We start from the raw sequence: 144,179 nt of genomic DNA, 5'->3' as shown, positions 1-144,179 counted from the left end.
TTCACAGCATGGAGGTGCAGGCAGGACCTTTCTTAAATCTTCACAGTTCCTCTCCCTGCTCTCGCCCAATCCCCCCACCCTCACCCCACACTGTGCACTGCGCTGCCTGTCCTGCACCAGGGTGAAGGAGAGCCTGTATGAGTTCACAAATCGTTTTCTTTCTACAGAGAAAGAATGGGATTCTTCAAGAAATGTGAATCATAACAAATTAATACAAACACTTGTTTGGTCTGCTTTTCGAACTGAGGGCTTTGATATGTAAGCCCTTGCAGAGTAATGAAACAGCACAACTGAGCTGCAAAGCAGCAGCTCTCCATTTATCCAACAGACACTAGTTTATTCTTCCCTCATTTTTCTCCTTTCGAACTTCACCTAAATCAACAACTGCTTCTTCCCCTTTTCCTTTTCAAAGCTGTTAATACTCAGAGTAGCTGACCTGCTCTTCTGCCTTACTCTGGGACTTCAATATTGGCTGCTGGGCCACGTTATAGCTGGCCTTTTAAATTACACACTGCTCTGGGGCTGTGTGGGAAAAAAATCACATCTCCCATGGTTAACTTTCACAGTATTTGAGAGCCTGTATTAAATTGGTGCATTTGCTACTTTAAGTTTTGCATATGCCTTTATCTAGCAGTGCTTATAAATCCTTGTGATGTGACAGTAACAGGCAGGGAGGCGATCTGTTTTTCTACTTCTTTAAATGGTTTAAAATTAAGTTTTTTGTCCACAGGCACCAATGGTATGGGATGCATAGGAGCCTCCTCATTTCCCACCTCTGTTTCTCTCCAGGCTCTGTGGCCTGAGCCCCAAAGAGGAATCTCGGTGCCCATAAGCTGATGGACACTCATCAGCTAATAGAATTTGAAGACAGAATATACATGTATTCCTGAAATACATTGTGAATATAATCTACATATAAGCCTCTTACAACTTTCAACATCTGTTCTGATGACTGACATTTTCCCCATGCTGTATGTTTCACAAATAAATCCCTGAGTAGGTTACTAATCTAGAAGTGTAAGTGTTGTCTTTTAATGCTGATTGTGTACTCTAAAAGGGTGGTTATAGGAAGGAATGTTATTCTGTTTATGAAGACCACTTGTTGGCCAAGAATATTTTGTGGTCTTCCCAACCTGAAAACACTAGCTCATCACTTTTATTGTTCATTTCCTGACCTCAGTCATTTTTGCTACTGTAAAGTGCTTTCAAGAAAAATCTTTATGTCACTGAGCATACGGAAAAACTATATTGACTCCAGAATGGCCAGGGTGTCAGGCTTGATCTTCAGATTATTTGTGACATAACTGTTTTGCAGTCAGCAATTGGATAAGCATTAGCCACATTAGTTATGCTGAAAATCCATATTATTTCTTAGAAAAGAGACGATGTCAATAAAAAAATATCCTGTTTGTGAAAAATGAGCTAAGTACACAATTCAGAAAAAACTTTTCCCATCAGAAGATTCTTCTTTGTTGATTACCTACATTTCAGGACTGCCACCAATGCATACAAGTCTTATATGACATTTTACTGTCTTGCCTTTTTTGATTGGTCCTTTAAATTCCATAAAGTCCAGAGCAAAGATTGTTTTAAAGTACCTATTTTGCAACTGGTTTCTGCGTCTCCATTTCTGCCAGTGGGTGGGACATTTATTCCAGTGTCATTTCTTCCTTTTTCTACTTCTGAAAGGCATGGCATGTTACCAAAGATGTCTCTCCACATAGCTGCATATTAAAGTACTTAACATAAATTTTATCTGAAGTTATGAGAAAAAATATTTATTTTATGTATTAAAGTTGTAAAACATTTCACTGAAGGTTTTACTCTAAGAAAGGTTTCCTAGCTGAAGTCCATCAGCCTCAATAACAGAATAAGCAAGATTAAGTAAACACCTTAAATAACAGATTTTGTTTGGCCCTTTCCCAGAGCCTTAGCCCTCTGGCTCAGTCATTTCACACCATTTCAGCTATTTCCCAGCTCTGTGAATGCTGTGGCACACATGCCTACAGGACTTAAAACAAATTTGGCTCCCCCTGTCTTTGAGCAGTAGCTGTTTGAAGACATGTAAGGTAATTTTATCCAAAAAAAAAGTGATCTAGTGTTTATTCACCCAGCGGTTTACAGCAAGCAGCAACTGCAGCCCAGATCACAAAGGACTGAGTAAATCTGATCTTAGGTAAACTTTGAGCTTTCCTGGGACAGCTAAGGAGCATCAGAGGGTGGCTGGTTTGAGCAGGGCATTCCTACTGGGCAGGCTGGGACAGGCCAGCTGCCTTGGCTGCACACATTCCTTCCCACCGGGATAAACATGGAAACTAACAGGCAAGGAAAGAAAGAGAGCTTTGCCTCCCTTCCATAACAGCTCAAGCATTTTGATACACTCTCTCATGCTTTTACAACAAACAGTAGCCTTCTCCCAGATACGTTTGGCCAAATTCCCAATATTTTCATTTCCTTCTCTCTAGCATTGTCCATTTACAACAGCAGAAGTTTAGGATTGTGCACAATTTCTATTGGCCACCTTCATAAAGGACTGGGGTACTTTATTTTTTTTCTGCCAGCCCTAGTGCATGATTAAGCATAGCACAAAACAACTCACACCCTTAGCTACCATTGCTGTCCTTAGAGATAAAAGCAAACACTACCAGTAGGAAGTGTTTCATCCCTCACAGCATCAGCAAAGTATTTATTCAGGAATTATATTTAGGTTGTATCAAGTATCCACAAAACTGGAGATTATAACTGGACCCTTAGGGTCACAAATATGAGCTTTTCTTCACAGCTAGGGAGCTACAAAATAACCTTAAAAATAAGTGCATAAATGTTAACACTTTGTCCATAACCCCCTATTTTCAGATGCTGAAGCTTGGAGTACAGCATCAAATATTATGAGCTTCATGATAAAAATACAAGAGTTGGCAACACTGGAATTGTGACAGCCCATTAAATTGTAGCATTTTATAATCAGGCATCTGGCATTCTTAAATATCCCACCCCTAGGCTCTGAACACTTAAACACCAGTGGCATCCCACAGACATGAAAGGGACTCTGCCAGGCATGGTAGCCTGCCTGCACGGATCACGGCACATGGACATGGTAGTGCTGAGGAAAGATGTTAAATTAACTAGCTTGGACAGAGGCCGTGCCAGCACTGCCACTGTATGGACCAGCCAGCATATGTCAAATCAAGACAATATTGGTCACCGAGCCACAAGGCCAGCTGCGCTGCATTCAGCACATTATCTATTTTACAAGGATTAACAGCCCAGGATTACTCGAATGGTTGATTATAGGTATGTACCCACTATATCGCTGCTCAAACAAAATTGCTGTTAACATTTGGCTTCCTAGCTTGTGTGTTTCTCAAAAAGCATCTTCATTAGATGATCTGACAGCAAAACCAGAATCTACAGGAAAAGCCAGAGAAATTGTAAGAAAGAAAGAGACTGAAATTAACCAGGTTTTAATAACAGAAAATGTCCTTTATGTGTGTTTAAAAAGCTGTGAATGCTTATCTCAGGAAGCCTTTTTATTTGCTTTTTTTATTCTTTGATAATTTTCACAAGAGAGAAATGTAAGACCTGAAACTATGCATGCATGTGCATACAGCAGATAAGATGCTCAGTTGGTACAAATCCCTGACGTCAGTGGAACTCAGCTGATACACCCCACCTAAATGTCTGCTCTAATATGTCTCCAGACCATTCATGTGAAGAGGTTGCTTTTCACTATCTGACCACAAATGCCTACAGTTGCCTAGTGATGGCATCCCAGTGCAGGAGGCAGTGCCATTGAGGTACCCTCTGCATATCTGCTCGAGCTCCTCCTGTTAACCTTTTCATTAGTGCGATGATGGTTGGACTATTACAGTGTTCAAGGCAAGAGTTCAGTGGGATTTTAACAGGTTTAAGTACTTGCAGACACAGAAGAGGGGTAAAATGTTGTGTGCTCTCTGAGTTCAGGTCACTGGCAACCACTCAGGGTTTAAGAAGAATCTTTTTCGCCAATTCTGTAAGGTATTATATCATGAGGTTTCCCTGACATACATGGTGGTGACCACCTTTGAAGGAAGGATAACAAACTCATTAGACTTTCAAGTATGATCTAGTATGTTAATTCTGACATTCCTATCAAATATTGAACAGTGCAGAGTATGAAACGTGTACCGTTACCTCTCTTCTGGTCATTTATTCTTACTAATGGATCCTGGGATAATGAATATTTTAGCTCCTGTTTATAATAGATAAATGTTCTACAATAATGCCTCTCACTAAGAAAACATAATTTTAACTATGTAAAAGATTAAAAATAACTACAGAAATATTGTGACAGATGGCACCGCTCATGCTGCCTTAACATTTGGGCATGTTCTGTTTAACATTTCTTTCATACTCCCGATTCAGAACAGCAAATCCAATCAAATTAAGCATATTGTTACATTTCTGACATTTTTTTCTTGCTCTGGTCCTTCTTTTGCTGATGGCACCAGCTTGAATTTAACGGTCAGTTTAGATGAGGAATAGGAGGCCAGGGAAGTAATGTACTATGAGCAGACATAATGAAGGTTTTTCTGCCACACTGCGAACTACTGCAGAGGGGCCAGCATGTACTTCAGGCTCTCTGTATTTTCAGTCCTCTACCTCTTGAGGAAATGCAGTGAGTTGTGTTAAATTTGTGCTGATTTATCTTAGGAAATATGGCTAAGATTTCCTGGGGCGAAAAAAGGTACACAACACTGAATATACGTAGTGTTTTCCTGTGGTTTTCCCCATTCGGGAGGTCTTATGTCTGCCTCTTTGGAAGGTGCTGGGGAGATAATAGCTCATTCCCAAATTTCTGTTCAAGCTGAGTTAAGCACAGAGAAGACAGACAAACAGAGAGACCCAGGTGTACTATCAGTAGAAATGTTTTGACCATATCTGTCACAGGATTCTAGTAGACATGACATTTAATTCCTTCTATCAGCCTTAAAATATTGCCTTTTCCCTTTCCTCTTCCCAATCCAATCTTAAGTTCCTGTTGGAAGAAGAACATATCACAAAGCTCCATTTCAGTGTGCTACAGTTCTCATTGTTGATGGGTCTAGAAAGAGTCTTACCTTCTCAGAAACACCTCTGTTTCACAGGAGTGAGGCTACACCAGAGAAGCACCAGAGGTTGGAAGGACACAGTGGCCACCACTGGTCTGCCTTTGGTCACTGATCAGGCTTGAGCTGGGAGTCAGCAATCCAAAGTAGCTCTTACAGCTCCTCTCAGTCTTTTCCCCAAACTAATTCATATTTCAGGCTATTTTAACTATTCTAGGACTGTACCAAAGTCTGGCAGTGTTTAGCTATCTCTTAGATACCTGTTTTAGATAACATTTGAGAACTACAAACATGCTCAAAATAAACTGGGCCAACTGACAGATGTGCTCAACCCCTTAACCAAACTAGCAGTAGTTTGGTACAGGCTCCTAAGGAGAAAAAAGGCCTGACCTGTAGCTGGGCCAGGAACTCCTCTAGCTCCAATCTGTTCTCTGAAAACCCACAAAGGAGCAGAGTGACACCATGAGCATTGATGCATAAGAACTTGGAACACCGCTCATGCAACTAACACATGACACATGCCGGTAGCTTTTCCAAGACTCATTTATCAAGAATCAAAGACAGTTGTGGGTACGAGGAGTCTCATGCGTACCTTTCCCATTCACGTAATTTGGCTACAAGCCAACCCCTTTATTCCATAATAATGAAACATTACTAATCCATGTAGCTACTAATGATTATAAACTTTGTAGAGACAATCCCCTTAGACATAAACCAATGTCTGAAACTAGGACTGGACCTAGCCTTACCTGTGCTTCATAAAGAATTTAGAAAGCAAGGGGGTCCCCTCTGAACACCAGGACTCAATGTGAGGGTCCTCCTTACCCTTGGCATCTCTGGGCTCTGTGTGAATCATTCTAACTTGATTCTAATTTAATTTTTCCTTTGTATGTTTCTTCTATGATGTAATTAATAAGGTCAACTTTGCCATCAAATTTATTGAACCTTGGCAAACCACTGTTAAATTCCATCAAATTTATTGAACTCTGTCAAATTATTAATTTACCTCTATAAAACACATTCTGTTTCTCTCTTTCGAGTGAGGTGCATTCCACTCATCCACAACAAATTGGCATAGTTGGCAGGATCCTAAATCAGGATTAGCGACACCAACCTGACAGAGGTTTTTAAAGAAAACTCTGGTCCTGCTTTTTCTCAGCATGAAGAATGTTCTTCCCTATACATTTTGTATACGTTCTTTCCTTTAGGTTCTGGAAAAGGGATGGGTAGGAGGAATCTGAGTTCTTTCCACTCAGACTCGCAGGTTAGCACCAGAAAAGTCTGCAGGTGGGAAGCCTATATGAGGGTTTTTATATATTGCATTTTATTTCCATATGTCAGTCTTATCAAACTGACTTTTCCACAGGCATGATCATGTAATTCTTTCTCATGTCATTGAACTCTCCTCCTTTGAACTAATACCACAGGTGTCTAGAGGGCTACTAAAGGGACTTAATGCTTTCTCTAGCTGGTGCCTAAATGCTGCTAAGGAAACCACCTCTCTGCTGAAAAGGAAATTTCTCACTGTAATTCAGCCTGGTTCTGTAAAGCAATCGCTTGCTGCTTGCACCTTTTTCATACAGAGAAATTAAGAAAGTCTACACACACAGCACAGCAAGGGTCTGTAATTAGTGCCATTCCCAAGATGCCCATGAACTTGCGATGCACAACTTCTCTCTCATATTTGAGTCCTCCAGGATCAGCCTGAGGAAACAGGCAATTAAAGGCTCTATGACCCAGCTTCAGTTTTCATTGTGTGACGATCAGAAGCTCACCCTGAGGCAAGAGCTGCAATTTCCAGGGAAGTTTGCTACTGCAAAGCAAAATCTGAAGGCACTTTGGTCATTTCAATCATTTTTAAATGTTTTGTCTCTACTCCTCCCAGAGGAGAGTGAAATTTCATTCTGTTGCTTGAAGAAGAGGAAAAACATGCAATAAATCATTCCCACATGGAAGAAACAATCCTACATCTATAACTTCAGCTTTGGTCCTTAAATGTCCAGCATCCTACTCAGCGTGAGTATGTCTCTTCTGATCGCTATAAAAACAAATGGAACTGAAGGCTTGATAACCAAAAACTAAATTCAGATTGTATTGTAACTGGGCCATCTTCACCTTTTATAATTTTGCTCGGTGCATTTATGTATGTATTTCTTGATAGACTGATTGCAGCACACCTCAGAAAACTCCTTTCTTACAACTTACAACAATCAAAAGAAAAGGAGGGGAGCTAGGCTTAAACAAGATGCGGTGAATTGTTTTCTTTTGTTGTTGCTATTGCAGAAATTCTTTAGACTTCTGAGACATGTGTGACATCTCCATGCAGCAGATTCTGTTTTATTCTATCAAATCAAATGAAAAGGCAACCTGTAGAATTCTAAAAATATATGCCCCCCCCCACACCCCCAAATAAATATGAAAATATTTCAGGTGGGTACAAGCTGCTTTCATCCCTCTATGCATTTTTAATATTTGCAATTTTCTTCCCTACATTGCTTTTGGAGGAAGAGGTAACTTATTTTTAAGATTTGCTTGTGGGTTCATCTGTTTTTCACATGGATGCCTTTCCTGGTGGTTTTGCAGAACTGCATTTCTGTAGCACAAGAGGTTAATGACTTTTTTATAATGTCCACAAAGGAAAAGTGATGCATGAGCAGAGAGTCATAAAAGAAGAGACAGGCACAAAAGATCATAGGGCTATGGGATATCTCATAAAAGTCTAGGGAAGTAAGAAATCCTGTCTTCCTGCAGGGAAATTGCATAGAATCATAAATTCTTTTGGCTGCCAGGGCACACTGTTGACTCATATTCAATTTGCCATCAACCCTAAACCCCAAGGTTTGTAAGGGGAAGACAGAAAACAATCTCTGCCCTGGACTAGAGAGGACCCCTCACCACTGCACCTGCAGATACCCCACATTCCTTTCTCCCACACAGGCAGAGCTGTAGCCAAAGAAGCTTCTGCCACACTGCTCCACATATGAATTTTCAATTAATACCACATCAGAGAGAATCCTCAGCAAAGCTGAAGCCCCTGCTTACCCATGCTGCTTCTCTGAGCCCTGGCAGCCCACTGGCAGCCACTGCCTCCCTCGTGCCCAGCGAGTAATCTCTGGGGCAAGGGCAGGCACTGAATCCCGTGGTTTGGGCAGCATCTGAGGCACAGAGGATGGCAGCTGGCAAACTTGTAACAGCCCTCATTCTCCCAAAGGCTTTTCAGTTTGCTATACTATTGATAATAACTGAAAATATTTTATCATTGTATTTGTGTGTTCTTTCCTCATCCTCTTCTGTAGCTCTGGCTTTAGAAGCAATGATAGTGTGGCTGGTACCCTAACAATTCTTCTTTGAACTTTCTGGGAAGTGTAGGTTTAGGGGAACAGCCATGTCCCACTCAGCCGCTCACATATTTTTCTGAATAAGAGCTTCAGTCTGAGAGACTAGTTTGCATAAATAGAATTAATCAGCTTGGTCCTGCCCTTGTGGTCATGGGGAGCTAAGCTTTTGCATGGATTTCATGTGACACACAGAAGCTTCGCTAAGAAAAAACAATAAGATAGAGTACGTGGCTAAAACTTTAAGGAGGCAAATGTTCAATAACAGATCAGCAATAGTACCTTCCACTAACTACTGTGCATTCTGTTATTTTCTCCAAGCAATAAAATAAAACGTTTCTCGTGAGTCTGCTTTGCTTTTAAGAGACTATTACATTTCTTAAACATATTTCCCAACTGTTGTACGTGCCAAACAGGCCAGCATCAATGATGTCAATCCACGACACAAAGGAGCTCTAGAATTCTGCAAAATGCCAAAGATTTCCTGGCAATGAAAAGTGATCAGGTATGGGAGACTGGGAGGAAGGGGTATTTCCACTGAAGATCCAGTCACGAGCATATACTTACTTCCTTTTAATGATATTTCCTTTATAGTTGCTGAGATGTTTTGAAACATAAAGCTTAATTATTACTGATCCTTATGCATTGCACACCTCCATGACAACCAATTGTCAAAGTCGTCAGCTTCTGTTGCCAATTGAGTTAAAATAAAAACATCAGGTGAAACAGACCTGCATATATCTGAGTAATTGCCTCTTTGAAAAGGGCTCTTGAAAAAATAGATGTCAGGTTCTTAGTGAATCTCATTGTTTACTCTGGGCTACAACATCTGAAGTTAGATTTTGTATCTGCCTGCTGTCACAGTGATTGAAGTCAAAACATCCTGTTCTATCTTTTGTTTATGTACTGCAATCAGCTCCGCAGCTCCACACACAAGCTGTGTGCAACACAGCTAAAACTGCTTTCTATATGTGCTCCCTGGCATACTTTTCTTTCTCTAAGATGGACTATACCAGTAATCTTAACTGACAGAAAGAAAGCTAGCATTAGGTTTGCAAACAAGTGCTCAAAAAGCAGCAGGAAATATTTACTTATAAAACAAAAATCAACAAAAATCTTTAGAAAATTTGACAACTAGTGCTTCAACCATTATGATGGTGATTCTGAAAGAAGGCATCTCCAGTTGTACTTGGAGCTTATTTTGGGGGGAAAAAACGCAGCATGCAGTCAGTTAGGGAGGAAAACTGCATTTTGCTAGCACCTCTGCCCTGCTGCCTCCTCTGTCTAGCACAGTGCCCGATGAGGGGTTTTGGGAGAGGAGTGAGGAAGCTCAGCCTCCACGGGGAGCTGGAGCGAGGATTAGAGCTGGTGCGCTGCGATGCCCTGCACAGCAGTCCCTAACTGCACCCTGACACTTCTCACTCGCTCCCTGTGGGGGTGCTCGGGCCTTCCCAAGGGGGACATTTCCCTGGAGATCTGGTGCTTTCCTGTGGCTGGTGCTGGCCTCTCCCTCCCTGTACCATGCCGGGGACCTTGGAGCTACTCCTCAGAGGCAGCCAAGTCTTACCACTGACTCGGTTTGGAAACCAGGAAGAAATCCGGTATTCTAAATTGACTACATTACATGGGATAAATTCACTGTCCTTTTAGTGCAAAATTAAGTAGCAAATTATAATTTGATCTGCCTAGTTGTAACGCATGAAGGAGCCGGGAGAGCAGTCTGCTGTTACAAAGTGGGAGAACTGTCAAACAGAGCAGAGGCTTCTGCACTCATAACCACACTCCTTCAAGCTGCACCCAGAGCGCTCCCACTTGGCACAGGCACTAGGAGGATTTGATCCTGCTAAGTGCTGAGCAGAAGGCGAATGAGGAGTACAGCCAGCCCTATCCTGTCCTTGGACCCATGGAAGGAATGTTAATTCATCTTATTTTTCTCTCCCACACTTTCTCTCTCAGCTGCAGGTGACTGATGTTGTCATTCCCACTTCCAGTAAGAGTGTTAGTAACCTGATGTCACCTTGCAGATTGGTTCTCAACTGTTCATCATATAAATGAAGAATGTGTTTTAAAGGAGGAGAAAACCACATTCCTTTCCATCTGATTGCTTGTCACTACTAGAACTAGAATGCTGTTTTCACGGCAGAGCTTGCAGTGTCTGTAGCCATCTGCAAGCATAGCTGCCACATCGGCAGGTATGTACTAGAGCACTTATTCTTTTGAAGTTTCCAGACTCCCAGGTGTTACACAGACTGACATTCACGGCTGTTTATTTGAAAAATTGAACAGTTTATGGATAGATGTCCAAGCAGATGGCAGCCATGTTCTTGCTACACAGATTCTGCCTCTACCGTAGCATAATAGCAACAGGCTCTGCAAGTGGGGACCATTTTATTAACTCCAGTTCCTGCATCACAGGAAGTCTTGCCCACCTAATACAAATTGGGGGTGGAGGGGGGGGATGACACAGGACAGAGACAGGCAAGGATTACATATCAGCAATAGAGATAAATAATGACCTGGGAAAGTAATAAACCCAGGCAAGTATGTAAAAGGAATATTTGTGTAAAAGACTGAACACCTGATTTGAAAGTTGTGTGCAAATTCCTGACAAGAAAGTAATAGTTGCCTGTAAAATGCCCTTCCCAAAGGAAATTAGAGGCTATATTATTTGGGCAAGGATTACTCACTGTTTTCCTTAAAAAGAACAAGACTGGGACCAGGCTTCTGCTATAAAACTTTATTCTTGTTGGTGAGCATAAGTGCCAGTGGGAAATGCTGCCTCTCATAATGTTTGCAATTTAGGGATGATGTAGGTCTTAACTATGCCGCAACAAGTAAGACTTCAGACAGCAGAGTGAAATTTGTATGTAATATGGGTCTATAGACGCTTCTCATCTCAGTTTTTGTTCCTGGTTTAATATTTGTATGAAAGCCCACTGTTAACTTATTTAGCATTTTGGCCTCGAAGAATCTGTGTTACTTGTTAAAACACGACTATATTTTCTTTCAGGCCTGATCATTCTCTGGTTTATTGTGCTCAGTCTTCTGTGATGAGTCTGTCCTCTTTAGTACAATCTGCAGCCAGAAATTTTAATATATAAAGATCACTTTGGCTGACTTCCCCTTTGAATGAATAAAAGCTTTGTTCTTGTGTCTGGGAACTTTTTTAAAAGCTTATGTGCATGTCTAAATGTTTCCAGAATCACAGAATTTTGGTTTTATGTTCCATGCAACAGTTTTAACTGGATTAGACTTTAATTTTCAATTTTAAAATTATGATGTTGGAGGATAATAACATCAACATTATCATTTAATTATACAGCTTAATTTCTTGAAAATAATTAGTTCACATTTTTGTAACAAGTCAGTTCTTTGAGGTCTCACATTGAGTATCCTTACACTGAACAGATGTGTTAGTCAGGTTTAACCAAAGGGAAACATAATAAAACTGAACAAGGGACACTGTGCTAAGCTAAAGCTACCTCCAGACACTACTCATGATAGCAAAAGCCATTTCCACCACTTTACTTAGTTCCTACTTCACAGAGTAGAGGACAACTTATGAAATTAACTGTAAAACCTGACTAGATGCCCTCTAGCTTGCACAGCTGCTCATCCATGGATGTAGAAGGAGTGAAGAACAAACCAATATTTTCAGCTGCTTCAAAGAAGTCTGTGGTGCAAGCCCCAAGAGTTCCCACGATGTCTCTGCAGCGAGTGCCATAATATAGGAAACACAGAAATCCACAATATAACTAATACAGTATCATTTGCACAGAACAGTGAATTGTTCTATTCCAGGCTTTAAAAATAAAATATCTCATCTCCACATGACTCCTTGACTCCTATTACCAAGTAAAAATGTTAATTATCTAAAGTGTCTAGATATGTTGCAAATCTAACGCTGTAAGACCAATGTACATTGAATAAAATTGCTTTAGAGTTCACAGAAGACTGCTGAAAGCAAGAATGCCCTCAGACAGAGAAGATGGCTGCAAAGAGGAAAGACTGCTGTTTTGTCCTTGCTTTACTGTGCATAGGACAAAAAATAATGGACTTAAACTGTTACAGAGAAGATTGAACTTGAACATAAGGAAAATGTTGGAAGGGTAAGAATATTAAGAAGGGGATTGGACTGTAAGGTTGTAGTCTTGTCATCACTTCAGTTTTTTAAGAACAGCTTAGAATGACAAATTATTCTTGACAATTCTTAAGGTATCGTTCATTCTGCCTAAGGGAGAAGAGATGGACTCAATGACTTCTCAAGGTCCCTTCCAGAGTTATTTTGTATGATTCTATGATATGTCAACTGAAGATCTCTAGAGTTTCTTTCAAATTTAGAAAATATCTATATTTGAAAATGTTCATCAGACAAAAGACCAGCATATAAAATTTTGGGGGAAAGGCTTTATGAGCTCTATCCAGCAATCAAAACTAGAAATTTCTCGCAGAAACTTTACTTCTGTTGTATCGAGAGCATAAATAATAATGTGAAATATAAGAAAAGGAATGGAAAGAACATCATTACACAAATTCCATTCCACTGCAAATGACCTATGATTTTCGGCAGGGTAGCAAATGCTCTGAAAATTTTCTGGTCCTGAAAGAATATATGGCATGAGCCCAAGTTACCCGACAATGAGACATTCTTGTATATATATGATTAGTCTCCAGCACCACGTCTTTCAAGCTGAGATTTGATTCCTGCTGAATGAGATTTTTTCAACTTAAGAGTATTGTATTTAACCTTTAAGCTGTTAAATCACTATGGAAAAATAAGTATATACATTTTCTTTTTCTCTTAACTGTCTGACAATTTTAGTTTAGTTCCTGGATTACAATTCATAGGGTATAATCAGCTATAAAAGTTCCTAAATGTCAACTACTGTGGCTAAACCAAAAGCTTTTAAACAAGAAGTTTAAGAGTTTTCAGGGCACACAATTTAATCCTTCCTGTTTCAGACACTGTACTATCAACAGACTTGATCATTTTTCAGAACCTGCAATATTTCTAATTTTAAAATTTCTAGTCCATTTTTAGTCCAGATCTATTTGAATTTCACTTAAATAAAACAACTTTTTCCAGAATAACATTTAGAATGCCATTCATTTTTGCAATAAATATTTCAAATATTTATTTTCTCTTTGCATTTAGATGGAGAAAAATTATTTCCTCACACATTTTTCTTTTTTTTCATCTTTTGATAGTTAGGAAAGTAATAGCACCAGCTGGCTTTTAAATAAATCATGTCATTAAAATTTTTACGTAAATCACTTTCAAACTTCTTTTGTAAAGTACTGTTTCCCTCTTCTACTGGTTTTATTTATTCTGATAGCATTTTTAGTAGTGATTTTCAGTGATATATGTTTCTTCTTTCCTTAGAGGAAGTACACACACATGCTGGTGTTTGGGGGAGGTAAAATATTACCTCATTAATGTCTCCATTACAGTTTGAGGTATCAATCAAAGAGCCTCATCTGGTTGACTAAAAGCCCACAGGCCACAGTAGATCCGTGCATCTGACAACTCCAGTTTTCTACACCAGCTTTGGACAAAGCAAAGGAAAGCTCTTGAATCACCTCTAAATGGGGCTTGAGGAAATAAGTTATTTCATAATGGAAGATGACAGAATTTGAGGCTGTCAGGCAGGTGACACGAACTCCGCTATAGTCAGAGATTTCTTTCCTTGGCTGGAGCGATATAAATGAGACCCAAAGTCAGCAAGCAAAGTACATGTGCAAGCTTCTCTAACAGCAGGTTTGGGCAGAGCATTTCTAAAAAAAACCCAGACCCTTAGATTTTGCAGTTCATACTTTGATCTTTAGCAGACAGTTGCTAGTGAACAATCATTTCTGGTGTTCAGTGGGTGTTTCTGAAAACATGCCTCTGTACACCACCTACGACAACTAAACAGTGTCTTTTGTAACACCCAGCCACCCAGATTTGGGTCACTGGATAATACCCAAATATCATTCAGAACACCAAATCTTTTAAGGCTTGTATCAAAAGTCATGTCATCGTGAACTCCAATGCAACCCGTAAAAAAATCTTGAATTCTTACAATTTGCAGTGTAAGAATGTCTGCTGGACACTTCATAAAGTAAAAGAATGGGCACTATCTCAGCTTATGTCTGGGAATATTATGGTGAAGGAACATGTTCTTATTTCCACTCGGTATAAAACTGTCACCCCGTGCTAGCAATTGCTGTAGACAGTGCACTAGAAATTGGCAGAGCTCAGATCAGGGATCGAGAGTGCCTTTTTGTGGAAGGGTTATTGCTGACAACACAAGAACAATAAATTAGAGTCAGGAATAAAAGAAGACATTAAGGCCCCCATGGCACCATCTTAAAAGAATTTAATATTCTGAGATATTTCACTTTCTACTGTATCTACATGCCAATTATAATTCAGACAAAGCAATATCCAGAAAACAAATTAGGTGTAATTTTCATGCTAATTATGCTAGATGCATTTATCCCTTTGTCATATTTATTTTTATATTGTGCCTTTAAAGTATAAAAAGACAATAATATTAAAACACACAAATTAAATTCTAACATTGTTTTGCCTTCTGCATTCCTTCTGTCTTGCATAATAATTCCCAGTTCATATTCCATCCTGTCTTCTCACTCATATTCCCAGTTGACAGAGTTATTTATTCCCTTGGCCAAACCCTGGGGGTTTCTTTCCAATCCTTGCTCAACAAAACCTTGAATGAAATGTGCGGGTATTCTCAACAAGGGGAGGAAGAGAAATTAGAAGGTCTAATATTGTTTCACTTGTGATTGTGTAAATCCAGGACAATATAAATGAAGTGAAGGAATTCACCAGTTTTACAGTGATGTATATGATGGTGAAGAAGTGGATTGATCGGTAGCATTCATACAATATCATGTGACATTAGACAATTTCATTGCTGCTATTATAGACTAAACCCACCAACCAGTTCTTGAGTCAGAATATAGTTACAGCCATTTTAATAACATGTTTCATTAAGGGACTCAAGTTGAAATTGTTGTAATTTATTTATCAATGTTCTTTAATACTTCAGGTTGTTCAGATGATCATTTTTATTTAATTATGTATTTGAGGTTTTATTAAATATGCCCACCATCCTTTCTGGGTGAGTCTACAAACCTGACATCACAAGGAACTTAAGCTGAACTGAGATATCTCACTACCCAGTCTTCCCCAATCTGTCCCAGTAATACACCCACCATGTAGCACCCCTTTGCAGTCACGATGTTCAGACCCTGTGTGGGAGTAGGGAAGGCAAATTTCTTATGTGACAGATCTTCATGGAGCTCTCACCCAGGACTCAATAAACTACAAACTCTTGACTTATCTTTCCCTTGACTTACCTTTTTCCTTTATCTTGACTTATATTTCGCTAAGGATCTATCCAGCAGGGGAGAACAGGAGGATGGAGAAATTCCTACTCTAGCTGAAAGTGTATATCATCTTGGGCCTAATAGGCTAATAAAAACATGGGGAAATGATCCACATCCACAGTGATGCTGAAAAAGTGCTAAGTCTCAGGCAGATACCTGGCTTATATACTGCTTACATCTAAGAATAATCCTTGGCTTCATTTCATAAAGGACAAAAATAATGCAAGAGTTGATGTCATATATTTGCTGTTTATCCCATAATCCTTTTTCTCAAAAACTGGCATCAAATTCTTAATCTGCCAGTTTCCCTGTTTCAATGGACTGGTGCTGCATCTGCTGCAACAACTGCAAGTTTTGCTACTATTTTCCTAAATATGGTTCTTTAGAGACATATGCTGAAAAATCAGTAGTCATAGAAATTAGGCTAATTAAACTAGATTACAATTACACTCCCAGAATTATTGCTGAGCCAAAGTTTGGTGGAAATTTCTATTTCCGTTTTTTATATGCCCCCATCTCAGCATCATGCCTATTTTCACATCTGTTCATGTTAAGACAGCAAGACTATTGACACATCCTTCCCTTATTCTGAAAATGACCTACTTGAGACACAGCCTAATCCACAGCAGAACCAGAGCAAGCCATGACGAGGAGCCCCACACAATGCCAAAGGTTCCGATGAGCAAAGCCAAATGAGCACAGCCCATGACATGTCCCATACTACAGTTATCCTCGTGTTTCATAGCTATTTGAAACAGCGCGTAAGACAGCCGGCAGGGATGATATTGGAACTTGCTCATCTGACCAGTGAGCTACAAACAGATGTTGTGCATGAAATAGGAACCACTGCCATTGACACATCTCACATGCCAGGAACTCAACCTGACATGAAGAGGAAATCGTGTGTGACATGTCCTTCATTCCAATGAGTAACATGTCACTTCTGGCCCAACTTTTAATCTATAACATCAAATGCCATTTGACAGGACATACATATGATTTCTGGGATGGTGAAAGTCTAGTTTTATATTTATATATATATTTATATATACACACAGAGTATAATGACACGCACAGTGACTATGCAGCAGGAAAACGGGATTTCTGCACTTAAATGTATTACTGGAATCCTTTACCAGGGTTTTAGATTATGTTTTGTTTTATTACACTATGTTGCACTAACATTTCTTACAAATACTGTCCACAAGCATGAACAATCATATTCTAGAGGGGTAATTGCCAAAGTTTACTTCTGTCTTACAAATCATTTGTTGGCTTCCAACAGTGCTGTTTCTAACTGACTGGACTGAAAACACTGTTCTACATTGATGGGCATGTAAGAGATGATGAGAAACTGTGTGAGAAGTGAGGAGAGACAGTGAATTGTGCAGGTATATGGCTGTGACAACACAAGATTTGGAAGTCTTCCCTGGTCCTTGGTCAGATGCTTCTGAAGAACAGTGCTTGCTCAGGTACTGGGTTACACAGTGACAGCTTTCTTTTCCAAACTCAAGACTCCAAATCCGAGAGGAAATTGACATTTGAGAGTAATGACAAAATTACAGAGCTCAGAGACAGCTGGGAGTATTTCATAAGTTCTTTTCACAATAAAAATTCTCCAGGTAAACAAGTCCTGTAGTCATGACTGTCAGAGTTATAATGATGTGAATGAGAATAGATTCCACCTATCTATTGATAGACGATGGGCCCATCCTTTCACTCCTCACTTGTGAGTCTCTAGGACCCTTTAACAAGATGTGTACAGCACCGTGAAACAGGTTGACAACCAGTGAGCAAGACAAGGAGCTCAGTGCACCAGAACGTAGCGACGCTGTACCCAGCTCCTTGCAGACATCTAGCTTAGCATTACATGTTTTGGAAGCTATTCACCTGTGAACTTTTCTAAGTGAAAAAGAAGGAGTATTATTTTCTTTAAATTCTATGCAATGTTCTAACCTCAAACAAATAATTTAATCCCAGTGACCCTGCTTGTGTGATAGATTTCTTCACTCTGTTAAGATCACTAGAGACAGTAAAGAAAGAAGATATGCCCCTGAACCTCTACCCAGAACAGCCCTGGGTCTGGAATACAGACACTAACCCAGCAAAGTACTTGATCACGTTGCTGAAATTCAAATACTTAAGAGCTCACTGGTGGGCTTAGCAATCTTCTGCAGTTTACACAAAGCTTTGTGGGCCTTGCTAGATTTATGAGAATAAAAAAAAAAGCTCTTAGAAAGTTGCACTTCCTCCTAGCTTCTCAAATTAGAGGTTATAAAAGAACAGAATTACTTCAGTTGGTAAGGATGAACATCTTGGCCCAGAGTAAGTTGCAAAATACCCACCCACCTCCTTATTGCTCACTTATGGATACAAAAGGCCTATAATAAACAGATAAATCTGGGAAAGGAGGTCTCATAGCAGTGTAGCACCTCGAATAGTTCATACTCAATAATTAACATTTTTCCTTGATGCTTTGAATTATCAGATATTCCCAAAGCACATGCAGTAGAGAGCAAAGCAGATTTACAATGCTAACAGGAATTTTATTAGTGGCATCACTGGCAGTATGCATGTAGGCAGAAAGCCAATGGGTACCAAAAAATGGGTGAGGTTTTTGTTGACTTAGTCAGGCTCCAGTGTTCATCACGGTTTTATTTCTGATATTCAAGTTTGCAAGTCCAGCTGCCAGGATTCAGGGCTTGTAGTTCAGGTATCAGAAAGTGATGGATATTGACTGCACTTAACCTAAGAGTTGACTCTGAAGAGACCTCACAGCTCTGCCAGCATGTTCAAAGACTGCACTAACTCCTGAGTTTCATTGTTCTGCTCTTCTGTAGTTTACACTCGGCCCCAGCACCCTTCTGTGAGCAACTGTGTTCCCCAAGCTCCACAGCTGCTCTAACCATGTTAATGTTTCAGGCTCCATCTGAGGGGAGTTATACGGCTCCAGGACAGACAACCCAGTTGCGTGGGCCAACCCTAGTGTTGGCTGCTAGGATGTACACTACTGGTGATTCCCAAATCAGATGGCTTTTCTGGGCACTAGCAAAAAATAGCAGGGAAACTGGAAACAACAGAATTTTCAGTCAGAAAGTGCAGGACCCAGAAACTGTGTATCATTTTCAAATCACCAGGCATCAGTGTTTCAGAAAAAAAATTTTGAAGGTTTTTCTGATTCACAGAATTGGAAACTTTGACATTGCAATCTGATACCAAATCTAACCCTAAAAGATGTAAATACCCAATGAGTCAGAACTCAAACCCATCATGCAGTTCTCTGGTTTTAACTTGCTCAATGCCAGTTACAGAATTTGGACTTGCAAATAATCATGTTATCGGCCTTACATCATTCAGAAATAAAGAGATCATGACACTGCAGACAGGTCATTAAGTCAGACAACTCTCCTTTGCTTTCCGTCTGTTGCTCATTTACAAGTAAAGAGATATTTGAAATACTGAGATGTTGTGTCCTATGGACATACAGTTTATCATACACTTGATTGCAGCTTCTTAGACACCAATATAAATATTTGCTTTAAAAGTTTTTTATGCAATGGGGACATTAACAGCTGTTTATGTTGATTCTCTGGTGTCTAATAATAATACTGCAGACTTTCTCTTTGTTCGGCCAGTTCTGTGACCCACTTTCTCTATTTAGTTCTCTACTTTGAAAAAAATCCTGTGGCAATATGATTATATGGACCTATATCCCTCTGCCAAATTTAGCTGAAATTTGCTCATCGGTTAGAAAAATTACTGAGGGGGAGAGGAAACCGAAACAGATACACAGATGGCCCAATTGCTTGTCTTCTTTCCTCCTGAAGATAAGCTTTAGAACTGGTGATATACCAGCCTAATGTCAACCAGTATGCCATGGGAATTGGTCTAAATGCTTGGAGCATGATAATGTATTCCTCTAAAAACTTACAAGTGGAGTCAATGTTCCAGAGCACTTTCCCAAATAGGAAAGTAGTCTGTGAAATATGTTAAAGAACATGTGCCCCTTGAAATTCAACTGTAGCTTTTAAAAAGAGATAGTCTAGAAAAATGAAGGGTAAAACCAGTAAGAAGTACAGAACAGTAACTATTTGCCAACTGGAAATAGCACAAAGGGAGCATCAGCCTGTGCCAGTCTGCCTGGGTCACTGCCTCCTGCAGTGAAATACAGCAGCTATTTACATCTGTCACCATTTATAGAACATATTAAACTACAAAATAGTCTTACGGTAATGTATAATGACTTCCCTCCTCTATTACAATTGTCTTTGAACAGCTGTCACATAGATATTAAAACATCCTATAAGCAACAGATTAGAAATTACTCATGCCCAGAAATAATTCTGCAAATTGAGAAATTATTTTATCTTTCTGAATTAGCAATGAAATGTTAACAAAAGCTTTTAGCAGTGTAACAGTGCACTGGTTTTGGCTGGTATAGAGTTTATTTTCTTCGTAGCAGCTTCATAGCATAGGATGCTATGTTTTGTATTTGGGACCAAAACAGTGTTAATAACACAGCAGTGCTTTGGCCATTGCTGAACAGCACCAAGGCCTTTTCTGTTTGTCATGCTGCCCTGCCAGCAGGTAAGCTGGGGGTGTGCAAGAAGCTGGGATGGATCACAGCCAGGACAGCTGAACCCATCTGACCAAAGGGATATTCCATACCACATGTCGTGTTCAGCAATAAAAGCTGGGGGAAGAAGGGGGAACAACTGAAGTTACTGTGTTTAGTCTTCCCAAATTACATGTGATGGAGCCCTGCTTTCCTGGAGATAGCTAAACATCTGCCTGCCAATGGGAAGTGATGAATGAATTCCTTATTTTGCTTTGCTTACACATTAACTATTAAACTGTTTTTATCTTCATCTACAAGTTTTCTTACTTTTGCCCTTCCGGTTCTTTCCCCCATCCCAGCGGGGGAGAGTAAGCAAGCAGTTCTGTGGGACTGAGCTGCCTGCTGGGTGCATTAACCCACAACAAGCAGGTTTTAGTCCATTCATTTTCTGAATTGATTCAATAGTGTGTTTTCAGCTGTCTTAAAAACAATCGTTTGATTATATTGCTTAAATAAATGAAAGAGCTGGAATATGTAATCAAGGTGTGCCATGAAATCGTCCTTGAAAGAAGCTGGACTTCTACATGCTAAGGCAGATCCATGTAAAGTTCGTAACACATACCTCATAATGCCTTCATTAACTGCTGGCTGATGTTTCTATTTTGCTTATACTACTGAAATATCTCACAGTGTTAATAAATGCATCTAGTTAATAAAATACTGTCTTGAAGAAATGTCTTCAAGACAGATGGGTGAAAAGGTTACTCTGCCTGCATTTGATTGCCTAGCAGTAAGTACTGCTCATTAGGGGAAGAGGTGCAGTACAGTATATTAAGAATGCAATATATATGCTCTGATGAAAAAGATCAGACAGACTTCATGAAAATCACTTAAACCAGACAGGGGCTCCTGTCATGCTGGGTTCCCAAATCCTACTGAATGTTCCAGACATCAAACAAAAGTGAGGACACGAGTTGTCCTTTGAATTTCTTTCTTTTAATGTGGCTTCCTTTAGTAAGTCTACATTTGACATGACTCCGACCCTTTAGGCTGTAGAAGTGGAAGAGTGTTTGGCTGGTGAGTCCCACAACTGCTCTGTGCAGTCTGCTGCTACTTGCAGGCTGAGTAGCAGAATTGGAGGCAACTCAGGGAACAAGGGAGTCACGGATTTGGGAGGAGAAATCATCTCAGGAACTTGAGGAGAAAGATTTGGACTTCGCTCCCTCATCACTGGGACATCTGCGTGTTAGGTCTTCTAAGAAACAGTCCTGGAGACATTTCCTGAACAGCAGGGAACCTGGCTCCCTCTAGGATTTTTTGAGCTGTAATTCTTTCTTGGCTTCATTTCAAGAAAAAACGGAGGTTTTCACACAGAATATCACCTTGTGGCAAGGAGACACTCCTGGACGTGGGAGCTGCCCCTGCAGACACCCTTAAGCCGAGGAATACCTGAAATAGAAGACTCCTACTGAATGAACACGGATCCAAATGAAAGGAGGCCAAAATCATTGTCTACACATAAAGTTCAGCCTTTGAGCTCCGCTGCTGCTCTAAATAGACGGGGAAGCTAAATACAAGCTTTTCCACACATCTCTCCCTCTGACAGTTCCTATTGCCTGAGATCTACTCCATCTGCTATGAAACCCTGTGGAGGAACAACCTCGACCCTCAGGTCTCTAGTCAGCTAAATCAGAACTGCAGCTTCCCTGGTGGAGCAGGGCACTGAATGAGGGGAGGGCAGTGCTAAAAGGCACAAATGCCGAAGTTTGGAGAGCCAGCATACCTAGAAATACCGTAGGGAAATGTGGCAGAAGCCAGGCTGGAAATTAGTCAGTCCTTCCAGACCCTTTTCAGTCCTCCAGGCAACCCCCTCTTGTTCTGCTTTCATTTGGGTTTTCTGTTTTTCATCCAATCACAAATCCCTCCTAAACAGGATAGAAAATTGTCAGATTGCACTTAGCTGGAAAAAGATGGAAGTGAAACTTTTCTGGATTGTCCCCAGACCCAGAGCAGAGAGATAGCATCAGGTCCTCAGTGATTCAGCATCCTTCCTGTCAGCAGTCAGGAAGCACTCAAAAGTAGCTCCTGTTATAGGAGTTACAGTAGTTTCAAGCTTATCTTTGGGCAGAAGCCTTCTTTATAATTTTTGCCTTCTTTTTTAGTTTTCACTTGCCAAAATGCCTGTGATATGTTACCAGGACTTTGCAGTGCTCTCTAAGGGCAGGAGCTAATACAGACATAGTCATTTTATGCTGGATGAACGGCCAATTGTTCGCACTAGAGATTTTTTAACCCTCACTAATAACAGCCAAAAGCATTTTAAAAAAAAAAGAAAAAAGCACTTGAAAGCTTGTCATTTTCTGCCAAATACTTTACACAGAAAAATAGATTTTGTTAATACCAGTTTTCCCAAGTGTCTCAATTACCTGAAAACACTGCTTAGTTTAAATGCTACAAGAAAATGTAAGAGAATTAAACAGTGAAAGCTGCCAAATCTAAAACTGAGAAATCTTCTTTTAACTTACGGATAGCTCACCCAGTCGCTAATGCCTGAGCCTACGGAAGGAACATCTGGACACCATCAGCACTTGTACCACACTTGTTCATGGCTGTTACCTGTTCCCAGCTTGATCACAGCCCTGAAAGCAGTCACTGCAGGGGGGCTGTCCAGGTAGGTAATGTTGGGCATGTATGTAAGAGTTTTCATAGACTAACAGAGGCTGATGCTTAACAGGTTGGATACTGGAAGAAGGGAAGTCTTCATTCCCGTTTGAGCATGGATGATTCTCTTCACATCCAATCACCTGTGAGCACTGCACACCAACGTGGACCAGGTTCCTCTGGTACTATTTTTTGCAAAGGTTCCGATCAAGGCTTGGACTTTATCCTCTTCCTGGTCAAGTCGTAACAAAGCCATCATTGACCCCTGTGATGACTGCACACACTGCCACAACGAATCACATCTCCTGGAAGAATTCTTTAATGGCTGCTCACAACAGCAAGGACATAGGTTGCCAAAGGTCGACATGTTAAGCCTTTGCATCAATTTACTTTGATTTTACTTCACATGTGAGGTCCAGGACATAGGGGCAATAATCAGAGACGAGACCAGCCTCCAACATGGGAAAGCGCTCTAGCCACAGGCATGCTTCTATAATAGTCAGTCCAATACTGTAAGTGTAATGAAAGAGAATATGACTCCCATAGGGAGTTCTCATGTAGGCAACAAGAATAACTTCCTTGCAACAGCCAAGTCTTGCTTACTTTTTGTCTTGTGTAATTCCCTTTAATTAATAAAGCTAGTAGGATTAGTGCCTTGGTATTACAAAGCGGACCTTGTATTTCATTGACATATGCCTGTAACAGCAGCCACAAATAATCTGTTCGTTATTAGGCATTCTCGTGGATCTCTCATCACAATTGGCATACCTCAAAGGATGAAGCTAATGATCAGCACAGTATGCATTTATGAGAAACAAAACCTACTGCTTTCCTTTTTAACCAAGAAGGTGTTTTCATTATTCATTTTAAATGTTACAGATTGAATCAGTTCGTTTCTGGATAAAAATTTAACACAACCCACAGTCTAAGCAGGGTGATTTTCTCAGACTGATAAAAACAGTGGAGCTCTGGAGCCTTCTATGGGGAGGATTCCACAGCCTTTGAAGATCCAAAGTTTGTCATTTAGACACAGGTTGTTAATCTAAGCCTTCAGGCTATAGGATAAAACAGCCTGACAAGCTAATTTTCTGTGGTTTTGTGATACGGGCTTGTTTTAACTGCATTTGCGTCCAGCCACTGCAGTTCTAAGGAGTGGCACAAGGCCAGCCTGCTTCCCTAATCTGAAAATCAAGTGCCCATTCACCCACACTTGAATTTACTCTTTGGGATTCATGGCAGTTCCACATTTTCACTTGTTCAGCTGAGTTAATTTAATCTTAATGTGCCTCATTATTAGCTTCTATTACAGTGGGATATTAAGGAGGTATGCTCGCATGGGATAGAACAGCTCGCATTGTAGGCAAGTACAGTTTGTCCAACATGCTGAAATTTGCTTTCCCTTTCCTGGTTTTGACAAATGTATGTCAAGTCTAGTCTCTGGATGGCATTTGGCTTTTGCGCAGAGGCTGCTCTACATACTAATTCAGAACTTGCATCATATACAGTACTCTGTTTATGCTGTTATGAAATATAAAGCAAAACCACCTAGATATGTTATGTTTAAAAGTAAAGCTATCAATCATTAGCATGTCTCCTGCTGAATATTTAGACATTAATTTGGCTCTCTAAAGTTTTTAACGTTAGTAATAACAGGGTCAGTAGCTTTCTTAAGTATATTCAGATTAAGCAAAATGCTCTCCTGAGAGGAGGACCAACAAAACCTTGTGTGGGCTGCTCAAAACCTGTGTAAAAGCTAGTTTCGGGAATTAAGAGTTAGGAGAAATGCATGGTATACTGATCTTCTGCAAAGGGTGGGTTTAGCAGCAAGGGTGTCTGTGCAACACTGAGAGCGTTTGTTGCAGCCTGTTCAGGCATCCTTGAATATCTCCTTATCTCCCTTGACGTACCTATGACAATGAAGTCATGGGAACAGTGGCTTCAGTGCCAGCTAGATGAGGCAGCTGGGTACTGGCTACTTATTCTGGCAGCTATATCACACGATAAAGGCTGTGCTGCTGGATCTTGGCTGCTTGGTTCTCACCAGACCAGCTGGATTGACACATACACTGGAGCTGTATTCACCTCTTTGGTTGCAGTATAACTTCTGGTGACATGCTATGCCTTTGTCCTGGACATGGGGTATGCTATGGCTCTACCCAGCCACAGGCATGGGAGTCAGCTTGCTTTCAGTGCCGTGACAAGAAAGGAAGAACTGAGGCACTGGCCCATATCACCTTCACTCTTGAATCGGATCACCTACTCATGGCTGGAGCTTCTGTCACATTGTCCAATACAGTGTGTATAATATTAAACAATTTTTGTAACCTAGATACCAGCTTGCAGTTGTATTTTCAAAGAGTGTACAGATAGTATAGTGACTCTGAGTTCTCACTAGCTCTTACACCACAGACGGCCAAGTGTTCTGCTTGTTCAGCTTGGATGTAAGGAAACATGCACAATGTTGGCCTTTCAGTCTCGTGGAACTGAAGGTACTTATACAGCTCAAAACCCCATGATTTAACTTTTGTTTCAGAAGAAATGCATCTTGTACTCTTCTGCTCCAGTATAGGGACGAAATGGAGAACGATGGTAAGTAATATACTATTTCATAGTGACTTATTATTATTCTTCATGTTCTCAGAGTCTAAACTGGTGAGCAACAGCCTCCTACTTCATGCAAGTTTACTATGGAGGAAGGAACAGTGGTGGTCATCATCCTCTCTTGCATCCTTCATGCCTTCATGTCATTCAGAAAATTAGAACAGGTTAATCGCTGCCCCCCCATCCTCTTTTTCACAACAAAATTGTTGTGAATCTTACATCAGTTTATGATGGGATCATACATCAATTTATTAATTGAATTATAGGATAGCATTGCCCACAATAAAAAGGGACTGGATTTGATAACCGAATAAGACTTTTCCACTCTTTGCTTACTTTCCTGTTAAGAATTTAGCCCACGCACTGTCTGGTCTGAATTCCATGGGATCTCTCCACATACTCAGTTTACATCAGAAGCTGTATATACTGAATGAAAGGTTCATTAAACATTGGAACTTCCTGGCCTTTTATTTGCCTTCACCCTTTCCCTTTGATAGCTGAATGTACGGCTTTACTTAAGGAAACCAAAGTGCCCTGGCAGGAGGGAGGCATAACACAGGCACATGCCCTGAATACGGAGGGTTGAGAGTGCAGCTCTGGCAGCGCATCTCACTCCCGACCCGCAGCACCTCTGCCACAGGCACGTCTGCAGGGCTCACCAGGGCACTCCACATGCATAGCAAACACCTTGTACAATGGTGCAACTACGCAAAAATTCTCTACTGAGGGGAAAATCTTAGAGCAGTCATCTCCCCTGCTGCTCGAATTAATTGGAATGTGAGGACACGGGTCTTATAAAAGAAAATGCTAATAGTCTGTGTCACTCTGCTCTTTCCCTCCTCATCCACTTTTCCTGTCTCTTAAACCTGACAATACCTGTTTATACCTGTTCAGTGAAGCCAGAAGCCTCGCATACTCTGTTTCAGATTCATTTCTTGGCTGAGGTGAGCAAAGTGAATAAAGTTCTGTATGTAGATCTAGGGGAATGTGAAGGTTGATTTTAAACTGGAAGCTAGCTTACAAGGATAAAATGGCAATGTAAAATCTTGTGTTCTGTCTGGTTTAGAATGGAGCTACCACATATCCATTGAAGCATTTTGCTTTAGTGCTTAGAAATGAAGAAATTCTGCATCATATACTGGGAATTTATGACTGTGCACATACATACACCCCCACACACAGTTTTTCAAGAAATAATAAAAGCTTCTTATTACTAAAAGAGCTATTGAAAGTCACAAAGCTAAATGGGATATTCAGGCCAGCATCAACTAAAGCTTCCTGTTTCTCCACTTCCCCAGAACCTCTTTCACACCATGCTTAATGTGATATTTTCATGCAAGTTTTACTGTACTGTGACAGGGCTGAAAATACTAACACATAACTAAAAACCCCTTGGATCCTCATCATTTACTGTGAAATCATAATAGTGATTTTTTTTTTTATGTGCAGTTCTTAATCTGTTGTATGGTTTCTTGATGCTGTTGAAGCACCTTTGTAATGTATTCACTGTGAATTATTAAGCTTTAACATTATAAATACTTTTTAGAAAGACTGCTTTTCATTGGTGCTTTAATAATTTTTAAAAACAATGACAAATATAAAGCTGAACTTTATATCTCATGTCATGTCTTCATAAAATAGTGTTTTGTCTAACGGCATTAACACTGTCCAAGATGAGTCTGTTCTGCCAGTGTACCTGCAAGAGCTGAGCTGGTCTAATTGTTCTGGTGTGTCAGAACAATTTACATTAATGTCAGGAAGTTTTGCTACCCATGTATTACATTCTGTTGCAACTTTTCGGCACATCCTGTGACTTTAAATGGAGTAATAAGCCTTTAACACTAACAGTGAAGGAATATAAGCTGTGTTTTTCAAAGCTTGTGTTCTGGGCCATATCTACAAGCTCGGTGCAGCATGATACTTTCTGCATTTCTCTGCACGTCAAGGGCTCCTGTGCAGGAAAAAGGATTCAGTCCCAGATAGGAAGAGACTTGGAGTTTCTGCTTGGATCCTGCAGGCGTTGTCACCAGCAGAATCAGCACAACTCCCATCTGGTTTCATCCTGCTGAGCAGCCTTGCATTGGCTGGTCCTGACATTTCCAAGGGACAGGAACTTGCCATCCTCATCCTTCTCTGCCTGCATGAATCTAGTGCCACTGGGAATCCAGCTGCACAAGACCTTTCGTACAAATTAAACAGTAATGTTGCTGGAACCACCATAAAAAGGGAATTAGTGAAACTTCCTTTGCTAGTTTCCTACCCGGGGCATGCTAGGTACCTTCCGCAGTTCTTGTAGAAGTTGTGTAGTCCAAGGGAATAGAGTCTCCTAAGTGTTCCAATAAACGACCTGAATACAAAGCCATTGCTAGTTGTCCTGTCCTGCTTTTACAGTGGAATCCCACTCAGGCCCTAGCACAAGAGCACAGCAACAGGCCAAAATCAAGTGAGATTGATTCCTTTATATTGAAGAGAAGGTGTGGGCTTGCTGACTGGCAAACAGAAATGGAAAAGGATTTAGAATTTACTATGTTGCATCAAGTGTCTAGAAAATGTCACTCCAGTTCTAGGGCCCTTCACTGACGAGCAGTCCTTGAAATATCGAGCACTGAAACCATTTCCTTAATTTTCCTTAATAGTAAAACTACTGAGGTCAATAATAGGATTAGGTTCCTACTGATCTAAAAGAGGAATCAAACTATTAGGTTTTGTCCTTTTGATATATTGGGAAAAGAAGTAGGAAGTGACATAGAGCTTCACCTAGAAACAAACAGCACTATAGCATTATTCCTCTGTTTTATGTGGGAAGACGGTTCAAGATGATTGTGTGGGTTGCACACACTGCAATCATTCATCAATTCTGCTTCACAGTGGCAGTCCGTAATGCCAAATTTGAAGACAGCACTTCTGCAGAATATCTTTTTGCATCTATTGGCTTTAGCATAGCCTGGCTTCACCCTTGTATCTATCTTTTTGCTAGAAATGCCTGATTAATGTCAGCTGAGGATTAATATTTATTCAGTTGTCTCAGGCAAAAGTCTTGCTGGCCTCCAGAATACTGTCACTGGTACTAGTTGTGCAGCGCTGCTCCCTTGTTTTGTGATAAAGAGCAAGGGTTTTTGCTCATAGTAAAATATAATAAAATAAAAAGTCTCTAAACAAATCCAGAAGTGTTTTGAAGATCAGAGGAGAGTAGGATTAAATTTTGTGCCTAGAACAGTGTGTCAGTACCCAGCTGCACGCCTTGCAGGTGTGGGTACACTGGAGACTGCTGCAGACAACTTCAATGGTATGAAATAAAATGATGGGCTGACAGGTTGGGCTCAAAGAGTTAGAGTAAATGAGGTTACATCAGGCTGGCAGCCAGTCACCAGTGGGGTTCCTCAGGGATGTTTTAAGGCCAGTCCTCTTTAATGATTTTATAAGTGACCTGCATGCAGGAGTCAAATGACATTAAGTTTGCCAATGATACTAAACTAGGAGGAGCTGTGCACTCCCTCAAGGGTAGAGAGGCCTTACAGAGAGATCTGGATAGACCAGAGAGCTGGACAGTCACCCACAGGATGAAATTGAACAAGAGCAAGTGCTGGATTCTGGATCTGGGATGGGGTAATCTTTGTTATACATACGAACTGGGGGACAAGAGGCTGGAGAGCAGCCCCACAAAAAGAGAACTGAGGGTTTGGGTTGATGGCAATGTGAGTATGTCCACAGTGTGCCCTGGCAGCCAAAAGGGCCAACTGTGCCCTGGGGTGCATCAAGTGCAGCACAGCCAGCCAGTCGAGGGAGAGGACTGCTCCAGTCTACACAGCACTGGTGCGGCCCCATCTCCAGTGCTGTGTGCAGTTTGGAGCACATCAATAATAGACATCAAACTACTAGAGTATGCTCAGAGGAGGATGACCAAGACAGTGAAAGGCCTCCAGGGAAAGACTTAGGAGGAGCAGCTGAGGTCACTTGGTTTGTTCAGCCTGGAGAAGGCTGAGGGGCTGCTGAGGCAGCAGTTTAAAACCCAGTGTCACCACCACTTCAGCAAAGTCTCCGAGGCATGCTACTCCAGCAGATGCACTCCGAAGTGGAGGATTGTGCTGGGGGACCGTTGGGATCATTTGTGAACCGGCAAAATGGAGAAGCAAGGGCAGAGAGAGAGAGGGTGCCCCAGCACCCCCCGGAGCTGGCAGCGCTGACTCGGCATCAGTGGGGCCAGCAGTGGAGGCGGCCGAGCCCACACACGTACAAAAGCAGCCCCAGAGCGCAGCAGCCAGGAGCGCCGCACAGCACGTTGCACGGCAGTTGGCGCAGGGACCAGCCAGCACCAGGAGGACTGTGGCAGCCCAGACGCTGCTCCCACACCAACGTGCAGCTGCCCAGGTCACCGGCTGCAGGCAGCACCTGAGCCTGTCACTGCTGCCGGAGGGTGGCAGAGATACCACCCGCGTGAGGTACAGCCAGGGGGATGATCTGCTCAGCCCGGTGGCAGAGCAGGAAGAAGAAGCAGAAAGGTTAAGGAGTGTCAGGGAGCGTGAGAGGGAGATGACAGACTGGTGGAACCACTCTCTACCATCACCGAGACAAACACATCAGGTGGGCACATCATGAGGAGAGGAGGCTCCCCTACCTGTTTGCCTCCAGGCAGATGGAGGGGTCCTAAGTGACCAGGAGGAATGGAAACAGGTCCCTGCCCAGGGCGGCTGGCGATCACCCCCTGGCCACCTCCCCTTCCCAGGTACCGCCATACAACAGGCGTGTGGCTCTGCAGCCTGAGGGCACGGATGAAAGCCTGTCCAGGTTGGAGCAGTTGCCCAGGGACAGTAAGTCACTCCCAGGCATGACGACCAGCTCTGCTAGGAAGAAAAGGCAGGCGCCTGTCATTGGTGACTCCACGCTGAGAGGGACGGAGGGCCCAATGTGCCAACCGAACCCAGCCCACAGGGAAGCCCACTGCCTGCCTGGGGACAGGTCATGGATGTCACTAGAAAACTGCCTTGCCTGGCACAGCCCTCTGATTGCTGCTCGGTACTGGTCCTCCAAGTGGGCAATGATGAAGTGCAAATGACAAGAAGTCTGAGGGTGATCAAAGGAGACCTCTGGGCCTGGGGGCAACCGGTTGAGGTTACAGGAGCACAAGCTGTGTTTTCTTCTGTCCTGCCAGTTGCAAAGAATGATGGTGCATGTAACTGGAAGATCACACAGAGCAATAACTGGTTCCAGGCCCGGTGTCAATGGCCAAACTTCATTTTTTTTTAATCATGGGACAGTTATCACAGCCCTAGGCCTGCTGGCAACAGATGGGGTTCACCTGTCTCAAAGGGGGAAAAGGATCCTAGGTCAGGACTTAGCAGGGCTCACTAAGAGAGCTTTAAACTACATTCCAAGGTGGAAGGGAATAAAACCAAGATCATATAGAGATGAGCCTGGGGGCAGCAAGCCAGTGGGTGAGGAGAGATCAATAGCACAGCTGAAGTTCATCTATGCCAGTTCCTGAAGTGTGGGCAACAAACAGGAGGAGCTGGAAGCCATCATGCAGCAGGAAGACTAAGACATAGTTGCCATCACAGAAACACAGTGGGATAACTCGCATGACTGGAGTGCTGCAATAGATGACTACGAAGTCTTCAGAAGGGATAGGCAAGGAAGGACAGGCAGTGGGGTAGCTCTGTATGTTGGGGAGTGTTCTGACTGCTTAGAGCTGAATTATGGTGACTATTTAGTCAGTAGCACTGACTATTTATGAGTAAGAATCAGGGAGAAAGCCAACAAGGCAGATATCATGGTGGGAACTACAGGTGTGTCACCATGACTTTGGTGCTGGGGAAGGTTATGGAGCATATCATCCCATGCAGAATCACACGGCACGTGCAGGACAGTGAGGGAAGCAGGCTCAGCCAACGTGGGGTTATGAAAGGCAAGTCCTGCTTGACTAAGTTCTCCTTCTAAGGTCTCCTTCTATGAAAAGTTGACCCACCTAGTGGCTGAGGGAAAGGCTGTGGCTGGTGTCTGCCTGGGCCTTAGCGAAGCCTTTGGCACCGTCTCCCACAGCATCTCCTGGAGACACCGGCTGCCCGTGGCCGGGGCGGGTGTGCTCTGCGCTGGGCTAAGAGCTGGCTGGGCGGCCGGGCAGAGCGTGGTGGGGGATGGGGTGACATCCCGCTGGCGGGGGCACACGGGGTGTCCCCAGGAGCCAGCCCTGTGCCCAGGTGGCCACGGGGGCCAGCAGCAGCCTGGCTGGTGTCAGGAGCAGTGTGGCCAGCAGGGCCAGGGCAGTGCCCGTCCCCCTGTGCTGGGCCCTGGTGAGGCCGCCCCTCGAATCCTGTGTTCAGCTTTGGGCCCCTCACTGCCAGGGGGACGTGGAGGGGCTGGAGCGTGTCCAGAGCCGGGCAGGGGCTGGGGCAGGGGCTGGGGCACGAGGCTGATGGGGGGCGGCTGAGGGGACTGGTCTGGAGAGGAGGAGGCTCGGGGGGGCCCTGACCGCTCTCTGCAGCTCCCTGGCAGGGGCTGTAGGCAGGGGGGTCGGTCTGTTCCCCCAGGTAACGAGCAACAGGACAAGAGGAAACGGCCTCGAGTTGCACCAGGGGAGGGTTAGATTTGGTAGGAGGAAAAATGTCTTCACTGAAAGGGTGGTCTGGCACTGGAACAGGCTGCCCAGGGAAACAGTGTCCCTGCAGGTATTCAAAAAACATGTAGGTGTGACACTATGGGACACGGTTTAGTGGTGGCCTTGGCAGTGCTGGGTTAGTGGTTGGACTGTCCTTTTGTCCCATCAAAAACCTATTTATACCTTTCCATACCTTGGTTTTGCTTCATGTCAGTAAACATGGGGAAACAGGCTGAAGATCAGCTTTTAACTCATGGATGGCCAAGTTTGCTACCTTCACTTCGGAGGAATAGAAATTGTACATTCTGTACCAGTTTTGGTACAAAATCTCAGCTTCTTTTCAGCTCGAAGGGCAAGTTGAAAATGTAGCTGAAGCACTAGTTTGGGAATAAAAAGGACATCTAGATTCATCTGCTTCTTATTTCCCGTTTTGAGCTGGTGAACTAATTGTAAGAAAGGAAAATACATTAGTTTATCTGTGACTGGTCAAGCTGCCCTTTCCTGTCCTGCAGTGGGCTGGTTAGAGCCATCAAGCCCTAATGACAGCTCTCGCCTGGATTTTCTTTTTTTTTTTTTCCTTTATTCGTGCCAGAGTAAGAAGCTCAGTCATATCAGCTTTGATGGGGATGAGAGATGGCAGTTATGAGGTAGGGCAAGCCAAGGGGAGCCTATTATGTCAGTGCTCTGCCATTTCCTCTGATTATTTAGTCAGCTCTAAAACAGAGTTTTGATGTTGTTCTTAACAGGGTAAATGTGTGGGGCATTTAAAAATTATCTCCTTACAGAAAACCCCAGGAAAAGATTTAAGTATCCTGCATGCTGCAGCCCCAAGACCTGGCCAAAGTCTAGCAAAAACGCAGCCTTTCCAAGTTCTGAGACAGCTTCTCTCCTAAACAAGAAAATCCTAATATATAAGGTTGTGTTGATTTGGGAAAGCCTGGCTGTTCTCTTTCCTCTGAAAGCAAACTAGTTTTGCCACTTTTTCCAGTTTTTTAAAATGCTTCCTTGTATTTTTTGAGGTTATCGTTACTAGAAAACAAGTTTTCCTGTACCTTCAGCAGTCAAAACACACAGAAAAAAATTATGGCCAAAGACAAAGGAAAAATTGCTGTCTTGTCAGCTTCTCATCCCCTATTAAAAGCTATTATCTCTTCAAAAATTTGATTATAAAGTGTTCATGCACTTTGTTCAATGGTAAATTTCATAGTATCTCCTACCATCTGCTTCACTGCAAAAGATTTTCCCCCTATGAAGTCTAAACATAGAAACACAGAAATGCAGATTTCACATTGGCAAGCTCTTCTCCAGAGATTAGGCACTATTTGCATGAGCAGGGACTGTTAGCTTGATTGTATCTTAATATTGAACAGTCTCTAAATTGCTGGTTAAGTAAAGGCAGACAAGATACAGATAATTATATATATTATAAATAAAAATCAGTTTAAGATAATATAGAATCTGATGGAGCTGTAAGAATACAAGTCTTTGTAAATGAAGAAATCTGAACTGCCCAAATAACTGACTTGGGGCATGATGAAAGGAGTTTCTGGTTGAGTTAAATGAACTGTTTGACATGAAAGACCTTGTTCTGGAGAGTTTTACCATTTCCTTAAACTTCCATGTACAAATTAACTTTTTTTAAACAAAATACAACAACACAGACTTCATTGATCTGACAATAGTTTCATACCAAGTTCTTTCAAGTTGGTCTGAATTTTCATTTTCCTTTTCTTCATCCTTAAACACCATTTATTTGCTCTAGCACCTAACTTGAAAACAACCTGCTGCAGGAATGAGAGGTGGAATACTGTGAGCTCCATGCCTCTTGCTCTAACCAAAAAGACTGAGGACTTGCACTGTACTAGGCACATGAACTGGGAGCCAGTTGCAGAAAGTCGGCCAAGGAAGATGTGATTTGGTCCCAAACAGCTGACATGGACACACAGTATTTGGAGGAAGGCAAATGTTGTCCTACCTGAGCCTCAGCAAAAGTTGCTGAACAGCCTTGTAGTATTTTTCAGTCTAAAACCAGACCGAGTGCAGTTGTTATATGCTAGCAAAAGAAAACAGTTTCCAAAGCGACCCACTATGCTACACACCTCACCTGGGTTTCAAGAATCTTCTGTTTGCTCAGTGTGCAAGAGCAAGTAGGAGACTGACTTAATCAGTTACATGAAAACAAACTTTAGGGCTCACTCTAGCAACACTTCTGTGATTGTTGAACTCTGTTTCTGCGGCTAATTGTCTTGATTGTTTTGGAACTGCTCAAGGTTGTCAAGTCAAGGATGTGTTCACAGACCTGAAGCTCAACAATGCACAATCTGCATTGACAGAAGAGGAAGAAAGGAACCCTGATCTTTTTACCTATGAAACTACTCAGCAATCATTATGCTTGATGGAATACATGGTACTTAACATGCAAGTGCTGTATTGTACTCTTTCACTGGAGGAAAATAACTTCTCAGTCTGAGAAACTTGCCATATGAATAGCTGCTATGTAAGCAGCAGAATCTCTCCTCCTTTTCTTTGTCCTTTTGCTGAAGTGGTGACTTCTAACAGAAGTAGACAACTCAAATCTCTTGATCTGTGAGTATTCCAACCTTGATATATCCACATATACCAAGGATATGAGACACTCATCACGGGGAAAGCTCACAAAATTTATTAGTCCATTTTTTAGGAAGACCTAAAAGAAATAGTGTGTGAAAGCCTGTCTGCTATTTCTGGTTTAAGAGGATTTGGAAACTTTCAGAAGTTCGCTGCCACACTAGGCTACATTACACTGTTGGCTTCCAACATCCTTAAGAGCAGATCTCATGGTCCAGTTATTTGGCTTGAGTTGGTCTGGCAATAAGTGGTAATAACCGCTAACTGATACAGCCCACCCCGAGCACTGTACCTCTGCTGTTCTGACATCTGACTTTGCATTGCACTACTCAGTCTCTCACCAAGTTTGCAAAGCACAGTGCCTGGCCCTTAGGGGAAACTCACATAACCTTCTCACTGAAACTTTGTAGTGCCACAGACCTTGAGAAGCCTGGAGAATCATGCTAACAAAATCCAGTCTGTTACAGTGTAGTTAATCTAGTGACTGTTTAGCATGAGAATAAATTTTCATTCTCTGCAGAGTCTCTTCCTAGTGCTCTAGAAACAGGCTGGTCACACAGAGCCAGAAGCAAGAAACGTCCTTCCACTCCCTCTGCTGTGTTAGCTACACAGCTTATGGGGTAGAGGACTGCACCTATCGTTGCTGAAAGAATGGCAAAAGACTTATACGTACTGCATTCAGTCTTAGTATGATTAACGCTCTGGCCTTACAAGCATGGAGAAAGGAATAAAATACAGAGCAGCTCACCTTATCTGCCACAGCCCACCCACCCGCAAACCAAGCTTTTCCACAGGCAAAGGAGGAGCTGCTTACAAGCACGTACAGCAACTGAAAGAAGTTGTGTTGTTTCTGTTAATGAAATTTGTTTCTGAAGTAATGGAACACTAAAGTCTAAAATATTTCTCATTTTATGTAGGTACTCAACAAAAGACACAATAGTATTTTTCAGTGAAAGAGATAGCAGATTAAGAAAAAGAACATAAGAAATGAAAGAAGTTAATAACAAAATTCCAGTGTTGACCTTTTGCAGACAAAGATAAGCATTTAAGTTTTCTGCGACACATATTTTCTGTGGGCCATTTTAAAAAACACTAGATGCAAACTCTTCCAAACACTGGTATAAACACAAAAGAAGCACTAGGTATTGTTTTACAATGAATCATGATCAGAAAATAACTGAATCTGAGATGCTTGTGAACATTGCTATTTGAGATATAAAGAGACACTGATAAATTCTCCCCAGACTTCATCAGCTTTATAGCAAAGTGATGAACTTGCAATAGAGAAAAGGGAGGTTTTTCATTTCTAGAAAAAAAGCATCTTTAATATATAGCAATGTTTCTCAAAAAAGTCAGATTTTTTTCAAGGTAAAATCCACATGCTTCCATGGGAATTCTTCAGTGCTTCTGTAATTGCGTGTGTCTGTTCATAATTACATTCACTCTTCTGCTTTTTTTGAGCAACTAATCACTGATCTATACTTATTAACACTAATTTGCATTCATTTGGTTTTGAGGGTATCTTTTTCCTACTTCCACAACCACCCTTTTGAATTCTACTGTGCAACATTTTCCACTTTAGCAGGAGGATCATTAAGGCCCAAAATGAAACATCAGAGCATGAGATGACATGGATTCCCCTATCTTTCATTCCTGTTCTAACAATCTTGTTTCTTGTACTATTTAATTGCTTCTGTGCTGTTCTGTACCAACCAAGTTTCCTATAGAACTAATCTCAAAGTACACGAGGGCTGATGCCTGAACCAAGATCCTGTGCCACCACTGAATCACACACTACAGAAATTCATACAAGCTGAATTAGCTCTGTTTTGGATCGGGGGAGGGAATTGCAAACAAGCAATGTATCTCATCCTTCCTAGAAGCCTAAATCTAGACTGCTGCATTTACGAGGGCTAATTCCATTTAGTGATCCATTTAGAAGAAAAAAAGATGAAGGATCATATGGTGATGATCATTAGCACTTCTCAAAGTAAAAAATGTCTGTATGAAAGGTGTTTGTGGAGGTGTTACTGTCTGTAGCTAAACAAATGCAGCTAGCTAGGGCTCCATATAGCGTGAAGTTCAGGCATGGCAAAATGCTGTAATAAACTGAGCAACTGAATTTCAAGCCAGTCTAGGATCTGGGGTAAAATGAGATATATAGTGTGATGCCTTTAAGGGAATCCAGGCTCAATCAAAGGCAGACCATGGAATAAAGAAAATTTCCTAAAAACCATGAGTTTGTCTTACAGGAAAGATGCATTTTATTGCTTTTGCAAGCTGTTTGCCATTCCAGTGGGTTTTCTCTTGATAATATCTTTACAAGAAATCTGCTGTTACATAGTAAAAACAAAACCCATTTTCAAAAAATAAAAAAAAGGAGGGGTGGGGTGCAGGTGTGTGTGGCAGGGAGGGAAGAATGCTCCTGGGGCATTTAACAGAGCCAAGAAATTTTCTCCCATTGAAGTACATTGCAGAGAGTTACAACAAGCACTCAAAATCCAGAAAGTTTAAAGCCTAAGAAGGTGACATGAGTTTGAGAGCGTACAAGGTAATACATCCCTAAACAAAATCTGCTTTTCAGCCTAAACTTTTAAACTTTAACTACTCAATTTGCCTCTGATTTGCAAGGAGAAGAGAAATCTATTTTCTATCATGTTGGCTACACAGGCTTCTCTTAACAGATAGACCTGCACATAGCAGAATTGGAAAGCTTAGTGGGGTTGCATTTGCTTTGTTGTCAGTTATCAGTTCACAGGTAAAGCACTACAGACACTAAGACTTGCTCTTTGATACTCCAAGCTACATCCTGCTTCCATGGCTCTTGGTGCCATGACCTGCACCACCCCACTGCAGCGTAAGGGCTAACAGCAACCCAGAGACCATGTCAAAATCTAGGGTTTTTTCAGACAGAAGGTACTGGATAACACAAGTCCCTAAATAGATCACAAAACCAAATTTCTTTTTCCATCATTGAGCTGCCAGATGATCGTTCCACATGTACATCAACCACTTCAAGTCCTTGCTCTAACCAAACCTCTTCTGTATGAGCCTTGTTTAGTCTTGTTCTTGTCTTCCAGGTTGCTTGATCAAGGCCTTTTATGATAATCTACCTTTTTCCCATAGCTTGTCTTAGCTTTTTACCAGCTTTCAAAAATGACAATCAAAATGCCACCTGATCACCAGCATAAAGACTCAATCGGACCAAGGTGGACAGCTGTAGCTGTGTGCTGGGTCATCCATTTGCATGTATTTCTCAGCGAAGTTGAGTAATTTCTTCAGGACTTTTCTCTGTTCCTTTGAGTAAGCTATTTACTTATTGTCACAGTAGCAGCCTGCAACAGCAGGTTTTCTCCCTCAGGCTGCCAAAAAAGAACATAAAGGAATCACTTGTGACACGATAGAAGGAGCATGATATTATTTTCCATTTCAAATCTTAGGAACTGCTACTGACCATGCTCTGAATGAAGCACAGACTTCTCTTCCCAACTTCAAAAAGCAATTCTTAACTACATATCAACCTTTGAATGTTTTCTTCCTCCATCAGTCTGAGGTTAGGAGGAAAAAAATGAGTGACAGTTGTACAAAGCCTTATACAACCTCCTTCCCCTCCAACCACAAAACTTGCTTTTTGTTTTGTTGTTCCAAAGCATCTAAATTACTTTTTTGCCATTTCTAATGAATTGATGCAGGGCATTGAAAGTTCAGCCTTTTCTTGAAATTAACATCTCAAACTAGAAGGGTTCAAGTGACAGAATAGACCAAGCTTTTACTGCAGAGTTCTTGAAGCAAAAATACATAGTTCCCAATGTGATAGAGCTCTTCAGCTTTGAGCATGAGTACACTCATGACTGGCACATATAAAAATGATAAATATTGTCATTGAGGTATCTACTCATGGGTTTAAGGTCTACAGCATGCTGGCATCTTTTCCTTACTAATGGGAGGAAAAAAATCTGAGTTACACAGTTATTCTTAGGTACTTCATGGTGATTGGAAGAGGTGTCATAAGAATTGTTACTGTGTCTTACTGCTTACAAATTATCACAAGAACTGAAGACTGTAGGTTACTTGGAAAAAGATGTGAAAAAATTCCAAATTGTGTCCTCAGTAAGTGCCATCAAAGCTAGCTTTTGGCCTTCTGTCTTGTGAAGCTGGATGCTAATCACACAAGCAGATGTAAGTCTTTAGTAACTTCTTTGAAATCTACAAAACCTATTTATTCTGGTATGATATAGAAAAGACTGGTTCTTGAAGTATGCATTTTTCTTTCTTTCACCTGAGGAAGTTTTTCACCTACACATAGAAAGGTGCTACTTTATTCTGGAAAGAAAATTTTTTTTATTTGAAGATATCTTTGGCAGAAGAGAAACTCAGTTGTAGAGTTGCTCTTAGGATCCTGTGGGAAATAAAGGAACAGAGTATGCTGAAGGGGGGGGGGGGGGGAGAAAATGTCTTCCAATATGTGTCACTATATTATTCTGATCTATAGCGGCCTTTCACCGCGCAATGCAATACAAGCTATTTTAGGTGGGATAGCACCCCCACGAGGCGCAGGTTTGAACTGACAGGTATCAAAACTGCGGGGGAGGGGGGGGGCAAAGCATCAAGCACATAGAAGGGAAGTGCTGCTCGCTTCTGGCACGTGTTTATATAAAAATCAATTTGCTGTGAATAATAGTGGCTTTGGAAGCAGAGTGAAAATAAGTGTGCAGTAAAAGACAAAACAGTGCAGTCATTTTGGTGCTCTCTTCACACATCTATAGGCATAGCGGTGTTAGAAGATGACAATTCATGTAAATAACTGTTGTAATGAATATAAGGATTAATGCTATTAAACTAAGAATCTTCCTGAATTCTAGGGGTGTCTGAATACCAAAGCCTGCTGGTATTAGGAGTAAGTTCTTTTCAATGATCACTTAACCCTTCAGTGAATAACCAGTAAGAAGCAACATGCAGTGCTTAAAATTAATAGAATAGCTTTCACTCTCTCTCCTTCAAGAAGACTAAAACCCAGCATGAAATTCAGGATGATATGCAATTTGTGTGCATAAAAACATGGACATAAAGCCTGGATAAATGGCCCTAGCTCAGATCACCCTGAAGTCCACAGTGCCCCTACCGCCTTGGTAAAGAGCTGAGTATTTGTTACACACTGTGTGGTAATCAGCAAGTAAGGCCTATGTACCTTCATATTTCTGAATATATTGCTACTTTTTGCCTTCTAGGACATGCTCGACATTTAATGCAGTAGAAGATATCTTGGCTTTGTAGATAAGCAAGCCATTTAGTGCCCAAAATGTCTCTGCATTATCGGTCAATAGGAACTCTTTAGTCAGCTTTTTCCTTTCTCTGTGTACAGAGAAAATTTCAAAGCATGTCACTCGGCCCAAAAAACAAGCTGATGCTCTTACTAGTTATTTTTAAGTTTGGGTCTTCACGAACAGAATATCTAACAGACTTTTAATTTGTTATGCCACTCATCAGCTTTAAACCTATAGCACCATTTAGCAGCAAGATTCATTTTGCTGTCACTCTCCCTACGTGCTATGTTGTACTACCCTGCTACCTGCAGTACTTGATGTTAGCCTGTATCTTTTAAACTATAACTGAAGCTGCTTCTAGTTAAGAAAACAACTCAATTTGTTTTGGCATAGTGTTTTAGAATGCTTACAGTGCATGCATTTTGTTACCTACCACATACGAGCTGAGGAGTCCTTAGTTTTTATATCACTTTAATTTGATTCCACACAAACATGAAGTCCTAAATCCATAATATGGGGAGTGGGGGAGGTTTTACAGTATGTGGTGAGATGGTAACAGTAGACAAGTTCTAGTCCTCACTTCAATAAGGTGCTCTTTCAATCTTGGACTGCTCAAATTAACTTGCCTGTAGTCTTTGAGACACTGTCAGTAATTCTGAAGTTGGCACTTGAGGCATTGAGAGCATCTTAAAACTTAAGACTCCATGGGCCTCAAACTTGGCTTCGGTATTGGTTACAGACTTCAAGACATAGGCATTATCCTACCAATGTCCCTGTCTACCTACATCCCTCTGTTCAGAAAACAATGAATACTGGCTTAGTGAATGCTGACAACTATAGAAAGTATTAAGGTGGCTTGTAGGTTTTGTTGTTTTTCATTTATCTTTTCTGACTAAATATCCTGCTTCTGCTCAATTACTTTCACAAGTACCATATTCAGCCTCAAGGTCTCTTCACAGATATCTCTGTGAAAGACTATGTTCTGCAACTGTGAGAAGTGATAAATGGGTTTTCTATTATCTGACTCCTTTAGCAGCTCCTTCCCCCCCGCCTTTATTTAATTTAACACTTACTCAGACTCAGTATGTCTTCCTTTCAATTTATGGCATAAATTTGACAAATGCCAAAATTGTGTAGCTTACACTGCTTATGCCCTTTCTCTAAACCATTTTGGCTACTCATTGTCAATGGTTTGGAGCTGCGACAAACTTACTACTCTAACTGTACATGCCAACTAAATGAGCTCTCACTCTAGGCTCTATGCAATGCAGAAATGCAGCAAGCAGGAAGAGTAAACTGCAGTGAAAGTCACTTGAGAAGCTGGTTGCTAGACAACTGAAAGAACAAAAGAGAAAATAAAGGCAAAAAAATTGCAGGTGAAGTTCAAAGAAGTCTGAAATAGGTTCCTTTAATAGGAAAGTAAATATGGAATGGTAGACTAAAAGCAGCAGAAATTAAGACCCTGACAAAGAGATCAAGGGAAATCAGCATTTTAAACTTGACATATTTGAACATTTCTAGACTCAGCCTGGTGCCAGTTATTTCTGTTTGATTCTTCTGATTTCCCTTGGCTTTTACATTCTTCCTACCAAGCAGGGCTTGTTTTATCACATGGGGTATCTGTCTTTAAGCTGCTACTACAACCATGCACAAAAGAAAACCAAGATGGTATCCTACATACTTCACAGGAACAACAGCAGACTCAAGCCTTCCAGTAGGATGCCCTGGTGTTGGCTGAGAATTTTCTTCTTGGTAGCTGGTGCAGTGCTGTTTTGGATTTGGTATGAGAATAATGTTGATAACACTGATGTTTTTAGTTGCTAAGTAACATTTATACTAAGTCAAGGTGTTGCAGCACTCTCCAAACTATCAAGATGCAACAAGATCTTTTACCATCACATACCAGCATACTCTTCATAGCAGCCCCTCTGCTGCCTTCTCCTAGTCTCACCTCAACCAGGGCCTGTGTTCTCTCCCTTCTCTCTGCTCTCTCTTCATTGGCTCTGCACCACTCAACCAGCCACAGCTGCACCTTATCTACATCAACCAACCCACAGTTGTACATTATCAATGTTAATTAACCCAGCTTCTTTCTTCTACATTAATGAATTTTCAGTTTCTCAGGCCCTGCCAGCAAGAGGGCTGGAGGGGCACAGGAAACTGGGAGGGGACACAGCCAGGACAGCTGACCCCAACTAGCCAAAGGGATATTCCATACCATAGAGCATCATGCTGAGTTTATAAACTGGGGAAAGAACGAGGAAGGGGGTGTGTGTTTGCTGTTATGATGTTTCTTTCCCCAAGTCACCACTACACATGATGGAGCCCTGCTTTCCTGGGGATGGTTGAACACCTGCCTGCCCACGGGAAGTGCTGAACAAGTGCCCTCTTTTGCTTTGCTCAGGTGCACAGTTTTTGCTTTACCTAGTAAACTTACTCTCAACCCATGAGTTTTCTCACTTGTACCCTTCCAATTTGCTCCCCCACCCACCCCACCCCAGACAAGCAAGCAGGCAACTGTGTGGGGCTTAGGTGCTGGCCAGGGTTGAACTGCAACAGGATAAATAGATCAACCAGTACTGCCCTTAAAACAAAACAATCAAGAATGGATGTAGTCTGCAAAGTGAAATCCAAAACTTCATGGCACTCAAAAGTACCTACACTGCCAACAGGATAAAGAGGAAGGACTCCTGATTATTTTTTCATGGCAAAATCTAAACACGGAGTTTTAAGAAGTTGGGCTTTTCCAGTGTATGTTAAACTCCAGAAATACAGGCTGACTGCAACAATGCTGTTAATATAACCATTCTTATTTCACCATGGGAAACAAGATGTTAGTTTCTAATCTCCAACATATTGAATAGTATTTTCAATAAGGCAATTCCAAACACATTTCCTCTTGTAGCTATTTTACAAGATTTCCTACAGATAATGGTAATAAAATTATCTCACTTATTGTTATTACTATAGCATCTGCTTCAGGAGACAAACTCTAATAAAAAGAAAAATTCTGTTTTACATTTCTTAGTCCCAACAGGAATGACACCTTCCTGTGTTAGCCTGTATTATCAGGGCTCACAGTGGAAAGTGACCAAAAATCCATAAACTAATCCAACTTCTAAAAAATCCCCAAACCTCCAAGCATCAGTCACCCCTAGCCTTTCAAAGGGGACAAAATGCCTTCAGCATTGCTTCTGAAGAAGTTATAATTATTCTGTTTCATGTGAGTGAAAGATTAGAAGGCTCATGTTGTATTTTAAGGAAAAAAGGAAAAATAAATTGAATAATCACTTGCTAATTAAAAGCTTTCACACCAAGATAAGAAAACCCATGTTTATGCACTATGGTGCACCTGAAACTATGGTGCGATAAGGGGAAAACAGAACTAAAGCAAGCTGTTCTGTTTTATGGTACTGACCAAGAAAAAATTTAATCCTGTTTTCTAGCTGAAAAACCTTTTATTTTTAGCTTTGCACAAGAATAGCTGGTCAAGCAAGCAGCTCTAAGATAAACTGTAACAAAACATTAATTTCCCAGAAAGCCATTTGATAGTCTTCTGTATAATAACTTGAGAGTTTAAAATGAATACCTATTATTCTTTCATTAAGACTGTCATCTGATAAGCACTCATTTTTCAAGAGACCAAGAATACTGGTTAGGAACCAAGGCTTCATGTTTTGACAGACACACTGCTATATTTACTCAGCTTGGACAAAATCTTAATGGTGATTAATTCGACATAGATCAAGTAGAGTAAAGTTTTCAGGGAGCTCAGATAATGAGATAATGTATATCTCACTACACTAGCTATTGAAGAACCACACTAATTTTCTCCCATCTGTATAGACTCAGATACTAAAAAAAAATCCCAGAAAGACCCAACAGGCTGAGTTCTCTTCTTCTATGTTGTAAAGTTTGAATATTTTTTCACCTGTTCTCTCAGTCTTCCTTGTTTTTATCAAAGTTGTTGGGACATTTGCACTCATGTCTATGGAAACCAATTAAGGTCTTTATTTGAGAGCCCCAAATGCCTTGTACAACATGTGCTTCAGGCTCTAACAGAGCTGGGAAATGTCTCTTACTGCTGACAGACCAAGAAGGATGCTACTCCCCTCTCCATTTACTTAATTTAGACTTGAAAGAGATACTTCAGTTGTAGTTCCTTATTTGTCTTCCCAATGCCCTAAATAATTTTTGTTTGAACACAGATACTCACTTTTCTCCTCAGAGAATTCTTGCTCTGTTCTGATGTACAGTTTTGTTATCCACAGGGGCACATACAGCCTCCCAACCACCTTTTTCTCATTAAATAGTATCTATGAATGACTTATTTTAATCACTCTTTTTCATGTTGGGAAGTAATCAAAGCTAAAATCAAATCAAGTGAACACATCAGCAACAGCTAATTACTATATACCCAAGCATTGCTGACATTTGATAGACTTGTTTCATGCAGAGAACATTGTCAGGTCTACCCTGCTCCTATTCAGTAACCAGGAAAACTGTTCTTAACTTTAACAAGAATCATTCTTACTTGATATTCTGTCAGAGCACAAACACACCAGCAAGCGCAACAAAGGCTTTACCATTAGTCAGATGCGACTGTCCATGCTGTTGCTCCACCCTCCAGAGCACACTCCTCCTTGTCTCTGCTACCTGGGGGTTCTTCCTTCTCAGGGCTCTTCCTCTATCCAGGACTTCCCCTCCCTGGCTCCTCAGGGCTATTTAACCACTTAGCAGGAACGAGGTCCACCTGCACATTGTCCATGTCAATCAGCCCACTGCCGCTGAGGCAAGGCCACAGCTGCATGTTATCAACGTCAACCAGCCCACTGCCTTAATTCCTCTACAATATTCATCTTACTGGCATGCTTAATTAAGATTGCTGGTCTATTATGATAGACCTCAGAGATAAAGGAGAAAGATGCTGTGCCACGTAGCCTGCCCACACGCTTCCCGTCCTCCATCAGGATCACACCTGGGGGGTTTTCTTCCTGCCCTCCCCCATGCTCTTGCAGAATAGAGGACAGCGAGAAGATGGAAACAGACTTTATGCCATTGCTCTTTTTAGTGTGTATCTTGGCTTTTTCAGTTTATACAGCCTCACCATCAACACACTGTTGGCTCATAAAGCCGCTTGTCTGCCAGTAATTCATTCTCTTCATATCCAGGATCACGTTTTCCTCTGCTTCAGTGACATCACCTCCTTGCCCTTTCATCCTCCTCTCAATTGCACCATCCAGAGCAGGAGTTCTTAATTTTTATTCCTGTCTTTTCTACAAAACTCTTATTATCTTTTAGACAATAGAGTCATCTACCATAACATTTCAGCCCAGAGGTTGAGATTTATTTACTCTTTGTCCAAACAATAACAAACAGTTGAGAAATTACCTAATGAGCAATATTGTTTCATGTCCTTTCCTCAAATAACCACAGTCCTGTTGTTCTTCCTCAGGCTGTTGTATAAAGTATAACGGGTTTCTAGTAGGCTTAAAGCTTTGACTAGAATTATTTTCTCCTCTTTCATGAGCAACACAACTAAAGCCATTGATAGCTTTTACAGTTTACTATAGAAACATTTCCATTCATATTAATAGGCACAACAATTTGCGTTCAAACCATTTGGAAGCTGTTTTACGTGAAACTGCCACACTGCTTCATTAAGACAAATTCCTTCAGGGTTTAAGATGCCTATCATCATAATGTCATATAAGAACAATTGGTCTCTTGTGATTCTGACTGATAATGCTTGTCTCCTCCTGGGAAACGTTAGACAGTCATTTCACAGACATTTTGCTTCTATTCAGAGGTGCTTTTTCTCAGCTGTTGGTTAATTGTGTCTTCTGTTATTTTATTCCTCCATGTTTATCAGCTATGTATTGGCAATACCTGACATCCCTATCAAACCTGTGTGGCAGGACCTGTGTCCACATCACAAACTTTCTGTAGTATAGTTTGCAACTCAAGAGACCTGCTGCAATGAGCTCTGTAGCAGGTAAGCTTTAACAAGGAACTGAAAGAGTCAATAACAGAGAAAAATGCTGCCTTCTAAGCTTTATTTTTAACCACAGATGTAGTATTTTAATATTTAATGAAAACTGGCCACATGGACATCACTTCTTGTTCCATCAAATAGCACGAACATAGGAACATGCTTGAAATGCAGAATTACTGCACTGCTGCAGAATCACAGAATAATTTAGGTTGGAAGGCATGTCTGAAGGTCATGCAGTGCAACTCTGTTCATAGCTAGGCAGCTTGGATCCTAAAGAGTGACGTGGTAGATGACAGGAGGAATCTTGACCTCACTGAACCCTGTAGCAAAGCTCCTGGGTACTTCTGTTCAGCAGTGTGCTTCACCAAAACAAATCTTATCACAGGACATCAGTATTTGTGGGGTGGTTTAGTTTGTGATCCAAATGAGAAAGTAACTAAGTGATGACCTTTTGCATGTCACCAACCCAAGCTGTCATTTTGCCTTCAGACCAGGTGATGGCAAGCAGCCTACGCTCTCAGACAACCAACAGAAGAACAGCCGCCTTCAACTGGTGCAGAGGCACATCTCTGCAAGAGCAACCACGTCTTTCACTCACTGAAATCTGCAACTTTCCCTCCACAGCTGAAATGTTTCTTCCACCAACTCTGAGATTCAGCAATGTCCATTGTTACAAGAGATTCAGAGAGCACTCATAAATGTACACTTATTTTTTCCATCTCTTCTGAAGTTAAGTGTACAAAAGGAAAAATGATACATTCAGTGAATCACATCTCTTTAAAATGCAAATCAATAATCATGTCTGACCAAAACACTGGAGTTCTGCCAGATCTTTTATAAAGGTGTAAATTACTAATCCAACCTAGTAAAGGACTAGATGCTTTGACCATAATGTTAACTAAAGCAGATGTATAAAGTGGAGAGACAAATTAATTTTGCTAAAACATATGGTAATCACAAGTTAAAAGACCACAAAACCATCTATTTAGTCTCATTATTTTTTTTTTTTTCTTTTAGGGCAAGGGGTGGGTCAGGAGCAGACACCGCGTTGTGTCCATGGCATTGAATTACTGTCACACGAGTTGTGATACAAGATCCTTTCAAACTGTATTTTCAAAACCAGAACATACACTTGTAGGCTTTAGCCTATAGTAGAATATGTAAAAAAAGGAATGAATTAGAAGTGAAGTTAATTTATATTTTCTTATTGGTGAATATATCAAATAAATTTGGGTCTGAAGTCCCTTCAGGTACAATACCATCATTTATAAAGGAAATAATTTTAATTACATTAAATTAGGTCCAGTTGTGCTTCTGCTTGCTGTCTGGCATTTTCCATAGTGGCAGAGAAAAGACCAGTCAGTGGATTCAAATCCTTTCTCGATATGTGCATATACAAGAACCTGGCTTCCTACTAACGTGATGATACACCTGCATGAGATTTCTGTTCATCTTTCAGGTGCTTTGAATTGAGGAAGTAAGTACTGATAAATACTGGATAATCTATCAAGGTTTCGCTTTGTGAATAAAAGAAGACTGATTATTGTAGTAAGGATTGATCTAAACTCAATCTTATTCAAGTCTAAGCTCAAAGATATGTCATCAATGTTTTCATACCTGGATTAAGAGATTTGAGGAGAATGTTCTTTATGACACTTCAGTAAAACTGGTTTGTACCAGTTTTAAGAACACCTCAGTGCTGCTTGTGTTTGACACAGGCTTAGAGCCTTTGAGCGTTGCATGAGCTGAAGTGATTGCGTAACTTGATACAGAATGGTACAGAATTAATTGCCATTTAGCTTGATTATCACTGTAAGTAGAATACTGCCTTCTTTTACAGTATTAAAATGTGTCTTACTATTTGTAGAACTATATTTGGTTGAATCATTGTAAACAACTCGCACTTCTTGTTTTTACAAAAAAGTAATGGGGAAATGTCCTGGGTTTATCCATCTATAATGCTAGGGCCTTGGCTTTATACCATGTATTTCTATAACTGAGATTCGCCTCTCCTACAGTCAAAATTAGACCATTCTAATGGGTTACTGAAGCTAATTTTTACCCAAATATTTATTCACCCAAGTGTCCTGATTTAAAATTTCCTGAACACTAAGTAGACTATCTTTCTAAAGTTATGACCTTAATTTTTATGTTTTGTTTTTTTAAGATAGACTTCTTTAAATTGCCGTTACAATGTAGTTTAAAAGGTTTGAATGTTTACACTCCTTGCTTGATACTCCTATTTTTTGAGATTAAATTAGAGGGGATGTTCTTTTAGCAGCCTTCTTTATAATGGCACAATGGTTTTGCTGAAAATCTCATTTGATTAGGTTCACCAATACATTATTAAGTGGAGCTTTTTAAAGAATAAAGAGTACAGCATCGAAATCGTTCCTGCAGAATGAGAACATTTAGTGGACTTTTCATTATAAACCAAGAGAACACAACCTCACTCTCCACATTCAGTACATGTGATTTTCTTTGAAAGTCTGGGAAAAAGAAATCTAAGCTGAAAGGGACAGGACCATTAAAGTAGAATAAGTATAGTATAGTTAAAGAGTTCATAAGGGAACTTCACAACTCAAGACATGTACTGCATAAGTGTTTCATATGAAAGTAATGGAAGAAAAATCTAGATCATGGTATACAATCCAGTTCTCAAAATTAAAATACACTTAGCAATAATAAAAGCTAATCCTTTATAAGTGTTTAAATTTACTGCTAACAAAAATAATAACAAAAGGCTTTATATGTTCTTAGTGTTCGATTTGATTCCTGGGTTTATGTGAATATATTAGTCCTAACATAGTCTGTAAGCAGATTTTGAGGAGCTAATACCATGTCTTCTTTCAAAGTTACAGTGAAATGTATAAGCTATCTTAAAGTATATTTAAATATATGGCACACATCCGTATTCTGAGGAAAACCGTGTTATCTCATTGTCCACACTACAAGACAAATTGTCTTTGGGGGTCCTCTTGTGGTAAGACTTAATTATTGCACTTAAAATATTTAGGGTCAGGCAACGTTTCAACTCGCCTGTCTCCAAACATTATTTTCTGCAGTTTGTGAAGCTACAGGAAATGCAAGTGAATATTAAGTGATTTTTGAAACCCACAGGTTGAAAAAAAAAAAAAAAAAGGTAAAAGTATAGCTATGCCAAATGTCCAGGATATAAACTTATCAAAAACTGTTTTTCAAATTAGTAAAGGACAAAATGTTAGCTATTGAGACAAAAATGTAAGCAATGTTAGATGAAAAGAAAAACCCAGAAACCAGGACTAAAAGACTGTTGTTACAGGCCGATTGCTTCCTTTGCTTTTTATTTTCTTCACACTATTCACCTGTTGCCACAGTATAACATTACAGCGTTGTTTTCTGTAACAGTTTTATTGAAAAAATCCTAATCTTTAAAGTTATATATGCTTTTAATAGGAAGTTAAATATGACCGTCTGTCAGGATTATGACATTTTATATAGTACTTCCATTGCAGTCCCTATCACAGTCGATACAAATAATGTTAAGGGCATATAAATGTACTAGCATATATAGCCTTTGAAATACAGGCCTATTGCTGCCCAACATCACTGGAAATTCTGCTACGGATTGGGAAGAGTCGTGTGATCTTTCCAGAATAACCTCGGCAAAAACTGAAGTATGTTCAAAAGAGGCAGAAACCAAAATTTATAAATCTGTGTACTAGCTTCAGTACTGAGGCATCCTGCTTGTACATACAACAAAATGAATGTGCAGCTAAAATCACTACCTGATGGTTGCTCAATTGATTTAACATGGGTGTTAGAAACACATGCTTGCATTCTCTGTTACAGAATGAGATGTGAAACATTCTAGAAATGTCTATATATTGTACAAATAACTTTAAATTCTAGATTGACTAGAAATGTAGACCCTGTAAACTCATGAGTTCCATCTTTGACATTGATGCTGATGAATACTGCCCTTCAACAAATATATAGGAGCTGGTTAAAAACTCAGTAAAGGCTCATTATGTGGAATTTCATCTACGTGTAGATGTTTACAGTGTAGCTGCCTTCATCTGAATTGTCATTTAAGGTTCTGCTTATGGCCACTGAAACGTAGGGCTGTACTTGCCTCACTCTCAAGATGGTCAAGTGAATCACAGGCATTTTGACACCAGTAATTTTTGGATATGAGTCTTAACTCTGTGAACCAAAGCCATCCATGGTGAGTTAACTCCTAATGCACCAATTTTTTCTAAATGGCAACATTAATGCCTATACTTATGATCATCACAGAATATTAAGATTTATAGCTTCCAGAGATTTTATTTAATTATTTTTTTTAAAAAAATAATTATTTAAGTGCTATATGTTCATACTAAAACTCACATAACTGAAGGGAGGACTACTGTATGGATTACCATACAGTATTCATACATAGCCATCCTGCATGCATATAGTAGGGAAACATATATATGTTTATGGCTACGAATGCGGTCCAACCACATGAAAAGAATAGAACATTTCTCTTGCATTATTTTCTAACCAGTTGTACTCCAAGTTTTCTGTATTTTTTTTTCTCTTTCAATACTTTCATTTTCAAGACCCACATAATCCAGGGAATCTTTTAACTTTCATCTCAAATGTGATTCAGTTAATGATTAATTAAAAAAAAAACCAAAACACCTGCTGAACAAACAGATGTGCAGTTTTACACATGAACACGAGTGTCATCTAATAATATAGACTGTTTACAATACCAATATATTTCTGCAGATGAAATAACAAGCAGGCTTATATACTAATAAATGCATTTGTAGGGTTACAAGAGAAAAGGATAAAAACACATGAGTGGGAGATGAAACTGAATCATTAAGAAGCAAAGCATTACATGGTATGTTTTCAGATTCACTACTGATATTCAAAAACAAAAATTTGTTACTGAGAGTTGTAGACCAACAACAGGATACAGAGATGTTGTCCTGACAGAACGTAGAAATTACTATTAATTTTAAATAAGACTCATAATTCCAACAAATAACATAACATGGAGCAAATAAGAAAAAGATTACCCACCAAGACAAATTTTTCACAGGTGAGTTGGATGACAATGACAGCATTTGGATGACCAAGCTGAGCTAGAGCTTCATAGTTAGTAGGTTGCATTTTTAAAATCTATAGTTTTAGAAGATTATATTTTTTTAAGTTAGGAAGTTTAATAACCTTCTGAAGTTTAGATTCCAGCGTGTACTACGTTGACTCTTCTCTGCGAAACTGGGAAGCTTCTGTACTGCAGGTGCAAATAGACTTAAATCCCTCAGGCTTCCTTCCATATTCAGGTCAGGAAGATACAGTATACTGTAGAAACTGAAAACCACTAGTGGAAACATGTACCTACAGTAAAGTAGAATCTGTGACAAAATGAGCCTTGGATGCCTATCTACTCTGAATTTACTACATAGAAAACTATATTAGGAGGAGGAGGAGGTGGAGTAATGACTTATACAAGAAAGAAAGAGTCAAGTTTAATCGAAGGTCAGCTTAAGTATTTATGATGGAAAATCAATAGAGATTAGTTGGCTCTTCTCACTAATATATTTTTACAAGATCAAAGAAAGATTACCCACCAGTCTATTAGATGTACCAAAGGATTTTTGGTGTTATTCATTTTACATTATTTAGTTTGGTCTTTTTGTAATGGTTATACTTTCATTGCCTCTTCATGTGAAAACTACCTTTTAGACTATTTTATTGGGACTTCCAGATAAAGTTCATATTAACTATTTAAAGAACTGAACAACAGACATAGCATAATCTGATTTCTTCTGTTCACACAATAACACTTACAAATCTTCCCTCGTTTAGTTCAGCTTCTCTTCACAAGTTCTGGGAATACCTGCTGTTCTACACCCTGATCTGGATATATGTAATTTCTGGGTATCACTTTAGTCAAGGACGAACTAATAAAATTGCAATACTTTGGTTATATTCAACCTTCAGCTATTATTGATTAATCATAAAGCAACCTTGTCTAAGAAATTTTTCATCTTTATATCTCTATTGACTGTTACTGCTTCCTCCAATTGCTGACCTAGTTATTTAACACCACCGTTTCAGCTCGATTACTGAAAGACACTTTATTGAGACATGGTAAACCAACAGGAAAAGAGCATCCAACCACCTTTAATGTGGTAGCATCCTGACAACAGTCTGAACTGTTTGTTCTGATTGAAGTAACTTAAAACCCTATGTATCTCAGATGAATGCAAGATCTTCTTTTTTTCTCAGTATCAAATACAGCGTCAGAAATAAGGTACATATACTGCGACTACCAGGCTTAGATGGAAATAGAGCAGTCTCAATGTCACCTGTATGGCACGCTGAAAACCATCACGTAGGGGAAAAGTAGTCATGCAGGAGAGGCTTCTGTCTGAAGTGATGCACAAGGAAAACCAACAGATAAAAATTTGAAAGGTTGAATTGAAATCTCTACGAATTTCAGCAAGACTAAGCTGAAGCCCAAAATGGGTGTGTAAATAAGAATTGTATAAAATTCCATTAAGAGACTTGATTGTTAATCGGATTACCGTCTTTTAAAAATGCTTCATGAGTAACTCTTATTTGTAGTCGCTGACAAAGCCTTAAGGTAAATAGCACAGGGTGAGAAAAACACTCAGTTGTTCCTGTCACTCTTACCCCAGCGTGTATATGAAGGGTCTTTTACAAATCAATTCATGATTCTTGGAAAGGTTCTGATTGTTGCTATTGTTCTGACAGCTACATTTTAAATGCTTAGCTCCTAACGGGAACAGCTAAGATACCAATGCTAGGGAAATAATAATAGCTAAGCTGGTACTGATGATCAAGGATACAGGACTGATACGCCCCGAGCAGTGCCATTTACATTAGCCTTCTGTCCTTCCACTTTCCTAAGGAGGACAAGATGGGAGGAGACCTTTTTCTTATGTTCTTTACAAATATTTAAGAAAGCATTTGAATAAATTCATTAGTGGATAAAAATAAAAGTGGTTTTTTTTATTATTTTTTTTATTTTGATGATGAAAAGAGGTATTCCAAACGCAGAGTGCCTGAAATACCTTCCAGATAGCAGATCAGCCTGCCAACACCGAGTGGTGTAGAACTGAATAAGAAATAGAAGCACTGAGTATCTGTAGGACCAAACTCAAGACTTGGAACAGGTGCTTGAGATTGCTGAGGAATATGAAAGAATTTTTTTTTTTTTTTTTTTGGGGGGGGGGGGGGGGCAGACGAGTGGGGAATTTTGCTTGAATTATAATTCCGTAGCCACTGCATAGTGTAACTGAACACTAGGATTATATATAAGAAGTTAAGTCTAACATTTGAATGAAATAACATTTTACCTTTAATATTAAAAGACTTTAATGGAATTACTGAGATGTACTTTTAGAGTGTCACTGGGTTAGAAATATGGCCACGCTTAAAAGGTTCTAGTTTACAGACAGTTCAGTCTGAAGATAGTTCAAAGTAAAATAGCAAAAACAGTAAGTAATTTGGAAAGTAAAAGACTAAGAGTCAATCAGTACAAAAAGCAGAAAGCGTGCTCTGGAAATATGTAAATTCTCTCATTAAGTTGACAAGGATGAGAACATTCACTACTCAGGAAAAAATACAAAATGTTGAATTTAAGCAATGGCAAGGAAAAATTAAGTTAAGCACTAGGGAAGATTATATAGTGCAGCAGCTTTTAGCTTAGGGAAAGTGGCAAAATCATCACTGGAAGCCAGAGCTAAATTAGACACCTTTATATTCTGTCTGCTCTGAGATAATCTGCCTGCGTGACAGCAACCTATCTTATTAACAAGAGAATAATTACAACAATCAATGAATGCAAAATAAAAACCACTTCTGCTTACTTTGTTTAAGAGTTGGGCATCACCTTTCTGGCAGATTGTTGAAATTTTGATTTGAACCATTTATACAGTTACCATTTTTTTAATAAGTGTAACATGAACAAGTCACAAGAGACGTCTATTTTACCTAAATTTCTTTATTGACACTCTGTAAGATCTAATCTCCACTGTTTTTTTTATTCACACACAAACCTTGCATCATTGCTCTTCATCTTTACGTTTTTCTTCCTTCAGTCCTCTTGGACCCTTTGCCATTCCCAAGCAAGACAATCCTGCGACTGTCTGTTTAATGAGCACAGCAGGCTGTCAAACTAATTCATTAGATTGAATTGACCCTTCATCATACTCAAGAATTTGCTGAAAAGAGTATCCAAATCTGATGAAAAGAGAATCAATCACCTTCCCTTCAAGGTACGCTGCACAGCAATCATATAATTAAATTTACCTCACAACTGTGAAAGCATACAATAAAAATCACAATAAGCAGATTAACATATAGTATACAGAGATCACTACAGGCAACTCTTGATCTCGCAAACAAAAAAATGAAACAGAAAGTAAAAGTTTTCATGACTAAGAAGAAATACTGTACACCCTTTCATAGCTTAAATGTAAAATGCAGCATACTGAGAAACTAATTTGCAAGGTTTGCAACACAATAATGTAAGAATCAAGAGGAAAGGTGAAATCATATGCTTACTGAGTTTTGAAAATTCATTAGTACGTGCAGAATTTCACCTCATGACTTATATAAGGAGAACATTACACGTTTATTCAGAGAAATGGCAGCCATGGGAATAATTGTCACTTGTGAGAGTAGCTGTAAAACTACTTTTTTTCTTCTTGTATTCTTTGTAGTTAGTGGGGGGGGAACCACATAGGAAGATCATGTTAATGTTTGTGTAGGCCTAATGTAAGTCTGAGCAAGCAGCTTTTGTGCCAGTGTACTTTCAGCTGTAAATGTTCCACCGTGGATACAGCAGCTCTTCAAAACATCTACCACCCGGTTCCACTGTAAACCGTATGTGCAGGTAGATTTTGCTGTCAGAGGAGTTTCTAAGGTGAGATGTCTGTGAGTTCTTAAATGTAGTTAAAACAATGTACGTGTGAACTTGTTTGTGGAACAAAGCTTAGCTCTCCCACAGAGGCAGGCCCAGCACACCAGCCTTCCAGGCTGGCGGGTCTGTTCATCTTGTATCACGCCCTTCTGAGGCATTCAGGTGTCCAGCACAGCCACACCGGCCCGGCCATTTGTTAGTGCAGGGCCCGTTAAAAACTGCCACATCAACGCAGTTTTCCTCACTCCTGACCGTCAGCAGGGAGGCTGAGCCCACGGCATGGCGGAGCCCGCCCCCCCGCGCGGCGGCCATCTCCCGCGGCGCCCTGTGGGACGAGGGCCGCGTCCCGCAGGCTCAGGCCTCCTCCTGCCCCTGCCCATGGCAGCGCCCGCCGCGGGCCCTCGTCTCCATCACTCCCATGGCCGCTCCCTGGGCGCCAGCAACGTCACCGCCTCCAGGAGCCATTACCGGCCCCGTTCCCTCAGCGGGGGCCGCAGCGCCGCCCCGCCCCCGCCACAGGGCCCCGGCGGCGCAGGCCGCGCGCACCCCGCCCTCCCCCGCCGCTCCGACCGCGCGGCGCGGCGCGCAACCTGACTGGCCAGCGGCGCAGTCACTCAGGCGCCCGCCGGGGGCGGAGGCGGGACCCCAGCCGAGACTGCCGGGTGCGCTCGGCCCTCGCCGCTGCGGCTGCGCGCGCGGGAGGGGCGCGGGGCGGCGCGCGCGACCCGGCCGTTAAGCGGTGGGCGAGCGGCGCGTGCCGGCCGGGGCCAGCTCCCCGCCCCGCCCCTCCCGCCGCGGCCCGGCACGTGACGCGGACTCGGCGTTTACATTCGAAACGGGCGCGCCCCCCCCCTCCCCGCGCGCGCCGCCCGGCGGTGACCGTTTCGCTTTCATTTCCGGGCGGCCGAGGGCGAGCGGCGGCGGCGCGGAGCGTCCCCGCAGCGCCCCCCCCGCGGCCCTCCCCTCCGCCCCGCGCGGCCCCACCCCCGCGGGCTCGGCGTGAACCGAGATTCCCCTTCCCTTCCCCCGCCCCGGCACACACACCCCTCCTCCTCCTGCGCCGAGAGAGAGAGAAAGGGAAGGGAGGAGGCGCCGGGCCTGGGTCTCCCGCACCGAGCCGCCGCGGCACAACATGGAGGAGCTGGTGGTGGAGGTGCGGGGCTCCAACGGGGCCTTCTACAAGGTACCGGGTGCTCGCGGCTGGGTCCGGCTGGGCCTCAGGGGAGGGAGTGGGGCCTGGGACGGGAGGAGGAGGAGGAGGCGGCAGCGGTGGCGGCTCCTCCTCCCCGCTCTGAGGGAAAGCGGAGGCCCCGGGGCAGGAAGGAGGAGGAGGAGGAGTGGGGCAGGGGTGGAGGCCGCGGCGGGTCCCTCGGTGTCTGGGGCGAGGGAGCCGGGCCTCCGGGCCGAGAGGAGCGGGGGCCGCCGCCTGAGGGTTGAGGGACTGGAGGCCTGATGAGGGAGAGAGGGAAGGCGAGAGAGGGCCCCGGCGTCCGGGGAGGCCTTGGGCCTTCCCCCTATTGTGGGAAGGGGAGGCCCTGGCGCCGGCGGTGTGCGAGAGGAGGCAGGAGGGCCCAGGGCCGCCTTCTCCTTGGCGCTGAAGCGAGGATCAGGGATGGGGCATTAATTGCTAAATCCTCAGCTTTTGTCGCTACTTAAGGAAAGTCTTTCTCGCTCTCCAGGTTTCCAAGAGAGCTGCGCTTGCTAGCGCACGGCGTTTAAGGCGGGGGAGGGGGGGCCCTTGTTAAATACACGTTCGGGGTGAGATGCTGTCGTGGATTCCTGCTCTTAATGCTGTGGCAGGGGACACTGCCTACTGGTATTAGAGCACTGCCTGGGCAAATATATATGTGCTGAGTTGCTAAATACGTCTAATTATCAAATGTGCTTCTTACTGAAACTACTTAATGGCATTCCATTTGTTTCCAAGCCCTTGTGCTGGTGCTGAATAAAGCCATCACTGAGCCTTGGACATATATGCTGAGCACTTAATATTTTTCTTAATACTGTGTAGTATTGCTGTGGAATTGCATGAGCTGGGTTGTGTTAATCGGCACATTAATAGGGTATAATTTGTGGGTTTACTTATTCAGAGAAAAATAAAACTTGGACAGTGGGTTTGGGCCTACTACCACTGACACATTATCAACATACCAGAAACAGTCATGGATTGGTTTCTGCAAGTCTACCTTCGTTTAAATGTTCCTAGTACTTTAAAATTTGGGCCTAGTTATTGTGCGACATCCAATATTTATGTTAGCAATGAAGGAACAGGTAGAATTTCACACTCCAATGTTAGTGTAGGTAGGGCAGGTTGATAACCAAATGATACAGTTCCAACAGCTCTGAGTGTTTCTAAGAAGAGAAAAAAACCGGAAGACCTCTTAAAAAGCTTATTTTTTAAATGTGTGATAAACTCATATTCTGAAAATGATGGGGTTTTTTAAGTATGTATGAAACAAGTCAGCAAACATGATAAAGAAGCACTCTGGGTTTGCAGTGTTGTAGCCAACGTTCTAGATCTGTATATTGCTTCCTGTAATGAAATTATTTAGCGCTTTCAAAAATCAGTTTTATTTTTTTAAAGGTGAAGTATTCACTCAAGACAGAAACAGAAGACATGCTGCATAAGAGAACTTTTAATGAGGCTTTTATCAAATTATGTTATTTACATAATCATGCAAAATAGATTATGTTAAAAGTGACATTGTGCATTCTTTAGTGACAAATGTTACCAAAGAAACCTGGGAGAACTGAAAGCTTCTGTAACTTTTTTTTTTTGCTGCATTCAGTTTTGACACTATGAGGACCTGTATCCCTTTTGTCTGTAACATAACGACAATTTCTGGTTGTACTTTTGATAAAAAATTCATTTGAGCATATGTTCATGGGAGCTTATTCATTAATCATGATTTAGTGTATCCATGTTATAACACAGATATTGTCTCCAAGTTGCATATTATGTTTGCCTTTTAACTTTTAGAAATGTAAACATAGGAATTTTCTTGTCTCTTAATTGTTAACCAAGAGGACTTATCTAAGGGGACAAATGGAGCACACAGATTTCTTGGTCTTCACATGTATTATCTGTCTAGATGGAGCATCACACTTATAATAAATCTTTTTTTAAAAACTAAAAAAAAGTTGTGTTTTTTAAAGAAACCGTCATGCAGTAATGCTCAATGTAAATCAGCAGTTTTCCTCTAGTCTGAATTACTTGAATTTTAGGTACAATTTTTTCTTTCATCACAATGTTTGAGTATCACTCTTATTAATTTACCTGCATGTTTTCTTGTGAGTTTTATGCCAGTCTTGAAGATAGGAAATTTGATTATAAAATGGATTGGTTGACCCAGCATAACAAGAAGGGTATGATGATGTAAAGTGCAGGTTTAATTGCAAGAAGATTTTTTTTTTCCACTTGAAAAGTTTTTTAAGCAGCCTCCTAAGAAATGTTTTACAACAGTAACACTTCAAACAAATCAAAAACAAAGTAATTCTTTTATCCAATCTAATGGTTTACTGATAACTTGCGATAATTTCTTTGGCTTTGAATAGTTCTGAATGTTTTCATCAGAATGTGTAAATGTTTTGGAAAAGTGTGCCTCTGTCTTGATACTAAGACATGGAGGGGAGGAATATGAGGCTGGTAGAGTCATGATGGGGCTAAGTGGCACAAGTAGGTATCTAATTGCCACTCCAGGTTTTCACATCCTTCTTGTAGCTCTCTTTGAGGACCTTGTAAATTCAAGTCCCTAAGCACTTAATTTCATTTTTGAGTGTACCCAGCAGCATCTTGATCTTGACTGTACAAAACCAGTGCTTAATTGTCACCTAAGCCCTACTGAGAGTAATAAACCAGTCTTTTCTGCTTATATTACCTGTGGGACTTGATCCAGAATGCATTCTGAAATACATCTGGAGGGATTATGTTCCACACGAAACACAAGAGATGGCTTGAGGATGCATTCATACTCAACTGGAAGATTTGAATTAAAATTTCATACTGGTCAGGTACACTTGGTTTCACAGAGTAAGGTGTGTTGGTGTGATCACTGAAGTGGAGACTAGTTCTTTCTGAATGGAATTAAAGTACCGCTTGTACTTTCATGAATCTTTTTCTCTTTGGCTAAGGTGAATTACTCCATGGAAAGTACAGTGCTGTCCATGAGCATGATTCAGCGATAATTGACAGTCTAGTACCTAGAGGTGCTTAGTCATGGCTTGGTATGTTGCTGGGCCCAGAATCCTTGGCAAGAAAAGGTGAGGCTCTCTTACTTGAGGAAGACTGGTCCAACAAACAAGCCACCAGGACTGTGAATCCTAAAGGGAGGGAACTGGCCTTTTTGCAGCTCACAGCTAAAGTAACTAAATCTTGAAGATGTGTGCTAGCTATTAGGGCACATATTCTAATGTCTTTCCTTGTATAGGTGTAGTAAATTGGGGTTTGAAGTTCTTATCTCATTTTCAGAGAACTGATAGACAGTTCTTTGTCTAATCTTTCTGGGACTAGTTTTAGATATTATTTCCCTCTAAGGGACATGCTGGATACCTTTCAAGCATGGGATTGGTTTTGATTATCCAGTTCAAGAGTGATCCTCTCTTGTATCCTTTCCTAGAGATGGGAATCATCCTGTTTATAAGGCAGATGGTTTTGGAATGATGTTTGTTGTTAACGTCTATGTGTTGTCTATAACTGATTTTTGCCACTTCTTGTTCTGTAACCTTGTTAAAAATATTCCACTCTTCATCCCAGTCATTTCAGCACTTTGCCATTGTTCCCTTGGTTTTATAGATACTTAATGTTTTTTCATTGAAGCTACAATTGACAAAATCATTCATCTTTCTTAGTTCTTTATTACTTCAGGTCTCACTATTAACAATTGTTCTTTTGGCCTTCTGTTGCATTCTGTGTAATTTTTTTTTTCTTTCACCATTCCATACAGACATACTCTCAGCTGATATCTCCAGTCCCTTTGTACATTCATAAGCCTGTCTGTGCAGTCCTTCTGAGGATGACAGCCTGTACCCTTTTCCCTTGTTTGGTTACCACTTCTGTGACTATTTTTCTTTCCCTCTTCTGTTTCTTTGTATGGCCAGACTTTCTCAGATGTGATTAGCTATTCAAGTTGCCTTTTGACTTTCTCCTTCCAACAGGTATGAGATGTTACGGAACTGTCATGCAGGCAATGGATGCACATTTGTATCAACACAGCACCTTTTTTTATCTTAAAAGAGCATCTATGATAATTAACTCCATGCAGTTAATTACCCCTTATTAAAATGGTTGACAGCGCTCACATCTAATGATGCGAGCAGACTTCAAAAAAAGCAACAAAACTTCATGGCAGCTAGAGCCTTTATTTGTTCCTTTGGAGTGTCTGTCATTCCATTTAGTAAAAAAATAACAAATACACTGATGTTCCAAATAATTCTTACTTTGTATCAAATAATTTGTAAAATTTAGACCATATCTTCATCATATAACCCTTCTTAGAATGTGAACACTCATGTTTGAGAAATGCCATGACATGTCAATGTTGGATTGTAAACTTTTTCACTTATTTATGTCTGAATCATGAAAAGAAGCCTTAATGCTTTATGAGACTGAAAGTCAAATTTGGCATAGAAAACTTGCCTATTATTATTATTCCCCCACATCAGAGAAGAATCATCAACCTTAGCAGTTGTAAAACGTGCTTCTGGTCACAGAAGCAAAAACAAGCCTTTTTCACTGATTCAGATTTCTTTTTTTTTTACTCCTTGGTGTATCTGCCCTTAGTGATAGCAATATCCCAGCAGCAGTCTTTCACTGTCCTGTTCCCTTACTTTACTTCCATCTAGTTGCACTATGTTTTTAATGCTTTGCGTCTATATGTTCACATTCGTCACAGCCAGTGTTCACCTTTTGTTTGAATTTCCAACTTACACTCTATTTTAAAAAAGACTGATGAGTGCTTATTGTACTTTTCATAATACTTTGTGTGAAATCAGGGCCTCTTCTTTGCCTTCATTGACATCTGGGACTGGCTTGTCCAGTGTCTCAATCTGGCTTACGGTGTTAAAGTCTAATTTATTTTTAGCATTGTATGGAATTTTACACATATCGCAAAATAAAGAAAACCAAACAATTCTGATAAGCTTGAATTTTAGTTTTCCAAAGGCATTATTGGTTAAATATTAGTATTTTTAATGAAAACTTAGAAATGTTTCAAAACATTTCTCTGTGTACTTAGAAGTGTTCAAATATGTAGTGCTGTGGAGTCCAAATACATTTTACTTACTACAGATCTGTTTAAATGCTTATACCAGAGGATAGTTGACATAATGTTGTGATGCAGGCTGTGAAAAACTGGTGTGATAAGTGTATCTGACACTTTTCTGTGTCACAAAAAGCAAGGAAAACCACCTTTCTATGGGTAGATGAGATTAGACAACCAATTATTTAGCCTGTTAATATATTTTGTCTGGGTAATTGTTTTTTAAGCATAAACTTCACATAGAGGTAGGCAGAAGTGTTTTGTATACTGCATATTTGAAATTCGGTATTTGGCAAGGCATTGTTCACTTAATTTAAAAATTCTTTACAATGAATTTTTGTAATTTTGCAAGGCTGGAAATTAAAAGGCAAAACCAACAGTCTTACGACATCAACTTTTTTCGCCAGGCCGGAGTGAAAGTCAGGTATTCCACCAGGTTTTGAGATTGAGTCTTCTGAACTTGATGTAAACTAAAGAAATTGTCAGGTTTTTAATTTTCACTAGCTATATCTGTATCAATGCTGCCAGCGTATGGCCAACAGTTATCTTTACTGTGCCTGGTTCAGGCTTTTATCTACCTGTCTTGCAAGGATTTACTATGTTGGGACAAATGTTAGTGGAATACTCAGCACATGTCACCAATGTTTACCTGTTCCAGAGCTTTACAGAGCTATTTTTAAAAAGAAACAAACAAAAAAACCCCCAACCAATCTTTTCATCCCTGGTTGTCCTGTGACCTCCATCGTTTGAAGTTACAGAAAGTATTTTCATTAGTAAATCCCAAAGTTCTGTGAGTAGTAATTCCGCTGGTATGGAGCGGGGGGGGGGGGGGGGGGGGGGGGGGGGGGGGGGGTTTGGGCTTCAAGCTGAAAATTGATTAAGTATAGGTCAGTTGAGTACATAAGGCAGGAAAAGCACTCTTGGTGCTGAACCTCACTTAGTTCTGTACTCTGCTTTGTGGTTGCATGGGAGACTTAGCACAGCTGCTGTCCATCCCCCAGAAGAAAATTAAAGGAAGGCTACAGGGCATTTTTCTTAAGTTTGTGCATTACAGAAGTTAAGTGTGATGAAGTAAATAAGGGGAAACCTGTGCTGAAATGGATATAGATGAGTGTTGCTAGTGCAATATTCAAACTTACTTAGAGGTAAAAGAGAGAAGAGAAATGATTTTTTTTTTTTCTTGAGGAGTGTTGTGGTTTAATTTCTGTACCTGTCAAAATATGCAAAATGTGATTATAAAATCAAACACTTTAAACTTTCATGATATAACTATTCAGAATGATCTTGTCCTTTGTTAGTAGCCTCTCCTATTACACCTAAGAGTAGGAAGAATGCATGTATAGGTTGGGCGTTCTGTGTATCGGTATGCTGGCAGTCGTGAACCCAAGGGGGTTATCGGCTTTCAGTATGTGTTTTATGAGTCTATTGCAAAATTAAAAAGGCTGACTTGAAAGCATACTTAAATTTTGAGTTTCATCAATGCTTGTGAAAGGAAGACATTTTATGGGTTTAAAATTCTTTTTTAAAAAATCCATAAGTGTACCATAATTCCATCTTTTTTTCTACACAGGCATTTGTAAAGGATGTGCATGAAGATTCTATAACAGTTGCATTTGAAAACAAGTAAGTGTATTGCTAATGTTATAAATGATACAGCATATCAACCTAGCATTTGATTAACCTAAATATAACTTAATAATGCAGAGTAGCATCTCTTGGGTGCTCTAAGCTTGCTGCTAGTGTGTTCTGGAATTATGTTTGATGCTTACTATGTTGTGACATTTCTGTATAAATGCTTTTAATTGTTTAAATATTTTTAAGTATAAAACTACAGTAACATGGGCTTTGTTGGGAAGATGAGCATGTTACAGAATTTACATGATGACAACCCATGTTTGAGTAAGTCAGCAGTGTTACTATGACTGCTTCTTTCTCATGTGAATATCTTATTTTTAGGTTTAGCAGATTATTACAAAATTTGTTCTATAGATAAGTGATAAATACCAATTTTCTAAGCTAGAAAGGAAATGATGTTCCTTTCCCATCATTTAAGGACATGAAAAAGTAACCTTCTATTATACCATTGAGTTCAGGTTTCGTTTCCTTCAGGAAGGAAATAATGCATTACTAGTTTCTTTAAAAATAATCTTTTCTTGTTGTGTTCAATTTATCCAGTCTCTATTAAAGAAATTGAAAATTGAAACCATATTCAGTCTGAATCCTGATCAAGTTTTCATGATTTATAGTAGAACTAAAGAAAAAGAAGAAACAGGCTTGTTTTGAAGGAAATGTCCGAATGTGTTATGAAACATTTTTTTAACCTGTTTTTCTAATAAACCTATGACTGCAAATAGAGTAAAAACTGCTGCTGGAAGATTTCAAAACTGTGCGGGTAGCATTAGGGAGTCTTCTAAGATGCTTAATGGTCACTTAGGTGTGTTTCTTATTATAGATACATATTACCTTAATACATATACACAAAAGTTTCACAAAACTTAAAAGTGTAAAACTAATGGATTGAAAATGTTTCTGATTTCTGTTTGCAAAGGCGGTGGAAATGTTTAGGCTGTTCATTGTATTTTTATTTGTAGCTGGCAACCAGAGAGACAAATACCATTCCATGATGTGAGGTTTCCACCACCTGCAGGCTATAATAAAGATATAAATGAAAGTGATGAAGTAGAGGTATGTATGCTCTATTAACAACATTTATTCTGAGAAGTAAGAGGACTTGGGGCGAAAAATGTTGGCCAAGCCAGTGGAAGGTTTGCTTCCATATTGTATGCTGTCACATTTTTTGATTCCAGGTGCTACATAGAACAATGTTAAGCATGTCATCAGAAAGAATTTGACAGTTGTAAACTATATGGCTGTTTTGGTATTCCATGTACTATGACCTCCATGCTGATACACAAACATGATCAGCATTTCTTAGATTACAGATCAGTTCTTTATCAGTATCAGAACTGAATTAATCTAGAAATAGATGCCATACTGTAGTTCTTCAGCTGTAAGTTAATAATACCTATGTTACAAAACCTTCAGACTGAATGAGATAATTTGCATTATATATGTGTGTACATAAAATCTAAAAATATATGTGTATGTAGAGATAAACTGGCTTTAATATAGTAAGTTCCTAAAACTTCGATTATTCTATACAATTATAAAACTGATTTTTATAGTGACTTTACAAAAGACAGCTTTCAAGATTTACATTTTCTTTGCATGCTATTTAAGTTTATTTTGATTTGTAAGACAAGAAAATGGCAAAACTCTTCGGTGTGCATGTTGCAGATACATGTCCTAAAGTGTAGATAAGTGTCCTCTCCCTTCCACCTGCTGGTAAGGACCTCATCAGACCTACAGACAATTAGAAATCTTGCTGATTAAATGTTAACAGATATAAAAAGCTGAATTATGTCTTTTCTGACTGTAGCAACTAATGCCAGTATATTGGGTACGATATTAATTATCTGTACAATCTTATATACATAAATTTGTAGCCTACCTGTATTTGCAATAAACACTTCAGCTGTTACATGATTACTGTGTGGTGCTTGTATCACACAATTCATGTACTGATATATTTTGCTGGTCTTTGTTCCTATAGCAGAGTTCCTGCTCATATTAGTTTCAGCTTTTGTGATGTCTTTTAACAATGCTACAGACATGTAATGTGTGTATTTTGTTTAGGTTTATTCCAGGGCAAATGAGAAAGAACCCTGCTGTTGGTGGTTGGCTAAAGTGAGAATGATAAAGGGTGAGGTAGGAATATGCATATATACATATATATATATTTTCTGTATTCATTTATACTTTATTTTTCTTATGATGTTTTTTGTATTGATGTGTGTAGTGGTTTTAACTTGTCCCTCTTTGTTTTCAAAGAGTTTCTTGCTTGGACTGTTGCAATTACCATTAATCTCAACCTGAAAAGTTCAAATTTTACTTGTACAGTTAATGGAAGTGCTTTTCTCTTAATAGTGTAATGCTCACTCATGTCGTAAAATATATGGCTTGGATGATTTTATTATTTTTATATCAGTTCTATGTAATAGAATATGCAGCCTGTGATGCTACATACAACGAAATTGTCACAATTGAGCGTTTGAGATCTGTGAACCCCAATAAACCTGCAACAAAAGATACTTTTCATAAAATCAAACTGGCAGTTCCAGAAGATTTAAGGCAAATGTAAGTATAAGCATTTCTTTATAACTTGTTTCAAAATGTGGGTGACTTCTTGAGTCTGAGACAAGAAGGAATAAAAATGCTTTTTAGTGCTCTAAATTAATTTTCAAAATTTTCATGCAAGAATGTAGAAAATAAAAATGTGGACATGCTCATACTTTAGAAACAAAAAAGATTATTTTTGAAATGCAGTTTAGTCCTGTAGGAGAAAATACTTTCCTCAAGGTTTTAAGGTTTATGTGCAGTATAGAGTTAAAAAATATTATTATTACAGCTGTTCAGTAATGTGCAAAGATTAATCAGAATCCATTCTTTGTCAGTTTTATTGTTAATTTTCAAGTGGTCATTCTTTTGTTGATAAAAGTATGACAATCTGTTCAAGTAGTTATTTAATGACGAAAGAAAAAGTTGCGTTACAGTCTAGGGTATAACACATTTAGATCTTGGCTGTGAGAATACTTGTGCAATAATGAAACATTCCATAGTATGATGCAGAAACAGTTAGTTTTCTCCCAAAGCACAGCCACATCATTCTCATGTAAATATAACTAAAACTTAGATTAATACTGACTTTTTCATTTCATAGATGTGCATACAGAAAATTTCTGAAATATTTCTAATCCCATTCATATGGAAAACAAATGAAAGTGTAAAATAAATGGTGATATCAGAATGAAATTACACGTGCATTAAAAGGGAGAACTTGGATATATTTCTTTATATTCTTTGTACTAAGAAGTTAATCCTTTTGACTGTGAATGACAAATGCAGGAGTTAGTATTTTTAGCTTTACAGTGCTTTTATTCCTAGGTGTGCCAAAGAATCTGCACATAAGGACTTCAAAAAGGCAGTTGGAGCTTTTTCTGTAACATATGATTCTGAAAACCACCAGCTTATTATTTTGGTAAGTACAAATGTCGAATCATACCATCGGCAGTAGTTTGTTTCAAAAGTTCATGTGTAAACCACTGTACTTTCTTTTACTAATAATTTAGTCAATCAATGATGTAACAACAAAGCGGGCAAATATGCTGATTGATATGCACTTTCGAAGTCTTCGTACCAAGTTATCCCTGATACTGAGAAATGAAGAAGCTAGCAAACAGCTGGAGGTATGTTGTTTGTTTTCCCTGAAGTAATTTGATTTAAATAAAATTAAAAATATACTCGTGCATTTCATAGCTGGTAGGGCTTGCATTGAGGTGAAAGTAACTGTTAACTTCTGATGCTATTCTTGGTGATAAAAAGAAGCAGATGGATATGTAACCCAGCAGGGTTATAGGTAAAGGGTCTGTTCTTGAAGAATCTCATTTTCATCCAATCTCACTTTATTCAGTGGGATTTTGTGTGCGATTAAATGCAAATATATATCTAAATATATTTCTTTTGTAGTCTGAAGCATAAAATAATTAGCCATTATTGCATGAATAGTGCCACATATTCAATAGCTTTCAATTACTATTTTTAATAACAAATGGGAGTGAATATGTCACGATACTGAGATGGACCAGAACTGGATTTTGGAAAACAAGACAGTGTGAATGAGAGATGGAAGGGGTGAGACTGATGTTGGTAGGATGTATGAAGGGATGGGTTTGTCTATAGATAAAATGTTAGGAAATCATCTTACAGCAGATACAGCTTCTGATATTCCTGTGACTGGAGAGTGGGTGTTGACTGGCAAGAAGCTTGACTCATACTTGTCCATGGGAAGGAAGAAGGGAAAAAAAAACAAACCCACAGAAAGAGTAGGCTAGGAAAGAAGGGTAACTTTATAGAGTAGAATTAACATTTCTTCATGGTTTTTCTCCTATCTGGGGGGGGGGGGGGGGGGGGGGGAAGCAACATTTCTGAAAACTTTTAGAACTGGAAGTACCATCAAACTACTGTAATTCAGTTTTACATGGGTGTATATACCAGCTCTGTTACTTTAGAGCCAGGTTTCATTTCCCCCAGCTCCAAGGGTTCTATCTATTTGGCCTTAGCTTGAAGAGGGATGTTGTGTACTACAGGCCTCTTGTATCTAGTAAGTGTACTCACTGTTAAAGAAGTTCTGTCTTCTGTTGTTCCCTTCAGTATCTTGATTTCTATGTTTCAGAGCTGTAATCCAGGTTTGTTTGGGTCTTGATATTTCTCAAGACCAAGAAAGGACCAGTTCTTCTCTTTCCTGTTCCTTCTTGAGCACCCTGCTGTAGCTCTTCAGTAATCCATTCTTCTCTGTTTTCCTCCAGAACTGACAATTGTGTGGGCAGTTTACCTCTTGAAGTGCAAAGTATTATTTTGGAAGTGGGAAGAAGAGCAGCCTCTTTAGAGCTAATTCTCTTTACATGCCCCCACAAATGCATGCACCAACAGCTGTTGTCATTGATTCCTTTCCCAAACTAATCTTGGATCCTTGCTGTCATTGTAAGGCTGAACCTTTTTTTTCTGCTGTGAAGGACTTGTGAACTTGATTTCGTTCTCACTTGAAAACCATTATTTGGCTTCAGTTTCTGCCTGAGCAGTACTTAAATGAAGGTTGTGGTATAGCTATATGTGGTTGTAATTTGCATGATGAAAGTTGGCTGGTAGTTTTCATGTTGGCATTTGTTTTCTGTACTTACTATAAACATAAAATCCATTTCAACTGAACCTGAAAAGAAGAGCTTCAGATAGTGTCTCAACAGAAATCATGAGTATGATTTTTTTTTTTATGGACACATAGACAGACTGCACATGTCCATCTGCGGAAGAAATATTTAGTGAACACTTTGGGCTTTACTTTGTTGTTAATTGTTAGTTGTTTCCATCAAACTCTTTTCTGTGTCTTACACTCTCTGAACTTAAATGTCTGCTAGTTCTTTTCATCTAGCAGTTCTACCTTTCCTATTTGGCATTATAATCACTGAACCAGCTTCCTTTTATTTGATTATTTTTTCTGTTTGTTGTCTTGTACCTTCTCTTCTGCATATTAGCTTCTTGACTTGCATGGCTCTGCTTCTCAAACACGGCTTTTAGAGCATCAAGTGAAATAACCAATTTTATTTTTTTTTTGCATTCTTTCCCAGTAGGTGTTGCTTAGTTGTTTTGTCAAAAGCGTGAATTTACAAGTGTAGTTTTTCATTGTGGTTTGTATTTTGTTCTGTCTAAATGCAATTCAGTCATGGCCTCTAACTAGGTGTTAATATGTTATTTGCATAGTTGTTTTGTACTAATTTATTGGAGGGAAGCAGGATACAGAATTTCCTATGTTTAAATAAAATCCCTCTTGTAATACATAATTTACAGAAAAGCCAATGATACTTTAGTACAAGCAGTTTGTAGTATTACAGTTTAACTGTCATAGCCAAGGTACCCAGTGATGATTTATCTTCATCTTTTCTAAATATCATACATAGTTGTGTTAACAACTGATCATTGACTTGATCGTCCTGTTCTCTGCTCTCATGTGGTGGAATTAACAGATGTCACCTACTAAGTTGGCATTTGACTTATCTGTTAGAATGTTGATCTGTGAGCATTTAAAATGTTTGCTTTGAGTTGTCTGTAATCTAGTTAATGAAGTGCTTGATAGAGCTCTCTGAGCATACAAAGTATGACACTTGGATACTTACGCCACTCTCTACTGTAGCCAGTTTTCTGTGACAGTGATTCAGCACAGGATATTTATCAACAGCTTTAAGCAGGACCAGGTCAGATAACAGTAGCAGTTCAGCTAGGACAGTTAGATCTTCTCTGTAGATCTAGAGTACTGTAACTTCTTATAAACGTATGACTTCATTACCATACAGAAAAAAAACCATATTCTTTGTTTGTCTTGCTAATTTCTCTCCATGTGTTTTTCTAGTTCTCAGGGTGACCAAACTTAGTGATCTTACTGCTTTCATAGAGCACAAGCATCCTATAAGAAAATTACCTGATTTTTGAAAGTATGAAGAGGCTGTGTGGGAGAAACTTTACAGTCATTGTTTTAGTCTTTTTAAACATGTGGCTTTCTTTTGGAAAAGTGTCCGCTTATCTTTAATGATTTCCCCACTTGCTTAACAGATTCCGAACTGCATGCAATTTAGCATTTCCAAAGTGTTTTCCCTTGCACTCGTGAGGTCTGTTCATGCTAATAATCTGAGCTACCTGGGATTGACATTGATTCAGTTCATAGAAATGCAGGATTGTATGGGTGTTGACAAAAATCTACGTTTCCTCCATGTCTAAATACTTTCAGCATCGTGCAACTCCACAGTGTGCTACAAGATATTTCTCAAAAGCTTCCATCTGTTCCCAGCTCTCTTCTGCATGCTTGCTCTGTGGTGGAAGCTTTATACAGTTAAGAAAATATGGAAACTATATTTTATGTATGGGCATATATGTTCATACTTTCACATCAAGTCAGAGCTCGCTAGCATAATTCTCTTGGAAACTCGGAACTACTTCAGGAAATTGTTTACTATGGTCGTTGGGAGTTACAGTTAGTTCAGGTTTTTTCCCCTGTTTTTTATATTTTTTTGTAAGTTTTATCCAGGTTTCTAGTGATATTTGCTATTCTTAAAATCCTCTTGCAGATCCAAAAGTTGTTCAGGTTTTTTTGGTTGGTTTTTCTTTCTTGGTACTTTATTTCTTGTAGGAAATCCTCATTAAGTTTCTGTAAGCCATTTTGTATTGTTTGGTTACACCATAGCAATTGCATGCAAAGGTGATGAGAGTTATGAAATGTTAACCAGGCGTTGAATTCAAGAGTAACTGAGCCTCAAATGTGATTGAAAGTTGTTTTAATAGTGTAGTCTTCAGTCACTGTTACTGGCCTGCTGAAGCAAGGAATTTTGCCTTGATAGCATGTGACAATCTAAAGTTCTCAGGTTGACCCTTATTGTCTTGGTAAAAATGTGATTACTGGATGAAATTTTTAAGATACTTGTTCTCTGAATTCAAGCAATGTACTGCATTTGTCTTTTGTGTTGTCTTGCATAGGGATGGATTTCTCACTTTTAAATGCAGTAGATATCCATAGTTATTGTTTTCTATATAATTTTTGTGTCCAGTGATTGAGTTATTGCTGTGTCCCCCAACCTGTCGAAATAGGTGGTTTTTTTTCCTCAGAGGTTACAGGGTTTGCTTTAATAACCAGCGCAGCTCTGATTTTACTAACTTACACAAATGCTGTCTTACCTAGAACACTTGATAGCTGTAGATACTCTGTGGAAAGACAGATGTGTCAACATAGCTAGAGGCTAGTCTTTTGTTAATATGTAAAACACAGTATTAGGACTACTGAAGAAGACCCTTCAGTGTTTTTGAAGGGAAAATAAATTCATTAAAAGGATTGCTTAAAGTAAAAAGTAGACTAAGTACCTGATTAAAGAATGAGCTCTACATTTATGTTGATTTCTCTCTCCAATGTACTAAAAATCAAAGTAAGCTAACATTTTCCTTCAGAGTTCTAGACAACTTGCATCACGGTTTCATGAACAGTTTGTTGTACGTGAAGACCTAATGGGCTTGGCCATTGGCACTCATGGTGCTAATATTCAGCAAGCCAGAAAAGTCCCTGGAGTGACTGCTATTGACCTTGATGAAGATACATGCACATTCCATATTTATGGAGAGGTAAGTCCTCTTTAGTCTTTCAGGAAAAAAAAAAAAAACCACAAAAAAACCTTGGAAAAACAGATCTTATTTCTCTCATACATATATCTGTTTTAGGATCAAGATGCAGTGAAAAAGGCAAGAAGTTACCTTGAATTTGCTGAAGATGTTATACAAGTCCCAAGAAATTTAGTAGGTATGTCAGTTCTGGAGGCTAACTGTGTGATAGTACAGAAGAGTGTCATCTGAGAACTGCCTTTTACTTTTAGAAGGGTGGCAGGGTAAAAGTTTGAAGAAGTTCTCTTTGTGAAAGGGTTCTAGGTGGTACAGGGGTTTGGGGCTTCGGGCTTTTTTGTGGGTTTTTTTTTTTCCCACTCCAGGCAGAATTTTTACTGACACATTTACCTTCAGTACACTGGAAGAAATTACTTCCTGGTATGCATTTCCAGGTGTATTTTAAACCAGACACAATGTGCTGATGTTTAAATATGAAGTAAATAGCTTCTGGATTGAGCCAAAGAATTAAATTGCTTCCTCCAAAGATGTCCAGAGATTAGTTCAGCTGTATAACAGATGAATCTGCAGTCTCATGTTTTCCTAGTATATGCTGAATATTTTTATTTTTACTTTGTTTCTTTTCCCTGTCTTTTGACATCTGAAATACAGTTTATTTAGAAGCAGCACGGTGGGATGAACTAAACACCTAGTTAAGACAATTGAATAATTTCCATTATCAAACAGGGTGGGGAAAAAAAGGTCCTCAAGAATGCATACAGCCCTTGTGTGTGGAAATCTTTTCATGAGCTTTTGATGCTACAAAGCAACATAAAAATACATGGCTTAATTCAGTACATAAGAAAAGAACAGGGAAAACACTATATGGTATAACATACCTCTAAAAGCAAATACTTTAATAGGTTGTCAAGCAGTGTATGAATGCTAATGTTGAAGTACTGTGAAATTCTGCAGTGGGACGAATACTTACAACTGTGGCATCTCTGCTCTGGAATTGATGTAAAACCAGTAGTTTTTCCTTCCCCACTCCCTCCTGATTCTACTGGTGATAAGTAAAAATAAGCTGACATCATTATTTTGAGGTTTTAATTTCTTTGTTTCTTTTCTCCTGTTTAGAACTTTGCAATTATTTCTGATTTGGCAGGTTTTCATTTCTAGTCTGCTGCTTTGCTTGGTTCCTTTAGAATATAGAATTGGCTGGACCATATGTTATATCCAAAATAAGCTATGTTTGATAATTTTATTTTTTAATATTTCTAATAACTTGCCAGAAAACTAAATAATTTGCTTCAAAAAAGCAGAAGGCTTTTTTCCTTTTACTACATTATTGATATGCTGGCTTTTTTATCTAAGGAAAATGCAAACATCTGGCTTTTACTACTTAATTATCCTTTAAAAAAATTTCAAACCAAACAATAACCAAAATCTCTAGCCCAAGATGTTGCCTTTTTTTAAAGGCTGTATGGAAATGTATAACTTGAAACATAAGTTAAGAATATATGCATACAATCCTTTATTATTTTTAAAGATTTTTATGTTTTTTGCCAATTTCTAACTAAACACAAATATTTTAAAGGATGGATTTCTTTTGTTGAGAGAACCAGTGTAAGGTTCTTTATTTTCTTTCTCTTTGGTGTGTACTTGACTTACCTAAATGGCTGCCAAGGCTTCTTTACATCTATTAGTAAGCTGCTGTTACCTTTGCCAGTGATGTGTAATGGAATAAAGTACTGGGAAGCAGCTTTTGACTCTGAATACCCTTTGTCATCAAGGAAGAACTTACTGGCCATCTTTTGTAATATCTTCTGAAATATGTAGGACTTAAATTGAGGGTAGAAAAATTGAAACATGAAAATGAAGATTTCTCTAACTTCGAACATTGTCCCATCAGATTAAAAATGGGTTTTAATTTGCTCTTCATGGATTAGTTGTATCTGCAAAATGATAGTTGTTATGCACTCATATTTTTGCCTTTTTCAGTGATGTGCCTGTGAAAAAGATTACATTGCAAGTGTTACAGCAGTTTTGTTTAAAAAAAGTTACATGCATTAAAAAATCTTTCACATCACTTTTAAACTTTTCTTTAATGCTATGATTGAACAATATGGCCTTTCCTCATTATCTCCCAAGCAGCTCAGTTTTCCTGTCAGCTTCCAGGCAGCAATTTCTTTTGCTGATGTTGGAGAGAACTAAATTTTTTTCATTTTCATGTCTCAAACTAGAGTGTCTGGTTCCTGAGATATATGTATGCATTACTGGCATTAGAGTACAATTTATTTCCATTTTGGTCTTTGACTTTTTAATGAATTATACACTTATCAAATACCTCTAAAAAAAGCTCAATTTCAGAGAAGAAAATTGTATATCTCTCAGACGCTATCTTCAGTAGTATCACAAAAGTTCATTAACTAAAATATTTGTGAACGAACTAAGAGTTTTGCTTTGTTCTCTACCCAGAAGGTAGTTACAGCAAATGTTAGGGCATTGTAAAAGGTTTTTTTTTATTTTGGTGGTCATTGCTTTGTTGTTTTTTTTTTTTAATGCAACCAGCAATGTTTATTTGTAAATCACTGAAGTTATTTAAACCTACCAAAGCAAAGCCAAATAAGCATGCAAGATACTGAATGTTTCTGTAATCGGGATGTTAATTTAAAATAATTTTATACAAAGGTGTGAGGCATTTCTGATTGATTTTCCCTTCGTTCTCTTATAGGAGCTTTGAAAAAGAAGGAAAATATACTCAGTAAAAAACTTGATAATAAAGTACTTCTGTATGCTGCAGTGGTAGCTTTGGAACATTACCAAAGTTTACACCCCGAGCTTACTTAGCCATTTTAGTTCATGGCTTATTAACTACATTTTTGTTGTGGAGTACTAAGTCATTTTTGACAAATTCTTGCACTGGTGCTAAATAGTCTTGTTTAATTAGAGTATAGTAATAAGCAAGTGTGGGGGAAGACCCTAAAGGTGGAATGTTCTGTATGTTCTTTCTGTAGGAAAAGTAATAGGAAAAAATGGAAAACTGATTCAGGAAATAGTGGACAAATCTGGTGTTGTAAGAGTGCGAATTGAGGCTGAAAATGATAAAAATATTCCCCAAGAAGAGGTATGTTTTCAGTTAATGTGATTTCTGTATGTGTTTATTGGTGGTTATATTCTACTTAGTGATAAAATACATTCTTCCTTGTATCTTTGTAGTGCTGAGATAGTTTTCATTAATATGTGTTTTTTCTGATAGAATTGTTATTTCCCTGTTAAATGCTGAGGGGCATTTTAATATAAATCTGGATTAAATCTATATTAAATGGTAAAATAGTCAATGTTTAGATTTAAAGGATTCATTTCTATGTCATATTTCATTTGCAATGATAAATTCTTACAGAAAAAAGTCTTGAACTAGCCCAATAAGCAACAGGGTGCTATTATTGCTGCAGGCTAAAATTTTCAACATTTTTAATATGTTTGCCTACAGAATAATAGAAGGGTAAAAGAGCAAGTAGTCATGGCTGCAATTAGTATGTCAGGTTTTCCTTTTTCTTCTGGCTTGAAAAAAGTTTATTTTTATCTGTTTCTTATGCATATAAAGTCTGCTCAGTATTCGCCACTGAAACTAAGTTGAAGATCGGTACTTTTGCTTTGAAGACAGAAATAAGGTTCAATAAATAAGCACTTTGATGCTTTTCTATGGGTAAAATTGCTTGACATTGTTACCAACTCATTCTTAATGGTTGGTATTGCTATACCTAGAATCCACTGCTAAAAGCAACAATGAGCCATTTCCTTAAATACCTTTTTAAGTCACTTGTCTTGTGATCTTTTAATAATTGATATGATGTGTTAGTTAATATGAGTTTAGAAATTTCATTGCTCTCTATCAGGTTGTATCAAATATTTATGAAACTTGAAATATACCAGATAATAAAAAATTTCAGTTAGCAATGCCTGTGGCTAAAGGATTTTAATCATAGAATGGTTTGGGCTCGAAGGAACCCTAAAGACCACCTAGTTCTAACACCCCTCCCATGGGCAGGGACACTTTCCACTAGACAGATTGCTCGAAGCACCATCCAGCCTGGCCTTGAGCATTTCCAGGGACAGGGCATCCACAGCTGCTCTGGACAACCTGTGCCAGCCCCCACACAGCACTTTACCTCACAGTAAAGAATTTCTTCCTCATAGCTCATCTAAATCTACCCTGTTTCAGTTTAAAGCCATTGCCCCTTGTGCTATCGCTACAGGCCCTTGTAAACAGCCCCTCCCCAGCTCTCTCATCGCCCCCTTTATGTACTGGCAGGCTGCTCTAAGGTCTCCCTGGAGCCTTCTCTTCTCCAGGCTGAACCACCCCAACTCTCACTCAGCCTGTCCTCACAGCAGAGGTGCCTCAGCCTCTGATCATCTTCATGGCTTCCCCTGGATTTGCTCCAGTGGGTTCATGTCCTTGTTACGTTGGAGGCCCCAGAGCTGAACGCAGCACTGTAGGTGGGGTCTCATGAGAGCATAACCTCCCTCAGCCTTCTGTCCACACTTCTTTTGACGCAGCCCGGGATATGGTTGGCTTTCTGAGCTACAAGCGCACATTGCTGAGCTGCCTGTCCACCAGCACCTCCCATGTCCTTTGCCTCAGGGCTGCTCTCAATGCATTCTCCACCCAGCCTACATTTGTGCTTGGGATTGTGCCCACCCATGTGCAGGACCTTGCACTTGGCCTTGTTGCACCTCATGAGGTTTGCACAGGCCCGCCTCTCAAGCCTGCCAAGGTCCCTCTAGGTGGCATCCCTTTGTTGGCATAGTCAGCAAACTTGCGGAGAGTGCACTCAATCCCGCTGTCCATGTTGCCAACAAAGATGTTAAACAGCACTGGTCCCAGTACCAACCCCTGAGGAAAGCCGCTCATGACTGGTCTCCATGTGGACATTGAGCTGTTGACCACAACTTTTGGAGTGTGACCATCCAGCCAGTTCCTCATCCACTGAGTTGTCCTATCAAATCCACATCTCTCCAGTTTAGAGACAAGGATGTTGTGCAGAACAGTTCTAAATGCTTTGCACAAGTCCAGGTAGATGACATCAGTTCCTCTTTCCTTATCCACCCGTGCTGTAACCCCGTCGTAGAAGGCCATCAAATTTGCCAGGCATGATTTGCCCTTAGTGAAGCCATGTTGGCTGTCACTAATCACCTCCTTATTTTCCATGTACCTTAGCACAGTTTCCAGCAGGATCCGCTCCATCATCTTGCTGGGCACAGAGGTGAGCCTGACTGGCCTGTGGTTCCCTGGGTTGTCTTTTTTTCTTTTTTTTTAAAATGGGTGTGATGTTTCCCTTTTTCCAGTCAGTGGGAACTTCACTTGGCTGCCACTTCTGGACTATTTGGACTTCTCAAATATGATGGATAGTGGCTTTAACCACTTCGTCTTCCAGTTCCCTCAGGACCCATGGCTGCATCTCATCAGGTCCCATGGACTTATGCACCTTCAGGTTCCTTAAATGGTCTTGAACCTGATCTTTGCCTACAGCAGGAAGTTCTTCGTTCTCCCAGTCCCTGCCTTTGCCTTCCATGACTTAGGTGGTTTGGCTGGAGCACTTGCCAGTGAAGATAAGCAAAAAAAGTCATGGAATATATCAACCTTCTCGGTATCCCAGGTAACTAGGTCCCCCATTTCCTTCTAGAGAGGGCCCGTTTTCCCTAGTCTTCCCTTTTTATCACTGAAGTACCTATACAAGCTGTTCTTGTTGCCCTTGACATCCCTGGCCAGATTTAATTCTATCAGGGCTTTAGCTTTCCTAACCTGGTCCCTGGCTGCTTGGACGATTTCTCTGTATTCCTCCCAAGCCAGCTGTCCTTCCACCCTCTGTAGGCTTCCTTTTTGTGTTTGAGTTTGTCCATGAGCTTTTTGTTCATCCATGCAGGCCTCCTGGCATTTTTGTCTGACTTCCTTTTCGTTGGGTTGCATCGCTCCTGAGCTTGGAGGAGGTGATTTTTAAATATTAACCAGCTTTCTTGGGGCCCTCTTCCCTTGAGGGCTTTATCCCATGGTACGCTGCCAAGCAGATCCCTGAAGAGACCAAAGTCAGCTCTCCTGAAGGCCAGGGTAGCGAGCTTGCTGTGTACCCTCCTTGGTGCCGTAGGATCTTGAGCCCCACTGTTTCATGGTCAATGCAGCCAAAGCTATGTCCTGCTGTGCGCTCATGAATATTAAGTGTTGAGCTCTCTTAGGATTAGATGATTGTGTAATAAAGGTTTTCCTTGTTATTTGATGCAAGTGTGTAAGTTTTAACAAAAGTTGTTTGTATGTGAAAGAAAAGAACACCTGAAAAGCAGAGACAAGTTACAGACTTGCCACTCTTAAGGAACCTCAGCATACTGTGTGTGTATTATTTCTTAAGATAATTTGTGTCTCATATCACTTCACTTTTGTGAATAAACAGTCCTTTGTTTTGTGTAAAATACCTTTTATCTTGTAAAGGGTATGGGTACAGTGAAAACTAAAGGTGTCTTTAGAGGTCATGAGATACCAAAACAAAATTTAAGTTATTCAGTAGGTGTAGCCAGGCTCAGGGTCTGCAATACCATAGGTTTCAGCAGCCAAGTGTCCATTAGACTTCCAGGTTGACTTCTGCAGTCCTCAGTGAAGCTTATGCTACCATGGTGATGCTGCAGCTGGTATAAGAGTCAAGTAGTTTAACGCTAGCTCATTGAGTCTGCGTGGGCTACAATCACACCTCTAAAATGCTGCATAGACATACTTTAGTGTCAGGAGTTTTGGTGTGGAAATCATCTTTGTCTGCTAAGGTTTACTTGCTTTCAGGACTCGGGGGGGGGCAGGGGGGGGGTGCTTGTAGGTAGATTTCTTAACCTGCTTTGGCCACATAAGTTACTCTTTTGATATTTTATGTCAAAGTACCATAATTTCATGCATTAGAATTTCCCACTTTACATTTTCCGGGTATTCATTGAATTGCTTAAAGTGCTTGATAAAGTAAAAGAGATGCAAGTTAGCAATTGTTACCTGAAGTACTAACTCTATTTTTTTTGTTTACCTCGTACAATCTGGAAGATCCTCAAGAAGGATCGGGTTTTGTTTTGTGACATGGTGTTAATACAATTTACTTTGATCTTTTCTAAAAGGTTTCTTTATTGCAATGTAGCCTAAAAGAACATCGTGTGAGAGAGTAAGCATGTGATCAGCAAAGGTGGTACTAATTTTGAAGGGAGGAAACCTGTTTTGAATTGGCTTTTTTTCCCTTGTTCAGAAAAATAAATGTTGGTATTGTGATGTGTATGATCTAAATTTTCTTACTAAAAATAAAAAGCCCTTTGCATAAAGGGAATTAGTCTACAAGATCTAGTCAACATGAAAATTTAAATATACTGTTGTCTCACTTTTTTAGTTCATGCTTATGCATGTTGTAAAACTTATTTTAAAGTTTTACAGTAATACAGCAATATGTTTGGTTCTCTTCAGTATTTGATGTGTATTCAATAACCATAAGACTGCTGTTAACTGTGTTTTAGGGAATGGTACCATTTGTGTTTGTGGGAACCAAGGATAGCATCACTAATGCAACTGTTCTTCTGGATTATCATCTTAATTATTTAAAGGTAAGGAATATGATGCTGCTTTACCACCAAAACTTTTCTATTAATACTTAAGATGGTAATAGTAAGATGATCAAAATTTGTTTGGGCCCCAAAGGCTGTTGAAAAACTGATGTTATAACAGGTTTGCAGTATAAAAAGGTGTGTTGTAAAAGCCATGTTGTACTAAAAGAATCATTCATCTGAAGAATGGAGGGAAACCCAATTTTTTCAGAGTGCAAAATATAAAGGAGTAAGAAAAAATAAAATCTGTTTCAAAAGATACCGACATCTTTATATACAAGGAATAGTCAGTCCCTCATGCAACTGCAAAGTAGCATGCTATGCAGACATCTTGTATACTGTGGGCATTTTATTTTAGAACTCTACAGCTCTTTTCCTATAGTTAATTGAATTTCATACTTGAGAACGTTTTGTAGTAATTCAGCTTTTTATATTGTGTTTTCCTCTTGGCACCATAACTTCTCCACTAGTTTGAGGTGCTTGTTGCCTTTTATATAGGGAGCAGAAAATATCCCACATTACTGCTTTATAGTTACTTATGGTTATTATGGCTGGGTGCTCAATCTTTAATGGCAGGGCCAGATGCTAACAGTAGGGACTGCTTTGAGTTGATTTAACTAAATATGTTCTGGCATCTTTTCTGAAACCTCCAGACCATTCATAACTCGATACATGTCCAGTCTGTGCAGTAGCTCTCATTGAGTCTTCTAGAATGCTGAGTTTTCTTTACATAGCTAAAAAACTTCTCAGTACAGGTATCAGAGGACTTAGAAGAAGAAACTATTTTGTTCCTTTACCCACTCAATAGCTATACCTTTTAACCCTGCTGGTGGAGTACTTGGATTTATCAGTGTTCTAGAGCAGAGGTAAAGCAGCTCTGCAACTTAACCTGATGGTAGTAGAGGCAGAGAAAGACCACATGAAAACTACTAGTAAAAATCAAGCTCCTTTCTTGCATGCTCACTATTATTTCAGAAGATATTTCTGTTTTAACTACTTTGGCTGCCTTAAAAATGGGTACACAAGTCAGCGGGACCTGCTGGGATGCATCTCTGAGCGCCAAAGGATCTTGTCAAAGTCCTCAGTGGACTAGGTGACCTCCAGAGGTCCCTTCCAGTATCACACCGGAACTTCCGTAAATAGTATTCTCCCCGATTTATTAAAAAAAAAAATAATAAAAATGGTTGTGATTGCCACTTTTTGGTACTAATGAGACAGCATCCCAAACTGACTAAAGTACTCCCTGTGTATGGGTTGCTGTAGATAATTACTGTCAGTGTTTATCTCTTTAGTAGTTATGTGTAGTAAGAATTCTGTGTGCTGGCTGCCTTTGCCTGAGTTACAGCACTTTGCTCTCTGTGCTGTTATGCTTCCCCACATCTGTGGTATTATTCATTATAATTAAGTAGAATGTAACTGCAGTGGAACCCCTAGCCCTTTTTATGAAGCAATACTTTTACATCATAATTGTTTAACAACTTTGTTATTTAAGTGTGACAATGTAAGAGGCTTGTGTTAGAATCCAGAATGTTTAAATTATGCCACTGTTGGAATGCTATAAATGGATGATATTACTGTGTTCAAAAAATAAAGGAATGTTAATTTCTGTTTAAAGAATGTTTAACTTCCCTAAGGGTAAAGATCTCATAAGTTTAATACTGAAGTATAGGTAATTGTGTTTGCTGAAAACAGTTGATCTGAGTGTTTTTCCTTGATGTATTTATTTTAAATAAACCTAAACTTGCCAACTCTGCTATGGGGAGAATCATATTGGTAACATATGAAAGTTTTATTGTAAACAGATAATTCTGAAAGTTGAGTTACTACTTTAGTATTAAATGGATTATTAGTTGCAGTATGTAAGCACTCTTTCTTTCCGAGAAGTGCATGTCTGTTCATTCAGATGATTAAATAGTGGTTACATATGAATTACTGTGCTTGTGTTTGTGTAGGAAGTGGACCAGCTGCGTTTGGAAAGATTGCAAATTGATGAGCAGCTTCGACAGATTGGAGCTACTTCTAGGCCACCACCAAATCGTACAGATAAGGAAAAAGGGTACATGACTGATGATGGTCCAGGACTTGGACGTGGCAGTCGACCTTATAGAAACAGAGGGCATAGCAGACGTGGTCCAGGCTACGCTTCAGGTAGGTAACCAGAAGTACACTTACAGTTTTAGGAGTGGCCTGTTTTGATTTCTTGAAAAAGACCGGTCTTGGAAACGGACACGTTAAAACAGAAATTCAGTTAATATTGACTATTAATATTTGAAGATTATGTAGAGCTTTTAGCTGTAGAAATATTCTGAAGTAAAATGTAGTGCTTCTGTGTAATCTACATTTATTTCCGTGCAGCCTCTGTCTCTTACAGCATGTTTAAGTCTTCTACATTACAAGCTCTTCAGGGCAAAGGGGTCTTTATCTGTATTTTGAACAATTCCTAATAATAAAGCCTCAGTTTTCATTTGAGCCTGTAACAGGCTATCTTAATGTGAGTATTTATAAGTGAAAATACTGTGTAGCTTGATCTGTAGAACAGCTGCTTTCCTCATTAAACGAACTTTTATGTTTTTACTAGAAGAGCATAGTCACTGCAATACAGCATTTATCTTAAAACCTTGTAGAATTGGTTAATGAATAGCTTTCAGGATGTGCTTCTTCAGAGCAATCTATTATTTCGTTATCTGTAGTGTAGGTCAGCTGGTGTTTGTCCTGACTGAAAAGCCTGTAGTATGAGCTTGGTAAGAATACAAAATTAATATTAATGTTTTAGTGCTGACACCCTTTCACTATTTTTAGAAAATGTGAATTCACCTGGCTAATAACATATGAGTTAAGGGGGGTGGGGAATGGGGAAAAGAACTAGCTTTCATCAGCGAAGGTGAGCTGTTAACTGGAAAAATTGTAATGGCTAGTTATTTTGGATTTGATAAATTTCTAGCATTCTAGATTTGTTCTCTGCTTTTGTAGTATGTTACAGGCAGTTTCTTTATGGAATTTTTTTCTTTCATAGAGGAGTGGTGGTGGTTAGGGGAGACAGGACAGGTTATATTCAGAACTACCAGGTTTAGAAACATAAAAGAAAGTCTGGTCTGTTGGGCTTACATTCTACTAGACTTTTACTACATTTGCGTAGTAGATTCAATAACTCATTGATAGACTGATAACACCAAGTAGCTTTAATCATGTGGCACACAATTATTTAACTTTTATGTCTGTCTTGACTTTTTGAAGTAGTAATGTGTATTACACACTTCTGTATTATGTTAGAGGTTGGAATGCAAAAAATGACAGAACTGTTCATTAACAAAAGAAGAAAAATTTAAAATACTTTTTTCATTCTACTGTAGTGTTTTCATGCTAAGCTACACTGGCATGTTTGGATTTTTTTTATCCTCTTGATAGGAACTAATTCTGAAGCATCAAATGCTTCTGAAACAGAATCTGATCACAGAGATGAACTTAGTGATTGGTCAGCAGCCCCAGCAGAAGAGGAGCGAGACAACTACCTTCGTAGAGGAGATGGGCGAAGGCGTGGAGGTGGTGCAAGAGGGCAAGGAGGGAGGGGTCGCGGAGGATTCAAAGGTAAGTGTAGTCTTAGTTTTTTGTAAAAGAAGTCAGTGTTGGAAACCTTAAGTCGACTCACTTCTGTCAGCCTCTTTGTTGTTAGCTGTGCTCCAGCCTCCTGGCTATCCTGGTGGCCCTCTCCTGAACTTTATCTACTTTGTCAATCTCTTAAATTGAATATTTTTTCAGGTGTGTTAAATGTTGAGCAGAGAGGAATAATCCTTTCTTTTGACCTGCTGACCACACTCATACGAACACAACCTGTGGTGTAGTCGGTTGTCGTTGTTGCAAGAGCACACCTGTGTCTTAAAGTTGTCCACCAGGACAGCTCCTTTTGTGTGGAGCTGCTGCATACAGTCAGTCCACAGCATGTGATCCTGCATGGGGTTATGCTGTTGAAGCTGTGGGACTTGGGTTTCATCTTTAAAGCTAAAGAGTTTTCTGTTAGCGCATTCCTTCAGCTTGTTAAGGTGCTTGTGATTAGCAGCCGTGACCTCCAGTGTATCAAACCACTTCCCACAGGTTGGTGTCATCTGCACAAGTGCTGAGAAGGCATTCTATCCCAGTGTCTCTTTATACAGTATATTAGGCCTCTCTTCCCTATATAAATTGGGATAACACTCGATCATTTGCTTGCCTAATAAGCATATTGACTGAAGTTTGTGGGCTGTGCCATTGCACAAGGGGGTCAAGGAATAAAGTTCTAGTTTGTCAATGGATATAGAAAAATATTTTGTAATGTCTTACTCATTCAGCTGTCCATATTCCCACCATCTTGTGTTTTAATTTTCATGCAGCAGGATTATATAAGGTTGTAATTTATGTGTTCAGTGGCAAACACCAGACAAAACTAAGATGGAAGAACTTGTACATATATTTATAATGTGACAGTTCTTTGTATGTATTTAAATATTTTTGTCTACAATTCTGCTTATTTCTTGAACTTTTTTCTAAGTATGGGTATTGCTTAATTTAATGAGGTTTTTTTGGAAAAAGGTAATGCGGAAATTTGAAATCTCATAAGCCATTAGAAGAAATGTGAACATGTTAAACCTTACTAAAGCTGACTGGGTTCTTCTCTCCTATGGTTAGTCATTTTGTGAGCGGTGTTTTTTCTTCAGTCAGCAGTCTCTTAAACTGTGGTGGCTTTAAACACTGTGACTTTGTGTACTTGACTAACACCTGAGAATGTTCTCTTTAGTGATTCTTGGCCCATAGTTTCAGAACTGTTCTGTTACGGAGCATATTTAATGTTTTTTAACATAAAAATTTTGAAGTAATTCCCTATTATGCTTGCATAAATTTTAAGTAAAAGTGATCATACATCCTTGTCAAACAACTTAGTTGAGTAATTCTTCCTACAGGAAATGATGAACAGTCACGAACAGATAACCGTCAGCGTAACTCAAGAGATGCAAAAGGGAGAACAGCAGATGGATCTCTTGAGGTAATTTTTCTCTTACTGAAAGTCTGCACTGTTTAGAATTGTTTATCGTGTACTGACTATTATTAGTCTTCAGTGCCACAAGCAACACAGTAGCCTTGTGGTTCCTTATTGCCCAGTTCCCTAATCAGAGCTGCAGAAGTTTTGTGTCATTTTCTAACATATACACAGGTATCTTAGTATATTAAGTTGTGTAAAGATGCAATTTGTAATGTTAGTTTAGCTCTCCATTTGGTTAGAACTCTGAGCGTGAGTCCCAAGAATTTACTAACCAGCTTGACTGCAGTCTTTGTTCTTACTACCTTTTGGTTTTAGCTTTTCTTTCTTGCTGTGTTGCGTATTGTTGTCTGTCACCTATATACCTGTGGGAGGAGAGCCCTTAATGCTTTATATAAAGTGTGTTGTAGCCAGAATCTTCAGAGAAAGAAAGATTAAACTTCAGAAACTATTTTCACTACTAAATAAAACATTTGCAGTTGAAGGCTGTGTAGTCTAGAAAGTAAGTTAATGCACAGCAAGAAGCTGTTCAAATCATGTATTGAAATATTTTATAACCTTAAATATTTTATAGCCTTTTATAAAGATATTTCTGCAATTTTTTCAAGTATGTTTTGCTGCATAAAGTTATTCAGGCTGATATTTTATGTATATAAGTTAAGTTTCCCCACATGGGAACTGTTGTTGCTTAAAATGATAACATGCAAACCTTCTATCATCTCTTACCACATAGGGTGAGTTATGTTGGGAGGAAGAAATAATGAGCAGATGCACGCTGCTGCCTTCTGCATGGTGTTACTGGGAGTTGTGATTCTGATGGGACACTGAGATGACTCTTGGTTTGGTGTTAGAAAGCCTGTTTAAGAAAGGAGGGAGGAAAAAAAATGGAACAGGTGAACAAATGCTTAGTTTTCCAAGTGGGAGTGCTGAACTTGAAGGTGTAATACCTGAACGCACACCTGAAATACAAAAAAGTAACATGCCAAAAAAATTTTTTTTATGGCCACACAACTTCTATAGTTAATCAGTAATTAACTTACAGCATTTGAAGTAGACAATGGAGAACTGTGGTACTTAAAAAGAAACTAAGGCACCTATCAACAAGTCTTTTTCTCTGTAGCTCTGAGATCTTGACAAAATGATACTCTACATAAAAATAAGTACTTGAATATCATTTAAAACTGACTGATCAAGTTATAAAAATATACTTCAAGAAGTAAGGGCCTACCCCCTTTACAAACATAAAAATTTTGCTTCAAAAATTTTTTTAAAAAATTTTAACCACTTAAAAAGGCCTTAGAAGTCTCCTTGGATTAAATGAAACTTTTTTTCAGATTCAGAAGGTGGCTGAGTAGATACTTTTTTTTGTGTGTGTGTTAGTATCATTTCATGGCAGCTTTCCTATGTATATTTTTTCCCAAAAAAATGTTAGTGTACAAGTAGAAAGTTGAATTATTAAAAGTGAAATGAGGTTTCAGAGTTCCATCTGCTATTAGTTCTTGAGCTATCTTGCACAAACACACTGGAAAAATTTTTTTTAGCTTCCAAGGCTAGGTAGACAGGAGGGTTTTTTGTTTTTTTTTTTTATTTTGGTTGGTTTAGGTGACAAGTATTCTGCATTTTTTGAACAGAAAAGAATTCACACACTGTCCACTTTAGCTGGATACAAACAAAGCTATAAGGGTGTATAGCTTCGGACTGTTTAATAAATAGTGTTCCTCCCAGGCCACTAAGGTAGCGAGTGCGTAAGGGGTGGATGAAAGGAAGGGAGTGCTTTATATAACTCTAACTTGTTCCAGATCAGAATTGACTGCAATAATGAAAGGAGTGTCCACACTAAAACATTACAGAATACCTCCAATGAAGGTAGTCGGCTGCGCACAGGTAAAGAACGTAATCAGAAGAAAGAGAAAACGGACAGCGCAGATGGTCAACAGCCGCTGGTGAATGGAGTACCCTAAACTGCATAAATCTGAAGTCATATTTCCTATACTGTTTCAGTAATTCCTATTCCATGTTAGAGAATCTTGTTAGGCCAAAGACAAATAGTAGGCAAGATGGCGCAGGGCATGAAATGAACATATGTTCTCTGTTAGCCTTTTTTAACATCAACAGTATGCAGTTGTTTTCAGAATAAGAAATTATTCAAATATTTACATAAAAATATCTGAATTTCCGAAAATCGCTTTCAAGTACATATTGCAATTCAAACAATGAAAGATTCTTTTTTGTTTGTTTAAAAATACTGAGCTGTGCATTGGTAAACTTTCTGTTCAGTTGTACCATTTTAACACATCGGGTCAAATTCACTGCTCAATTTCAATTTTCAGAATAAATAGTGTTTGCAGTAATCAAATTGGCTTCTGTTTTCAATCTAACTTACAAGTTCTTCATGAAATGCTATGTCGTTTTATGTCCTGTGTCAGTTCACATTCTGGTCCACCTTTTTTCAATATTTTAGTGGACCCCGAAATATGTGTGATGTAACAATTGTCATTTTCATTAGCAAAAAAGTTGTATGATCTGTGCCTTTTTTATATCTTGGCAGGTAGGAATATTATATTTGGATGCAGAAATCAGGGAAGATGAGTTGGTAACACTAAATGTAAAATATATGTAGCAATCCTTGTCAGACGTTAGTACTTTATAGACAAGTGCATGCTTTCCATAATTTTTTCCTTACATAAACATTGAGTTAGACAGTTATAAGAATAGGAAATTTATTTTGCACTGAAGATTTGGCAAATAGTGTTATTGAAAAAGGGGTGTAATTTTTTTCTTTGTAGGCAGTACAGAAGCTTTTTTTTTAAAAAAAAAAAAATTTTTAAAAAAAACCTTTCCATTGTGGAAAACTAAAAAAATTCATTGTTACTGAGGGAACAAGTGTAATGTGTTCACAAGCTAGTAATGTGTGCCTGCTATTTGGCCAGATGACCAGTTCAAAGCGCCGATGTTTTTCATCCTCCCAAAATTTTTTTTTAATTGCTTATTTTAATTCAGGGGCTGTCTCAGGATAGGTAGGAAAAAAATCACCACATGTAATGCCCTGGAAAGTACAGATATAGTAGCTGGAAATACTGAAGGTAGAACAAAAATTTGTAAGAATTACCATCCAGGTTGAAGGTGTCACAAAATTTGATCCAAAGTACTGTTGTACAACAGGGAAGGGTGGGAAGTGGTGGGAGGAGACGTGCTTTCTTTTATTTCTCATCACACATTAAACTTACTGGGCAAAACTGTATAAGGACCTTCATTTTAATTCATTTTTATTCAGATTACTCCAATAGGAGAGCCACTGTTTATGTACAGAATTGTACAAACTTGACCTTGCCTCTGATGTATTTGTGAGTTTTGTTTCTTTGCTTTTTTCATTCTTTTTTTTTCCTTGCATACAGGTGAGCGTACTAAAAATGGCAACGAACTGCACATGATTTAACAAATATAAAAATGTCTTAAAAAGTATTGCCAAACATTAATGTTGATTTCTAGTTATTTATTTTGGGAATGTATAGTATTTGAAAACAGAAATTGGTACCTTGCACACATCATCTGTAAGCTGTTTGGTTTAAAATACTGTAGATAATTAACCAAGGTAGACTGACCTTGTAATGTAACTGCTCTTGGGCAATATTCTCTGTACATATTAGCTACAACAGATTGGATTTTATGTTGACATTTGTTTGGTTATAGTGCAATATATTTTGTATGCAAGCAGTTTCAATAAAGTTTGATCTTCCTCTGCTAACTGATGTTGATGCAATCCTTATAAATGATTGCTTTTAAAAATCTCAATTTACAAAAAATAGAAAGTAATGCGTTGTTTAGACTTTTACTGTAGCCATTGTTTATTTACACATTTTAGAAGACTTCTAAAACATTACCAGTTTTCAAAATATGGCACATAAAGCTCAAGAAAACGCGATCTCCTGAAATGGTACAGTACCTGCTGAGTTGTCGCACTACATGCACTACACTTCTCACATTCAGTGGTTGAGTTCACTAAGGTGCTAACTAGGTTAAATGTGAAATTACTATAAACAACAGTGTGACTAATTAGCTGCATTCAGTTTTCAAGTGCATTTTGGAATTATGACCTTTTTCAGTATTTGTGTGCTTAACATGTATCCCTTTCAATTCAAAATCCAGTGTTTTTAAATGTTATTAAATTTCAAGAAATTAAACTGTGAATCTAAATGTACAATTTTATTTTGAAAAGTCATGTTGTTAGAAAACTTGAAAGTGCAACAAATGTCTGATGCTTGAGTTCAGGTCCGTCCTATTGGTAACTTATAAAGTATGGTCTAATGAATTAAAATTATTTTTAAAATAAAGTTCTTTAAAAAGAGTGAGAGGTATTTGTGAATTATACCAAAGTCTAAATTCAGTAGGGTTAAGCTCAAAGCCTACGAATTAACAAATGCTTGTGAAAATAGAAAGTTTATTTCCTTTCTTTTAGTAGATGCATTTTTGTTAAAGGTGATGGGAAAGAAAGATTTTTCAGAGTTGGTATAAAACTTTATCAAGGAACAAAAAAAATTATGCAGCTTTTTGAAAACATAGATAAAAATATCTCTTTTTTGTGAGCATTCATGAGGTCAATGGGCATACAGATTGTTTCTTGAATACGTAAATTGTATTATTTCTAGATGAGTTTTTTTCAGCCCTTTTTGTGTCAAGATCAAATATTGTGTACCATTCTTTCTTTCAACAATCCAGATTTAAGTACTGTATGATATTGAGAGTAGACTCTGTGTTCTTTGTAGGAGTACTTATTAAGTTACTTTCCTGAACTGCAGTATCTTTCTCTGCAAATCCCTGTTGTATTTAATATTAAAAGGGAATAGATTAATTGACTTCCAGTGAGTATCCTCAGTCACTTCAGGAACCCTGCTGTGTGGTTCTGGTAAGTGGCATTCTGTATTACTCTGCAAGAGGAAAGGTGGGTCTCAATTTTAATTTTTATTTTTTTTTAATCCTGTGTACTGTTGAAAAGAGCCTGTTTGTTTCCAGTAACAGCAAGACAATACCTGTGGAATAACTCAATTGAGGGGTTGGGGGAAGTCGATACTGGTTCTGGTGGCTATTTGAAAGAATTTTTTAAAAAGTAACAAGGCTTAGCTTGATGTAGTTTCCACAGTAGTGTGTAATAAGCTTGTTAGTTGTCCCCTTGAACTTAACAGTTTTTGATCCTAAAAGACACTAGTCAAAAGAGTTTTCCAGCCATATTCACGTCCATGTAAATCAAGGTGACCAGAAGAACTTTTAATATCTTAAGTGTAAGACAGCTTTATGTGTGTTAGGAGAAGTGAAGTTAGTTCTTCTGGGTTGTTCCGAAATACGTTCCAGTTTGATCTGCAAAGTTCTTCCTGCCAGAGTTTCACTAGGGTGAAGTGCAGTATCACTTTCACATCACAATTTTAGGCTGTTTTCAGCACTGAAAGGGTTAGATTTGCTACGACATCTCCTTACTTTTCAGCAGTATGTCTCTCACAGCAGCCTGTGGATCTTTTGCCTGCATCAGGGGATGAATCTTCTTTCTACTCCTAACAATTCTTTCAGATGTATCCCACATCTGTCATTCCTCATGTTTATGAAGAGAATCAATTTCGAACAATTTGTGGAGGTAAATAATTGATACTGAACCATGAATATGAATAATTGCCACTACTTTTTTGCGTTGTTTAAAAACTTCTTTACAATAGGCTTCAAAGTAGTAATACTCGTGTGCGTATGGACTTGAGTAATACTTGAGTGCTGTATGGAAGTGGATAATAAAGACCAACAATCATAGATGATTATTTTGTGTTTATGCTGACAGTTTGTTAGGACAAGACTTTGTTTGCACTTTCTACTTTTGCACTGAATGTAAGGAACTGATTTCCAATAAAAGCAGTTAATCTAAAGCAAAAAAAAAAAAAAAAAAATCCCGTGGATGTGGTCTGTGTAAATAACTAGGAACTGAACTTTTGCAGAAACGATATAACAGTTGTTTGGGGTGGTTTGGATTGGAGTATTGGATGTGCTTTTTTGCCTAGTGAACTTGGGTTGAGCCTTGGCTATAGACTACAGTTAGAACAAGGAGAGTTATCAGTCCTAAATTTAATAAAAGGGAAACTAAGTGGTCAATGTAAAATATGGGGGCAATTTTCTCAGATTCTTAGCACTCTGAGAAGTCCCGTATTTGTGCGTCAGAAATGCGTTACACTATATGCAGTGTTTACGAGAGAAACCAACGTGGAAAATCATAATGGCATATGCTTCAGAAAATGAAGAATGTTTGTTCTATATTGGACTTTTAAGTATCACCTCATTGGTACTATTGAGAGTGTCTGTGTGTAGAACGAAACAATGAAATTGAGGATACTGTAATATTGTTTGTACTAGCAAGTTAATGCTGCATACAAATTAGGTTAAAAACTCACCCTTTAAACTTTTTACTCAAATGAAAAACACTTGCATGTGAATATGTAACTTTTTTGAATATCATTCATCTGTTCATATGGCTCTTGTAGCATACTTTCTTTTTCTAAAACTTAACAGACTGTTTTAGGCAGTTTAACTGTTTGGAGAATTGATTTTGGAGCATTTGAGTTTACTTCAGGTTTCTGTATTTTTTAAAGCACTATTCCTAGTCTATTCAAAGACCCTTTCCTTAACGAATGGAAATGTCTGAAAGATTAGCGTCAGACTGCTTTTGCTTCAAGTGTGCAGATATTTGGTGAACCTGCAGGTTGAGCCTGTTACCTAATTAATTCACATTTAATGGATTATGGGGGAACTCTAATTTAAGCACTCTGGCAAACTTTGTCTTTTTTGAGAGGAGTATATTTTAGTGTCCTGAGGTATCTATTACCTGGCCTACACAATTAGGTAGTGTTTCTGTGTTGGAGACTGAAGTGTGATTGGTAGTAACGTACATTTGGTTTTAACTTGATGAATTAGAAGACTTAAAAGGCTCTTGGGAGGCTGATATTTTTTCAAATTGTGTGTAGTTTTTTTCCGACCCCTCTGCTCATGCATTGATCAGATCTGTACTGTTCATTCCGAGCTGTATCATAGTAACAGGGAGCCCATTGTGACACATGTTGTGTGTAACAAGTCTGTCACTGCTGTACTCCAGACCGCTGGTGGTCTTCCTGTTCCAACAGTAGCGGAGAAGCCTGCAAAAGTATGTAATGGGGAAAACTGGAATTGTCTCGGTTTCCCTTGTTTTCCCAGGAAGTGTTTTTCTCTTCCTAGTTAACCTTGGGTGGCATTAGATTTTTCAGTAGTTATCTGGGAAAACATGATTCCTGTCCTCTTTAAGAAATAATTTCACATTTAACTACCATAGCAATGTTTCTCTGTAGGGCAGAGTGTGTTTGTGTATTACTTCACAGAACAGGTACATTCTAATGGCAAGGACAGCTCTCATTTAGCAGCAGGAGTGCAGAAAGGAGATCCTTCAAAGGCCTGTATAGCACTTCAGAAAAACAGGTTTCTCCTCCCTTACCAATACTAACAAAATAATCTTTAGGTTTAAGCTGTTATATATGTGGTAATACTTGAAAAAGACCTTTTAAGGGCAATAGCAAGAGCAGCAGGCGAAGAGACATACAGCATCTGGCAAAGCAGTCTTCAGGGGTGAGTTGGAGGTAAAAAAAAAAAAAAGTTTGCCTGCTGTGGAACTACTATGGCTGATTTAGGGATTTCTAGAAGTGTTTTTATCCATAATACTATTTTTAAAGGTGATTCAAATGTTTTCATCCAAAGCATCTCATATACTTCAATTTTGAAAAGCCTGAAGAATTCAACAAGCTAAACTAGAATTCAGTAATAAGTCTCCAACAATTTAGTTCTTTGGTCCTAATCTTCATTAAACCTGGATTAAAATTTTAGGTAAAAGTGAACTTTTTAAGATGTTGGATGTCCAGCTCTGGCACACTTCAGAGAGGGCATTGTTCGGCTAGTCTGTTAACAAGATGCCTCTTCAAAATCATTTACTGCAAAATTTTTTACTGGGTTTGGCCTCCTCTTTATTGCAAAGAAAAAGAAAAAGGCAGTCCTGCTCAATGCACCAACCTGCTGTCACATTTGTTCTAATCCATAAATACAAAGTTAAGATTTTTTTTTTTTTTTTTTTAACGCATAACCACATACCTATCACTACTGTTGGTTTTATTGCAGTAATGCTGCTAATGGGCACCTGTCTAGCAGGGAACTATGTGGTACTGATACTGCTTTATAGCATCAATTCAAGTAAGTATTGCAAGGATAAAAACATTTTCATAGAAGGAGCAAGTACTTTTACTAACAAGAAATTAAGTTTACAATTTCTCTTGGTAATGATTGAAAAATACTAAATGCATTTAATTACTCCAGATGGGATTGATCAATCCTGACAAATATAGTGGGGGGAACCCCCTATATTTTGCTAACTATAGTTCCCATTTCCTCTTGGTGCATCTATATGAGAAACATGCTGCTTATTTCATCCCTTGCAGCATATCTTGCTTTTATATTACCTTTGATAATAGATTGTTCTATTTTTTTACCCCAGTTTGAAAATTTTTTCTTCTGGCATACAGTTAAAGGCACTCTCACAGTCTGCTGAGACTTGTATTTGCTTAATACAGCAGGTGGCTCAAAATAGTTAGCAAAGATTTTTGGCTGGTAACTTCTACTGTGAGTGCAAGTCAGATTTGGTGATTTGATGTATGTAAAGAATCAGCCCACACATTAAGCTTGCTTTTGATCCTTTATGCATTGAGAAACCAAACTTCAGAGACCACCTTTTCAGATCTTGGTGAAAGGCTGTCAGTTGCTGCAAGTGTCACTGTAAAATGTTTCTGCAATGAAGAGTCATAGAATCATTTAGTCTGGAAAAGACCTTTAAGATTAAATCCAGCTGTAAACTCAGCACGGCCAAGTCCACCACTAAACCATGTCCCTAAGTGCCATGTGTACACATCTTTTAAATACCTTCAGTGATGAAATTTTGAGACGTGTCCCGACCTCACTACAGACTCCTGCCAGGGAGCTGCAGAGAGGGGTCAGGGCCCCCCCGAGCCTCCTCCTCTCCAGACCAGCCCCCCCAGTCCCCTCAGCCGCCCCCCATCAGCCTCGTGCCCCAGCCCCTGCCCCAGCCCCTGCCCGGCTCTGGACACGCTCCAGCCCCTCCACGTCCCCCTGGCAGTGAGGGGCCCAAAGCTGAACACAGGATTCGAGGGGCGGCCTCACCAGGGCCCAGCACAGGGGGACGGGCACTGCCCTGGCCCTGCTGGCCACACTGCTCCTGACACCAGCCAGGCTGCTGCTGGCCCCCGTGGCCACCTGGGCACAGGGCTGGCTCCTGCCCAGCCGGCCCAGCCAGCCCCCCCAGCCCCTTTCCCGCCGGGCACCTTCCCAGCCCCCTGCCCCAGCCTGCAGCGCTGCCTGGGGCTGCTGTGCCCCACGGGCAGGGCCCGGCACGGAGCCGGGTTGAACCTCACACAGCCGGCCTGGGCCCCTCGCCCGGCCTGCCCAGACCCCCGGCAGGGCCTCCTGCCCCCCCGCAGGGCAGCACTGCCCCAGCCTGGTGCCCTCCGCAGACCGGCTGGGGGTGCGCTCAGTGCCCTCATCCAGGTCATCGATAAAGATATCAAACAGGGCCGGCCCCAGCGCTGAGCCCTGGGGACACCCCGTGTGCCCCCGCCAGCGGGATGTCACCCCATCCCCCACCACGCTCTGCCCGGCCGCCCAGCCAGCTCTTAGCCCAGCGCAGAGCACACCCGCCCCGGCCACGGGCAGCCGGTGTCTCCGGGAGATGCTGCGGGAGACGGTGCCAAAGGCTTCGCTAAGGCCCAGGCAGACACCAGCCACAGCCTTTCCCTCAGCCACTAGGCAGGTCACCTTGTCACACAAGGAGATGTGGTTCGTCAGGCAGGACCTGCCTTCCATAACCCCACGCTGGCTGGGCCTGATCCCCCATTGTCCTGCACGTGCCGTGTGACGGCACTCAGGGTGATCTGCTCCAGAACCTTCCCCAGCACCGAGGTCACGCTGACAGGCCTGTAGTTCCCCGGATCCTCCTCCCCGCCCTTCTGGTAGGTGGGTGCCACATTTGCTGACTTCCAGTCAGCTGGGACCTTCCCCGTTGGCCAGGGCTGCTGGTTGATGGAGAGTGGCTCGGTGAGCACTTCCACCAGCTCCCCCAGTACCCCGCGGTGGATCCCATCTGCCCTGTAGACTTGGTTTAGCAGGTTGCTGACCATTTCCCCTTGGATTATGGGGGCTCCATTCTGCTCCCCATCCCCTTCTTCCAGCCCAGGGGGCTGCGCACCTGGGGAACAACGGATCTTGCTGTTGAAGCCTGAGGCAAAGAAAGCATGAAGTGCCCCAGGCTTTTCCTCAGCCGTTGTCACTACGTTTCCCTCCACATCCAATAAAGGATGGAGATTCTCCTTAGCCCTCCTTTCACTGCCAATGTGTTTATAGAGATGTTTATTACTGTCTTGGAGCAGTAGCCACATTCAGTTCTAGTTGGGCTTTGTCCCTTCTCGTTTTCTCTCTGCATAATCTCACTACATCCCTGTAGTCCTCCAGAGCTGCTGCCCCTTCTTCCAAAGGTGGCAAACTCTCCTTTTCCCCCTGAGTTCCAGCCAAAGCTCTGCTCAGCCAGGCCGGTCTTCTCCCCGCCGGCCCGTCTTTCGGCACACAGGGATAACCTGCCCCTGCTCCTTTCAGATTTCCTTCTTGAGGAACGTCCAGCCTCCCTGGAGCCCTTGGCCCTTGAGGGCTGCCTCCCAAGGGACTCTGTCGACCAGGCTCCTAACCAGGCCAAAGTCCGCCCTCTGGAAGCCCGAGGCAGCCGTCCTGCTGACCCCCTCCTTACTGCCCCAGGAATGGAAAACGATCACTTTGTGACCGCTGTGCCCAAGGCGGCCTCTGACCACCACATCCCCCTCCAGCCCTTCCCAGTCTGTAAGCAGCCGGCGCCGCGGGGCATCCCCCCGGCTGGCTCCCTGCCCCGCTGTGCCAGGAAGGTCAGTGCCACACACTGCAGGAACCTCCTGGGCTGCTTCCCCCCCCCGTGCGGTGTGTCCAGCAGGCACCCGGTAGGGTGAAGTCCCCAACGAGAACATGGGCTAGCAATTGTGAGACTTCTCCCAGCTGCTTCTAGAATATTTAGATGAGGAAGTCATTCTGTCTAAAAAAAAAATAAAAAGCAGGGAAAAACATTTTCCCAGGGTGTGTATGTGTGTGAGCCCTAACATAAATGTGTTTCAAAAGTACATGATGCAGCTTATGTTGAGCAGCAGTGCCCATTAAATGTATGTATGTGGCTTCTGTCTCGATAAACTCTCGTATGAGACAGCGATGTACAGGACAACCATGGTCATATTTTCAGATAATTGTCACCAAACTGGTAGTCAGATAATGACATTTCATCAAACTTTAGTATGAACTTTGCAAGTCACATTTCTGTTACACGTTAGTTTCAGATTCTTTATTTTGCCATGCATCCAATTCTCCCTACTCTGATGCTGCTTTTCCTGAAGGCAGGTTGTGCCCCAGGACAAACACAGAACTACACTTCTGATGCTGCTAGCTGAAGAATCATCTAAAAGACTGAAGTTCCTCAGTACCTTAGGTTTTTGTTTAGGCCATGATCTCGCTTCTGTTCCCAAGAAACTATATACCCATGAAATGGCTTTAAATAAACTCCCATCACTGAAAGCTGTTGAAGTTGTGATGGTGTAAGTTTCTCATATGGAGAGAAAAAAGGCAAGCAAATAGGAATACTGGGTTTCTTTATCTTTTTTTCCTCATTGTGGAGTGGTTGATTGCCAGTGCAGTCCCACTGTGATTTGCACTTTTGGTTTAATGAAAAAGAGATGTAGGTGAGGCAGCAAGGTTTTCTGATGCCACATCTTCTGGAGTAGTGTAAATGAAAGGTGATCAAGAAGTCCCAGAGCCACAAATCACTGGTGTTTGGGAAAATACTCCAGTACCTCTATATTCAGGGAAGTTTTGTTCTTTCCTACACATCTGCTGTAGGTCGCTGTCATGTTGGGATGTTGGGATATATGCATGTTTTGTTGTATCTGGTAAAGCTGCCTTTCACCACATTTCTGTGTTTCATTTGGGGTCTGAACTATATCTAAAACAAAGACTGAAGGTTCTGCTTGCATACATGTGAGAAATATATCTGTAGATACAACTCAGAGTTTTCAGGGAATCTGCACCTTATAGGTGAACAGTAGGGCTTTTTGTCTTGACAATTTTCACCTGAATGGATTCTTTAATTTAAATTTCACAGTTATAGTTCTTTTCTCATTGTGGTTCATGAAGCAATTTGAAGTAATATTAAGTGAATACAACAGAAAGATATGTATGCTTAACCTTGCTAGCCATCAGGAGTCATAATTCACAATGACTATAAATGCCTTCATAATGAAAGATAATCAGTATGAAAATGTCATTGCATTTAATTAATTACAGATATTTTGATGGTAATGAGCTAATCATGATGAGTTTTCAGGTTTTGCACAACCAACTCAGCAAGTTTTAGAAAAAAGTGAAGTGGCACCCAGCAAACCTGGCATGAAACTGAAAGACGCGTATGAGCCTCTCTTAAGCTTCTTCAGGCCAACAAGTAAGTGTCACTTCATCACTGCAGCATTGTTTTTCTCTAATCTTTCTCCTTCTTCTGCCTCACTTCCAATCCTCCCTCCCACACCTACCTGTCAGCATTCAATGTATTTAAAACCCTCAGTCCGATACTGCAAAACACACCAGATCTCTTCCAAATGATATTGTTAAGTGCCCCTTTGGAACAATCATAAATTTGCTTCCACTGCATTGCTACCCTCCTGCAAAACCCTTGATCATCAGTGATGTGATTGTGCTAGAAATGCTGGACAGCTTGGTGTTGGATCCGCCTTGCCCAGCTTTGTTGTATGCATAGGAAGAAAAGAGCTATTTGGCACATTCTAGGTGAGAGAAGGATTTTTTCCTGCAGTAGTGTTTCTCTCACTTCTGCTGGTTAGGAAAGGCTCCAGGGCCGTTAGCTTAGGCTGAACCACTCACCTTTTGGACTGCTCAAGTTAAATGAGAAGAACTATATTATTTCATAATATTATTGAGAAGGAAATCACAATGCTAATTTGCTAATATCAGTAAGAAAGATAATATCTATGAATAGAGAAAAAGGTCTTGGCATGTACAAAAAATCCAAACCTGACTCCATAACTGGATCACCGACAAAATCAAAGGAGAAGCAGAAATACCACTTTTCACTTACTATGTTTCTGCATTACCTTAGCGGACCACCACTGCTATTAGTACCACTGAGCCCTAGGGAAGCACAGAGGCGTCATGAAGTGCCTGATCCCACATTTAATAAACTGAATTTGGCTACCACTAATGTCTATGATAAACATGAGACTGACAATGCAGCCAGTCTTGGGAGAGTTTTTGGAACCAAATGATGCTTTGCAGCTGCTGTGGAAGTGTCACATAAGGGATGTGATACCCAGTTTTACAGGAATTAAATATACTGAGACATCTACTATTTGTAAGTATCTTACACATTTAAGCCCTTCTCACAGAGGATCTCATGATTATCGGATTAATGTGAATCTGATATTAAATAAATAAAAAAGAATAAATTGCTTGAATATTTTGTTCAATAACTGGATTGGATATCTTGCGGGTTTGTTCCTATCAGCTGATTTTCAGCTGCTTCTAGAAACGTGCAATTAGTGCCATACAGAAAGTTAGTGGCAATGTATTCCATGCTGGGCCTGTAAAAAAAAAAAAAAAAAAAAAAAAAAATGTCTTAAATTTCTGTTTTCTTTTTTTTAATTAGAAACAGTCTAGTCAGAAGATTTAGTTTGTCTTTCCCACTTGGTTTACAAACCTAAGTATAAAAAAGTGTTTCAGTGATGTTTAGATTTGGTTTTGTAAATGTCTCTTGCTGAAACAAAGCAAATTACTTAAGATTTTGTATTATGTGATTTTAGCTTTTCTGTTAATTTTAATATATAGATTAATTAGTTTTGGGGAAAAAACAAACATGAAAGTCAGTGACACTGTTTTCTCTATCAAAGCATGCTAGGGACACCAAATATCCCTCTACTTGGACGTTGCTTCTAGAACAGAGATCTTACATATTATTTCTTTTTTTAAAGCATGTCGTCGCAAAGGTGGACAAACCTTAATTCCTTGTCATGTAGGAGAGGGTCTTAACAGAACTGAATGCTTGAAAAATAAATGTTGTCCTTCCAAAACCAGCCACGAACTGACATGTTACATGCCATTTAAAGACAGTAAGTATACTTCTGTAGATTGCTGCCTTGTAGCCAAATGCTGCTTCTGGTCAGACAATACAATTTTCATTTCTGTTACTTCCTTTAGTTTTTCATGTCACCACTCTCTTCAAGGTAAGTGTAAGCTTGCATTTATTTCTGCATATATATTAATAGAGAAAACAGTTCTTTGATACAGAATTGTTTGGATATCTTGTCAACCCCAGCACAAACTAAGAACAAGTGATACAAATAAACATGCTCACATATGTTAGCACAAAGAATGGAGGGAAGGCTTTATTTGTGGAAAGGAGGATTCAATCCAAAGTAATAGTGACTGTGAAAGTGCTGTGAAGAAAAGGTGGAATTATTTAATCTGGTGAAAATGAGGCTAACTGGTTATTTCATAGCTACTGAAGGTTGTTTAGAAGAGCCATTACTAAGATGAGGGAGCCACAAATTCTCCTTGGTAGGATCAGATGATATAACAAGTGAGAATTGCCACTAATGCTTGGGAAATTTAGCTTGAACATTAGGAGAAAAAAATTCTTTAGGAAAGTAGTGCAACTCTAGAACAAGTCATCAGACAGGTGATGGAGTCATCATCCTTGGAGCTTTTCCAGACTTGGCCGGATAAAGAGACAATTTAACTTGACCTCATGTTGGTGGTAGCCTTGCTTCAGGAAGAAGGTTGATCTACATGATCTGCAGAAGTCTCTTACAACCAAATATTCTGTGGTTCTGTGTTCCTAAATTCTGGCCTTAAAATATTTTACCATTTTTCTTTAAGCATAAACTTGGTGTACATGATTTTCTTCTCTCTCTCATATGAAAGAATGCAGCAAACTATTTTTGTACATCCTACCATTGCACATAACTGTGGTAATCTGCTTTACTGAAACAGTTGTATCGAATCTTAATTTTTGTCATAACTTTTTTTCCATTTGTACAGCTTTGTTATTGTTTTTCATGGCGAGGTTGCTTCAACAAACTGAAAAATGCAAAAATGTTAGAGGATTTTTTTTTAGACACAGAATTATTGGATGTGGAAAGGACCTCTCAAGAACATATAGTCAGATCCTCCCTGGTTAAGAAGGGTCAGCTACAATAGGTTTTCCAGGGCTGTGTCCAGTCAAGTTTTGAATATGTCTGAGGACAGGGACTCCACAGCCTCTCTGGGCAACCTCTCTGGGCAACCTGTTCCAGCGTTTACTGCTTGAACCCTCACAGTAAAAAAAAAAAAAAAAAAAAAAAATTATGCTCAGGTGGAATTTTGTGTCTTAATTTGTGTCCTTTGTCTCATGTTCAGACACTAGACATATATCTCATGGTTTTCTTTCAAGAACAGTGCCAAGATACTCCAGCAATATTTGGAGATCCATCACAGGATCACAGGAAAAGAGCCAAATATTACCCTGTTTTTTTCTAATACAGCGATGCCTGTTATATTGTGTCCTTTTTTTCACCAATGTTCTTAGACACAGGCAGTCTTAACAAACATGAATGTTAGTAGAAGAAACCATAATCCAGAGCTTAATGGTTTAGGTCTTCCTGATATAATTCAGCATACGTCCATTGATTACAGACACAATACCCAGTTTTCAGGAAGAGCTGACTTAATACAGATATGAAACCCTAGGGGAATACTTGTAAGCTAACATGAGTTCACTTTCTGCTTGTTTGTGCTTGTTCAGAAGCAGGCAGAGGTCAGGACTGAACTTTGAAATTTTTCTTGTAGTTGAGCAGTGCCACATTGCAGTGCTAGGACAGCTGTAATTGCTGCTAGCTAGGTAACTTGATAGAAAGAAATACCATTCATCATGAGGCCATAAGAATCTGTTAGTTAGGGGCATACTGCAGAAACAAAATATTTTAATAATATTCGTTTCCCACCTAGGCCTTTATATTATGTGTAGAAGACACTTCATTATAGCAAGAAGAAAAGCTGTATCATGAAAATTACAGCTTTTCTGCTCATTTTTAAGACACATACTCAAGCAAATGTTAAAATTAAATACGCTTATTCAGCTGTGACTGCTTGATTCTTCATTTCAGTTAAGCTTTTACTGTTTGAATATCAAGGGCTGACTATTTTACAGAATTATTTGTTCATAGATTAATTAGCTACTTGAATGCTCCTGGATGTACAACATATGTCCGAAGAAAATACAAACACTTACTGCCCTGGGAGCACATGCTGTTTGCCTCAAAGCAATCTGTTGATAAAATAGAAGCACTTAGCAGATATTAGACTCATGGCACTTGGGGTTCTGTAAGATGATCAGAGGCTGCATACTTGAATGGTTCTTATCTGGGAGTTTTGTCTTGAATTTCACTAGGAATAAAATGAAGCTTTAAGAAAATGCTGCAAAAGTTAAGAACTGAAATGGGTAAATAGCATTCATTTGCATGATTTTGTTTCCATTCTTTAAGAAGCTCCTAAAGGACTTTGATTTTTATCCCTACCCCCCGCCACCCCCCCATGCTCTGGGTTCACACAGACCCCAGTTGCCTCTGAAATTAACCAAACACTTGGGCTATTTGAACTCAGGTCAAGTCTGAGATGAGGTCTTTCTCGTCTGAGCTTATTTCTAACACCTACTTTTTTTCCATTGTGTTGCTGGCTGAGATACATGTCTTAGAGGCTAATCTCTGTCATCTATACCTCAATATATATCTCAGAATGATTCATAACTAATGCAAACTTCTGTTGACTCTACAGATGTGCAACTGACATTTCGACTGCTTGTGCTTGTGGCAGGAGGATTTTTTATATTGGGGTGTCTACCATTTTGTTGCAATACCTTTTTTCAGAGAAGGTAAGCATTAGGGCATGATCAGACCAATTTTATGAGGTACTGCTTCTAAACGTAGAAAATAGGGGCGACTGACATGTTTTAAGTCAGTGAGAGGAGAAAAGACTGAAGGGAAAAAAGCGAGGAACTAATGTGCAAACATAAAAAATGAGCCCTTCTAGTTTGACGCTACATATAACAGAGAGTCAATTTGGCTTAAGGAAAAAAAGGTTGCTAATGCCCTCGTACTCTTTCTAAAGACCTAGTTATAAAGGGCTTGGACTTGATCTTACTTCCCTTGCTGGGGAAGTTACATGTAAAACACAAAGGCCCACTGCCTGCACATAAAGCCCTGAATGGGGCTGGAGCAGCGGTGCCTGAACTTGCCATGAGCCGTGCAGGATGGGGACCCTCTCCTGGGCCAATATGCTGAGTAGGGAAGACTAGGGTTTTGCTCCCTTGATTCTCCAGTTATCTTCCCCCACTTTCTGCCCCTGCTCCATACCGAAGGCTAGTGCATCCTATATATTAAAGGAATTTGGTTCCTGTTCTTCTCTTTGGCAGGAAGGCAAGACCAGCAACTGCCAGTTGTTGGCAAAAAAGCTGACAAATGAGACTTAAAAGCAAATCAAGCTATGGGGCAGCCTGCAACACTGTGCTCAGCCTGTCCTGTTTAACCCAGAATAGGTTTTTAGGACACAGTGTCCTGAGTGCAATGAAAACCCAGCACATCAGTAAAAATGAAGTTTTGAGAAGAAATTAATTTCACTTTGTAATATAAGTTTAAAAAGAAACGAGTGAGAAAACTTCCTGCTACTTGCCTTAGCTCTCAAAATTCACATGGAGAAGGGTGACAAAAATGGTTCTTTTACCACTGCCTTCGAAGGCACTTCTAAAAGACTGACATTGCCTGTGGTAAACAATTGACTGCTGCACAGGAAATGGCATGTGCAAGCAGGAATGAATTATCTGAAAGGTAATAAGGAAGAAATCAGAGAGAAAAATCAGTTTGTAAAGAAAAAACAAGTAGAAATGTGTCTGTGTGGGATAGACCTAGAGTTATGCACTTAAAACACAGAAGGAAAGAACGAAGTAGCAGGCCTGAATAGAGTAAGAGAAGTAAGCTGGGAGTGTGCTTGGGAGAAAAGTAAATTAATTATCTCTAAGGTTTCTAATGTGCAGTGTGTTTTCTTAATGTATAGGGCACATCACAGCCTGTGAGTGCTGTGCAAGCAGTTTAGGTTTTGATGTTGTGAAGAGTTTCAGCATGTATGTTCTTATCATAATGGGAAAATGTAAGCTCCACAACATCAAAATCATTAAACTAAGATGGAATGTGTTAACATAACTGTGCTTTATTTCTCTAGGGTGGTAGTTCAAATTGAATAGCTAATGCTACAGCTTGGTTAATAAGACAGAATTGTCTTTTTCGTGAAGATTCCCACCCCACCCCACCCCCAAAGTGTTAAGTGTTAAACTTTTGCTTTACTAAGACGTTAGCAGTCTATGTGGGATCATATACATGGACGTACTCACACACATAGACTATACTAATGCGGCTGCCTAGCAGATGGCTATTTGCTGTGGTGTTCCACATTTAGACAAGACCTGCTGTGAAAATCTCCACGTTACATCTTACATTGCTCGACAGCTGATGTTCAGCATACAGATAGCTGCACTGAGTCATCAGTGACTCTGAAAACAGGAGGCAAAGAATTAACATGAAATTATCATAAATTTTCTGGAAAATGAATTAATATGTGTTCGTTTTGAGAGAATTCACATTAATGTTTAAATGATCATTTCTGTGTTTTTTCATAGCGAGTGAAATTAGAATATTGCTGTTCTGCTATGACTTGTTTTTTGCTTTGTTTTTTAATGCAGTGATTAACCAGATGCTAAATGGTTTTAATTTCCAACATCATATATTTGAGTTCTAGGAAAGGAGCAATCCTATAACGTTGTAACTTTGAGTTTTCCCAGTTATAGAGACAGTTGATAGAGGATATGGCTTTGATAAGCATTCCTTTAATGAGCCTGAAACCTTCTCCCTGGATGGAAATTCTTTTGTTTTCAGCACTGTATGGTCAATATCGAGAGCGTCCTATGTACAATGCCAAAACTGTACTGGATGTGCACAACAGTAAAAATTTTCTCTAGAGTTATCAAAAAATAAGAGGGCTTTTGTTGACAAAATTTGGGATGATTTATGAGAACCAATGTGCCCCTTCTAGAGCAAATTCCAAGGTTTCCCATAGAAGTCTATTTACATTAAAAAACAAAACCAAAAACCGACGACTGAGAGACCAACAGAACCTGGGCAACTAGCCCTGGAAAGCTTTTGCAGGCACTTGTGCTGTGTAGCTAGGGGTGGCTGTTTCTCAGGAGCTACCCAGGATTAGGACAGCAGAGGTAATTCCATAATGTGGCCAGACTAAGAACATGTAGGAGCATGGAATTCCTGTAAAATTGAGAGAGGGAGCTGAGTACTCTGCCCCTTGCCACACTTGATCAGCATTAGTAATTCCCTGAGCCAGTGAGGCTTTGTTACTTCTGCATCCCTGTCAATGAGCTGTGTATTCGCCTCCTTCCAATGGTATTTTTCCTGCAGGAAGCAGGATCTACATGTGCCTCTTCCCAGGAAATGGACAGTTTCTCTTGTATTTTGTCAGTCTTTGTTAGTCTTCATTGTTAGTTTTGTTAGTCTTCATTGACAACCACATGCAATGATGGACAGGTTAAGACACTACAGGTTAGGAAAATGCAGATGCACTTAACTAGTGCTATATTTGAATAATACTGTGTAGATTTTAAAAATAGAGTAAGAATTAGAGAAGCTGTCATTTCCTTCTACTGAATTCCTAGTACAGCTTTTGGGCCCTTGAATTTGTTTGACTAATTACTGTGGAAATTTCTGGTCATGGTTGCAATATATGAATCAGAAGGTGAGCTGAAATTCATGAGGAAAACATAAGAGATGGGGAAAACTTATTGAAATGCTTTTCCTAGCTGTAATCTATGTCCTAGTGATGAAATCTTGTGATGGCCCTCAAAATCAACTCTAGCTTTGAGGGTTTTTTTTTTTCACTGGAGCTAGGATTTCACAGCTACAGTCTAGGTGATCTCTAAATTCCTTCTTTTGAAAGTCAACCACTTTCAGCTGTTGTTTTAATATGTTGCAGCCAATGTGTCAATCCTTTAAGAAGGGCAAATAAAGAAATACAGCAAATAGTGCGGAAGAAAAGAGCACATAGTGAAGAGGTTTATGACCCTTTACTGGATTGACTGAAGAAAGACTCTAAGGACCATAAGAACAACAAAAACAGGTAAATGAAATATTCTTGTGTTCTTTCAGTTTAGGATTGTTATCTTCTATCCATTCTGTATAGAATACTAAACATATGCATTACTAAATGCCTGTTGCTCCCCAGTCCAGTAGACTTTGTCAAAAGGCAATGTTTATCACGGATCACTTTCAATTTCTGTTATGGGACAAGTAATGAGTCTGATTGCTGTGCTGGGAAGATGAACAACAGCAGAGCAAGCCATGGGCGGTATTACAGTCCTAGGTTTAAGTCCTCTGCCATTTCAGAGTTCCTTATCCCATGTGCAAATTGTGTTGTATGGGAGAGTGGAAAAGCAGAGTAAGGTTTTGGGGCTTTCAGGAGAGACAGATCCATTTACAAGGCACTGAGAAATCTGTCCTGTATGGATAAGGGTGTTTTACAGCTGCCACGTTCACATAGCTCCACATCTTGGCATTCGACTTCAGTGCTGAATAGCAATTGACTACTGAAATAAATGTAATCTGAGAGTGAAATGTTATTTACATCACATGAACATGCCAAACTATAGATTATTAAAGGTGACAATGAAATCAAGAAGTGTTAGCGAGGTCATTGGACAATAAGGAAATATTTTGGGGAGAGTATTGATTTGGCAAAAATGTAAAGATGTCCTTAAATTTAGTTAGGCTCATGTTTAGGTTTTGGGTTTGTTTTGTTTTGTTTTTGTTTTTCCTTTGGCGTAGAGGAACATCCACCTGATCTTGAAGACCTCAAGCAGAAGGACACCAGGATTACCTGAGTATGCCCTAGAAAATGAGATGTTTTGTTTTAGTATCAAAGTAATACAGTGTTGTCAACCCTTGATAATGCTATTGATTTTGCAGTAGAAGATCTTAATTTCCAGTTATTTATGTTCGTTCCATATTCCTGTATAAAAAAGCTAGCAACACCAAAAGACTGCTTGTGGTAATTTCTGAATAATAAGTCTTCTCTTATTGATGCAGTATCCCTGTGGATGGATATGAAGATACCAGTTAAGTGTCCATCTCAGTTTAGAGGTCAGTCTTAGAATATTATCTGGATTAAGAAGAGAGAGTTGTCATTCATTAAACCGGTAGCGAGTGGCCAGCTTACTGCCTTTCAGTGTTGGATGGCTCTGCAGCACAGTAGTGCTACTCTTACTGAGGAAAACGGCTAATTCCTTACCAGGATGCAGAAGATTTAGGAAATCTGTTGTTGGGCAGTTGCTTTAAAGATAGGCTTGGCAAAAATACAAAGTACTTGAGAAAACTGTGCTAGTGTTTTTCTCTGGCATTCTCTCTCTCCATGGTATATCACTGCACCAGAGAACTTTTCTTTGATCTTTAGATGACCTGTCTCTCAAGGTAGGTGATTTCAAAATGCAATTTCTTTCCATTTCCCTGTAGCGTAACAAAAAGAAAAGAAACAAACATGTAACAGTTTTCAGCAGCTGAGTGCAAAAGTAAGAGTGAGTACCTAAAAGAATGTCAGCAGAAATCAGTATCACCCATAATAATGCAATCACTGGTCATTTTTCCTTGGGTCTGTGAAGTCCGTGTAGCAGAATTTCCAAGAGCTACAACTGGGAGGAATGGAGCTTTCCTCCTAAGCTGGAGAATAAATATTATGAGTGATTCTTTAAAACTATGTACTTTCAGGATTCTGCATTTAATAATTTTTTTGTGGTTTCATCAGTCCAAAAAAAGGTGTCACTTAAAATGCAAGTGGAATAGGGGTGGAATATGCCTACGGGCAATCTCATTAAATTGTTGGAGTACTTACTGATAGTCAGACATAACTATATGCAGGACCTATAGAGCTTGATATTGCAACCATTGCCAGTAGCATTGTATTACAGATAATTTGGTTATAATTTTGTAAGCAAAAGTATTATGATGTTTTTAATGTGGAGCAGCAGAATGATGGAGACTGAACAGGGCTCTGTTTGCCTTCCAAATTGGTTGTGTATGTGCTGTTTCTTAATATTATTTTTATGAATGGTGAAGTATGTATGTAGATATTTTGACAAAGATAAAAACCAGTTTCCTGCTACATGAATTTAGGGGCACTATCACAGCTGAAATGTGCATGTGACAAACCACATAGATCCTCATGGCTGATGGTGATTATGGAGAGAGAGCTGTGCTCTGGAGGAAGTTAGGCTTTCATATGGTGCTTCATGATTTTGATTTGAAGGGTAATAAATTCATTCTTTTTCCGTATCATTGACAGCACAACTGCTTTCAATGTCACATAACATTCTGACAAAGGGACACATACTGATAAAACAACTGTATTTAACATAAGCAATCAATGCATCAGCTGTAACCATATCTGGCAGCACCAGAACAAGATGAGCATAAGCAAAATATATGTACTGTAAGAGGAGGAGATGAGATGAAAAAGGCACAGCAAGGTTTATATTCCTCCTAGTGGAACAGTAGTCAAGAGCACCGCGTGTGGACTTGGGCCCTTTTCTATGTAGCAGCTTCATTGTAAAGATGTTCTAAAGGGCTGGAAGTTTTGCTTTTCAGTTGGAGAAGACGAAAGTTCTGGTTTAAAATTTTCATTTCTATTGTCTCTTGACAGTTCATTTGTCAAGCATGGGTATTGCATAAATAACTGCTACCTGTGCCTAAAATGTCATAATAGCAGTTTAATTACTCACAAAGGTCAAAATTATTACCTTAGGGTCAAATCACAGATATTCATTCACAGGCCGGTATGTGATGCTGCTCATGCATCTTACCCCCTGCCCTGGAACGCTCAAGGATCTCAGACTCCCCATGGGACTTGGCCTCCGTGTGGTGAGTTGGGCGGTTAAGTGTCCCTTGACCGTACCAGCAGCTCTTGCATGGCTGAGGTGGGGAATGGCACTGACTACCAGAAACATTCCTTATCTGAACTGTAACATCCCCTGACAGCCTTGGAACATTCCTTATCTGAATAGGAGCCTGAGTGGTACAGTGCCACCATGACTGGAATTTTGAAAATTCCAGTAATTACAGACTCGGATTGTGGCCAGGACAGAGGATTATTGCTGACTAAAGCCAGTCATCTCTGACCCTATGAACAGCGGTCCTAAGTGAGGCCCTTTTGAGCTCTCCTGGACTGCAGCAGGCTGTGAACAGCATCTCCCTCTCAGTGGGGTGCCTCTCAGAGCTTGTGCACTCCCAAGTTAGCAAAGTCAGGAGGACCATCACTGAAAGCTGATGACGGAGCCTGGGCTGATACCCCCACTCCTCGGGACTCAACCCTTGCCTGTTGAGAAATGCAAAGGCATTCGACGTGAACGTTTCACTGAACTCAAGGGGAACTTTTAACAGGTATACCTTTGTACATTTATATCTATATTTCTACACATCTATTCCTTTGTGTCTATGTGCATGTGTGTGTGAATTGATTTAGGTACCTCATGACAAGTATAGGATGAATGTTACCATCTCAGATCCGTGAATAGGTTACTGTTGTGACTGTAGTAAATACTATTGATCCAGTTTGTAAATAATAAATTAGTCAATGATTAAGTGCTGCTAAAAGCTTGTGATCAACCTTAAACTATGGATAAACCTTAGACATCCTTTGGATATAACCCATTGTCCAAGTCTGAGACCACGGTTGGATCTAGCTACACCTAAACTCTCTCAAGAGTTTAGAAAACAAGGTGATCCACTCTGAACCTCGTGACTCAGCAGGAGGGTCTCCCTTACCCTTTTACATCTTTATTCTCTGTGTAAATAATTCTGGGTTAATTTTAATTTGATTCTTCTTTGTGTGATTTATCTAAGTGATAAGAAATAGAGTGAACCTTGCCATCGAACTTTGTGAAGTCGCACTCCCACAAATTCAGTTTTGCTAGTACCTTTGATGGTGATTCTTTAAGTGACCTAAACCACTCGCTCGTGACTGATGCTAACTGTACTGACATTGCCACATGAACATGGATGTTTTGATCAGCTGACAAGCTGCTTGCTTCCACTAGTAAAAATTCAGATCCCTTTGATAATCGTTGTTTATTTGGGTGGGGTATTTTTTTACTCCTGCACCTCAGCATGCAACAGAAGAATTTCAGCCTGGGGTTACCCCAGCTCTACCTGGAACATGACTTTTCCCCAGTGCCTACAATGCTGAGGTGTACCTTGTGTACCAAGTGGCATGTTGGTGAACCAAACTCAATTTTCCTTTGTCCTTTCTGTCCCGTCAAAGATCTAGATTAGGGCCCAGGTCATCCAGAAGAAAGCACAAGCATTCTTGCAAGGGCTCCTCACAGTGCCTTTGTGGCTAGTGAAAGGGCTACTAAGGACTGGGTGGTGGTCCCAAGCCTGCAGAGCGGTTCCACCTGCCAGTCCCAGCGACCGGGACACCGTCAGTGCTGAAGGCCGGGACCACAAGGTGGCGCTGCAGGCAAACGTTTTTCCCTCTGGCTTTGGTTCCTGGAGAACTTTATTGATTTTTGCCTTTTACAATGTGGTTCATCAAGTCACAAAAAGGCAGATAGTGTACAATAGAGCAATGGTCACTCAGTAAAAAAGACAACATAATACAGCATATGATGACAAGGCTTTAGAAGACTTACAAGATATACAAACCATTGCTTGTGGCTTTAGATCTGCTCTCTCTCCTATCGAACTGATACAGAGTGAAACAAAAGAGCTCTCAGTGGAACATCCCTCTTTATCTTCACAAAGATTAAATAAATACGAGGCTAAACAACCTGCCCCATTGCACAATAGCTGTATCCAAGAGTGGATGCTGCTACCCTAGAGACACGAGCTATGATAGGGCTCCAGCAGCAGTACAGCTCTTTCACCACATCACCCGGTGTCTGCACCGTGTCTAATGGCAAAGGGTTTGTCTCATTTTCTGGTCCCGCTGAAACCTAACCCACACCCTTAACCACATTCTGTAAGATGAAGAGAAAGGGTTGAGGTGATTTTTGAAAAGCTTTAAAGCAGTATGAAACGACTGTGTTACACTGCAGGCAACCGTGGCAATATCTGGTACTTCTCTCCATCTGACCTTTAGAAAGCTTTCAAAGTCATGAGAATCGAACTTAAAAAATAAATACAATGGAATGAAACCCAAGCTGCTCAGAGTTACAGTGAGAGAACAGATTTGAACCGTAAAGCTCAAAAATCCAAAGCCAAATACAAATTTGTATTTAAGCAAAATCCCTGTGACTGGGGAACCTGTCTTTTATTTTTGAAGGCTCAGGGTTCAGTTCTGAGGCCTGTTTTACCCAGCTGAGGTTCATGCAATGCCAGGTAGCGCAGATATAGGAGGAGAAAACACTTCATTGCTCAACAAATATTTTCTCAGCTTGTCTCCATGTCAGGATGCAATTTTGAAATCTTACAGTTCTGCTGATCCTTCGCTGACCTAGGTTTGGATGCACAGCTAAAATGAAGTGCAAAGGTCTCCCTGGAAAAAGCATTTCATGTTCTCCTGCAAGGTCCCCAGTGGAGCGAATGGCTCTGTTCAACTCAGTTTTGCTTCTGACTTTTGTGCTCCAAACCTTTGTTGTTCTCACAAAACACTGGAAAAAAAAAACCAAAAAACTGTTTTTGCCAGCTGATAATGAAAAACTGTCCACAGCTGTACTATTCTAGCTTTCTAAGTTTCATTGTACTGCTTCCAAGTCCCTTCACAAAAGGCATGTTCCTTACTGCACTGCTTCCTTGCAGAATCCACTATCCTACATGTATCTCCCATCCAAGCGGATACATCTTTGAGCGTGTGGGTATGTTTAGTTGTGTGTACAGGTAAGTGGAACAGAGCTTCACTTTGCTCTCTCTCTGTAGTATCAAGCACCACCGCGATCCTGGTAGCTTTGCGGGTTTGGTAGTGCCAGCTGACACTCGGGCAGTCTGGGAAGGGTTGTGGCAATTCTACCCAGAGCTGCCCTCTAAAAGGGAGCGTGGCTGTGGGTGTTACAGTCCTGCTGCATCCCGTCTCCCTGATTTTCAAGTATGTGATTTTTCAGCCTGTAAGGCTAGAGCTGTTCAGTGTTCCATCTACTGTAGATCAGCTGAGTTAAAATCAAATGATTAAAACAACTTTTCTTTAGAAAAGGAATTTTCTGATGCATCTGCTTGGCTTGCCATTTAACGCTGTGCTCCTGCCCAAGCTCCTGTAAGGTTTTTATGGACTCTCCAAGCTTTTACCATTTTCTTATTCAAGGTACTTGATCCAGCGCTAACACATGATCTTAATGTGGAATGGAGGAACCAAGCCAACAAAAAGGACAGATAACATCCTGTGTTTAGGACTTCATGCACAGCTAGGAGTTCTGGGGAGATAATACACAGATATTAAATGCTCTTGCATACATTTCCTAATAGGAAAGCCCTGTTTCAGCTAAATGTACTTCAGTAGGTAGCAGTACTGAAAAGCAGTTTCTTCAATTAAGCATGGCCTTATAAATAGCTAAACATATAAGAATTGTGGTTGGCTACGTGATAAGATATGATGTGATGCATCTTTTCCCATCATCTTCAAGGAAGGGCAGGAAAAAATATATTGCCATCTTAACATAGAGTGCATTGTTAGCTGATATTTCAACTCATATTTCTCAGATACCAAACTGATAACTTTAAAGAATGATGGTCTGTATGAACAACTATCAGAAGCAAGGAAACCTGATAGCCTGGGGAAAAACAGTTATTGGGGTGGTGTTGACCAGTTATTTTGATGACACAGTAGGTGAATGAGATCTAGCTTTTGAATAGTGGATAAGCATGGCAAATTACTGTTATGGTCCTCCTCATTCATAACAGTCCTAGAGTGCTATAAAATGACTGGTTAAACCGTGAAACATCTGGGGTTGGGGCACATCAACTAAAGACCAGGCTGTGCAAGCTGGAAAGGAGGAGAAGGAAGATCATGGGAAAAATGACCTTGGGAAAAATGACATGGGACATTTTACTAGAATGCAACAGAATCTTACTCCCATTTGACTTTTGCAATGTATTTTTGTTACACGTGACCACACTAAAAGTCTGTCACAGAAACTGCGGCAAATATTTATCTTATTTTTTTGTCAAAATCTCGGGGTTTTTTGTTTTGTTTTCAAAAAAAAGCATAACATTTAATCATCTCATCAGTGCACTCATCAGTGCAGCTAGCTAGGAATCAAAAGGTTAACAGCAAATTCTGTTTTACTGGTTAAAGATAGCAGCATTTGCTCAAATGGTTGTTTTACACATGCAGTGGCATCATCCAGTTTAAATCCTGCTGTGTTTCTTTGCCAACAACTGCTAGTGAACATTTGCCCACCTTCCCTGCTGCTGAGTAGTATCAGGATTAGATGCAGGGAGGCGAGCAGGCTTACAACTTCATCTGTTGGCACCACAGGAATGCAGGAGCAGAACAGCATGGCAATAGGGAAAACTTTCAAAATCATCAATTTTAAGGTCTTACCTCAAAATGGCTATTTCCTGGCTGGGGGGAAGGGTATCTTTCCCCAAATGTGCAAGGAAAAAGAAAAAGAAAAAAGCAGCAAGAAGAAAACCTTTCTCAAATAAAGACATGATGGGCATTTATTTATTATCCAACCTAGCAGGCAGGTGAATGTCTGCAAAACTGTACCGTAGATTTTGACATGGGAGGAGTGCCTGTCAAGAAAACACTGGTCTTATCTGGCTCTGTTGGGAATAAAAATTTAGGGAGCTTTTGTACATCTTGGACTTTTTTAAGATGATGGATAGCTTGCAGCAACAGGCATTTTCCTCCCCTCACCAAAGGAAGCCACTTTTCCCTCAGTACTTAGCAAAAGTCTCTTTGAATGACATGATTATAGAGAATCACATTCTGAGCAAAGAGACTGGTAGAGACAGACAGCTGGGTTCTCTGTGCAGTTATATTAGCTTTTGCCTGCACTTAAAGAGAGCCAAAATGTACTTCCTGAACTCCATACATTTCCTACCTGCAAAGCTGTGCACCTATATCTGACCTTCTCAAACACTTGTCTGTACTTACGGGGCAGAGGAGAGGGAATGTAACATACCAAAGGGCCAAAAGACAGGAAAAGGTGGCATCGCTTTTTCCATTGATTTCCTGCACTAGAAGCTCTCATTGTGCTGGTTAGATCCGAACTGGTTGCTATAACGGGTGAGCTGCGCTGCGCCCCCTTTCCCAGCAAAGCTTTCTCAGCTGGCTGGCAGCAGGCAGTTGAGCTGGGAAGTGGGGGTAGCAAGCAGATGCTTCTTTTTAACTACAAACATAGCAGTACAGGTTCCTCACAGGTTTTTAGGGTAGCTGAGTACAGACTTAAACAGAGAAATAATGTCTCCCACCCTATCTTTTCTCATTGTTTGTCCTCTGTAAGCATATGGCAAGCATCACCATCATTAACTTTGAATTTGAGTCCTCTGTGATTTGCCTGATGATAGTGATGTCTCTTCTTCATAGTTGCTTTAGTATTACACCTACCATGCTCAATGTTCAGCTTTGGCACCAAACAATGAGCTTAAATAGCGCATTGGCAACTACAAAGTAATTGAGATTTTTTTTCAGATTAAAATAGATTGTGACAAACTAGGCTGACAGCTCCAAAGCAGCTGTTACAGTCTACGGTAACAGTGGTGTGCATTAAAAAGCTCTTGACCACATATTTATGCAATAGACCTAATAGCTTTAAATGAGCTGTTATGATCTATCAATTAAGTAATATATACTGTTAAGAATGCAAGGATAAACCCAAAGGAATTATTATCTACTGCAGCAGTTTTTGTATTTTTAAACTTTTTTTCTTAGAACAATTGCTTTTCCATTTGCTTAATGCCGTTAATAAGAAGCATACAGCCAATAATGAATGACATGCTTAAAATTTGCAGTCTGCACAAAATAAGATGGTAAGATTAAAACATCATCTGTAGCTCATCTTGACAGGTTAGAGTTGTTACAGCGTGAATTATTTGGAACAATAGAAAGATGCGTAACAAGTAACTGAATTTTCCTTGCGGTTTTTTTGGTGTGTTTTGTTTTTTGTTGGTTTTTTTTTTCACCTTTACTATCCAGAGGATTGTTCACTTTTCTGTGACTCCACGTGGGCTGATCTGATGTTCAGGGCAGGACGGTCAGGTTCTAGCACTAGTATTGAGAGTAGAATAGCTAACAGGTGCTCCAGCTGTTTTGCTGTTTCAGCACTACTAGTTTTAGAGCTGACCTGGTGCTACCTGCAAGACCAGTCCTTTGGGTTTCCAAGCTTTTTGATCACATGCCCCTATCAGTAAAATATTTTTGAGCATGTACCCCTACTACTGTACTAATACATTATGTACCTTAGAAAACATACACAAAAATAAAAATTAAAGGAGGCGATAAAGATGGAATAAACACTGGTTTTCATTATTTTTTGTTTTATTAATGGTGTGAAAAATATTTTCTTCCTTCCAATGGATCGCCTTGTGTACCTCCACGAGTACACACAGACCATTGCTTTAGTGTAGTACAAGGAGAGACCTCACTCCCCCCTTCTTTAAATAGAATCTTCTGTGGTTTATTCTGTCTCCATTACTTGGTTCTCCCCACGTAGACACCCAGTCCTATAGGAAACAGTGACCAAAGAGATAGGTATATAACTTTTACTTTCCCGTTAACTCTTCACCTCGTTATTAAACCTGTTATAGATATAGCAACTTAATGACTACTGTGAATCAGGTGAGCAGTTCATAATTATTCTTAGTACATCATGTGGTCAGGCTGCTTTAGTAGGCCCCTATAATCTGTAATAAAACATGGTTTTACACATCATTACAGGGTTGGGAAGGTATTCTTTACTCCTGGCCTGAAGTTACATATGCAGTCAGCTGCAGAGTCTGGTCATTTGCTCCTCAGCTTCTTTATTTTAAGGAGAATTTGCTCACGCCTCCCGGTGAATGGGACTGAGCCAGGCGGTGTGCTGGCGGGCATCATACATCCTTCCACTAGTGCCTTTCACATCCACACCTACCTGTTAATTGTCTTCTAGTGTGTGAACTAGATCATCGACACAGATGATCACCAAACATCAGCCTCCTCCTAGCTGTCACCTTCCTGAGCTCAGTGACTCCAGTTAAATGAAAGTAAGTACTCAGGCACTTCAGAGACCAGTGGTTTACGTCACAGGGTAAAGCGAAGAGAGGTAGAGCTTCCCCTACTGCCAAGGTTCCTAAAGTGGCAAAACTGCTCAGAGCTGGTTTACTCGTATTTACTTTTGCTGAGCAAGGGAAGAATTCTGCCAATCAATCTGAGTTTAGCCTCAGAGAAAAGAATAATTATTTCTTGATTTATTCAGACAAACAGCTGAAAAGGGTTTTGTCTCCTTTCAGATTTGATTGTCTCGTTACAACTGCTGTGGACCTGTTGACAGCAGTGTAGGCAAACCTATGACAAATCCATTTCTCTGGGTTTGTGACAGCCTCCTCCTACCCCAGTCATGGTTTGCTAGATTGGAAGAGTACAGCTTGAAAATGAGTGGTGCTTTGGAGGAAAAGAAGGCACATGCCAGCTCCAGAAAAGGCCAGTATTGAATTAAGGCTTTACAGAATTTTGTGGAACTTCTGGTCTTAGGTTACTCAATATATTCTTCCTTTTTGTGTTCTGTTTGAATCTAACAGGCTTTGAGTTTTCTGTATTAACCCTTGGTGCCTTGTCTGTGAAGGTGTGTTGATTATGTAAAAGTATTGTTGAAAAAAGGGGTCTTAAGAAAGAGCTTGGAGGAAGAGATTGTGATAGCTGCTTGGAAAACATTTGCCAGCAGCCGGTTACCACTTAGTGGCTGATGCAGGTGAAGATGACGAACCTGATGATTAGGGCACTGTACCTGAGTGAAAAGTAGGTAAAGCACAAGACAGGAGACCAGAACCTATGGACTGTGCAGAGGTGGCGAGGAAGGTAAGTAATATAAAGTGATGGGCAAGGTAAGGGGAACAAAAGAAATTGATCTGGGGAGTTGTTAGCAATATGTTCTTCTGTATCTCCTAAAGTTTGAAACCTATGTTTAAGATGTATAGGAGTAGATATAGCACAGCTGATGAAGAGTAGAGAGGAATAGGGCTGTTTCTTCTGCTCAGCAATTAGACTTGGAGGAGGATAAACTGAATGAGTTTATATTGCCAAGCTTAGCTATGTGCTTCCCTATGGTCTCTTTATTCTTTATTTGTGGTGTAGCTTGTTACTTGCTTTATCCTCGTGACCATTTCATCAAAGAGGAGAGGGCAGCTTGGTTAGTATTAGCTAGTTTATGTGGCTGGCCTCCTTGGCAGAGCAAGTAATGGTAGCAAGAAAATTAACCCTTGGTGGGAAGAGTGAGAGAACCCTTCCCTGCTGGAGGATGTGGCCAGGGGAGAGGTGTACCAGGAGGTACAGCGGACGGACTGTTGTGGTGTTGGCTCTTGTGTGGGGTAGATCTCCGGGAGAACAGACCTCTTGGCTTGCTTGTGTGGGAAGGTAGTGTTGGCTCTATGTTACAGACAGCTCCATTTCTCGTGGGTAGAAGGGGAATGTTGCTTGTGTATCTAGAGAACAGTGAGCAGATTTGAGGGTGCTCAGGGTCCTGCTCTTGGTTTCCTTGTGTAACTTCATGGGCTTTATGGGGTAACACAAACCAGTTTGTGACTACGGCAAATGGGGACTGGGAAAGTCAGCTGCTCTCATCTGTGATTCAGGGTTTCTTACCATTTCTGTAAGTGGCCTTCCAAGATACCTGATACTTTCTGGATTGCAACATGAACTCTGAGATTAAAATCAATTAAGGGGAAATCTGAGAGGGCGTGATATGAGGAGGGAAAGGAGTATTTGCATTTCTGTCACAATCCAAGCAAAAACTATAGACTGGAGATAAAGGCTTGTGAGTCTCTGCTTCTGCTGTTAGCCATTACTATCGGTCCCTTTGTTCAAAAAGGTGGAGCCTGGGCTCTGAGACTGTAAGGGTCTGTGTTTGAACCATGTGAACAACTGAACCAGTATCATCCTGAGTATTAAATTCTGCAACAATGTATGTCATTCATCTAACTGGGAGAGGGTTTTGTAAAGACCATTTTTGCATGTGACTCCACAGAAAAAAATCTAAACGTACACCATCAAAACTTAGACCATTTGGGTCTAGATCCAAAATATTTATGAATTGACACTGATGCTGTAATTCTCTTATGAACCATTTATTCTCAAGTTTGATTACTAAAAAAATGTCATTTACAGAAGAAATAAGTTATGAAGGAATCAAATTTCATACAAGAAACCCTGGAAAACAAGACCACAAATGACAAAACAGACTATTTAGAGCCCAGATGGCTGCATAAAATAAATAGCCATTTCCTCAGTGGAGGCATAGGCAATTTGGCTGTGTGAAGCTACAATTCCAGCAGAGATCCTTGAAACAGATGTTAATATTGCTTGTGCATGGAAACTTTAGTAAAAGGCAAGATGTTCAGGTAACATGAATGTAATGACTGACGGCCTCAGATTTCTTTGTCTGTAGGAGATACGCACTTAAAACCATAATGTGACTGCTGTAGAGCTGGGAACATAAATATCTGTGTGCATGCTATGATGAGCTAACACATGTGGCTGCCTGAGATGTTTGAGACGTTTTGGCAATTTTCCTTTTGCTATAACTGGTAGCCCAGGAAATATTTTTAAACCAAGAAGAAAAATTCAAGCTGAACCTAAATATAGATAGATATGTATATGTAGATATAGGCATAGATAGATATAATGGTATAATTGTCTTTACCTGTGTAGAGCAGAAACAAGAAATTAATGAGTTTCTTCGTCAGATTAACTTAAAAACTGTCCTGTGTTAACATGTCTGTCTTTAACTAGTCTGTGTTATTTCAGGTGTTCCTGGTCAGGCTAAGTAACCCCCTAATTTTTGTAGGAGCAAGCCTTACTCATCTTTTCCTTAGAGGAGGTTACACTCTTGACTCAAGCTTATCCTAAGAAATGTGAATGACAGAAGTACATTTTCTGGAGGCAATTCTAAGAGTTTCTCAGTGGAATGTGTTTTCTCCATGTAGTAAGAAAGAAGAGTGGCAATTTTGCAAAAAAATGTGTTCCAGTTCTTATTCAAAAATTCTCATTTAGTGAGTGTGCTACAACAGTCTCCTGATAGACAGTAGCAAGGCACGTCTCTTACGGCTTGCACCTGTGTAGTGTTTTGTTGGTTGTTCCAGCTGAATCCTATTCCATGGAGACCCTCAATGCAGAACTTGCACAGCGACTTAGTGTGTCCTTGAGTGGCTGCTTTGAGTGCTGTCACTAGCTCCAGCGCATACAAGATGAGGTGGCAAGGTCCTTGTTTTGAAGCAGTAATGGGTTGCAGGGTTTACAACGCCTACTGAACAAGTGAAAACTTAACTACATGAATACTGCTGGGACTAAGGGAAAGACTGACACTTACTCCAAAAATTTTGGGTGAGCTCTTTGCAGACCAGTGGGTAGTTAAGCCTGGTAACAAGTTGTTTTCCACCTTCCCCTGTTTGAAAATGCATCCAGAAAGAGCCATTCTGAGGAGAAGGTTTTGCACGACAGACAGTGGCCAGAGCACACACCTAGGCTATGAGGGGTTTGCATTCCGTTTCTTGCTCAGCCTGAGGTAATTCAGCCCCCAGCAGGGTATTCTGAAATATGGGTGTTCTAGAGAAATCCATCATCTGCACAGCTGGACTCACAATGTGATGAGGAAACACGGGTGTTCACTGCAGTAGGATCAGGATTCAGGTTGGTGTTAAAATGAAGCCTACTCCAAGGCTTACTCATTAAGAATTTAGTGTTCCTGGACGCTGATAAAACAATGTTTATGCAGGAAGCCATGGTATCAGTGTCAGTAGCTCAGTATGCTCATTGTCATGGATGTCTGCGGCTTTCTGTTAACCTACCAATATTTGGGCTGATCTCAAGAGGTCCCTGAGGCAAAGCATATGCAAAGCATTCAGCAGTTCTCTGGGTAATACAGGAGATTCCACTCTTCTTTTCCCCTCAAAAAGAATAATACGTGTTTCCAGATCCAAATTTTGATTCACCTATGCTGGGACAATTTCAATAGAGGAGAATTTTGTCTTTACTACCTGATTCAGAGCAGCAGATGTTAGTCAAGTGTGTTTACTGACTTCAAGATATCCCAGTAATCCTCCACATCAGACTAAGTTAACTTCTAAAAAGGAAACTGAGAAAATTCCCTGTAAAGATTAAGGGTGAAATATTAATTCTTCTCGATACCTGAAGAGAGATTAACAGAATATGTAAGCCATTGCAAGAGATTTGATAACGTGTGTGGCAGAGAGCTTCTGTTATCTCTGCTGGATGGTGTTGGAACTGTTCAAGTTGAAACCATATCCTTGATTGTTTGTGTCGAGCAGCCTCTCCCCTGAACAAGCAGTAAACATATGGTCTCTTGATAAAGGAGGTTCTGGAATCTCTCCCCAGCCTTACAGCCTGGTTCTGAGTCATCTTGTTCAGCTCGGTGACAACATGTGAGCTCTGAAAGGATACTGCTTACAGCAACAGTAAAAAGCTTTTGTCTTCCAGGGCTTAGTGTCTCTTGGTTAGAGCCAGGGAATGGGAGTAGAGTATTGTAATTCAGAATCTTAAATCATTCACTTGGCCGCTCTCCTTCTGAGTAGCTCCACCTCTGCTACATTTTCCCCATCTGTAATAACAGACATATGCCTGTGCAGGAAACTGATATCTTCAGCGAAAAGTCTAGTATAAAATATACATTCTTCTGAGAAAGCATCAGAAATCTTTCCAAATAGAAATAGCTATGCTTTATGCTAAATTGCAGTGCCTCTACTGCCGTATGATACTGCTTCACTAACACACCTAAGTCAGCTGAGTCAACAAGCTAAACACCACACATCCCAGTATTAATTTCAGCAATCTTGACACCTCTGTATCATAGTGTTACACTTCTTAACTCAGTTGTCAGCATGCAGTAAATGTGGTGGTACTGTCAGCCCACACAGACTAGGGCTTAGTATCACAAGGAGAGCATTTTGTACTCCCACTGCAAGAAATTCCATTTTGGTATGCTTTCTACATTTACAGTAACAATGGGTTGGCTTTAGACACTTATCAATTAATGTCTAGTGCTAATACTGTCATAAACAAACATTTGTTTGCTGCTGCTTTCTCTCTAAAGAATCCCTTTGTTTGCTAGAGAATCAAAAAGGACTAATGTCGTTCCTTCTGTCGCAGAGGAAACGCGCATCTACTGGTAGCTCTTGCAACTGGGACACCTGTTAGTCTGACCGATGAGACAATAAAATCAGACTCAAATTGCTTTATTCAGTAAAGATAAGTAGATAAAATCACAGAAAATAAAGTCACAGTAAAGTAAATTCTTGCTCCATTCACAGCTGTTAGTTTAATGGAATTGCCTTTCTCATGAAAAGCACAGCTGCTCCAGCCCTGCCGGCAGCACGCGCTGCCTGGCCCGGGAGGGGGCTGCGGGGCTGCAGCAAGGCTCGTCCCAAGCAGCCAGGGCTGCCTTCAGAAATGGCCTTAACCGCCGCGTGCGTCTGCAACCAGAGCAATCTGCTGAGCATTTGGACCAAACCAGGCTGGTGCCCGTCGGGTTGGCAGCTCAGCTGAGGGCTGGGTTTGCAAACCGCTCGGCGCGCGTTGCTGCAGAGCGCTGCCTGGCAGGCTGCAGCGGCTCCTGTGCACCTTGCTGTGCTCTGCCCCTCAGTGACATCAATGCGTTCCCCTGCTAGAAGCCAGCGTGTGTCCTCCCAAGCCGGTAGAGCTTTGCAAACCAGACCGCCTCAGTGCACAAGTGTTAATGGCATCTTGTGTTTGCAGGTAACAGGGCACACGTCTCTGCAGGATCAATTAGTTGTGCGTAGAAATGCAGTGTTAGACGCGGATGCGATTCTCCATTTTGTGAGTGTCATCAGTAGTTAAACACACAGGGCCTTTTTTCTCCCCTGTACTCTGCTTTTACTTTAGAACTCCTTTTTCAGTTTATGCCACACGCACAATAGGACTCGATGCCTTAGTTTGTCATTTCTAAATGAGAGTAATGAACCCCCTCATCTCACAGGAATACTGTGAAAGTCAGTCAAGTAGTGTATTGGAAATGGTCTGATACTGCACTGGCAAACACAGAAACAATGCTGGGTTTGGAGCTTGGTCTAAATACTATGCAAAAAATAAGACTCTAGACCAGTAATGAACAGTGACAGAAGGAGAAATTATTGAATTGTTGCTCATTTAGTGAACGTGATTCCTGCTGCGCACTGGATGAAATTGGCCCTGTGGGGAAAATAGAAAGACTAGGATATTGCTTACAAAAAGAGGAATGACTTACGGTGGCAGAGACAGGCTTAAATTTAGCATTTCCTCGCTTCTGAGTGATAAGTGTGGCCATCCAAAGACATTTCAGAAAATAATGTGTGGGTATTTGATTTGGGTGATTTTTCTAGCTTTTGGAAGAGAACTGAATATGTAGCAATTCTGTCCCGAGGCGTTGTTGTAATACTTACTGGAGGTATCAGTGGATTGAAAGTGCTGAAATGCCTAAATCAGCAGAGACCTCCCTCACTTGAGCTCAGAGCAGGTGCTCGGGTGACATTCTGTCACCCTCTGCATGGGGAAATCCAAGCTTTGTCACAAACAGATGGAGCTTCTGATCTGGTGGAAGAGGGACCCTATAGGTAAAGTCACCGTACCTGGGTGGACAGGCAGTGGTAGCCCTATCCCGGTTCTTTATCACTTTTAGCTTGATGCAATTAAGGAATGAAGCTGAAAAGCTTAGTACACTTTTGATGAATAAATTGGTTTGTGAAAAACAGGATGGATTGTGACTTCCTAAATGCCAATGGATTTTCAAAAGGACAGCATGAAGTAGCCTTCTCTTATATTTCAAACCTTTTCCAAAACATGTTTTCTGGAATGGATTCATTTAGGTCTTTTTAATGTTCAAGAAGCAATTGCTAGAATTTCTTGACACAGATAAAGTACTTTATTTTCCCTTATCTCAACCTTGGAAAAAAGCAGAAATGCTTTGGCTGAAATTCTCTAAAATTCCCACCGTGCAAACTTCAGCCCAAATAGTTATAATTGAGATAAACTGTAAACAACTGAATGCAGGATCTTCTAATGAGAGGTGTCAAGGAATATTAATAATAGATGTTATTTCCATCCAAGCCTGTAATAATACATGATGGGATATTCAAGGTAAAGAGATGCAAGTGCAAAGTGAGGCAAATGTATGTACTCATCTTTTACATTTTAATGGAACTAATTAATGAGGCTGGCATGCTTTTGAAAATGCTTTAATTTATTCTTTGATTAAAAAGTAGAAGTCTCTCATTAGTACAAAAATATCTTTTCTGAGTTATACTTCTGGAGTGTATAAAACAGATCAGTGCTGATATAAACTGGGAATTTCAAAATTATTGTTTACATTGCATACTATTTCTGCATCATTCATTGTGGATTTACATCATAATTAGTTTGCTCTGTTTTCCCTGCAGTGAGCTTGACTCAAAGCGGGGAAACTCCTCTGGATTTAACTGTTGCACCTGATTGCTTTTTTACTTTCAGGCACTGGCTGTGAGGCATTTATTTATTTCAGTTATTGTTTCTATGAGAAGGAGAGGAAAAAAGAATCACCTGCTGCTTTATTTGATTTATCAGGTGACTTCTTTTCACTTTTGTTCAGTTTTGTGTAAGGTGACCTTTGCATTTGTGGAGTGGTAGTTTGATTATAAACCACTGCTTTGGTTAGCTCAGAGTTTTGTGCATATACTTTAATTTACATTATACCCCTGTAGACCTCATTTGGGGGAAAAAAGTTCTAGTGTAGCAGTTCGTCTTTAATGCCAGGCTCTGTAATTAGTATCCTCCTTCTTCTTACTCACAATTTTGGTAAATTTTATTTATTTTGGTAAAACATTGGTAAATTTTGGTAAAATATTAATTGCTATTAAATAGTGTGAGTATGTGTGTGTAGGGTGTGAGGGGGGCTCCCTAGCTAAAGCTGCATTCATGGAAATGACAGGGGCTGGCTCCAGAGGGGGAATGTAGTTGCGCCTTTGGATAATTGCATGATTCTGATACTTCTCTGCCTCACTTTGATGGATGAAATTCTCCCCAGGCTAGAGGTTTTATGAGGTCTTTACATTACTAAAACATCCTTGAGCTAAAGCTAAAATCCTGCCAGCTTTCACAAATTTGGTCTAGATAGTAAAGAATTTGACTGCGTTAGGTTGGCATGGAGCAGTCCTGTAGCTCCTACCTCAGCTTCCTGCCCTTTTGCGTGTTGTCCCACCGCTGGAGCAGGGCTGCCCTCGCTCATGGCTTGCTGTCCCAGCCCTTCGGCTCACCAGCCCTCGCCTTTCCTTTGTACCCAACACCTGTAAAGCAGCAGGGAAGGGAACCCGGGGTGCAGGCTGAAGGGCTCCTGCTTTCTGCCAACCCGCCCAGGTTCTGTGTGATGTCCTTTCCGGTGTCCCTTGGTGTTGGCAGAGAAGTGAGGAGGAGGAGGATGGTGCGGTTACCTTGCAACGGAGCGCTGAGCTCAACCTCAATGCTGCCGAAACTGCTGCAAACTGAGCAGGGGCTCGTTGCTTTTCAGCAGTCCTTTTTCAGCCCTCTGCTACGAAAGGTTCAGGCTCTGAAGCGAAGCTGCAACCTTCCCCACCCATGCTTACCCCTGCCGTGTGGCTGGGAAGGTGGTTGTGACAAGGGAGGAAGATTTTTCCTTCTAGAAAAGCAGGATGTAAGATCCAGAGCATCTTGCTGGCGAAGTAGAACAGATGGGAAGCATACAGCTTTGCCCTCCTCAGCAGGTTAGAATCTGGCGTCTTGTGTATGAGATTTAATGTGGATATGAATAAATAATAGAAGGGAAAGAAATATTTGCTCAAACCAGAGTTTACAGAATGTTATGCTCTACTGATAAATCAGTCCAAAAATACTTCCTCGTCGAGACTCATTGTTCAGCTCCTTTGACAGCAGCTAGTGTCCCAGTTCGAAGGGCTCTCTGGGGATTTCACTCCCACTGTTCCTCCCTTTCCCAAAAATGTTACACCTCCCAGTTTTACTAATACAAAGCTCTTCCTAGTGTAAAGAAAATAAATTAGCCATTTGGAAAGGTTGACCAGACACAACTCATCAAAGAAGAGTCCGGAGAGCTGCGTGAGTGGCAGCACTATCTTACAAGTTCCATAAATACTTGGTGTCACCCCATGCATGTCTTCCTTGGGATTTTGCATTTATTTCTCCCTGCATTATACACCAACATGGGTAGCAAAATATGAAAAAGGGGAGACAGCAGAGATTAGGGGCTGGAAACATTTTCACAGCAGTATCTTGTCAGCTTTCCAGCACACTCTGACTTATCGAGATCCAAACACTCACAGCTGGTGCATATTTTAATGCCAAATGACTGGCATGGCTGAAATTGGAATTCACAGTCTCTCAATGCACCGTACTAGCGCATTTAGTCAGCACATTGCTTTTGTGTGACTCTTTTAAAGTTAAGTTACATTTCAATGAGGGTATTTTTATGGAGGCACTGTGAACTTGCACGGAAGAGTGTGTGGCTTGGTGTGCCAAGTGGCTGTATGTCTGATTAAAATTAGAAGTAAAACAACATGAAAAACCCTGCTAATTTACTGCCCTAAAATTGTCAATTAGAGCAGTGCCAAGCAGTCTGGCAAGAGCTCCAGTTCTTCCAAAAGGCAGAAGAGCAGTGCCAACTCTGAAGCAAAGGAAAGTGGAGGAAATATTTGTCAACTCTATCCAATAGTCACGTAATAACTGGGCAGTAAATTCTCCAACCTGAGTTCTTTGGCTGATGGTTGGAACAACGCCTGGTTTTGAGGGGTTTTTTTTTGGGTTGTGGGGTTTTTTGGTGATGTTTTGTTGTGTTTTTTTTTTTTTAAATCTTTTAAAATTTTCCATTAGTGCATTCTGTTTCATAGATGTGATGGGTTGCTGTGCAACTCAATGCTGTGCTGCATGATCTACGTTGCCATGTTTCCTGAACAGCCCAGTACATAATGTTGCATAGTCTATGAAATTAAAATAATAATAATCATAAATTTCTGACACTAGAGGCAAGAAGTGTTTTGGGATAAGCTGCTTCAACAGGGTGATAGCTGGTGTATATTCAGTGGTCAGAAAGATGAAGGTCATTTCCCTTTTACAAAGTGCAGTTCAGTTCTGTAGTACAACCTTGCCTTGAGTTTGATTCCCTCAAGACAGCTATGAGTACCACTGTTGGGGTCCACCCCAGAGGAGTCCTCCAGCACCGCTATTGAGACTGTTGGCTGTAGTGGGGCACATTTGGGATCAGCCTGCTAATGATACTGCTGGAAAGGGCTGTGTCATGCAGCGCTGTGGTGTTTGGGGGTAGGCTCTCACAGCTTAAGAAAGTCCCAAAGACTGTTGAAATTATTCTAGAGTCATGGAGCAACTCAGATTTAGCTCATTAAAATTCTTGCTAGACTATGACATTATTTGAATTCAATTCAGTGGAAGCAAGATCCCATGATGAGAATTGCTTTTGAACTCTGCAGACCTACAAGAGTTTTCAGGTTTTTTTTTTTTTCATGTGATCCATATGTTTGCAAATAGTTATCACACTGGATTAATTTGGCACAGAGGGAGGCAACAAATCAGCCAGTATTCCTATTATAACCCTGATTTTCTGGGGCTTTATTTTGTGACCGGCTTTCTCTGCTTCCCCCCCCCCCCCCCCCCCCCCCAATTTCTGTTTATTTTAATGACTGCCATAGGTTCAGACTTTAAGGATGAACAAAACAAAATATAGTATATGCACAAGCATTAAAAATTGATTAATTGAACAGCTTAGGAAAAAAAAGTTGCAGGGGGAACTATACAGTAAGTAAGTTATGACTCTACCAAGAAGCAGAGCTAAGCTTGGCCAGTTATTGAAGAATGTGTGGAAAACAAAATGAGCAACAGGTGGCTTAGGAACTAAGCGGAAAAAACAGAGGGATCTAGGCTGACAATCTCATGCTGCACTGGACAGGGTGAATAATCCCTGCCATTAACTTCTTTCCCCTTCTTGTGCAAATCAGTGCCAGGTCAGAAAGAGATGTTTTGAAGAGGGACTGGAAGATATGGTCACCCACTGAAGCAAGTAGGAAGGGGAGACAAAGGGAAAGGACTTCAACTTGTCTCAGAACCTCTTTTCTGAAGTTTGGGGTTGCTTTGGTTTTTTTGTCTTGGAGGCTGGTCTGAGATACATGAGAACCAGATGGACCAGGCACAAATGCTAGCTGGTGTGAAGAGCTCTAGTCTCAGAAACTGGTGAAGTTCAAAACTAGGACCTCAGCAAGGCCTGCAGTCCAGCTACTCTGTAACCTGAAGAAAAAAACCCCAAACCCAGAGTCTAATTTCCCACCACCACCACCCTCAGGTTCAGATCGTGTACACTTCCTGGTGATCTTCAGAGGACTTTTGCTACTACCTTCAGTGGAAGCAAGACCAGACTGTGAGCAGTGTATTTTACTGTTATTTTCAAATGTACTGCTTCTATGCCATAGGGAAAAGAAAAGTGCCAGTGTTGTAGTGTGTGGTACTACGTTACAGGCTTATACCGGTGCCTTCCAATATCATGGAACAACCTGTTAAGGTACAAAATTGTGAGAAGAAATAGATTAATTATTTTGCACTCAGTAGTTGTAATAAAAATAATTAATGACAAGTTCAAGTTCTTTCACAAAGACATCTCTGGTTGTCAAGAGAAGCTAAAGTAGCATGAGGACCAAATTGTCCACGTTCTCCGCTTGCAGCCAACATGTTTTATTCTTACAAGTCCCATCCTGTCTGAGTGCAGAAAGAATTATGTTCAAAAGACCAGGCCCCTACCAAATAATCTGGGACAGCTGTGGGTTTTGGTATTAAATTCAGTGGGAGCAGAAATAGGGCCATGATGGGTCGATATAAAATGAAATGATCTTTTGGCTTAAGCATTTGCATTTTACTTGTCATTCAAATTGAAGTCACCTTCTTAAGGCTTTCATTCCTGCGCTGATTTGAAGATAGGATATATGCCAACTGCAGTTCTTTACATGTCTCTGGTATTGCAGATATTTAATGAATTTTAACATAATTTATTACCAGTAGAGAGCAGTCTGAGATTAGAATTAATATTGGGCATTGCATGAAGAAAATATCATGGTTAAGCCATACATACAATACACAGTGCAGGATTAAACTGATTAATTTTAAGCATACCTTATATGTGCTTGTAAAACTAGCTTATTTTTGCCAGTTGGGTCTTTAAAGAACAAACACTTGAAATTTTTTAATATAGTCTAAAATGAAATAAAACATGGCAGTGTTCTTTGCAGTTTAATTTTTAAATGTGTGACTGCTGGAGGTCATATTTCTATCTTTCCCTTACCTCGTTTAAAAACAGATCTGTTGTAAATGCTATTTATGGTTCATGGTTTTCCTTGGTTTCTAAGCTTGAAACTTGCCTTGATGAACAGTGAGTAGAGCATTACATTGTTGCCTTCACTTCAGTTTGCTTAAATTATTTTTATTAATTTTCAAATTACAAACAGAAAGCCTGTTTTTCAGCAGTAACTTCATACAGAGTGTTTCATTCATACTGTTGAAAGATGTAAGAAATACAAATCGTTGCCAAAATCAATAAACAGAAGTATTGACTTTCAATCCTGTCCTGTTTAGAGGGCATTAATTTACATACTAGATCGTGTCGTCGTTATAATTCTGTCCATCTCGTGGTTTTCATCATTTTTTGTATCATGTTTTCTAATTACATCGCCTTTATTCTACCTGAAGGGCTTGTTTTCAAATCCTATTTTGGTTTTTGTTTCACCCTGTAACATAGTCAATGCTCTAATTTTACTGCATGATCCAGCAGACAGATGGGGCTATTGGGGTAAACCTACAAAACCTTTTAACTCCTGAGTTCAGTGTTCTAGAGGTAAAAGCTGGAGTTTACCTAGCTGTATCCAAAGAAATTTATGCTGTGCAGTAAGACTCAGTGCCTGGAGCTGGATCTAACCAGACTTTTTCAAAATTTTATTTTAGTTTAGTTTTCTTAGGCTTCCACTCCCTTATAACTGCACCTCAACTCTTGTGCGCTTTCCTTGTGGTTGCATGGCTGGAGGTCCATGCAGTGCCCTGTGCTGGGATGCTCTGTCATCCTCTCCCAGTTGGGCAAGAGCTCTCCTGCTCTCAGCAGCCAAATGGTGGGCAAGGAACTGTGGGGCTGTTTAACCCGCCTGAACTGCCAGGGCAGAGATATCAAATGAAGCTAAAGCACAGCTGAGACTTACTCCCGTGGCTGGCTTACTGAGTGTTACAGACTGACATTACAGACTTGCTGAACCAACACAGGTTCAAAACAGAAATAAGTGCATGCCCGAGAGGTTTATATATATGGATGGCCAGGTGGTTCAGGCAAAAGAAAGCATGTAGGAACAGAGCTGAATCAAGAGCATAAACATCTGTCTCTGGAGACTTGAAACAGTAGGTGTTTACTCTATATTAGTTTAGGAACAAATAGGCGTGTGACCCATCCCTCCAATCATCTAATCCAAGTCAATTCCTTTCATCACTGAAGAGCCTTTCAAGCCTCCCCAACAAAGTTCAGCTTACTTTCAACTTCGCTAGCAATCAACAGACAGATGTGGGTCTACAGGAATCTTTCGAAGTGTAAAAGCTTACTGATAATGACAACTTCATTAAAATGGAATTGTTTTGTCTTTAAAGCTATGGAAGGTGTGCGTGGCCTGCCAAGCAGTAGCACACAGTTGTCTTTATGGGACACTGGTGGGGTAAAAGGGAGATCAGGGTATTTAATTCCTGTAGTTGGTGATGCTGAAATGGTAAGGGAAATCAATCCAAAAATGAGAATTTTATTCATGCTGCGGTTGTTTATAGAACCCCAGTGCATCACTTAGAGGAATAGCATAGGTTATGTGTTGAGACGGGTTGGATTGTATTCTTTTATTTTACTTTTTGTGTATGCTTTCAGGAAAAGTAGCTTAAATTTAAGGGACCAATGAGGCAAAGTTCTAAAGGAGCACAGTTACAATGAAAAGAAAATGTAAATGTTAAAGGAACTAACCAGGCTTTGGTTTCAGGCTGAAATAAAATTCATCTTTTGGCCCCACCACAACTTCGTGCTTTGTTGCTGTGCACTAAAGGGGTACCATGCTTAGGTTTTTTTGTCTGTGTTAAATTGATATGTATGCAAACGCAAGCTTGAGATGGCAAAATCTTTTTGCCTTACTCCCAAAAGGACTGGTGGGGTAGAGATATCAAGACTGAAAATTTTACCTGTTTAACTGTGTCCGTAATCTTGCACTAATATGCTTATTAGCCTTTAGTCAGAAACTGGTTTTAGCACGGCTTAAACTTTCTTTACAGGATGTGCTTGGTATGCTATTTTAAAAATCTATACAGAGGGTTAAATATATAATTGCTGACCACTTTTGATTCCAGCCTTCTTGTTTATATATTAATAGGTTTTCCTATTTGAATGATATAAATAACCAAGGCAGAGACCCAGCTTGCAAGAGCCTATCTGGGTCTTTATCACTGAACAGAAGCTGTCACTTCATGGGTGCGGTTCGCTTGTTTCTTTCATGTATTTCTTGCTCTAGCGTCAGCCAAGCCTCATCCCATGAGAACTTGTGGTTGCTGTTTTTCTCAGTGCTTCCTTATCTCAGGTTCCAGGGTTGTCTTTTTTTAGCTCTCCTGTTGTGTTGCAATCTCTCCATGGGCTCCCTGAAATGCAGTGCAATAGGGCAGTTGGGGGGCATTGTTTGCCTCTGTATCTTGGCTCGGATACATTTTACCTCTCTGGTTTTGTTGGGGAATTGATAATTAAAGATGAGAGGCTTGTTGCTGTAGCATAATGTAGGAATACTTTAGAATCAGAAAGCAAACATCACAGTACTCAAGAGGAAATGAAAGTTCAAGAATGTCCGCATTATTAATTACTCACATTGTTTCTCTCTGTGACAAAAATAATCTGTATTTTCTATGGCTCTGCGTGATTATTTACATTTAACAAAAACACCAGTGTATTCTTTTAAAACAATTTCCTCATAATGGCACTGTTGTGCTTTAGACACCTATAGGAATCTCACTTGAGGAAAAAAGATTTATATCTAAATTCCTCAGCAATAAAATAAGAATATCTATTTGAAAAGATTTGCCTAAATTTTATGTGTAATCTGTAGATTATAAATTCTTGGAGATAGAGATTGCCTTTTTATTCTGTGCTAGTATGGCACCTAGAACAATAGTGTCATTGTAAGTGACTGTAGGTGAATAGGTATTGAAACCTAATATTTCAACAGCAACAGTATTCAAAATGTGTTTTGAAAGATGATATATAAAGGCTCTATTGGAAGTCTGTAGTTTGTAAACAATATAAAAATAAAAAATATGACACGTCCCTTGCCTTTCCTGTGCCCACATAGTCAAAGAAAACACAAACCCCTAAGCCTAGGGAAACCAGTGTTACAAAATACTCTGCTAATAAGAAATAGTAAGTAGTAACTGAGCTTTACCCTTGTGTATGCGCATCTTAATCCAGCCTTCAGTTTAGCCTGAACATATTTCCTCACTTGTAAAACAACACTGAAGTGTGTTTAGCGTAGTTTTATTTTAAATATGGAATATAAATAGTGCATGTAAAACCAAAGCTAATGGCAGCAATTGCTGTTCAGAGGCCTAGGTAACAGAAATTGGTTTGGGGATGGGGTGGTGGACTTGGTTCTCCAGCCTGTGCTAGGGGACAAGCACAGCAACTAGGGGCAGAATGCAGCCAACTCCTCTGCTGCCTTTGGTCCTTCAGCGTCAGCATCTTATTTGCAGATCACTAACGTGCAAGCTTGGAGGAAAGCAGAGGACGAAGGGGAAGCAGGTTACAAAGCTGCTTCCATGGCAAAAGCTCCTTTCCCCCCATGTACCCACCTGAACAGTGCAAGAAGCAGCACTGGCTAGCTCAAGAGACCATGTCAGGGCTGAGCTGAAGAGCAGCTGCTACATGCAGCCTGCTCCTCTGGCAGCATGGAGAAAATCCAGGAAAAAACACATGCAGATTTATTGTAGCAGTTCCCCCACTTCCCTTCTGTGGTATCTGTCCTTGCCAAAGATGGCCAGCCCCTTCCATGGTTGATTGGCCTCAAGGGAACTACTTGTCTCTGGAGAATGGGTTTGTCTCCTTCATCTCTCTCCAACTCATCTATTAGCACGCCGGTAAGTTTTTCTTTTTGCAGGATATTATCTTTATGGACTGCCCTTTTGTGTATGGCTCTTCCCTCTTCTTCTGGCTGTACAGCTCTCCCTCCATGCATACTTTCTCCTTCCTTCCCAAGGAGATTCCCTAAACAATGAATAGAAACAGGAAGCCACTTATGGTCTCTTTTCCCTTCCCTTTCACTGAAAAGCATTAGGGCTTTTTACACAGTGACCTTGAAATAGCCTTCCTTTCCCAGCTCAAACTGGTGGTGGTGATTGATGTACCTTTGGAGGAGGCAAAGGTAAAGAGGAGGTGAAATAATAAAAATGAAATAAAATAAATAAATAAAAAAAAATCTGGTCCAGACTGAGGAATTCAGAGATGAAGAGGAGAAAAAAGAAAAAAAAAAAAAAGAAAAAGAAAAAACCCACAAAAAATACAAACCCAAAAAAGCAAGGAACCCAGTTCACCTGTATAGGCTCGAATGTCTCTGAATAGCCACCCCATGGAGGTGTGATTGCTCTGTATTATGCTCTGTAGGTCAGAGCCACTGGGTGACTGAGAGCTTGCAGTCAGCTGCCTGGGGCTTCCTCTTCCCACAAAAGCAGTAGGGAAAGAAACAAGTTTGGTATGGTTTTTTTTTTAAAAAAAAAAAACCAGAAAATTACAGTTTTTTTCTACAGGCTTATCTTAAAATGTTACTCCTATCAGTATCAATGGAAGAGGCTTGAGTAAATTATGGCCATTTTCAGGAGTGCACACTTATCCAAAGGTGTTCAGCTTCACTTTTTCGTTGAGTTCCTGCTGACAAAACTGCACTGTGTAATGGCTGAGTGTCAATCACCAGCAGACGCTGTCGTGTTCGGTGGAAAGCATGAGCAGCTCTGAGAGGGGGTGTTTGAAACATGAGCAGCCTCAAGGAATAACCAGTGTGCACTGTTCCTTGTGGTTCTGACTTTGCTTTTCTACTTTACATGCTTGTTCATTCCACCCTCAAAACAGCGCTATTTAAAAACACGTTTAATAAAATATTTGTTTAAAGGTTATGGTAAATAAGCACGTTAACGAGTTTCAGAGCACATCAGGTATCGGCATATATGATTCACCTGTTGGAAGCCCTAGCTCTCCTATAAGGGAACGATGGCTGACCCTGTGAAGCTCTTGCTGGAGGTGGTTGCCTGCAAGTCTCAGACCAGCACCCTGGATTTAAAAGGCTGCAGGACAAGAGCTCTGATTATCTTCCCGATCTTAAATGCAATCTGGGCTGTTCACATGCTTGCTACCAGCGAGAATAATTTCTTTGAATTACTGAAACTGGCTCCTTTTGAAATGCAAGGAACATTCACGTTTGCCATGAGGCACTCTTTTTCTCTTCCCACCAAAGCTTGCATTTTTGAAACCCGCTTCATTATGCGTGCTCTGTGGAGAACCATTTGGAGAACAATTATATGTTATCTAAGGTATCATGACAAATGCTGGATACAATAACTCCTAGCTCATAAAAAGCATGAATGCCTCCTTTCTTAATGCCTTGTATTTCTTGCAGCTTTACATCCAGATGGATTTCCTCATTGTCACTGCACATTAAGTTCAGACCCATAGGGATTTTTCCATCAGACTTTTAACTCTTTCTGGGTCAGTTCAGCAGGTATTTCCTTCCTGCAGCTTTCCCAGTTCCACCAGAGGTGTTTGTCCTTTGTCAGTGCTGTTAATACATATCCCTTATATGGGATCCAAACAAAACAGGTTTTGCTCTTTCCATTCTAGCCAGTCTAACATCATGGTGATACTTTTCCAAAACCAGTGGTGAGCAGACCTCTCGGCGTTTTGAGAAGACAAATTCATTAATGTCTGTAATGTCCCCCAGAGGCAAAAAAGCTTTGCACAAAAAAAGGGAAACTGGGAATCCAGAGAGATTAATGGATTTGGTGAAGATTACAAGGGAGGTAGTGGCACAGAAGTGACAAGCTCTGACTTAGCTCACAGTCCTGTCCTCACATCAGGAGTCATCCTGCCAGGAATGACTGTTGTTTCTGTTCTTAGTAGCAAGTAGTAAGTTTATATATTTAACATGGACTATATCCTATGTGGCTCCTTATAGAAGGAAATAAGAAACTGTCTATCCATTCCCAAAGAAATAGATGATTTAAGGCCACAGCAAACACAGAACGTAAGAGGAGATGTCTTTTTGTATTTACTGGTGTCCAGGGAGAGAAGATAGGGGGGAAGAAGCCCAAATCCATGAGTTCATCTTGCAAGCTGACTCACAGCAATGGACAAAAAGTCAGGTGCCCAGACTGTATAAAAAGGGACCTATATGTAAGTTACTGATTTACTAGTTCCTTGTTCAGTATTGTATATCTTGGGCAAAACATTGCATGTGACCGTGATACCTCCACCATGATTTTTTTTGTTGATGTTGAGGATAAGGCCAAATTTCTGCTGTGCACTTGCATACCCTGGAGCTACTGGAAAACAAGATATTTCTCTCCCTCCCAGTGCATCAGGGTTGTCCCAGGTAGATATTCAAGTAAATCAGAAAAGGTTGTTGTAATAATACAGAGAAACAGACGGGTTATTATTCATACATCACTGAGCATGTTTTACTCTCACTGATTTGAAAGTATTTTTTCACATAAAGGCACTCTGTTTTATCAGTTCTCAGCTACCACTGTGTTGAATACGATTTAGTACCCCGTATAGGAAAGGAATGTGAGGTTGAAATCTATCTCTGGTTATAATCTCTTCTGGCCTGTCAGTACGTACTGTGACCCTCCTTTTTTAGCCAACGTTTTTTCTTTTTGAGCACTGAGACAGCTTAGGAACACCATTGCTTTCCATGAAGGCAGGATTAGGCCCAAGTGATATGGTCTACTTTGTGGTGATTTTTAAATGACCTTTTCAAATACATCCAATTAATGAAATTTATTTCTACTTATCCTGTATCACTGATTGAAGTGAAGAACTTTATTTTTGCCTGGAAGGTGGAATATGTACTGAATAGTCTCTGCTGAAAGCTTTAATCAAGTTTGGGTGGGCTCACCTTCCTTCTGTAGTGGCACTCTTTTTTTTTTTTTTTTTTTTTTTTTAACCTTGCAAATGTCCTTAACTTTTATCTTTTTGTGACTCTGTTTTTCTGGGGCCTCCTGAAAATTCTTGATGTAGAATGGCAGGTTTGTATGACACGTTGGGCCGTCTTTGCAAAGACAGAATTCTGTCAAACAAGTTAAGACCTCACTGAATTAAAATACAGAATTTAGAAATCAGTTATGTAACGGTCAATTCTTTTTTGGCAATTGGACAATCATGAAGAAGTAAAATTCTTTATGCTTAGACTAGACTATAAAATTAAGTGACAGCTGCTCTCTAGACTCTACAAATGACTACTCTAGTAGCAGTAATATTTTCCTGTCATGCAGCATACCTAAATCAAATCTGTTTTATATAGCAGTAAGTATTGCCTGTTAACTTTCCTGAAGTGTAGATATGGATGTTGAGATCCTCATTTGAAAATACCATTAAGAAAGTTGCCCTGTTTTTGTCCATCTCATTAAGTTTTATCAAAACCAAATGAGGCCTGTGTTCAGAGGTGGTTCCTTTACTTCCTATGCCAGAGACAGCTTCTCTGATACGAGATGAGGTCACGTATGATGTTGGTCAGTCATCAGCCCAAACAGCTTTGCACGTACAACTTCTGCAATATTCATCTCCTTTGGAATTCTGTCAACATTGAGGTTTCAGGTACTTTTATGCACGATGAATTCTTCCTCCATTTATGCACCTCCTGTACTGTTTCTTACACTAGGGATGCAAATTGCCACCACACCCCACAGTCTCCATATTCTCCAAGTTTTCTAATTCTTGTACTATTTTGTTTTTCTCGGGTTTTTTCTTTCTTTGTTTTTTGGGGTTTTGGTGTTTTTGTTTTTTGTTTTTCTTTTGTTTGTTTGGTTTGGTTTGCTTTTTTTTTTTTTTTTGAGGGGGGAGTTGGGGGAGCATTTTGCTTAGGTTAGTCAACTTGCCAGACTTTATTGCAGCTTATTTTAGTGTCAGCCTGATCCAGATGGAGCTTTCACTTACTAGCTTTGCTGTCCAGCACAGTTAATTTCTCAACCGCAGTCTACCCTGTTTTCAACTGAGATTATAAATTTATATTCCTCCCCCCCCCCTCCCCTCAGGAATTGCATCTTGCCATGAAGTAGTACTGTACTTTCCAGCTGCCTTGTGGTTTGTTCCCGTGCCCTGTTGTTGCTCCTTTTAAAAACAGGCACAAACTGTGCTATGGTCCTTAAACTAGCACGGAAAGCAAAAAAGCAAGTATCCACTTTCAGTTTGTGCTTTCCTTCAGTTTTGTCTCCCTGACGTTTCTTTCTCTTTGTTGTTCATTTTTCACCTGTGCCGCTCGGTATTTTAGTTTTTCAAAAGCGTCTCACGACAGGGATGAAAAATGTGTTTTCTGAGCAAGGCCGCAGCTGCGAGCAGCTGTGCAGGTACTGCCTAAACCACTCAGCGGGCAGCAGCGGGGCAGAATGAGTCCCCATCCTCCTGGCTCCGCGCCCCTCGCGGGGACCTCTTGGCGGGGACAGGCTGCTGGCACACCAGCAGCAGGCGGGGCCATGGCGCGCCCCTGGGCCGGCTCCGGGCTGTGGTGATGCCGGGGGGCGTCCCCCCGCACCCCCGCCGAGGGTCCCCCCGCACCAGGGCCGCCCGCCCCCCGCCGCCCGCCGCCCGCCCGGGCCGCCCGCGGGAGCTGGCCGCGGTGCTGAGGCGCGGCTCCCGCAGGGCTCCGGCAGCGGCGCCCCGGGGCAGGCGGCCCCGCTCCCCGCCGCGGGCAGCCCCGGGCTTGCGTGACACGCAGTAGCGCCGCACGGCTGTGCTGAAGGGCCCCAGCTGTCGGGCTAAATGAGCTCATGCCATGGAAAACCTACAGCTGACATACGACAGAGGTTCAGGTATTGGCGCCTTTTTATCCTATTTTCTTAACCTGTTTAGAGACATTCTTTATGCAGAGAAAGAACAGGTGATTTATTAGATATTTTACTTGAAAATATTTCTTATAGCTAGTTTTCAGGCAGTGAAATGATAGATTTTTTTTTTTCCCCGAAAAGGATAAATCTTTACAAATTTCTAAGCATATAAGAATATTAAAAAAATTGCGGCACCTTCACTGTGAAACAGATCTAAGCTGTTGCTTTCAGAAAACAAACAAACAAACAAAAAAACCAACAACAAGCTATTATATATTTGTTGCCCTATTTTATTTTTTTTTTTTTAGTATTGGGAGACTATTTCTACTAATATAAATCTATCTGTAGAAAGCAAAAACTGAACGGTAGAAAGTACGTCTTCTCTTGCCCTGTGAAATACTCCTCCGTGACATCTGAGCAGAATGCTGGGACCTTGCAAATGCTTAAGGTCACAAAATAATCCCATGATACCTTGGAACAAGACCTTAGCATCCTAAAGTATGTTGAATATCCAGAGGAATGTTGATCCATCATTCCTGTATGTTCTATATAACTGGGCTTTTTAATCCAAGAAGTTAAAAATCGCCTTGCCAACATTGCCTTTATATGTGTCTCAGCCAACTTGAGGGACGGCTATTTGTTACGCTGACCTTGCATGGAGTTGTGATGGTGACAGAAGGGTGATGCAATGACCTCCTCGTCAGGCAGTGGTGCTAGTGGAGCTAGAACACCTCTCTTTCACCTCATCTTTGGTAATATTGCCCAATTACTTTAAAGTACACCACCTGTGACCACAGTGCCTCAGTAGCAAAATGGGAAATAGAAGCCTGGCTCTGAGAGTCTTCTGCTCTACTAATTGCATTTTCACTTCATAATAAAGAATGTACATGAGGGAGCTGTAATTTCCCCAGTCTAGCCAACAATTTTTTATTCCTGATGAGTGTATTTATTCAGCTATGATTCTGTCCTGAGCTTTTGTAATTTTATTTATTGCTATGCTTATTTGTAAAAATGAGAAAATCAATGGAGTATTGGGGGAAGGGAGGGAAAGAAAAAGGAAAAAAAAAATCACTCAAAAGCACTGCAATAAATTTACTGCAGGATAGAAAACTCCAGAGACAAAAAACAGATAAATGCCTGATGATAAAGACTGAAGGCAAAATCTGAATCACTCATTGATTCATCATGTCTTTTTGTCAGTATTTATAGAGCACCAAAAACATAAGATAAAGGGAAGAGAGAATCCCAGTAGCCTAATGAGAATTTTACAGTCACCATAAAGACCTGCCTTCTAAGGACTGAACAGTGACGTGCTCTATAGATTTGTAATTAATAATGGGCTAGAGGGTGTTGTGGACTCATCTGGGCATTAGATTAGCTGAGCTGTCTTGGGAAACCTCATCAGCTGTAGCCTGAGCTAACTCCACCACCTTCAGGGGTTTTTAGCCTTATTTGTTTTAGAAACAAGGTGATGGGATCATGCCACAGAACCCCTCTTCTATCCCCCTCCTATTAGCTGAGTGTATTGATTTTCTTTTTTTTTTCTTTTATGAAACAGAATAGAAAAGCAGAGACCTCAATGAGGTATGGGTTGCAAGCTTAATAAAAGCACATGGTGTGGAAGACCATGATGATTGTCCCACTTAAAGTTGGATTTGCATTCTGAGTTTCAATAATGCATTTCCCAGAAAGAAGGGGGATGTGAATGCCCCATTCCTCAATGAGGCGGTTTTTGTTAGCATCTACATCTGCCTAAGGATGACAAAGTCACAGTAAGACAGTCTTCATTAACTCTGCTAAACCAACAGTTACAGCGCTGTTTGGGAAGATTGTGTGTGTTATTTTTGTTTGTTGTGTTAAGAGAGGAAATTTTCAATTTTTGAGACTAGTTTGTCATTTAGGGGATCAGACTTTTCAAGAAGGCCAAAAGTCAATATTTATTTGTAGACATAGCTCTGCATTCCTTTCCACTGAGTTGGCATATGTGGTCATCATAGTAGTAGACAATCCTTGGCCTGAATAGCTTGCAGACTGTAGAGACAGGCAGCCAAAGTAAAGAGGAAAGAATAGGTTCCAAGATGTATAACCACTATGGTAACTGGCAAAGTTCTGCTGGTGTTTATTGTTTGGACTGGACCGCTGCCAAGTTACAGTTTTTGCTTGTGAACAAAACAAGAAATGAAAAATTTTTTCCTGGCTGGTGCAGAAGTGGGACTTTCCAAGATGAAAAAGGCTGAGAATACTTGACTGAAGTCCTCCGTAGTGTAAATCTTTTCTTTGCTCTTCTATTGCTGTTCTGCTGGTTTCACTCCCTTGCAGTGCGTTCCCTTGTTCCCAAGTCCTCACACAGTATCTTTTAAGTGCTTGAAAAGTTATGATGGGTACTGCTGAGCAGCACCAGTAAGCAGAAATGTCTTGTGATGCTGTCACGCTGGCTTCCCTGTGAACTGCTGTCCCCTCAGAGGCCCTGACCCGAAGGAGTGTGAGAGGGAGGCGTATCAGTTTCTCTAGAAAAGCTGCTGTTTTGCATGGAATAGTTTGTAACACTGTGCAAACCTCTTGGTCTCCCAAGGATTTCTTTTCCTTTTTATTCTTAACATATTCTTTTTCTCATTATCTGTGCTTGGCTTTTATATAATAAACTGTTACTGGTTTAGGGACTGGATCTAAATGACTGCTTATTTTCCTTGCTTATGCACCCTGATTCTACAGCTGAACCAAAGCTCTTACTTTCCACAAGATTTAAATTGGATTTTTATTCAACAGCCAAATAATTTAGAGGGTTTCTCTAATCTCTGCTACTCTGGCTCATTAAGTGCAAAAGAATTGTCACTTCCACTCACCCTCATTGTAAAAACAGCCTGTAGTAACTTTGCATATAGCTTGAAGGCTGCTTTTGTTCCCCAAAATTAGTTTACGTTTAGCCTATATTAGTTATTCCCCTAGATACTGTGTCCCAGACAGGCCGGTATTCAAGAGTCCTTGCAAATACAGAATAATAACACCAAAGACTCTCTACAAAGACCTCATTGTAAGACTAAAAGGGTTTCCTGTGAATAAGAGCTACACATGGACTTAACACTGCTGGGAGCAAGAACATACAAGGAGAAACCAACTCCATAGTGAATCCAAGACATTACTGTTTTTTAACGATTTCTTTGTAGATAGGGAGAAGAGGTCTTTTCCCAAGGAGCTCATGATAATACAGCAGAACCAAGAACACAAGGGAGAATGTTGTATGGAGAGGGGGAAAAAATATAAAAAAAAGGAGCCTTGAAGGAAGAGAGGAAGCTCTGCACTTTCTCTGTCTTTCTGTTCTTTTCTACTCATTTAGATGAGGTGTGAATGTAACTGATAGGCAATGAACACTGCCTCTTCTGCAGAAAGGGATTCCAGTGGGATATAATGATTTCTTAGTCCTATATTATGGTGCCAGTTCAAAGAGGTAGCAGAGCACAACTTAAACTAACATCATTCTTAAGGCATATGCCGTAGGACTGCTCACTAGAGCAGACAACGAATGCCTGTAAGGAATCTTCAGTAACCATTTCCAGAGCTGCGTGGAAGGTGGTCTGTCTTTTACACAAACTCCTTCTTAAGAAATAAATAAATAATCATGATAAATAGGAATGGAAAGAATAGCGGAAAGCAGTAGAAACTCAGGAGTAGATGTCGATTTTGTTAAGTTAAACTTAAAAATATCTTCACACACACACACACGCATGTAAGCACCATTTATCCAAAGCATTTTTTCCTCATATGAATGTTCTCCTACCTTGGATAGCTATGAATGAACTCACATTTGTATCAACAGGGAACTGTTGTTATCATACATCAGTGCAAGATAAGAGGAACTTGTAACTTCAGCCTGAAAATACATAAGGGAAAGGAAATTTTGGAGTCAGCCTTTCTCATATTAAATATTACTAAGCTTATGCAATTTTGGAAAAAATTAATATTCAGTTCAATGTATCTCAGATGGTAAGGGGGAGATTGATGGTCTTTCTGTAGTGTTCTAAACATGAAATAAAAGTTAGGCTTGTATGCTCTGTGCAATATAGCCTTATTGTTCAGTTCCATGAATAAGGTTGGCCAAGGGATGGTTTCTTAACCAGACGCATTTAGCGGGAGCCAGCTCTGGAGCTGGCATTTAAGTGTATCTGCAGTGTAGAAAAGCAAGCTTTGTTACATGTGTCTGTATGAGCTATTTATTTTGGGCTGCACTTTGCCAGTTGGTGGAAAAATTTCCATGGTATTTAGGCAGGAAGAGAAGCTCTAAGGATGACTGTTTCTTCTCTGTCAGTTTATGGGTAGGACTGTCAGGCCTTTTCATACCTTTTTGTTCTTTTCTGGTTTATCTAATGACACCTTGTTCATGTTTTCTCTTCCCTTAAGCCTTCGTGATGAATCTTGTAGCTGTTGGACCAACCCAATTACATGCTGAACCACACTGATGTAATCTTGCTCTTTCTCTTTCCCTGACCTTTCCACCTCTTTCCTCCACACATCCAGCCTCTCATTTTTATAAGAAAATCCAAAAGCTACTCATACTCTAATCATAGTGACCTTGGAGTCTCAGTTGGTGAGAAGCTACCTCATTTTGCATTCTAAGCTATAATTAGTGTCAGTCAATGTCAATGGCGTGAGAAACAGTTCTGTGCCAGAAAGGTCAGAGACGGACTGCTCCTTAGGCTTGGGTGCACGGGAGGACAGGTGGGTGTCCACTCACAGAAATTTGTGTCTAGGAGTAATCTAACAGGATGCTCGACCTCACCATGTAGTTGCCAGGTACAATTTCAGATCTTAGGGTTTTTTTCACATTACAGTATTAGTTTTGATAACCATGCAGAGACAGATGGCATTTTGTCGGCTTTCCAAAGCAGAGGAATAATTTGCCGAGCTGTAGCTAGCGTAATGAGAAGCCAAGCAAGTTGAAGATGAGGTAAAACCAAAGCATCTGTCGGTCCTTGTGTGCCAACTTTTAGATGCCGCAGACAAACTAATATTTCCACACAAAAAAGTGGTGACTGTTATAGATTTGTGTAAAAAAGATGGCATTTGATAACAATGCCACAACAGATGTCGTTGAGTCCATGCTTGATTTTTACTACTGCTCTGTGCATTTTTGGAAGAGATACTTGCTCTGCGCAGCTTGTATGGAGTATGTTCATTATAAAATTTTATTTTTCAGGAAACAATGGGATGGAAAATTTGTAGGTAATCTGATATTGTCCTTCTTTATCATGCTTCCTCAGTGGTTAGGGAGGAAGAGTTTATTCTTGTTTGATTCCTTTTCAATCTTTTTTATGTGAGAGAAGTGTCTATACATATAACTATATACTGTATATAATATAAAAATCTTAAAAGAGAGCTCTCTATTAAAATACAATAAAAATTTGAGGTTACTTGCATTATCCAATATTACATTTTCCAGCATATGTCATGGAAAATGTGTAATTATATCTTCCCTATTCAAAGAAATCCTTCTCTTCACCTTAATCCTATTCTTTCTCATCTTCTTTGATGAGAGAGAACAATGTTTCAAAAGTTCCCCTTTAAGAGCAAAGCTCGTAAAAAGAAACCCATGGAATACTATAGCCTACTTGACTCTTTCTCCTTGGTAATAGATGTGGCAACTTAATAAAAGCAGCTTCTATCTAGGTCAAAATGATTTGAGGCATGCATACTTCACCCAAAATATATATATATATATATATATATATATATATATTTGTTAAATACTTGCTATGATGTGGTATGCTCTGCACAGTCTGCATTGTGTGTTGAGAGTGTGAAAGTGGGAGTGGGTGAAGGGGAGAACTGACTCTTCAAACGTGTGGACCTGACAAAATCTAAACATTTATGTCCAAGCCCTTCTCAGAAATAGAAGCAGCAGGTCCATGGGTCAGTGAGAGGAAGGCTGAGGAAAGAAAAACAGCACCTGGGAGAGACTAGAGGAGGGAAACTGCTCCCCCAGGCACCAAAGCATCCCACTGCAAGCTTATGTGCAGCCAGATCCTTCAAACAAAAGGATTCAACGCTAAACAGCTGCTTATTCTTATTGTGCTCCTGCAGCTTGTTGTTTGTTGGCTGTGAACAGTGGTGCAAGTGGTGCTTTGCTGGGTGCAGGGGCAGGGAGGAGGGAACGCAGGTGTAGCTGGTGTTCCACGGGCTGCCTTGCGCCCAGGGAGCAGCGCTGGCCCGCTCTTGCCAAAATCTGTCGGTAGGACTGAACCACAGCCAAGAGTTACAAGCCTAGTTTGAAGTAAAAATGGCAACAGATGAACTGGACAGAGGTTGAATCTGAGGGGCAAAGAGATAACCTGTTGATCAGAGAAATGCCTAGCGTGGTTTGATTGACTTTTTTTGCTATCTGCAGCCCAGAAGCAAGGAAGAGTGAAACCCTGAGATTATAAAGTGCTTTCACCATGGGTTAGCAGATGCTGTCAGCCAAGGGAGTATTCTTAGACCTTGCCAATTCTTCAAAACACTTTTGTCTGCCAACCAGCATTACCTCTGCCTTATCCGCGTTGAACTGAAGTCTAACATGCTTTCATCCAGCACCAGATTTTTGCCAAGTACTGTAAGAGCAGACATTTTTCTCATGGTAGATTTAATTCATTGACTTTCTCTCTATTTCATCACACTTGAAACGGTGCTTAAAACACACAGTTAGAGCCTAAAATTACCATATTTGGTACAATTATCATTGAGTGTAAATTTATTATCCTAGTGGAGATCTGCTATTTTCAAAATTCTGTTGTCTTTCTGGTTTGATAATACATTTTGTAGATTGCTGATGCCTTCTAGCTCTTGTGTATTCTGTTTTCATTTTATTTGTTTCCTTAGGAGTGTGAAATGCTATCTCACGGTTTTCAGTAATTAAACCAAACCCTCTCAGAAGGACTGTGTTCAGTAACAAGTATTGGTCCACAGGATGTCCACTAGCACACGAGAATGGAATAAACACGGCTGAGCTAGAAAGGCAGAGAAAAACCACATGTAATTTCTTACTTCTGTACCTGTACAGGAAAATCTGGCTCACTCAGTGCTCTGTATCGTACTTAAATGTTCATTTATTCAATATACCATCTATGAGAACTTTGCTTCCTACCAGATACTCCCGACAAAAGCCTTCATTTGATAAAGCTAATGCTTATAATATCTTTGGATGTTATCCTTGGAGACAGTTTGAGTTTCTTCATATGAAATAATTTTCAATGTTTATATAAAGGTAGAAAGCACAGCAGCTTAGAATATTTATGTCTTTTCAATGCGAAACATGAAGTTAAATAGGAAGATGAGTAGAGATGTTCCTGGTCATCTAAAGGAAGAAAAGATGCTGTGTGTTAAGACACAGCAAACTTGGGTTAAGCTTGCAAGTTGTCAAAGGACTTTTTGCAGAATATTCAACTTTATTTTCTCTTTGATTTTATCTCCCTGTGTTGTGTGATTTTGATGTGGATTTAATTGCAAGATGGTTTGTATTTTACTTTATGGTACAATGCGAGTCTTAAAAAACACTGAAAGTTCTGAAAGACTTGGAAAGACCAAGCCTGTAATATAACAAAATGCACTGCAACCTCTGTCTTCCTGGAATTATCAACATTGCAGGTTAGTTTCAAAAACAAATAACTAAAGACATAAAGGCAAAAGCAGGAAAATTAATTTATCATGATGGAAATAAGTGGTAATAATTAGACTCTTGAATACAAAAATTCTAGCAAATCAAAATACAGATTTAAAATTTGCAAGTTTAATTGGTGTAAGAATATTTTTAGAAGATAAGAAGATGAGCACATAAATATCATAGTTTAAATTTGGTATCATTAAAGATGATCTAAGAAGCTAATATAATTTTGTTCTGCATCACTTTCCTTAAGTACTATTTTGCTTTAATACTGAGCATAATAGATGACTACACTTTTGGTATATCATATGTTAGAATAATGTTCTGATGAGCCACTTGTACAGTGCCAGCTTGAAGTGGATTTAATCCTTTTTCTTGAACTAGCTGTTATTCTTCTGCGTGTTCTCCGTGCTGTGGTTTCCACTAACCCCTGTTTGCTAATGATACATTTTATTAGTGCTAGTTAGAATAAATTGGTCTGTTAGGTTTAGAGCAAAGATGTTAATAATGTTTTAAACCTTAACACAATTAATATCATGCAAATCACTATGCATGCACTTCAAAATACAGGGTCACTTCAATCGACACAGTTCCTGTGATTTGTGAGTTTGTCGCAATGATTTAGTAGAAGAATATTCATAAACCACTTTGTCATCCAGGATGCATTATTTCCTCTTTCAGGTGATGAATTTCAGTCAGGGGAGCACCCTTTGCACCAAGGACTAGTTAAAAAAACCAACAACAAATAACCCAAAGATAATAGTTATGGGCTCCAGTGGTCTTCTCTTTGCTTCAGTAGGTGCTTGCACTGCAACAAAAGTGAACACTCGAGCAATGAAATAGAGTCAAATCCAGCAAACTCTGCTCACATTTCATGAAGTTGAGCAGTAATATGTGAGGATGAGGCTAAAGTCCACATCTTGCACCACTCTGCTTAACACAGTGAAGTTATTGTCAGTTGATACAAATGCATATATAGCATGAAAATTCTGCCCATAAATTCAGAGGCTTAAAATAAAATGGAGTCCTGTTTTTCCTGCTTTTACTTAAAAAAAAAATAATTATCTAATCATCATAATAATATATAAATTCAGTCATTTAATCTTCCCAACAGAATAGGATTTAGCTTGTATCTGGTATTTCTTTTTCCAATGGACTTAATTGCTTTTATGGGTGCTACAGGGAGGTGCCATTGCACCTGAAAGCTAATGAAATAATGGTCTGAAGGACCAGGAGGAAGCATTAGGCTATTTCAAAGTACTGGACCTAGTGGTCAGATGTTGTAAATTGGCATCAGCAGAATTATTTTTTTCAGTGGTGCCTGATCCATAGGTTGCAGCAGTTCCACTGTTTAGAAAT

At 40.1% G+C, this 144,179-nt stretch overlaps 2 protein-coding genes across 5 annotated transcripts; both read left to right on the top strand.

Moving 5' to 3' along the window:
* Window positions 1-55,684: 55,684 nt before the first annotated feature.
* On the top strand, window positions 55,685-87,404 carry FMR1 (fragile X messenger ribonucleoprotein 1). 4 transcript variants are annotated; one of them, XM_027788070.2, is made up of 15 exons: window positions 55,685-56,210; window positions 62,855-62,907; window positions 63,876-63,969; window positions 64,981-65,052; window positions 65,333-65,481; window positions 66,289-66,382; window positions 66,474-66,590; window positions 70,888-71,058; window positions 71,155-71,233; window positions 74,049-74,158; window positions 78,565-78,651; window positions 80,604-80,799; window positions 82,057-82,236; window positions 83,583-83,665; window positions 84,393-85,452. In XM_027788070.2, the coding sequence occupies exons 1-15, from the start codon at window positions 56,160-56,162 to the stop codon at window positions 84,468-84,470; spliced, it is 1,614 nt and encodes a 537-aa protein (XP_027643871.1). In that variant the 5' UTR covers window positions 55,685-56,159; the 3' UTR covers window positions 84,471-85,452. The 4 variants fall into 4 exon arrangements, with proteins under 4 accessions (XP_027643871.1, XP_005238389.1, XP_027643872.1 ...); XM_005238332.4 differs by lacking the exon at window positions 84,393-85,452 and adding an exon at window positions 85,510-87,404 and having other exon boundaries at window positions 55,686-56,210; XM_027788071.2 differs by lacking the exon at window positions 84,393-85,452 and adding an exon at window positions 85,464-87,404 and having other exon boundaries at window positions 55,687-56,210.
* Window positions 87,405-87,709: 305 nt separating this feature from the next.
* FMR1NB (FMR1 neighbor) lies at window positions 87,710-104,965 on the top strand. Its single transcript, XM_055817970.1, has 7 exons — window positions 87,710-89,282; window positions 91,826-91,897; window positions 96,162-96,275; window positions 97,813-97,950; window positions 100,652-100,748; window positions 103,907-104,050; window positions 104,755-104,965. The coding sequence occupies exons 1-6, from the start codon at window positions 89,219-89,221 to the stop codon at window positions 104,007-104,009; spliced, it is 588 nt and encodes a 195-aa protein (XP_055673945.1). The 5' UTR covers window positions 87,710-89,218; the 3' UTR covers window positions 104,010-104,050; window positions 104,755-104,965.
* The last annotated feature ends 39,214 nt before the right edge of the window (window positions 104,966-144,179 follow it).

This window comes from Falco peregrinus, chromosome 13 (genome assembly GCF_023634155.1).
Source record: "Falco peregrinus isolate bFalPer1 chromosome 13, bFalPer1.pri, whole genome shotgun sequence".
Taxonomy (NCBI): Eukaryota; Metazoa; Chordata; class Aves; order Falconiformes; family Falconidae; genus Falco; species Falco peregrinus.
Note: the sequence above shows the minus strand (reverse complement) of the source record. Positions and strands in the feature narration are given on the sequence as shown.

Bases quoted from the DNA above. Each gene is read 5' to 3' on its own strand.
- FMR1 (XM_005238331.4), top strand. From the start codon at position 56,160: ATGGAGGAGCTGGTGGTGGAGGTGCGGGGCTCCAACGGGGCCTTCTAC. The intron at 65,053-65,332 runs GTAGGAATATGC...TTTTTATATCAG, and splicing joins TGAGAATGATAAAGGGTGAG to TTCTATGTAATAGAATATGC. The intron at 66,591-70,887 runs GTATGTTGTTTG...ATTTTCCTTCAG, and splicing joins AAGCTAGCAAACAGCTGGAG to AGTTCTAGACAACTTGCATC.
- FMR1NB (XM_055817970.1), top strand. From the start codon at position 89,219: ATGTATCCCACATCTGTCATTCCTCATGTTTATGAAGAGAATCAATTT. The intron at 91,898-96,161 runs GTAAGTATTGCA...ATGAGTTTTCAG, and splicing joins GCTTTATAGCATCAATTCAA to GTTTTGCACAACCAACTCAG. The intron at 100,749-103,906 runs GTAAGCATTAGG...AATATGTTGCAG, and splicing joins AATACCTTTTTTCAGAGAAG to CCAATGTGTCAATCCTTTAA.